The sequence below is a fragment of the Phyllobates terribilis genome, unplaced genomic scaffold, assembly GCF_046119375.1.
Source record: "Phyllobates terribilis strain yellow unplaced genomic scaffold, ASM4611937v1 Scaffold_7__3_contigs__length_470593459, whole genome shotgun sequence".
Taxonomy (NCBI): domain Eukaryota; kingdom Metazoa; phylum Chordata; class Amphibia; order Anura; family Dendrobatidae; genus Phyllobates; species Phyllobates terribilis.
The window spans coordinates 74314074-74458252 of record NW_027362767.1 but is presented as its reverse complement, the minus strand read 5'-3'; positions in this window follow the sequence as shown (position 1 = coordinate 74458252).

The window sequence follows — 144179 nt, the reverse complement described above, 5'->3', positions numbered from 1 at the left end:
GTCAAGCGCTTTCCAAGCAATTTTAGCATCACTTGGAAAGTGCTTGACAACTTGGTCACACTATATAAATCCATGCAACCAGTTAAAAAAAAGATAAAAATGGTAAAAAAAAAAAAAAACCCATTATACTCACCTTCCGATGGCCCCCAGTCTCCTTCTCCGATACGTCCGGTCTCCCCGGTGTCTCACGGTTGTGTAAAAGGACCTTCCATGACGTCATTTAGTCATGTGACAGGTCACGCGACCGCCGACGTCACATGACTAAATAACGTCATGGCAGGTCCTCTTAGACCATCGCGAGCTGCCGGAGAGCCAGGACACATCACTTAATATCCGCATGTGCACATGTAGTAGTGCGGATATTAAGTGATTCAATGCAAGTCAATGGCGGTGAAAGCGCTGCGATTATGCAAAATAATTGGATTTTTCCACAATGATAGTTCGCAGCAGAAATTTCAGCAGCATGTGCACAGCACATGCAAATTATCATTGGGGAACATTGCAAACCTTCTACTAAGCATTTTTTAAGCATTTTTGTGGCGGAATTGCCGCTGCGGAAACGCTTAAAAAATGCATAGTGGGCACACAGCCTTAGTTAGTCTTTCACAACAGCCACAGTGTGTGGTAGCAGGGGTTAGCAGGCTGGCTTGGTCATTAACTCTGGTCACTCTACCTAGGGCATCTCTGCTTGTACTTCGCAATGATACAAACTATTGGTTCATTGTGGTACACAAACACTTGGAATAACCAAACTTACTCTCTAACTGCAGTTTAATTACCTCTTTCTAGCAGGCTGCAGTCCAGTGTAGTGGTCTGTAACCACTCAGGTGGACCTCCGGGTCGCTGTTCCTCTCAGTAGACCAAACTCCAAAGATGGATCCCCCTCACTGCACTAACTCAGGACAGGCGAGCCTTAACCAGTTACACAGTCCAATACACTGACCGCCTCTCTACTGTTCCTCTGTGTCACAATTCTCTGCTGGATCTTCTTTGATCGCCGTTCAGCCTTCTGCCTGACCATTGCTTCTCAAAGGTTCTCGCATATTGTTGCATCCAGTTTTGCTCACATACTGTAAGAGTCTTGACTCAGCTAGTTTCCGACAGCGTGATTTGGGGCTGTAGACTTTACTCTTTCCCTACAGATCCAGGCTACACAGTATAGTCTGGACCTCAAAAAAGGGATGCATGATCCAAATGGGCACGTGGCCAAACTCTCCCTGGCACAAACACTCAATACATCTATATTTCCAGGTTGATCAACAGCAACACTCCAGCGTAGCGCAACACTCCAGCGTCTGCGCATATTACCTCTGACTTCGCCAAGCTTCATGCCTACCTCTATACAGTCTTAAATACCCAGTACATCTACAAATATCAGTAAATAACATAGAAGCCTAAATGAAACATAATAATCAATATTAGAGGGGTTGCCCCCTTTCAGAAAATTTTGGTCACCGGATACAGTTTGTTATAAAAAACAAACAAACTACGCTTTGGTACCAGCTCTAGGTCAAGAACTGAGTCTCTGACGGTGCTCCTGGTGTCTGGTATTGAGTTATTGTCTGCGGTGCTGACATCATGTCTACATGGTATCCATTCGGGACCCGGTCCTGCTCTGCCCTTATTCATATTGATGTCACTTTGACACATAGTAAGGTTTTAATACTAGAGGTTAGGACCATCCCTGTTGTGGTACACCTTGGCGCTGGTGGTCCTGCTGGTTTCTTAAATTGCCAGTATAGAATTTTACAAGAAAATGTAATTTTTGAGAAACATACAGTAGATACTGCTATTTTGGATTTCGTATCATCAAATATATTATCCTGATGTCCAGCAGTTTAATGAACTCATCCTTCAGTACGTTGAATTCTCAGAAGAATATAGAATAAATTCCAGAAACCAGCGCTACTATGTACTCTGTGCAGAATGAGCTTTATTTCATCCAAAAAGTTCAGACTTGGATAACGCATTTTGAGGATAAACCCCTTCTTCACATATGAAGTGCAAGAACTGGGAGTGGAGCTGTCGGGACAGGAGTTGATAGCCGAGGAGTGACGCACCTTTAGGAAATAAAAATAGATGCATATTTATTATTATTATTATTATTATTTATTTACAAAGTAACAATACAGAAAACACAATCGATGAACTGTTCTAACTCCTTCTTCACATATGCAGTGCAAGAACTGGGAGTGGAGCTGTCGGGACTGGAGTTGATAGCCGAGGAGTGACGCACCTTTAGGAAATAAAAATAGATGCATATTTATTATTATTATTATTATTATTTATTTACAAAGTAACAATACAGAAAACACAATCGATGAACTGTTCTAACTCCTTCTTCACATATGCAGTGCAAGAACTGGGAGTGGAGCTGTCGGGACTGGAGTTGATAGCCGATGAGTGACGCACCTTTAGGCAATAAAAGTTGATGCATATTTACTATTATTTATTCACAAAGTAACAATACAGAAAACACAATTGATGAACCATTCTAACACCTCCAGTTTATTATAGTTTGCTGCTTATCTTGCTTCCAAGATGGGAAAAAAAACCTCTACGGTTTCACAGGACAACTCCTCTAATGTTGGCCACATTGCAGTTTAACCCTCAAGGGTATTTGGAACCTGAGCTCCTATTCTCCCCCACTACTCCACATTAGCAAATAGGGAAGTGGAGTGTCGCCCTAAGGGTTATGCTTCCTAATGCAGGATGGAGACTTTGTATTTTAGAGAATCAGTTGGGAATATAAAGCTACAAGAATTTCTAATTTTAATTGAGGATTCAACAAGGAAGGGACATGTATTTTTTTCTATAAGGTCCCCTCTTGGATATATGGGAATGGTCCCTTCTAGTTCTTAGATAGGAATTAGAGGAGAACCCTCTTTATGGCATTCTTAGACCTAATAGAGCACGAGTGAGGGGTTGTCTATAATAAAATATGATCCAATCCAGGTTAATCACTTAAATAATAAAACCGGAAATAAAACGTTGAATTTATAACCTTGAATAAAAATAACACATAAAGACTTTTTTTTTTTAATTTGAGTTCTTTTCCAATACCACCACATTGTCCCAGTAAATTAATCTGTCTCTACAAAATAAAGTTTACGCTTATGCATGCTGGCATAGTGCATTTCATTACTGCTGATAGCTAAGTCATGCAAATGTCTGAACCTGCCCAAGCTTGTACAGTGATTGCACCCTTGCATAACACAGACATGTAAGCACCTAACTACTAAGCCGGCTTAGGACACAGAAAATATTTCCTTAGGTGTTGGATACAATATATTGTTCTTACCCCCTTAATTAATACATTTTAGAAGAATACATGCCTACCCTTTCATAATAGCTCAACGCTCAATTCGGATTTGTAATTTCATTGAAGTTTTAGTGAACCGAACATAAAGTACAATTGTACAATTGCTATTTCACCAGGTGGAAGACTTGGGTCACCCTTGTGCAAAACTAAAGGGCTACCTAGAGCCGGCCATACTCACTAGATGGCTATCTCAGCCACCTCTCCCATACACAATGGCGCTCTTTCGGCAGAGCGCCCCTATGTTTTTTATGAGAAAGCCGCCAGCTGACACCTCGTCCAGCGGCTTATCTCTGGAAAACCTTACACGATCGGCAGTCTGAAATTGGACATGCCCAAACGACATCTCCCCTGATGGTCAGTCGGACGTGCCACCATACACTAGTCAAACCGGTCGATATCGGCAGGCTCGGCAGACATTAGTTTGAGTTATAAGGGGGCCTTACGTTATTCAGTTGCTTTTTCTTTAGGATTTAGATATAACAAGAAGGGACAAACAATACATTTTTAAATGGGGGCTTCCAGGTTTGTTGGTGCCCATGACAGAAATTGCAGAATTCCTGTTTTTCTCCTTCAGCCCTGATTATACTAATTTTACCAAATTTTCGTTTCTACTAAGCAGTTATTGCCTAGAGTTCCTATTGGTTCTTGGGTAATGAACAGGTTAACATTAGTAACCCTATATATATAGGAGTCTGTTGAGTTTGGGTCAAGAAACCAGTGATTGATATAGATATCGTGGTCCTTAATGGGACCTTCAATGTCAGACATATGAAACCAGCTTGAAACTCCTGGTGGTCTAGGGTGATAGGGATTAGCTGCTTATTACTCAATATCAATAATTGTATAGTTTATTAATACATTTTTTATTTTTCTAAACATTTGCTTCTGAATGGCTTAGACAGGGGTTACCAGTTAATAGGACCCCTTCTATGTTTGCCCTTTAAATGCAACAATAAAATGCAAAATGAATTATGTAAAATATATTATTGTTAATACATAGATTATATCACTTTTTTAACCTATTTTGGGAATCGTACGATGAAATGTTTTTTTTAAAAAAGGTTTTACACAGTTAGACAAAATTGGGGTTCATTAGTTTTCCTGTTGCCAACAATGTAGGGCTCATCACATCTTGGAGAAGGATGGGGGAGGGGTGAGGGAGTCTTAGAGCAGACTTTTGGTCCCTCAAATGTTAACAGGTACGCGGATGCAACAGCCCAGAAAATGAGGAGACAGTGGTACTTAAACAACAACTGTTTATTCGATTGCCATAAACAAAGGGCGCCTTTGACACAATATCGAGTGATAGAGCAAAGAGTGAAAATTAAACAGGTTATGTTACAAGAAGAATACAGTAATTCAGATGAAAGGATATTGACACAATGCTTTTTACACGCTATCGTTCTACTATTACCATTAAACATCTGTTATGGCCAGTGATGTCTTAGTCCTAATACCCCAACCCACAGGGCGTCACTGTCACTACTGGGACCATCACCATCGTCACTCTCTAAGCAACACAAAATGTCACACAGGCCCTAACAGGGGTTGACGATACTAACCACTAGGCCGCAAGTCCCAGGTTGATGAGTTGCTCGGTCCACTCATCATACTGGCTGCCTTTGTTCCTTGAAGCATGACCCTGGTCCCCAATTTGTACCATAAGTCTACACTGGAAGTGACAGCTCACATGAACGTCCCATTGCAGCAGCCTAGTCGACTCTCTCTCAGCTCTGACTCTGCTCACTCAGACTCAGCTCTCCCGGGCGTGGTCTCTCACAGGTCTTCAGTCAGGTCTGGTCTATCTCGGGTCTTCACTCAAATCTGGTCTCGCGATTCCTTTACTTGGGTCTGGTCTCTCATAATGGCGGCTATAAGCCATTTCGTTGTACCACACGGCCGTCCTGCTACAGGTTTAGGCGTCAACTTCTAGCCCTCACTGCCCTCCTGGGCCTTTTATAATTTCTAACCGCGCCACAGCCATCACATGACCTGGTGCCTCCTCCAATCTCTTCCCTGAGGGAATATGCACTTCACCCTTGAGTTCCTGCTAATGCAATTTTTTCTGCTTTCACTTTTTCAAGTTTTTTCCAGCTCATCAATTTCCTAGGAAGTATTTATCCAGAAGTGCACGGATCCAGAAAGGACTTGTGTTGGTGCAAGGTGAACAAAGGCAAGAAATGAAGAACGATGTATCCAGCACTGGAAATCTGGTTTAAGATTAAGAACAATTTATGTTCAAAACGCGTCAGTGAGCATGACCCTGACCATACGCCTTTTTTTAACAATCATGTTTTTATAACCGTTTTTTTTCAATAAAATGTTGCTTTTTTAAATAGATATTTAACTTCTCCGGGTTTCCAGTGCTGGATGCATCGTTCTTCATTTTTTGCCTTTATCATCTTTGACCAGCAGATGGCGGTGTTCCTTTTCAGCCACTATGTTAGGCATTAACTGTGTGCGTCTTCTCACTTGTCTATCTCCTTACACAAGCACCAATTCTTGAATTCTAAAATTGATTGTTTACGCGACCAGTTTTTCTCCTTCAAGTTTTCCGTCTTGCTTGTGCCAACAGATGTGCAGTCCTGTTGATTCCTTGAGGAGAAGAGGAATTACAGTATGTTGGAATAGCTGCTTGTTGCAATTAGAAGTTTTGTGGGGTTGGTGGTACCAAACCATATTTTTATCCACTGCAGATTTCTTTTCTTGTTTTTTTTTAAAGGGAATCTGTCACCAGGTTTTTCCTTCCCCATCTGAGAGCAGCATAATGTAGAGTCAGAGACTCTGATTCCAGTGATGCGTCACTTACTGGGCTGCTTGCTGCGGTTTTGATAAAATCACTGTTTTCCCGGCTACAGGTCTACCAGTTCTCTGAATGCTGAGCTCTGTATAACCCAGCCCACACCACTGATTGGCGGCTTTCTGTGTACACTATGCAGTGCCAAAAAGCTGCCAATCAGTGGTGGTGGGGGCGGGGTTATACAGAACTCATGAATATGAAGAACTACATGGCAGCAGGTTTACTAGTCCTCTAGTGATAATCTCCTGTGGATAAAACTTTGATTTTATCAAAACTAGAGACAACAGCCAAGTAAGTGACACATCACGGAAATCAGGGTCTCCGGTCTTAATGTAGTGATTTTTAATAATATACCACTTTCATCACAGCGAGCAATGAACTCATATAGCCGTGTTCCTTCAAAACTGCCATGTTCATGAATTAATTGATTAATTTGCTATCTTCTAACATTAATATATGTTTAATATACCTTTGCTATTTATCACATTTAATTTGGACTTTTGTTTGAGCGACAATTCAATATAGAAACACATATTACTTATTTAAGGGATTACAGTGACAATTAAAGAGGGAGCCTTGGTGGAGATTTTGCCCTGTGACCCACAATCTTCAAGCTAAGACACTCGCGAGATGACAAAAGTATGTCGATGAAGCTGGCCATTCACTGTGGAATTATGCCAAGCAATACTTTAAGGAGAGAGCAAAAGTATCACGCAATAGTGCAATTTTTGGGTGTCATATTTTGGTTCAGAATTTATGGAGCCATATTATGAATTTAGTGTCTGAGTCTTTAGACATATTATAACTTGAATTTAAATGTTTTTCCCCAAATTATTTTTCAATTCAAATTACTTTCCAAAATAAAATATTTTTGCTTTGAAAAAAAAAAAACCCACTCAGCTCTGTTATTTCTATAATTTCTCTATAGAATATTTGGGGATAACATTTTTTTTCTTACTTATAACCAGGGATATCATTATAAACAAGACTTTGAATTTTCACTTTAAACTACATTGTCTTTAGATTCGGAAGTTGTCCCCATTCCTGGAGCCATTTTGTTGTAGTCATCTGATTCTATATATATATATATATATATATATATATATATATATATATATATATATATATATATATATGTATATATATATATTGGGTTTGAGCCATGGAAAAATGTCCGTGGCTTACTTTGTGAAGAACAGAACTAATCTTTGCCTGTGGCAGAGAAGGAAGAAGTACATACACATCGCGGGGGCAGGAGGGGGCTCTTATTACAGCCTGTGTGGTCTCAGCAGACTAGAACAAAACAAGAAGATCTACAGTATGGGTAATACAGACAGAAATGAGGGGAGGTCACCAGGAGAGAAGCAGGAAGATACATGCTCTAGGAATCTGGAAATACAATTTGTTTGCATGTTTTACAAATCTTGAACGGTACTGGTTTTCATTGAGGAGATCCAATGGATTGGCAATGCTCTATGGGAAGAAAATATGCAAATTGGCTCTCTTTAGATCTGAGATGTAACACCCTATGTTACATGAATCATAGCAGTAATTTAGGAAGTCTTGGACTCGGGAGCAAAGAGCCCAACAATAACATGGACTTTTCACAGTGCTTTGTCCTGATGAAGAAGTTTGAAACTTCGAAACGCGTTGACTAATAAACCACTTTGGATTTCTATCTCTTCATCATCCCTTTGATGGCAGGCAGTTTTAACCCTTTTGTTTTCAGCTCTCCATGTTTCCATCTCCGTGGGTTTGCAGTAGCCTGCTTTTTTTCAGTGGTTGTGAGCACACAGCCCGACCAGGTGAGCACGATTGTCCATTTTTTTTCCCTATCTTATATCCGGATAAGACCCTATTGGGCTTTTTTCCCTTACAATTTTTTTTTACTTTATAGTAGTAATTTAGACAGTGTCGGACTGGGAGAGCCATGAGCCCAACAATAATATGGACTCTTGGGCCCACTGTTCATCTACAAGCAAATATTACATTACCATTATTCACAAATCCATGTATGCTTCAATATATTAATAGACTGGGTCAATTGTAAACTGAATGATGCTGATGCTCTGTACATAGTAAATCAAATGTATTGTCACTGCCAACTACTGCTCATGTAGAGGGCTTACTCCTCCACAGGGGTCCACCGGGGGATTCTCCTGTTCTCCCATGGGCCAGTCCGAGCCTGAATGTAGAAACAATTAGGTAAAGACAAGAATAAACTATTTTAGGCCAGTACAATAAGAATGAAATATTATCTGTTTGTTTTTTTTTTCTGGATGGAAATTGGATGATTTTCTCTATGCTTATGTGAATTTAGCCTTACTGTAATAGGGGGCCGCTTCTTTTGGCTTCTATATACCTATGGTGAATTAGAATTTCCTTGTATTACTGAGTTCACATGTGTCTTTTAATTTCCATCACAGGAACAGAAAATCAAAAATGATGGAGTGGTATATTTGTCTCGAGATGGGACACCAATGGCATCCTATTGACTTATAATGGTGTCTATCGGAATCTACTAGGATTAGCAAAGTAAAATAAAAAAAGATTTAATGGGAATAGGCATGAAGGTTGACCCATATGTATACATAGTTATATATATATATATTTTTAAAAGGAAAACTTTGAGAAAAGTTAGATTCTTCCATTCTATTCCTACAAAGAGCTAGTGTTATCTCTACCTATAAAGAAGAAGATCTGGTGATACATAGTGATAAACACCCACTGTAATACACAAGATTACATGGCCAACTGACTTCCCAAGTAGGAAGACCATTAGAATAGACAAATGAGAACCTATAAGTCTTATCTCCGAAGAAAATCATTTTTAAGTAGAGATTTTGGATGTATCCTTGTGGAAATTAAGGGAGTAAAATAAAATAAATAAATAAAATAAATTAACCCATACAAACATAATCTTTCTCCAAATTCACAGACCAAAAATTGCATCTTTTGTAAATATGACACAACTAAAACATATCCCTGAGTCAATTTTGCTGGCTTCAGTAGGAAATGCTGGTCAACATTTTTGATTTCTTCAATTGTCCTATCTGAATATCTGAATCTTTTTCTTTTTTTTTATGTCTTTTGGGTTTGTATCCTTTGGAGGGGGGGTGTCACAGAAATGCACTTTTCTTGCTTTTTTAATGTAAAGTTGTCCTTGAGTACAAGAGAAAGTAATGCTTATTGAAGTCAAATTCTCTTGAAGGGAATCCGTCACCAGATTTTGCCACCTAATCTGAAATCAGCGTGATGTAGGGGCAGAGACCCTGATTCCAGTGATGTATCACCTACTAAGCTGCTTTCTGTAGTTTTATAGAATCCCTGTTTTATCTGCTGCAGATCTAGCAGTTCTCTGAATATAGAGCTCTTTATAACCCCGCCCACACCACTGATTGGCAGCTTCCTGTGTACACTGTGAATAGGCAGAAAGCTACCAATCAGTGGAGGGGGTAGAGATATACAGAACTCATGAATATGGAGGCAGCAGGTTTACTAGTCCTCTAGTGATAATCCCCTGCTGATAAAACTGTGATTTTATTAAAACTACAGCAAGCAGCCTAGTAAGTGACACATCACTGGAATAAGGGTCCCTGTCTAATTACATATCAATACTTCAAATATTGATAGTAAACATTTCCTTTTGGGTTTTCTCTGCTCAGTTTTCAGCTTCTGTCCTTGTGAAATTTTTCACATTATATTGTAGGTATTTGGCGGATATTAGTGCCGGATTAATTTCTCCATATTTATGGCATTTTATTATATTCACATGTCTCTAAAAAGGACCTTCTTATAGTTTTATAGTCAACCCAGCAGCTGCCGGTTGTCAAATAAGACCTTTAATATCCAAACCTCTACAAAAATTGGCCCATCTCCCATCATCTTTCTTTAAGCAATAGCTCCTCTGTGATAGTAGAGGATGGTACCAAAGCAGCGGGGGACCGGCGTTGAGCACCCAGCTCATAGATGTGAGCTCTGTAATTATTTCATTCTGTGGTTTATGTAAGAGTGGTAGAGGAAGAAGATGAAACAAGGGAATATTGCCATGCAGTGGGTGGCTAATTATAGTTATTAATCCCGTAGTTCATATAGAAGACATAAAGACTTGCTCTGATAAAAGCGAATGGATTATGAATTTTACTTTGTAAATTAGGCCAGCTACGTCTACGAATAAAGATTATATACATACACATATACATACAGTATTTACACCAGTAAATGATAATTCTATTAAAACAATCAAGGGACTTTAATAAATTAAGTAAGGACTACATAAATTATATTACTAAACATTTTGTATGGTGATCGTTTGGGATTGAAGATTGTTCTTATTTGTATTTATTCTGATATAGTTATCATAAGTAAATACAAGGCTGTTTTTTTTTTTTTTTTTTTTTTTTACATCACAATCTCTATTAAAAATATAAATGAGAAGTCATGTCATTTTAATAATAGCCCCTTGGGGTATTCTAGACTCTAACTTTCTGTTGTTTCAGGAAATCCACATGTGTAAGTAAAATAGACTGACTCAGACCTTAGCTTTTGTACTAAATCATCTACTGGGCATGTGCAAAGGTCATTGTGAAGGAAGGAGGAGCAAGGGAGCTGTGACATCACCTGTTGTGATTGGTGGATCCTGTGTTATCAGCTGAATGTAGACGTGTGATGCTTGTGATGATTAGGAAACTGCTATAAACTCTTCCTTAAAGGACATGAAGTAGGAGTCAAGTTCTAAGATTATTCATTCATTTAACTATTTTTGGACTTTAAACATCTGGCGGTTCTCACTTTCCTCTGCACTGACATTTTAAAATGTCAATGCAAAGTAAGCAGCTTTCAGGAAATTGTGCAGATGCAGTTTGGGAAGCCAGCTGTCAGATGCAGCCAGAAATCAGAGAAAGTTTATTACTCTTTTTGCCTTCTTGATCATTCTATACACAGCGCTGAGCCAGCACTTATGTATATAAATTAGTAATCACTTTCAGTGCTCCCTCCTCAGGACCCAGTGATCATGTGATTGCTGGGTGTAGGGAGGTAGTGTCCTCTGAGGCTCAGCCAGCAGGCAGAAGGCTGGATTTCCACTGTAACTGGGGCTAATATACCAGCCCCAGTTGCAGGGGAAATCAGCAATAAAAATAATGCATTCATATTTAAAATTACTTATCTGAGAACCACATTTTCCAGGAAAATCCAGTTGAACAGGCAAATTTGAATCTTGCCTGATATGCTCATCTCTAGTTATCCACCATTATTCTAATGCTTATGAATTCATTAATTTGAAAAGATTGTGATAGGAAAAAAAAAATTGCCAAATTTATATAAAATACATGTAACTGAAAATCCTGACATTTTTTGATGATAGAAAGTAAACATCCACCTTTAACACCATGTTACTTTCAGCTTCTAAAAGGGTGAAAGTCAGAGAAAAAATGGGTGCGAAATCCATAGCATACACTTTTAAATCAATCTCAGAACTATTTCAGATACATTTTTTTCAAAGATTACAGTTGATTACTGTTTGTTTTGTGTTTTACATAAATCCATTTTTTTTACTTCCTAAACTTATTTACAATTTTGACACAATCAACAATTTATGGAACTGTTCAACTCATCCAGCCTTAATCTAAAAGACATATTTGTCAATCAGTGTCAGTTAATGGCATGTTTAGACAGGCCAACTGCACTTTCCATACACACCGAACAATCAATAATAGAGCTTTCTGTGCCTATAGACTGTCATTGTTCTCGGCAGCACATTTCCTGTGTAAACATGTCCTGTGCTGCCGAGAACGATGATTTTAAAGCAATCTTATAAATCATTTCACCCAACAAATGAGGATTTTGGTTGTTTGTTGAGTGATTGGCAGCCTGTTTACAATGCACGATTATTAGGAATGCTTATTCATAATAATATTACAATATAATGATATATTTATTTTATAGCACCAACATATTCTGCAGCACTTTATAATTCATAATAATAGGCCAGTAAAAATGCACCTTTTCATTTATAAACTTGACAGGTCTAAGATTTGTTACAGAGAGGCTTCTAAAAATGGAAGATCTCTTGGGAAACATTGAAGTTTGTGTGTATATATATAAATATGTATATATATATATATATATATATATATATATATATATATATATATATATATATATGTATATACACACACACATATATTTTTTTAATTTTTTTTCTCAAATATATTTTTATCTTTTTATTTTGGATTTTTTATATTACTACAAATTTGTAATTGCCCTGTAATTTGTAAACATATGACTTTTTAAACTAGATCTTATTTCTTACAGATAAAGTTTTAAGAACCCCCGGACTCAGAGCAACATCCCTATGTGCGGGCTGGCTCCACAATGTCAGTTGTAGATAAACTGCTCTTCTATGACTGTTCTCAAACTTTAATCTCTAAAAGAAGAAAAGATAATTACATGTATATGACAACAGAGAAGTTTAAAGAAGTAATCGAGCAGATGAAAATTGCCAAACTCAAGAAGATAAAGTCATCGCTTTCTTACCTTGAAGTGTCTTCAGATTGGTCATGTTGGTGATATATATCCATTATCTGATGCTAGTGTGGCACCCCAGGGGTCTGGTTTCCACAGTAACAAGCAATGTTATGTCTGAGAGCAGGTGGGAGGTCTCTTGGCCAGGGATCCTGTGCATGCCACACCTCCTGCCCAGTCTTGGGAGGGGAAGACCTTCCCCTATATAAACCCGGGGCTGAAGCAGGGTTAGTCAGTCAAGGAGAGTAGAGACAAGAAACAGTCACAGGAAGAAACAGCAGAAGCTCAGTGGGAGCAATACTACTACAAGTCAGGGGCTGGCAGCTGCAGAGCTCGCCCTGACTGAGAAGCTTTCTTACCGGACCCGGCGTCCGAGGCTGTGGGGACTAATCCTTACCCAGCAGCAGAAACCGACCGGCAGGGGATTGCAGGTCCTCTGGCCCAGAAACCCGAAGGCACGGTCACACGCGTGGGACCAGCGCCGCCATCGTGGAGCGGAAGCCATTAGAAGGCCCCGAGTCACCGGCCATACGGGTGAGCACCACACGGTACACTCAGGGACGTGGGCTACTTATATCCGCTTCTAGCAAGGTAGCCAGAAGAGTACAGTCAGTTTGGGAGGCCTACAACTCCGCCTGGCCAGGGGAGATCCCATCTGCTCAAGGACTGACCAGGCCCCGTTCGCTAGCAAGTACTCCGGGAGGGTCTATCGTTGTTACCAGTAAAGACCCTGAATTACACCGCACCGTCTCTGAGTGGTTCCTGCTACCCTCATCTTCCACGTCGGCTGCCCTGAGGCCATACCCCTCCCGTTGGGGGTTATACTATCACGCTGCACAATTCTACACCGGCCTCAGCGGTCTGCCCTGCAGCGACAGCTCCATAGCTGCAAATCAACGGGTGGCGTAGTCGACACTCCAATAACATCTATCAAGACTGCCACACACTGAGTTGACTCCCTGGGCACGGACCGGGTCCCCGCCACTCGGAGACTACAACCCTCATCTGATCCGGTTCCGGGTAAGCCCCCGTGCGCGAGACGCTGCGCGACACAGCAGGCCCAGGGGCGCGTCACTAGTACTTATCATTCAGTATTACATAACCAACAAGGCTATGTACGATGTTGCATGAGCATAGGGGATGGAGAAATGCACAAGATGCTTGCATAATGAAAAAACAGCTAAAAAATGTCACTCAAAGTGTGTATTGCTTGGAAACCAGTCAAGTTCTGGGTTGGATAGTGAGTGTCTGGTGGTATCGATTGACAGAAAAGTCCCTGACTGATTGACCTTGGCATAGTTTATCAAAGCTATGTCATTAAATTAATTGCATTTATGTCACTAACATAAAAAAGCCAATGAGATGACTTTAAAGACTTTGTGGTCTAACATAAAGGTGGTCCGTGGGATGTCACCACTTGGCAAAAAAAATCGAGTCTTGAAACGGTCCATCTGGATATCCAGAACATGCTTCTGGCTTAGATGGGTATGGAAACAAAAACTTCAAATTGGATGGAAGGGCTATGATTTGTCCTAGTAACAAAGAATTCAGATTACCTTGAAAGTATATACCAGTCTCCATACTAAGCCATGTTTGGCCAGAGGCTCAAGATGGGATTGTCCGAAGCGCGGGACATAGCGAGGAAACTACAGGAGCAAATTCTACTGCAGCAGAAGATTAGCGAGAAAGAGAGAGAGATCCGCATAAAAAATATCTATGCCAATCGAATGCCAAAAAACATATGGAAATATGGCAGCCTGGGTGGTCAGGGAGGATTGACTTTCACTAGGAGCACGCAGACTGAGAGCGAGGCGTTTACACCAAAACAGCCGGATACCCACGAAAGTGACGAATACGCCGATCCCCAAGACAAAAGCTTTGAGTCAGAAAATGAGAGCGCTAGAGAGGAAGACAATAATTATCAGATGAGCGGTGAAGAGGCACGTGAAGTATTGCAGGATGAGAAAAGCAATGCCCTGGTGGACATAGATGGACACAAGTCCAAAGAGCAAGACTGAGAACACCCAACAGAGAGGCCAAACCAGATGTTAGTGGAGGAAGATTTGGGACTGGGGGACGCAAGACCTTATGAGAAGAACCATCCTGATAACTTGTGTAACAAAGATAAAATTGGCTCGGTGATAAGGATAAGCGTTGAGTCCAGCCATACGAGGTCTTTGCTCCCTAGGGTTAGTAGACACTACATATTCACTGCCGCCACAGAGAACCTCCACCAAGGCCTCCCGGCAATTGGACCAATCCTAAGCTTATATAAAGTCCAAAACTGCAAAAGTTTAAAGCTTCAGCGCGACTCTGCTCTTAGTCATATAGAAATTTCACTGCCAGGAATTGAGATCAGCAATGAGAACAAGAAGATTGCAAAACATCCAGAAGTTTCTTTGAGTCACAGAAAGAAAAACTTGGTGGAGGAACTTTTTGGACCTGGGTATGACATGCAGAATTGTTTTTCAAATGATTTAGTTAATTTTGAGAAAGAGTTCAGTTTATAGAGTTGGGAAAGTAACCAAAAAATTAGAGCAAGTCTAAACTGTTGAGAATCTGTCCTATATCGGCCTGTACTTATGTTTAATAAAATATTACCTTATTATGAAAAAAAAAAAGAAGAGGGGATTGTCCACTTTCTACTTACTGAAGCAGTAGATGAAACTGAAACAGAAAAAGAACTATAGATACTGCTGCACATCGTAAAGAGTATATGATTTGAAATTACAACCCCCCAAAACATTTAATTTGGTTATCTATATCTAAAATATTGAACTCTCATTTATAATATTTCCATCAAAGAAAACTGCTAGAAACCATCAGTGTAGACTTCCTAATTTAAAGGACAATGTAGACCATAATGTCACAGAAATAAGATTGCTTCAATTAAAAATAGTTATAAATGAAGACTGTAAGAATATATAGTAAAGTTTTAAAGGGTACCTGCCACCAGCCTATTATCCAGGGCATTGATAGAGTCAATCTTGTCAAGGGAAGAAGGAGATCTCCTGAACAATCAAGCTGACCATTCTCCCTTCAGGCTTGATTAATGTCCTACAGGGTGGGTTCATCAGAATAAGCCACCACATGCAGAGTAATGTGCGCTACATGGTATGTTTGAATAGGAAATTCTGTAGCGGTTCTGAGAAAAACATTTTAAAAGACGATGAGGACCGAGCCACACGGAAGACTAGTGTCACTCTCAGTGTAGGAAAGACAAAGTGCAACACGAAGAGATGAGGAGAAGGGAACCCAGACACTAAGGAAAGAGGGGATGGAGACCTCCTAGGCTAATCTGATATCACCTTGTCTTCCCTACCGTCCCTATATTGGTTTCTCACCAATCGCCGATCAGGAACCTAAAATCCTGTATCTCCCTAGATCTAGGCCCTGGCTAGGGAAGGGGGGATGAGTGCTAGTCAGTCCCCACTAACAACTAAAAACAGCAAGAGGAAACAAACATGGGGGAAGTAACTTAGCTTGAGGTAACTTCAGAGAGATAACACACACAGCCTCTTAGCACCAAAGAGGAAGTAAGCAGACTGCAACAGCTCCAAGCCTTCACAAGGGGTCATGTGAATATCACCGGCGATGTCCTATAACAGACTGAAAGTATTTAAATACCCAGGCCAGCGGGTTACTTAGAGCAGGAGGGAGGTAGCCACTGGGTCCTAGAATGTGACAGCTTCTGAGAAGGTGTCTGTAATGCCAAATGAAGAAAACTCCTGCAACCAACTGCAGGGTGACTGTCACTTCTGACACACCAGTGACAACTAGTTGGATAAGGGGTTCCCTGACAGCTGCTCCTTGCCAGCTGTCAATGACTAACAGGTCTCTCCGTAGACACGCACGCAGGGAGACATCTGTCACTCCAGGGTGGCAGGCGGGGAGAAGTCACTGGGGACCCGCCTATCCGACTAGTCTCCCATGGATTGGGCAACATGTATCGGCTTTGTAATTCTCTATTTATCCTGTGGTGGTGCGTAAATTTTACCTTTCCGAGCAATCTGGAGGTCCAACAGCAGGGGACCCTTTGCTTAGCATCTCATTGGAGATGCCCAAAGTGTACGATTGAGCTTCTTTAGTGTAGACTCTCATAGTTCTGTCCATTAAACACAGTATTACAGTAAACTATGCAATATTCACAAAACTACTTTGTTATGGATTCCTAAGAGATGCGTATACAGATTAATAAGATATTCTAGTTGTGCTTATGATTTCGTTATTTTTTTCCGTCTGAAATGTGTGAGTTTTCTGCAGAGTGTATAATGAAATGATTCTGCGGCATGAGACAAACAAAAGGCTCTCTCCTTTGATGTATGGACTCCTAACTGTGTGCCAGATGAAATGGCTGCTAAATGTTGGCAGATGCAACAGGGACACGTTTATCGCTGAGACTGTTACATAACGTACGTGTCTAACTGCCAAGTCCTACATAATGCGTGTGCCAATATTGTCTCAGAAAAAGAGTAAACACCTCATTGGACATTAAAGATCTCCATTCTCACTGTGAAATGGAGCTGGGAGAATGGATCGTTATGGACAATGTATGGTCGGACTATTACAATCTACTCTCATACCATTGCGGTTCTAACCACTATTTGCAACGTTCTCTATTATTTTCCTAAAGATGCAGAAAGGCTGCGAATATTCCACGAACTTCTCTGCAGTAACATAATTTCACACTCCAGCAAGTGAGATGGGTTATATCCTGCCAAAAATATATGGAGGAACCTCTTAAAGGGAACCTGACCCAATTTCCCCTTTTAAAGAGAACCTCTAACGAATTCATGGACAGCATGTATCAGACAGTGGCTGCACGATTCCAGACATATATGTTTAACTATGAAATGCTGCAGTGTTTTAGAGAAAAACGTAGTTTAAATAGCCGCTTGGTAAAGACCCGCGTTGAAGACTAGTCGGACAGGCGGAACCCTGGCGGTTTCTCCCTGCCCACTGTCCTGGAGAGACAGGTCTTTCCATGTGTGTTTGTATAGGGATGAATACAGATGAATCCATGAGAAAAAAAGCTGTCGGCCTCTGTAATTTTAAAGCATTTTAAAGGGAGTATGTCAGCATAAAATGACTGTTCAAACCAAGCACAGGCGCTTGGTGCACCATACCGCTCCGATGGTCTGCACCGGGATGTTAGCAGGTACGCGGATGCAACACCGCAGACAATGAGGAGACAGCGGTACTTAAACCAACAACTATTTATTCGATTAACACAATCAAAGGGGCGCCTTCGGCACAATATCAGGGGATGGGGCAAACAGTGAAAATGAAACAAGTTATGTTACAAAAAGATTACAGTAATTCAGATGAACAAGATATTGACAATGCTATTTACACACTATCGTTCTATTATTACCATTAAATAACTGTTATAGTCAGTGATGCCTTAGTCCTAATACCCTAATCTAAAGGGCATCACTACCGGGCCTGTCACCGTCACTACTATCTAGGCAACAAAAAATGTCACATAGGCCCTAATGTAGGTCGGCGATTTCAGCCCACTAGGCCCCAAATCCCAGATTGGTGAGTTACTTAGTACACTCGTCACACTGGCTGCCTTCGTTCCTCGCAACACGGCCTGGTCCCGACTTTGTACCGTACGTCAACACTGGAAGTAACGTAATGTATAGAAAAAGACACTACATAGCGACGAGCACACCTCCAATAGAGAAAATAGAACAACACATGATAGAATCATTTAAAAGAGGCCATGAAATGGCATGTACACTGTCCCCCGCATGACAGATGTCAAATAGCAAACAACAATTGTTGGCACCCCAAAATTTGTTCAAATATAATAATCAATTGAAGATGAGCCTCAAATAATGAGACAATGTATCATCTGAAAATCCCCAATTATGCACGTGGAGAATGGAATATATTAACAGGTGAGTAACTGTAAAATACAGCATGCACAAAGATAAGAGGCAACATCAATATGAGTGGACAAAGACATATATCCCAATAAATGCCGACCCCAAATCAAATAACCTTCATGATGAAAGGTAATATGAGACCATAAACCTGTTGTGGTCAAAAATGGAAAATAACCCAAACCAATAGATAATGCACAATGCCCAGTATTGGGTTGGAAGATCTGAGAATAATCTATCTCCCAAAGGGGTGTGTGCCGCAGGCGTCCTGACAGGACGATAGATCGTTACCTAAAACACCAGCTCGCATAAGAGGGGAGGGGGCCTGAATAGCGTTAGAGGAGGACGCAGGAAAGCCCCACGCGTATCGCTGTGACCCACACGGCTTCGTCAGGGGAATCATTTCTGTGAGTGTTTAGTCCATTATATATTCTTATAGTGAGTGGTAGCGCTTACCGGTGGCAGCGTGTCTCGGCCTGTCCGGCCTGGACCGGAAATGACGCGGCCGGAAATTACGCTGCAAGTAACGGCTCACATGAATGTCTCTCTGCTGTGGACTAGTCGTCCCTGCATTGGTTCTGCTTGCTCGGCTCTGGTCTCTCTCGCATCTTTACTCGGATCTGATTTCTCAGCTCCATTACTCGGATCTGGTCTCCCGGCTTTTTGACACAGATTTGATCTATCGACTCCTTTACTCAGATTTGGTGTCTCGGGTCTTTACTTGGATCTGGTCTCTCCAATCCTTTACTCGGATTTGGTCTCTCTCAATGGCGGCTACAAGCCAGCTTGCTGTAACCCACGTTCGTTCTGCTACAGGTTCAGCGCCAATTCCTTCCATTCACTGGCCTCCAGGGCTTTTTATAGTTACTAACTGCGCCACAGCTATCACCTGACCTGGTGTCTCCTTCAATCTCTTCACCGAAGGAACATGTACTTCACTCTTGAGTTCCTAGTAATGCAATTCTTTCTGCTTTCACTTTCTCTATCATCTTTAACCAGCAGATGGCGGTGTTCGCTTGCAACCACTCTGTTAGACATTAACTGTGTGTGTCTTCTCACTTGTCTCTCTCCTTACAGGAATGAGAAGCAATGAATTCCTGTTATTTGTTCACCTGACTAGTGAGGCCTATAATTGGCTGCAGGGTCAGGTAATGTCACCCAAGGCACAAAATTATACATCATCCAAAGCACATATTATGTTCTATTCCAGTCATTTGACCGCTGCAGACCATCACAGGTCAAAGCAGTTAGATGACCAAAGAATTGGATGTTGCTGCTTCCTCTACAGTTGGATCCATAGGGGTAAGAGCTGGTTTCTATGCCTTCCTTTATTCCTTTAATACTGTCCCTGCTGAGTAGAATTATTTCTAGAGTCAGTACAACACAAGTAATGCAATGTATCCAGGATCACATGCTCTATTCTATCCAAAATCTTCTCATCCATTTGTCTTTTGACAGCAACCAAGAGCGTTATTGTTTAAAATAAATTCTAGTTCCTTAATTGTGTCACAATGTGAGTCTTTTTCAGTATTTTCCACATTTCTTTAATAGTTTTCCTAATCTTCGAGACAAAAGACTGAGAAGAAATGGACCAAACGCAAAACATCTAAGTCTTTTTGTAGCCAATATCTCCGTCCAATTGTTTTGTTATATTTGTTGCTCCTTCTGGTTCGGGTTTGCAGTCATGAAAAAAAAATTGAAAGGAGACCAGCTGTACATATGTCAGACATCGGATGCCTGTGTTCAGCACAGCCATGCAAGGAACCTAGAGGCAACTACAAACGTCACCAGTACAACTGCTTGTTCAATTTGCCAAGTAGCCAGATGCTATTTTATGGGAAAAATTTCCCTTCCTCAGCTTGAAGTCTCAGTACTGTGATTTCTGGCCAAAGATGGGAAGATGTTCAGAAGATAGTAGAGCTGAGATCCACAACCAAAATCTTTTATTTCCCTTTTTTAGAAATAATACTTTGATTCTTCAGTCATAAAAAAGAAAGAGCCCTTCTTAAACATATACCTTATGTGTAGTGCAATAGGGACTTGATATAAATAAGTTATAAGTAATCATTTTTTATAGATTTATATTGTTTAGTTATTCTCCTTATTTTAAATGAAAAGATGGTTTAAAACAAATTGGAAAATTCAATATCTATGCCTAAAAGCATGAATTTTTTCAGATCAGTGTTTAAGATAAAGCATTCCAGTGTATAGGTGCAGCACAAGAGAAGCTGTCAAGGATACACAGTCGAGTGGTGGTGGTGGTGGGGGGGATCATGCAAATCCCACACATTGTTACCTTTTTTCAAGGGAACACAACTCTGCTGCCTCCAATCGTCAAGACAATACGCAATTGACCGATTGATGGTCGAAGCAACGGCTGCTTAAACTACTAGGTTTGTTATTGTGGAACTAACAGTGAGCGTATGGTATATACACCTCTGATGCCAGTACATGGAATATATGTATATACCCCCTGTACGGTCACAGCCAGCTCCACAGTAACAAAAATGAACAACTAGCTGCTGCCACCAATTATTTATACAGGATGATTGGACGCCCGTTACAGGTAGCGTATGGCTTCAGGGGTGCGGTTTACAGAGCAAGAGAAATAGAACTATATAATTTTATATTTAATCCAAGAAAGATAGGCAGTTTTTATAAAAGTATACAAAAGATTTTAAAAAGGGGACAAAACGCTGCAACATTTACAATTACATAACATAAAAAGGAATAACTAAAGAAAGTTACTAAACCTGGTCGCAGAAATGGCTTAGCTTTATGGAGGGAAGAATTCCAGTGAAAGCATGGATCAATCCTACACAGCAATGTATCTTCCTGTCATTGAGCAAGGTTCATAATTGGCAATGGCTTTTTATTAGTTACACCTACAAACCTCTCCTCTAGTGACTCATAACAGGGCTGGACTTCAGAGAATTATAGAATGTGTCTTAGTCTTAAAAAATGATGAGATTCTCCAACTTTTACGATATCTTCACCCCTGAAGGTCCCAGGCTGAAGATCATACAGTCATCTTTCCTATCATGATTTATCTGTTCATAGATAGGAGACATGGCATAGATATTGTCATCTATCTGACTAATATTCATTTGGCGGCTTGCCAGCCATTAACCAGCAACTCTAAATCATGCTTTGCGTTCACCTTTTTATCATGTTTCCAAAAATATGACTTTCCTATCTAGTATATTGTCGCAGTTCATAAAGCCTCACTTCAGAATTTGTATTAAAGTAGACAAAGGGATTTTATGTTTTCTGTTCACTGTTGTACTTATTTCTGCCAGTTGTAAATCCACCCTTCTCTGCATTCTTGTGTGCCCAGTTAAGACTGGCCTCCCTTTTGCTAGCCATTAGGATTTTCATTGATTACCTGTTTCCAAAGGAGGGGTTTAGCTGCTAAAAGGGGTCATGTGAAGGTAACTTGTTAGATTGCAAGCTCTTTCTCTCTTTTCTTGAGATGTCTGCATGGATTTTAATTTTTTTTCTCCATGAGAGAGGACCACAATAAGATCCCTGTAAAAGTTCTCATAAGAGATAAGTCTTAGTGATGAGAGAGCATGCTCGGATATTAAATTATCCAAGTGTGCTCGGATTCAGATAGAGTTGCCAGTGTGCTTGAGTCAAATGCTCGGGTACCGATATATGGGCATTCTCCGCATGTATAGCGGCATTGTACAATACAGTTACAATACATGTGGCGGCGGGCACCCGAGCATTTGACTCGAGCACACTGGCTCCTCTATCCGAACCCGAGCACACTCGGATAACTCGATATCCGAGCATGCTTGCTCATCACTATTACTTATCTCTTGTAAGAACTTTTACAGGGATCTTATTGTGGTCTTTTCTCATAGAGAAAAAACTTAAAATCCATGCAGACATTTCCAGAAAAGTGAGAAAGTGCTTGCAGTCTAACAAGTTACCTTCACATGACCCCTTTTATCAGCTGACCCCCTCCTTTGGAAACAGGTAATTAAGGAAAATCCTAATGGCTAGCATCACTATTCATGCAATGCTTTTATGATTTCAATTCACTAGATTTGCCAATATTCCCAGAAAATTTGATTTGCGGCGAATAGTACTTCAATGTCTCCAATTGCCCTGAAAAACCTGTATGATATTATTTTATTTTCTTCACATACTAATGTAATTCACTGCTGTGCTGTCACACTCTGTTTGTACAGTTTGTTCAGTGTTTTATGACTTTCTCTTCCTATCCTACCTCGATGACTAAGATGTGAGCTGTGACGTCCTATCACTATCCTGATTCACCATAAAATAGTTGCTGAATTCCCTGCCTCGGCTTTTATACAGTCTATGTTAGTCCTTCTTGATTGCCTGTTCTACACCATGTGATGTGATAGCTGCGGAAGCCCGTCTGAGGTCATGTGATCCTTCTCTGGTTGATACAATCTTTTATAATGCAATGTCATTTTTAGGCAATCTTCACCAATCGAATTGCAAATGTTTCAAATTTGTTGGGTTCAGTGAATTACTAAAAATTCAACAAGAATTTGTTTAGCATATAATCAATTTGCTCATCTCTAGTTCTCCCCTCTCAGCAAAATCAGAATGCAGCTAATCTAGGTTGGGTAACCTTTTTGTAGGGTCCCCATAGCAGTTGTAGAGGTTACCTTTATGATATGTACGTTGTTGGAGAAGACTGAAGAGCGTTGTTTATCAGGTAGGATAGCAAATGTAGACTAAAAGTGTTGAATAGCACATGGAAGCAAATAAGAAACCAGTTATTGGCTGTCAAAGACTAAAAGTATAATGGAACAACGGAATTTTTGGCTTTAATGTAACAGTTAAAATTAGAGATACACAAGAAATGTCAACTCTACTGATATAGAATTTCTAGTGTTTTGCTTTTACCATTTGTCCAAAATGTTTTTGTTCATTTTTCTTGGGGTAATCATATATAAATCTACATGTGATAATCACTTAAGTGCATTTCCAATCAACAGAAAGTGTAGCACATGACATATGTGACTACAAATGACTTTCTAAAAGGACACAGGTACTAGAGCTAATCATTAAAATGGATTTGTGGCATTTACACAAAGGATATTACCTCTCGGGAAATCAGGTGAATCACAAATGTGTTTATTGACCAGTCTGACACTCAACTAAATCCTGCGAAGGAAACAACAAACCTCAAAGGTAAGTAACTACAACTCCGGTAAACACTACATGAAATACTGTATAGCAGGTATATTGTGTAGCATGCAGCCATTGTACTCACTAATGCAGGATGATGCAGGCAGTTGTTAACCATCCAAATGTTACATCGGCCATTGCTTATAAAATAAATATTTTATTCTTTGTTTCTTAGTGCTACATATTCCAGAACTCTACAAAGATGGTCTGTGTTCACATTTATCCCGGTTCCCCGCTTCAAGACTTATTATGTCATGTAAACAATATAGGTAGATAGCCTATTAACCTGCTATATCTATTATTTATTTTTTTAGTTTGGGAGAACAGAGGAGTGCCCGTAGCAAACCAAGGAGGACGTTCTAAGTCCATATAGATGTTGCATTTGATTGGACTAGATACAAGGAGCTCAGGTGTGACGGGGATATCGCGACATAGAGGGGCCAGAAAATTGCGGCGTCTGATTACACAAACCCCTGCACGTATTAGATCTGCTTCACTTTCCTTTTAGCAGTGCAGGTCTTCCTTGCTCAGTTATTGAAAGGGTTAATCAGTTCTGTCTATCTCCTGGAGCTCTTCATCCTGAATTGTCTCAGCTGTTCTGTGTTGGCCACTCCTCTCAGGTATATATGCTCACCTCTTGCACTAGGGAATTACTGGTGATAGTAACAACTTCCTGGTTTGGTGGTGAAGGAGAGTTCTGAATTAGTAGCAGTCGGCTGGTGTAGTTTACAGGAGATATCTGCGTGGATTTGGTATTGTGTGTTTAGCCTAATCCTCTCCCATTTGGTTTGTCCCTCCGACTGTTCCCTTGGAGTTCCCTTTTGTGAGTGTATTTGTATAATTGTAGAATTCTTTTATTCCTGTCTGTTAGGTTTGTGTTATCCTATACACTTCTATACCTCCCTGGGCGGGGAAGGAAAAAGATCAGCTTGCATATAGGAACATAGCAAGGTACGGGAAGCCAGAATCTCCACCTTCAGGGACAATCTGGAGTACAGGGATAGCCTGGGGTCCTCCTAACTTGAGGAACAAGGAAGGAGCCTATTGCCCCGGGAAATCCTGCTATAGTAACGTGTCATCAGGGCTGCAAAGCTATAGTGTTAAAGGGAATCTTTCACCAGGTTTTTGCCACCTCATCTAACAGCAGCATAATGTAGAGTCATAGACACTGATTCCAAGGATGTGTAGCACCCTGAGGATTCGGCTGCTACAGGGGTATTACACCTCAAGCCAGAGGTGTGGTATTCCACTCCCGGGTAAGGATGGAGTGTGGAACTGAGCTCAGTAGGCTGCATGCACTACACACATCCCATTTCCGAGGAACAGACCGATGGTACTCCCACTAGAGAAATGTGCAGGTACGACAGTGTCTGTTCCTGGCTGGAGTGGGAGGGGGGTGGAACATCCCAGTAGTGTAGGGGCAGATAGGGGGAGCAGTCTGGGTAGTGCTAGGAGCTCATTGGGTGCTGGTCACCTGAGCTCACACATAGAGGGAGTATATAAGGTGGGCACCATCTTAGGACAGGGTCTTTTGCAGAGTGAGGTCAGTCTGTCAGAGTTGAGTCAGAGAAGCAGAGCAGAGGAGAAGAGCAGCTCCAAGGCCCAGAGAGAGAGAGGAGAAAGAAGGACCCAGAGGGGGAGAAAGAAGGAACTCCAAGAGCCCAAATTAGACCAGAGGGTGAAGAGTTGGCAACAGGGTACCGGATCCCAAGCTGGCAGAGGCTACAGCACACCTTAGCCAGGAACCGGAGGTCGTGGGCAGGACCGATCTGCCACGATCACCCACTAAATCCACCCGGAAGGCAGACCAGGAATAGGGTCAGGGAACCCAGAGATAAGGGTTTACCACCAAGAGGCCCGAGGGAGCCGGACATAGGTGGATCCCTGGTGGGGAAGGCCAGAGAAGAGGACAGGACAGAAAGGGAGCTCAGGACCACGCTCCAGAATCACCTGGGGGTTGATTGAGTCCAGGACCTGGTGGACGCAGCACGGCTCGGGTGGTCACTTAAGGCCGGAGTGACCAGAACAACTGCAGTAAGTAAACAAACCCTGAACTGCACAGCCCGACTCTGAGTCTCATTTCAATCCTCGCTGCACCATCACAACCCCCATCCTCTGCAACTGACCCCCTGAGGCTATACCCCTCCCGTTGGGGGTTATACTACCTAAGCTGCACTCACATCATCAGCCTCAGTGGACCCTGCTTCAGCGGCTGCCGTATTGACCGCAAATCAACGGGTGGCGTAGTCGACACAAAAGAACATCTAGTAACATCATAAGGACTGCCACATACTGAGCTTGACACCCTGGGCACGGACCGGGTCACAGCCACTCGGAGACTACAACCCCCATCTGATCCGGCTCCGGGTATCCCCAACAGCACTGGCCCAGGGGGCGCGTCAACTTTGGCGTAGTCGGCAGGATAACGTGCCCGCAACAACCGGGTACTGCGTGCCTGAAGAAAAGTTCACCGTTACCTCAAAAAGGAGTCTCCCGCCGGTTCCGGAGGGTCCCCGCCAACGGACCCCATCACAGGTCGTTTCCCGCCGGTTGTCCGCCATTTGCAGCTTTTTCCCGCCACTGGGAGACGATTCCCGCCATTTCCGAAGATTTCCCGCCTTGGGGGAGCGGACGCCATTATGGGCGTGCCAGAGGGTGGCAAAAGGCCACCTCCCATCGTGGGCCAGGTCGAAGAATGGCGCCAAAAGCGGAAACCGCGCCCACCAACAGAGACTGTGATGCTGGAAGTGTCCATCAGCGTAAGAGAACTGCCCCTGGAACTGACAATCACAAAGTTGCCCCGGGATCACCCTCAATGTGGGCGGAGACAGAAGAAGAGAACAAAGATGGGTGTCGCCTGGAGCAGTCTGGAGAGAGCGCACCCGGAGACAAGACGTCTGGAAGAGAGTCCAGAGAGAGCCTACCCGGAGATGGAGGGAGAGTCAGGCAGCACCGACCCAGTGGTCAGGAGCCTGTTGCAGGTCGCCACTCCAGAAGGCCTGCTGGAGATCCTAGCACAGCTCCCCCGAGACCGGGAGTGTGCACAGACCGCGCTGGAGGGCCTCGCACGGAGGATGGCCCGGGTGCAACGGGAGACGTTGGCGGAGTGGAGCCGAGAGATGGCCCAGCAGACCGAAACCCGTCAGCGGAGCACGCCACCCGAGACGAGGAGACAGACCGCCTCTGAGGATGGCGCAGGAGGAATGAAGGCAGGAGACGGCGCCGAGAAGGGAGCTGAACGGACGGAGGCAGGTAAAGGGGACGTCTCTACCCCGAGCCGGGAAACCGCGTGCCTGCCCCAGCTCCCCGTCGCAGAGCCCGAAATTCCCCCTGCCGTGCCCGTCGCTGCATCGTCACCGCCGCCGACTAGGCCTCAACCGGAAACCGCGGCCGCGACCCCTGTGACGTCACACGCCTCGACCTCGAGCGTGGCCAAGCAGGAAATACCACCGGCCTGGTCGCAAGGCCTAGTACACCCGGGCGTCGCAATTCCAACAGCGCCCCCTACCTCCGCGGAGCCACCGGCCTGGTCGCAGGGCCGAGTAACCCAGGGCGCCGCCGTTCTTACGGTGCCCTTTGCCTTTAAGGTGCCCCAAGCCTGGTCGCAAGGCCTGGTCAACCCAGGCGCAGCTACCATCAACGCGCCCTCAACCTCTAGAGTGCCGCACCTGGGTGAAAATCTATTTGCCCAGCATACGTGCCCGGATGGGCAGCCCTTCATATGGCCCCAGGAGTACATTCAGCTGGAACTCCAGAGAGCAAGGCCCATGTGCGAGCCCCTGATTCCGGCTCCGAAGCCCGTAAAGAGGACCTCGCCCCCGCTGGAGGAGGCACAGTTCGAGTGGGACCCCACCGGAGAAGACCTCATGGGGTTCACTCAGGAGACTCGGGCGGCCGCAGCAGAACGTGCAGAGTGCTGCCGGCAGCAGCTCGAGGTCTTCGAGAGGGAGCGGAGAGAGAGGCGGGTCCGGGAACAACAAGCGCAGATAAGGAGCGCGGAGCAAAAGAGCCGGACCAGGAGGAATCCCCGTGCAGCTCATGGTCCCCCTTCCACCGGGACTGTGATAAAATTCAACATGCAGCATGGGTGGGGCTTCATTAGAGACCATCATACCCCCGGCGACGTCTTTGTAACCCGCAGAGACGTAGAAAGCCATCTGCCGGAGGGACACAGAGGTCGTGACCTGTATGTAGAGGACGAGGTCACCTTCACCCGGCACAAGTGTGCCAAAGGACCCTACGCCCTCCATGTGCATCGCCTGACGGAAGAGGAGCTGCGGTGTGAGGAGGAGCAAGAGGACCCGGACGGGTCTGAAGAATCTAAAGAAGGAGCAGGAGGACGCCGTCGTTGAAGTACGGTAGAGAGAGACTGTACATAGTTACCCGTCAGGGTATAAGAACTGTTCTAGTTAAAATATAGTCCCCGTTGGGACCAGCCAAGAGTGAACTGTTAACCCCGTGTGTCCCTAGTTCCTAATACCTGGCCGAGGACTGAGAGCGGCCATATTCCCTTGCATATAGTTGCGCTTCCTAAGGCGCCCCCTACCGGTTTTATAGGAAACCGTGTTTCTTCAAGAGACTGTCGCACTTTACCCGGTCACAAGTTGCACCGTGGCCGGAGGAACAAGAGTGTTATTTATGATAAGTTTTATATGAAAAGTTTATGCTGATAATATATGATGTTTTATATGTTTATGTTTTGAAAAAAAAAAAAAAAGTATGTTTGTGGATGTTTATATCTTACAGCCCGAGGACGTGCTGTGATTTACCAGGGGGGAATGTAGCACCCTGAGGATTCGGCTGCTACAGGGGTATTACACCTCAAGCCAGAGGTGTGGTATTCCACTCCCGGGTAAGGATGGAGTGTGGAACTGAGCTCAGTAGGCTGCATGCACTACACACATCCCATTTCCGAGGAACAGACCGATGGTACTCCCACTAGAGAAATGTGCAGGTACGACAGTGTCTGTTCCTGGCTGGAGTGGGAGGGGGGTGGAACATCCCAGTAGTGTAGGGGCAGATAGGGGGAGCAGTCTGGGTAGTGCTAGGAGCTCATTGGGTGCTGGTCACCTGAGCTCACACATAGAGGGAGTATATAAGGTGGGCACCATCTTAGGACAGGGTCTTTTGCAGAGTGAGGTCAGTCTGTCAGAGTTGAGTCAGAGAAGCAGAGCAGAGGAGAAGAGCAGCTCCAAGGCCCAGAGAGAGAGAGGAGAAAGAAGGACCCAGAGGGGGAGAAAGAAGGAACTCCAAGAGCCCAAATTAGACCAGAGGGTGAAGAGTTGGCAACAGGGTACCGGATCCCAAGCTGGCAGAGGCTACAGCACACCTTAGCCAGGAACCGGAGGTCGTGGGCAGGACCGATCTGCCACGATCACCCACTAAATCCACCCGGAAGGCAGACCAGGAATAGGGTCAGGGAACCCAGAGATAAGGGTTTACCACCAAGAGGCCCGAGGGAGCCGGACATAGGTGGATCCCTGGTGGGGAAGGCCAGAGAAGAGGACAGGACAGAAAGGGAGCTCAGGACCACGCTCCAGAATCACCTGGGGGTTGATTGAGTCCAGGACCTGGTGGACGCAGCACGGCTCGGGTGGTCACTTAAGGCCGGAGTGACCAGAACAACTGCAGTAAGTAAACAAACCCTGAACTGCACAGCCCGACTCTGAGTCTCATTTCAATCCTCGCTGCACCATCACAACCCCCATCCTCTGCAACTGACCCCCTGAGGCTATACCCCTCCCGTTGGGGGTTATACTACCTAAGCTGCACTCACATCATCAGCCTCAGTGGACCCTGCTTCAGCGGCTGCCGTATTGACCGCAAATCAATGGGTGGCGTAGTCGACACAAAAGAACATCTAGTAACATCATAAGGACTGCCACATACTGAGCTTGACACCCTGGGCACGGACCGGGTCACAGCCACTCGGAGACTACAACCCCCATCTGATCCGGCTCCGGGTATCCCCAACAGCACTGGCCCAGGGGGCGCGTCAGATGCGTCACTTATTGGGCTGCTTTCTATAATTTTGATAAAATCACTGTTTATCAGCAGGAGACTAGTAAACCTGCTACCATGTAGTCCACCAAATTATTGAACTTTGTATAACCACGCCCCCACCGCTGATTGGCAACTTTCTGCCTATGCACAGTGTACACAAGAAGCTGCCAATCAGTGGTGTGGATGGGGTTATGAAAAGGAAGAAGTTGATCCAGCTCCCAGGATGGCAGGTTATATTAAATCAACTTCTTCCTCTTCAGCATTCATTTGAGCGCCTGCAGTAGCGCTGGTCATGGATTCTGGGTCTGATAGAAGCCGCAGGAGGGTGAGCTGGTAATTCCTTTCGTTTTTTTTGTATTATGTGGACGTGATTCTACAGAGTTCAACATTCAGAGAATTGGTAGATCTACAGCAGATAAAACTGTGATTTTATCAAAGCTGCAGCAAGCAGCCAAGTAAGTGATACATCACTGGAATCAGGGTCTCTGCCCCTACATCCTGCTGTTCCCAGATGGTTGGGGGAGCAAAAACCTGGTGACAGATTCCTTTTAACTTATAAGCCATCATGCAACGTTTACAATAGTTGATTTATGTTTTGCAACATATATATCCAGTTTTACGCCTCTTGCTAGAGCCATGTCTGCGAACCGCCATGGAGTCTTAATGACTCTGAACTACTCCATATAGTGCCTTCCAATCCCTCTCCAAGGCATAGCTATAAGTCCGCAATTTAGGATCTGTTTGAACATGGCATGATTTTTTATTGAATAGAGACAGAAATTCTTTGTAGGCTTCTGTGAGATTTTGGAGGATTATCGAGATAGAGTAAGGTCCTCTGGAAGTCTATAGTGACCTTATTATAGATTCCTATAACTCTGAGGATTCATGACTACATGCATAAGTCCATAAAGCTCCTACTCACATTACTTTTGGCCAAACCTAATGATCTCAGCCGAACTGGATGACCATCTAATGTGGTTAAGAAAGATTGGGGGGCAGAGGAGAAGGATAAGACATGTTTGAACACCCGATCATTTTGTTCCCTTGGGATATAAGCCAACACTGGAGGTGTTTGGTACCTTCTCCATGGAAAACATAGGTTTACATGGTCAAATCCATTGCATGCACGTCTATGAGAGCGGTGGAAGATACATCATCCGAGCTTCAATCATTGATAAGATCAAAAATCATATAACACTCTCTCTTGACCTGCCTTGATTTTTTCTTATATTCAGAAGGTTACACTTGAAACACAAGTTTGTGTGCCGTTTGACACTCGAACCGTATTGTATAAAGAAGGAGATGATTATCAAAGCTGCTTGCTCAGACCTCCCGCTCGCTCTCTTACACACCTACATGCTGCCATTTGAATTTTTAAAGAGTTTTCAATAATTCAGGGACCTCATAAGTAGACGAGGGTCCTACTGAGAAGTGTTAACTAGAGGTGACTACACTATGTCGTTAGCAAACACATTATTATTAACTCTGTCATCATTAGTCTTTGTTTTTTTCTTGGAAATTGTTCAATAGAAGAAATGAACCTTTTAAGATGTTGGCAGGTGAGTGATCTGGTATGCCGAGTACTGGCGATGTACTACATGGACTGGGCATAGGTTTCTTCCACATAGTATGGATCAAATTCATGTAAGTTTCTAATGTAATTTATTCATTTTACTAATTTTTACTTAACAACTGACAAAAACTTTTTGCTTTCAACTCCTCAACTTCTGTCAGCTATAACTTTTTTTTATAGCCCTGTAACTATTTCAGGCCATGTTTTTGTGGTACGAGTTATATATTTAAGTATTGTTTTGGGGTAAATATATAGTGATATTTAATGGTGCATTATTCTACATAATACAAGTCTGCCAATATTTTATTTTTTACAAAACATAAAAATTAACGTACAGAGTATAATATTAAACATATTTGACTTGTTTTTCACTTTGATTAAATAAAATTGATTTATTGAAAAAAAATGTATTCTTTTTTGTGCACTTTTTACTTGAACATCTTTTAACTAACTTAAAATATGTCCCCATTAGGGGACTCTTACTTTTATCTATTTTTTTTTATTAAACATAATATTTACATGACAGAACATTAAGCTTTGTCCATGTAGCAGGCATAGCCATCTCTTTGCATATAGCTAAGGTATAGCTTAACAAATGCTTTTAACAGGCATTCCTAAGGATCTTTTTTAAAGGGGTTGTCCGGGACTTTAACATTGATGGTCTCTCCTTAGTATAGATCATCAATGTCTGATTGGTGGGAATGCGCCATCCGGCATCTCCACTGATCAGCCGGAACTGCTTAATTACGAAGCTGCACAGCATAGCTCCATCAACTGTATAATGGCTACGGCCGGGTACTGCACATCCACCCTCTATTCAAATCAATTGGGGGAGGATGTGCAGTACCCGGCAGTGGCCACTATTCAGGCAACGGAGCTGTGCTGTGCAGCTCCATAATTAAGCAGTTCCGGCCGCTGCTGATACCGGGAACAGCTGATTGTCTGGGGTGCGGGGGGTTAGACATTGGTGACCTATCCTAAGGATAGGCCACTAATGTTAATGTCCCAGATAATTCTTTAAAGCCCAGGCCGATCACGATTTCACAGTCAACTATAGAAATTGCATTATTAAAGCTGTCATGGACAGGAGAAAGAAAGCCACCTTTCTTTGTTAGAACCACAAAAAACACTGATCATTGTGTTAAAGGGGTTCAAAGGCAGAGATCAGAATTTTCTCTGATTCCAGCTGTTAGTGCAGGAGTGTAAAGGTTCATTTACATGGACCGCCAATCGGTAAACTTTTAAGGGACTCTATTGGCACAGAATGACTGTTCAAACTAAGTACAGGAGCTCAGTGCTTCATGGTGGGGCCAATCATTTATATACACCTTCCCACCTGCTTAGATTCCATCTATCTCCACCTTTCTCTGACCCTATGAAGCCTGAGCTGTCAATCAAGGAAGAGGGGGTGGAGACTGAGGGAAAACAAGTAAGCTGGAAGGTGTATTTAAATGATTGGCCCCGTCGTGAAGCACCGAGCGCCTGTACTTGGTTTGAACAGTCATTCTGTGCTGACAGAGTCCCTTTAGCCTCGTGGTTGTCTGAATACCTGTTTATACAGGCAAACTAGAGCAAGTGATGCACACTGAGTGATTTATAGATTGCTCAGTGCACATAGGCTGCTATGGTTCTGGGTGGCTCAAGTCCTGTTTACACAGGACTTTGCACTGCTGATAATGTTGATCTCTTAGGTTGCACAAAAGATCATTTCACCTGATAAAGCATTTTGATCTTTCAATGGGTGATCGTCAGCCGGATCTGAGCTTCATAGGGGACTTTCCGTTTCACAATGCACTGCAATACTGTGGTATTGCAATGTATTGCACAAGCAATCAAGATATGCCTGATTGAAGTTCACTAAGAGAAGAATTTAAAAATGTAAACATTTTTAGCAAAATGTGAAGAAACAAAAATATAAACTTTAAATCACAAATCCTTCCTTTTCCTCAAATGTAAAAAATAGAAAAAAAAGAACATCTTTGGTATTGCTGCATGCATAACTGCCAGAGCTAATAACATATAAAAATATAAATCCCATATGATGAATGCCAAAGTAAAAAAAAATAAATCAAAACACCAGAAATGCAAATGAAACAAACAGTGATCAAAACGACCTATATGACTCAAAATGGTAATAATAAAAATGTTAGCTTGATACACATAAACAAGCACTCATACAGCTGCTTTAGTGGAAAATTAAAAAAGTTAAAAGGGTTGTCCAGGCTTGAGGTTTAAGCCAGCAGTCACTTTATGTCCGCACCCCATGCTGTGAGGATGTAACTGTGCTGGAAACAGGCTGTCACGTGACCGCACATATGTGATTGGCATACAAGCGGTCACATGCCCACTAGACATGCGTGGCCTTGCTCCATGCAAGTGAATTGAGTGAGGCTGCGCAAGTTTAGTTGGAATGTGACCGGAAGTATACAAATCACATTCTTGTGATCATGTGAACACCGACTCCCGGCACGCGAGCTATAAGGATTCAAAAGTCTGCAGTCTCATAGAGTAAGTGAAGACTTTAACCTCAAGCCTGGTCAACCCTTTTAAGGATCTCAGAAAATTGTGCCACAAACAATTTTTCTTTCTTTAAAGTTCTGAATTTTTTTAAGCCCTAAAATATAAAAAAAAATCTTAAAAGTTTGATATTGCTGTAATCACATTACCCTGGAGAATCGTAATGGCAAGTTATTTATACAACACATTGAACACTGAAAAAAGTAAAGTAAAAAGTAAAATAAAGACAAAGATCAATAAATAGAAAATTAAATAAAATAAAAGCTGGAACAAGTTCAGAGAAGAGCTACCAGGATGGTGAGCAGACTGCAAACTGTGTTCTATGAAGAACGGTTAAAGGATCTGGGAATGTTTAGCTTGCAATAAAGAAGGCTAAGAGGAGACTTAATAGCTGTCTACAAATATCTGAAGGGCTGTCACAGTGTAGAGGGATCATCCTTAGGGCTCTTTCACGCGTCAGTGTGTCCGTTACTTGTTGTGACAGACACTGACACACATAGACCCATTCAAATCTATGGGTCTGCGCATGTGTCTCCACACGTAGACATGTCTGTTTTTTACACACTGCATGGTCCGCAAAATGTCCCACACTGAACACACATGGATGACATCCGTGTGTCATCAGTGTGACACGTACTGGCGCGGGGAATCAGTGTACAGTTAGCGCCGTTCCCAAGTGCTGGGTGCTGAATGCTGCCTTCATCATTGTCCCTTGCTCGTGCTGTGATCAGCATGAACAAGCGACAATGTTGGGAGTAGTAGTAGTCTGCTCCCGCAGTGTCCATGTGTAAAAATAAGAATAAAATAATAAAATCCTTTTACTAACCTGTCCGGAGATGTCTCCCGCTGTAATCCTCTGACTGCTCACGCTAAGGAGCCAGGGAGAATGAGCCCCTCTAGCAAGCGGGCCCCTGCTTTGGGCTGAGATCAGGAGAGGTGTCCTGTCACTCACTGAGCTCAGCGCAGCTTCGGACAGGTGAGTATAAGGATTTTATTATTTTATTATTATTTTTACACATGGACACTGCGGGAGCAGACTACTACTACTCCTAACATTGTCCCTTGCTAATGATGATTACAGCACGAGCAAGGGACAATGATGAGGGGAGTGTTCAGCTTAGGAACAGCGATAACTGTACACTGATTCACAGGCGCTGGTACCTTTGCTCCTGATGCGGCACATGGTTGCCAAACATGTGCCACACACGGACACGGATATCTCCAGTACAGGTTTTTCCAGTACTGGAAAAATCAGGACATGTGAAACCAGCCTTATTCTCATTTGCACATGGAAGCATGAGAAGTAATGGAATGAAACTGAAAGGGAGAAGATACAGATTAGATATTAGAAACAACTTTTTGACAATGAGGGTGATCAATGAGTGGAACAGGCGGCCACGAGAGGTGGTGAGTTCTCCTTCAATGGAAGTCTCCAAACAGAGGCTGGACAGACATGATTTAGTGAATCCTGCATTGAGCAGGGGGTTGGACATGATGACCCTGGAGGTCCCTTCCAACTCTACCCTTCTATGATTCTATGAAAAATAGATTATGTTTTCGAACCATGAACAGCCACTTTAACATCTGCATTATGGCTAAACTCCCAGACTCCCCTAGATTTACAAAACCTCTGATATAAATCACTAGTGATCTTAAGAAATATTATAATACCTAGGTAACCTGGTGACCTGGGACTGGTCACAGAGGAGTGGCATCTGCCCACATATGGTCAGGAGGGCACGGATTTGCTGGCTCCTTCATCTGAGACTTCTCCAGATAAAATCGGGGGTAAACTACAGTATATGGGTCAATTGTTCCCAACGAGCAAACAAAACCAGTAGGGTGTCTGTTCATCACTGGAGAGTTTTCAGCTACAATAAACAAAACCTTAAAAACAACAAAAAAAGCAAAAACAAAAACGCCTTCAGCTGCTGCCAGAGAGGCTTAGGTTTAAGTTGGCGTCTTCTCAAGTAACAAAGAGTTAACCATTAAATACCCACAGCAGGGTAAATCATCTCCAAAGAGAGATATCAACAATCACTACTAACACATTGTAGCGTAGCGCGCGGCGTGTACATTTCTACAGTCGTCGTTGATCTGCTGCCTGAAAATCAACATTTCATAATGGGAACCTTTATAGCGAACAAAACACCAAAGCGATTCGAATAAACTGTAATTGTCTAAAAATGACAAATGACACGTGGGGGTTAATAAGTCCCTGCTGGAGTGTTAGGCTGCATTTTACAGTCATTTTTAAAGATAATATTAGGGAAATGCATAAATAGCAGTTCCATACACTTAGTAAGCATACTGTTTTTTTACAAAGATCCGCTCAAAAATTGATGTTTTCGGACAGGATTGGAACGTTCCTCGATGGTAGAGAGGGCCGGACTAAAGTGGTCCGAGACTATAGGATGATATTATTATAACACATCTATAAATGGCAGCTGATATCCTGCTTATGAATGTGGACGGTAGTAGTGGGGCCTTTGAAGCTCCCAAAACCAATGGGTACAAATATGGTGCTGGTTCAATATGGGCCCATACCAGGCTATGCGTGGTGCATAATAGATCGGTACAATATGGATCCATACAGGACTGTATCATTCATAAGGCTGACTAGGCTGAAGCCTAGGGGCCCTGCAGGTATTAGGCGCATGCTTTCTTTTTGTTGAGACACTTTCATCTGCACACTATGGCTCCAATGATTGATGGCACTTTGCACTCTGCACCATAGCAATACGCTATCAGCTGTAGTGGGATGAAAGGGTAAAGTGCTGGAGCGGCCTAGAGGCTTGGCCATGGATTGATCCGGCCTTAGAGCCTTAACATGGCTGTGTGCGTCAGGTCTAAGGCAACAACCAAAGGGTGACATTTTGTTAAAGAAGTTTTCCAGGCTCACCATACATTTTTGCAGTGACCCTATGCGACTGCGGATTGGTAAATCCTGACAGTGTGCAACATGCACAGTGTCAGGATTCCCATCTATTGACACCCTTGTGACCGCAAGTATGTGATTTTGCACATCTGCGGTCACGTGCCAACTATGTTCTCACCCGCTTCTCTCAATGATCTACGAGGTTGGAATAGAGGGGAATCCTGACAGTGCGCATGTTGCACTCTATCGAGATTCATCAATCTGGAGTGACTGCAGAAACTTGTGTTGAGCCTGCAAAACCCCTTTAACAAAATGCCACCCTGTCTCAAATCCGATGCACTCAGCCATATTATGGATACAGGGCCATATAAACCCTTGGACAGCCCTCTGGGCTATACTGAGCCTCTAAAACCTATTTAATGTTTCCATACTGGAAAAAAAAAATCCACGCCATTTTGTATTCTCTCAGGCTTATAATACACTATACGCTGTAGGTCCAAAAAAGAAAAGCTGTCTTTGTTGCCCATAGCAACCAATCACAGCTCAGCTTTCACTTTACCAGAGCAATGTAAGAAATGATAGCTGAGCTGTGATTGGTTGCTATGGACGACAAAGACAATTTTTATTTCTTTTAGGTAGCTTTGATAAATGAGGCCTAGTGTTTTTTGTCATTTTTAGGCATAAAAGTATCTACATAGATTTTTGTGGCTAACACGGTACCACAATATAATTTTTTGGGCCAAAAACACTTTGGCCAAATGTTATCTGGAAGTTGATAGGGGCATACTAACTACACTACAAACGGTATGTTAATGTGTGGCCTTTTTTTTTTAAACACATTTGGTGTTTTTTGGGGGCTTCTTGGTTTTTTTAGGGTATGTGCACACACAACTTTTTTAGACGCTTTTTGAAGCATGGCTACTAAAAAAAAAACACCTGAAAAATCGTCTCAAAAAAGCTTGTAAGACTCTTCTTATTCATTTCTACTGTAAAACCACTTTGCTGTTCATATGATCCTAAAAATCCAATAAGATTTTCCGGAGAAATCCACATGAGAAATCCATGAGGTTTTAAGACAAAGCTTTTAGTTTTTATGCAGGTTTATTTTAAAACATTTTTTTTTTGTTGTAGTTGCATCGTTTTTGGATCAAATAAGTAACATCCCACTTTTTTTTTAAGACAATTTTTAAAACCTATTTGGAAAAAAAAATCTGTATCTGTAAGGCCACATTCACACGTTCAGTATTTTAAATCCGTATTTGTAAGCCAAAACCAGGAGTTGGGTGATAAATACAGAAATGGTGACGTGTTTCTATTATACTTTTCCTCTGATTGTTCCACTCCTGGTTTTGGCTTATAAATACTGATGTAAAATACTGACCAAATACTGAATGTGTGAACGTGGCCTATGTGATTTTCCTTTTGAGTCAATAGAAGAATCTCCTCCAAAATCCATGTGAAAAAATTGTGTGGACATATCTTATAGGAAAAAAGACCATATAAAAATGTGCAAGTAGAAAAAAAATACAGATAAAACTTGCAAAGAAAAAGCATGAAAATCATGGCATTTTTTCACTCGAAAAAGCATTAAAGAACACTGCATCAAATCTGCACAAAAATGCATTAAAAAGCAGCAAAAACACAATAATAAAAACAGATTTCTATTGGGTATTTTGATGAGTGAGAAATATGCAGCGTTTCCTCACTCAGGAACATGATCTAACTGAACCAAAAGATGAGTCCTAGCTGAACAGGTGCAGACTGACACTAAAATCTCATTCAGACGTTCATAATTTTTCTGTAACCTAAAAACACGGACTTGTTCACCACTGTTTTAGATCAGAGTTTCATCAGTGTTTGGTCCATGTTTCATTTTTTACCATCACTTAGGGCCACTCACACGTCCTTATAAAACTGGTATCGGAAAAAACAGAACCGGTGTCATCAATGTGCCATCAGTTTGCCATCTGGGTGTCATCAATGTGCCATTAGAGTGTCATCAGTGTTTTTCCAGTATGGCAAAAGAAAAAGAAATTACAAAGCTTCTCTTATACTTTGCAATGTTAGGGCTCTTTCACACATCCTGATATTTCCGGTGTTGGAAAAAACAGTACCGAAGATATCAGTGTCCGTTTACACCTGTGTGACAACTGTGTGCCGCCCGTGTGCCGCATCAGGAGCACACATACCGGCACCTGGGAATCAGCATACAGTTTGTGCTATTCCCAAGCACCGGGTGCTGAACGCTGCCCTCATCATTGTCCCCTGCTTCCGCTGCGATCAGCATCAGCAGGGACAATGATGAGAGTAGTAGTGTCTGCTCCCATAGTGTCCAACTGTAAAAATAAGAATAAAATTAAAAAAACCTTATACTCACCTGTCCTAAGTGACCCCGCTGTAATCAACCTGACCACTCACGGCGAGCAACTCCGAGGCCTGCTCGCAGCAGGAGTCATTCTCCCCGGATCGATCTGTCTCATGGATTACAGCGGGGGACACTTAGGACAGGTGAGTATAAGTTTTTTTTAATTTTATTCTTATTTTTACAGTTTGACACTGCGGGAGCAGACTACTACTCTCATCATAATCCCTACTGGTGCTGATCGTCGCACAAGCAGGGGACAATGATGAGGGCAGCGTTCAGCATCAGGCGCTTGGGATCAGTGCAAACTGTACCACTGATTCCCAAGAGCCGGTACATGTTACACGGATATCCGTGTGTCATCAGTGTTGGACATTTTGCGGCCTTTGCAGCAGGTAAAAAAAACTGACAAGTCAGCGTGTTTCGCCCACGGACACACGGTCCGTGGAAATACACTGACATGTGCACAGACCCATTCATTCTATGTGTCAGTGTCTCCGGTACATGTGGAAACTGTCACCACTCGTACCGGAGATACTGACGTGTGAAAGAGCCCTTAAACACATATAGCTGTACATGTTTTACAAGGACCCATAGAGGTGTATGGGCCGTTGTCATCTGTGCTGCCGGTAAAAAATGGACATGTGCACAGCAGCATAGGTTATAATGGGTAGGTGGGGTAAAATGGACATATAGATGGCATACAGATGTAAAGGACTAACACCCAAATGGCATATGGATAACAATATGAATGAAAAATCGACAGCTTTTTCTGCATGAAAACATACAATTTGGCACATGCTCATGTGATCCTGGCCTAAGGCCTCATTCAGATGTCTGTGTTGCACGTACATGTTCTAGCCGTACTTTTCTCGGATAGAACGCGTACCTATTATAGTCTATGTGGCTGCTCACATGTCCGTTTTTTTTTTCCGGTAACACGGACGAAAAGAGCCAATACAAGCCTATGAGACCACGATGGCATCACTGTGCTCTCTGAATTTATCATGGCAAAGGATAGGAGAAATTTTAGAATTTATTTATTTATCCATAAGTGAAAAACACTGATTCAAAACACTGATGACAACGGTACCATTTTTTGTGTACATGAAAAACACAGAAGTCTGAATGAGGCCTAACAGATCCATCAGTATTTACAAAATGTATCAAAAAACTACTCTATTTACAAAATAAATTGCAACATTTACATTATCGTTCTGCTTTATTTTTAGTTTCCCGACCTTGTTGCAAATACGAGTATTTTATTAACATAACCAATGTACTGACAGTCAGTTTGTTGAGCTCTTGTGTGCATATGCCAAAAAAATCCCCAGCCACCCACTGTTTTTTATTCCGCCCATCAATCCTTCCCTTGCTCCTCCCCTGCAATTAAGAAAAGTCAACACAGCAATCAGTAAAATAGCCGGGAGCTACCTGCAGCAACAGTGCAGAATTACAGGCTTGATGAACATGCCCTGCTCATTCAATGCACCACTACCTCAATTAAGGGAGCAATTTAACGCAAATAATGGAGATGGGCTTGATAACTTGTACACATGCACCCAAAAAAAAACCCCTAAACAGCAGCCACATGCAGGAGTCAGGGCTGCTCACAATCACCAAGTAGTATTCAGTAACCATGTCTACTGCAAGCAATGTTGAAGAATGTGCTGGCTGCTGCACCGACTCAATGAAATAGATGAAGAGAATTTGCAGGGCACTAGTACTTTGGCAAAGGTTAGTGGGGAAACTAAAACACGGCACTGCTGACATTAGGAACCTCACGGTATTTCATTTACGCACATGCCAGTTTGTCACTGTACCAGACAGTGTGGAATTTGGAGATCTTGATAGCTGAAGGGAGGGGGGGAGAGTTTTGGGTTGTTACCTACTGATCAATATAAATGGCAAAATTACAAAATGACTAGTCACAAAAACTTTACCGTGAGTGATTTTTTTTGTTTTTAATTCATAATTTTTTTGTTTGTGCTTTAAAGTAAAATCTATTGCAAAATTAGCTAAAAAATACCTATGTTTGAAATCAAAGGTGCAAAATATTACCCAATGGTAAATGTTCTTGTTTGTCGTAGGCCTAATTCAGATGATTTTTCACGTGTGCAAAAAAAAATGTAAATTTTTGACACTATTTTTGACCCGAAGTTTCACCAGTGTTTGGGTAATGTGCACACAATGTCTTTTTCAAGTGGATTCCTCCTAAAAAAAACAAAACAACCCCCCCCCCTCAAAAGCTTTGAAATAACGGACAGAAATCAAACAAAAAAATAAAAAAAAACAAAGCTTTAAAAAAACTGCGGAAAACACAATGGTAAATTTTAATTTTTTGAATGTGGATAGATGTATCTTTGAAGTTTAGAATGAAATCTAAAATGTCTGACAAAGTGTTTTGGTTTTGCCATTTTTTTTAATGCTTTAATTGTCTGATTGGCTTTTCTATAGTCCTCAAAAATATTTGAAAGCATGCATGTACACAAAGTAACAAAATGCCACTAAAAATATTTGTTGAAATAAAGCATCCACACCATTTCCACAAAGAAATCTTCAGTGCTCTGAACCTACCGCTTGCACAGAGATTTGTAATGTAAATTTTTTTTTTTTACAGAAATTCTAGCCATGGAAATCTAAAGCATATTTTGGTGAATAATTTGATGCTGTTTTTATGCTGTGTATGGGGCATTTTACTACTTTTATTTATTCAGTCTGGGGTTTTTGTGGGGGTAGACCTGCATGAATTAACATGTTGGTTTTTTTCTCATGCTGATAAAGTGAGAAATAGCACTATAAGCGTGTTTTTTCTATTGAAATCAATTGGAAGCTAATTCTAAAGGTTTTTGAAGCGTATTAATGATGAAAATTTTGAAACAATCTGTCCAAAACCAGCCGATTCTCGCATGAGAAAATCTGTAAGTTACATCAGTTTTTTTTTTTTTTTTAATCAGTTTCATCAGTTTTTCTCAGATTAAAAAATATATAGAGATTTCTCAACAAACGGTCTGTGAAAAACAAATTAGCATCTCAGTGCTTTTTGATAATATTGTGGTATCCTACAAAGTGTCCATTTCCATGGGATCCCTGCTGTTTAGTGTGTTTCATGCAACTACTATGATTTCTGTGTAAACTGTATGTTGCAACATATTTAAGACTTGCTGACAGGCAGCTCTCAAAGGGTACTCTTCCCTCTCAGGGGCTTATTTACATGATTCAGTTCTACTTGTTATGCAGAGGTTTCTAGAAAGAGCTGGAACAAGCTTCCCTGGCAGTCAGCCAATGACTGCAGCTGGAGAGAGCAGTCCATAGAGGAAGGCAGACTGCAACAGGAGATGTTGAATGCTGGGACTGATGAAAAAAAGAGGGGAGTGGACAGCCTTCAGATTGGAAGAATTCTTATTGCACCTCCAGGAGGAAAGAACCACCTCAGGAGGAGAAGCACAGCTCAGCCCGAAGAATATAGAAGGAATATTGAGTGAGGATCACCAGACCGCCTGAGTGAATTGTATTGATAAGACAAGTATCCCACAGAGATCTGTATGTATAGCTTTACCTTCAACTGTGAGTGTGAATTTGACCAACAATTATCTACTATTTGTATATAATCATTTACCCCGTTATCATTAGTAAAGAGACCTGTTTTTTTTTTCCAAGTTGACACTGCTGCTTCATGATTGGGGATTAGCTGCACAAACAACCACCATCATCATACTCTACTTAAAGGAGCAGCTATTTTGCAAATCATCATTTGTCACATTGCTGGCGCTGATGTGAGCAGATTTGGGATTCGTTATCAGTCCATATCCGATTGTCCGATACGCACCTGGCGTCGTGACAAACTATTGCCATTATATAAAAGCATGTGCGGATTACATGCGTCTTTAGAGCGTTTCTGCTGCCTGTATGTTTTTTTTTTTTTGCCTACGGATTTTCTTCATCTCATTCGAGTGTATGGGGAATACTGACATGTTATGGATTTCAAGAATGCACCGCAGATCAGTTTACACAGCGTGTGTAAAAAAAAAAAAAAAAAAAAAACACAGTGGGCCTGAGATTTCTATAAATCCCATCCACTTTGCTGAAATCTTAAGGGCAGGTGTAGCTGTGAGTATTTTTGGTCCGAGTGCGATCCAACAAAACATAGGATCGGACTTGGACCAATGTTAGTGTATGGAGCCATACGCATGTATGATAGTCTCTGTCCACATAAAAAATCAGAGTAAAAAATCGCAGCATGCCTAGTTTGATCCAACATTTGGATCAGCCATGCAAGTCAGTGTATGCGTGGAAACCGTCAGATTGCACTCGGATTTCCACTGACTGAAAGAATGGAGAAGATGGAGAAATTTTTTTCCTCCCATCTTTCTTCTCATCTGAGAGAATTGGATCGCACTATACTCACACTGATCAAACTCTGATCAGAGTGTAATTCGCATAACTGACCCGATTCTCTTGGAAGAGAGACATTATGGCTGTCTGCCCCGGCCATAAGACAATTTTTTTTTTTTTGTGTCGAAGTCTAGTGTTGCACGAAGCAATAGCCATGGAAGTAGCACTTTTCTCCTTTTTAAAGCCTCGGCGTGCTACATGAAAGTGTGGGACCTGGCTGGGTGTGTAGACTTGTACTGTGAGGCAGTGACGTACCGCCAATGGCGGCAGGTCACGCGACTGCTATGGTGCCCGTGAGCCGGGGGGGCCCCATAGCAGTCACCTGCACAGTGTACCCCCGCATCGGGGCCCCTGCTGCCCCCGCATCAGGGCCCCCCTCCTGCTCTGCCGGTGCTGCAGCTTGATTGCCGGCACTTCAGACATGGCTGCCCACAGTGCGCTGTGCAGCTGTGTCTGGTAGTAATGATAATGACATGGCAGGGACGACACTACACCTTTAAATGTGCTTGTGTCGCCCCTGCCGTGTCATTACTAGCAGACACAGCCGCACAGCGTGCGGCCATGTCTGAAGTGCCGGCAATCAAGCTGCAGCGCCAGTGGAGCAGGAGGGGGGCCTTCATGAAGTGCCGGCAATCAAACACCACCGGAGGTCCTGAGGAGATGCTGGGGGAGCCGTCTGGGCCCTGACGGCAAGTGGACCCCTCTGATGGTCCAGGGCCATGTCTGTGATGGCCATCAGACAAGCCGGCAGCCCTGCACAGCTGAACCGGACACAGGCCAGGGGGCAGGTAAGTGAGGCTTGTCGCCAGGTTCCCCAATGCCCATATTAAATACAGTTATATTTTGGGATCCACTATTAATCTTGAGCTTAATGTTTTCTAAAAATTGGTGTTTTTGCAACAGCCATTTCAGTTTGATATATGTAATAACTGTTGGACAGAGTAATGTTTCTGCCTTGCAATGAGGTTTATTGTACTAACAGAAAATGTGCAATCTGCATTCAAACAAAATTTGACAGGTGCATAAGTATGGGCACCTCACCAGAAAAGTGACATTAATATTTAGTAGATCGTCCTTTTGCAAAAATAACAGCCTCTAGTCGCTTCCTGTAGCTTTTAATGATTTCCTGGATCCTGGATGAAGGTATTTTTGACCATTCCTCTTTACAAAACAATTCCAGTTCAGTTAAGTTTGATGGTCGCCGAGCATGGACAGCCCTCTTCAAATGATCCCACAGATGTTCAATGATATTCAGGTGTGGGGACTGGGATGGTCATTTCAGAACATTGTAATTGTTCCTCTGCATGAATGCCTGAGTAGATTTCGAGCGGTGTTTTGGATTGTCTTGCTGAAAGATCCATCCCCTGCGTAACTTCAACTTTATCACTGATTCTTGTACATTATTGTCAAGAATCTGCTGATACTGAGTGGAATCCATGCGTCCCTCAACTTTACCAAGATTCCCAGTGCCGGCATTGGCCACACAGCCCCAAAGCATGGTGGAACCTCCACCAAATTTTACTGTGGGTAGCAAGTGTTTTTCTTGGAATGCTGTGTTTTTTTGCCGCCATGCATAACGCCTTTTTGTATGACCAAACAACTCAATCTTGGTTTCATCAGTCCACAGGACCTTCTTCCAAAAAGAAATGGACTTCTCCAAATGTGCTTTTGCATACTTCAGCCGACTCGGTTTGTGGCTTGCTTGCAGAAACGGCTTCTTTCGCATCACTCTCCCATACAGCTTCTCCTTGTGCAAAGTGCGTTGTATAGTTAACCGATACACAGTGACACCATCTGCAGCAAGTTGATGCTGCAGCTCTCTGGAGGTGGTCTGAGGATTGTCCTTGACTGGTCTCACCATTCTTCTTCTCTGCCTTTCTGATGTTTTTCTTGGCATGCCACTTCTGGTCTTAACAAGAACTGTCCCTGTGTTCTTCCATTTCCTTACTATGTTCCTCACAGTGGAAACTGACAGGTTAAATCTCTGAGACAGCTTTTTGTATCCTTCCCCTGAACAACTATGTTGAATAATCTTTGTTTTCAGATCATTTGACAGTTGTTTTGAGGAGCCCATGATGCCACTCTTCAGAGGAGATTCAAACAGGAGAACAACTTGCAAGTGGCCACTTTAAGTAGCTTTTCTCATGATTGCATACACCTGGCTATGAAGTTCAAAGCTCAATGAGGTTACAAAACCAAAAAAAGTGCTTTAGTAAGTCAGTAAAAAGTAGGTAGGAGTATTTAAAACAAGAAAATGATAAGGGTGTCCATACTTATGCACCTGTCAAATTTTGTTTGAATGCAGATTGCACATTTTCTGTTAGTAAAATAAACCTCATTTCAAGGCAGAAACATTACTGTGTCCAACAGTTATTACATATATCAAACTGAAATAGCTGTTGCAAAAACACCAATTTTAAGAAAACATTAAACTTAAGATTAATAGGGGTGCCCAAACTTTTTCATATAACTGTATATTTATAATGTGTCTTGTGTGTATGACTCTGTATATATTTGTCTGTTTTATGTGTTTTTAAGAATGTGTTCAAATATGTCTGCTTAATGTATGTGTAGCATGTGTATGCGTGTGTGTGTGTTTGCATATGTGAAGGATGAGGGGACAGCCTGGGCCCTGTGTTGTATACCTATATTTCTCCACCGTATCTGTGCATCATGAATGGTGGTATGAATTAAAGGGGCCACTAAGACTATTTCGCCTGGAGCCGGCCCTGGTTGAAAGCAATGATGAAGGAGGGAGCGTCATGTGACACTCCCTTTCCCATCATTCCTCCTCTGCGTTTAATGCAGCGGCGTGATGACGCTCGACGCTGTTTTAGACAGTGGAGCTGGCAGCTGCAGAGACTGAAGCAGCGGGGAATGAGGAGCGGTAAGTGTGTATGTATTTTTAAATCAGGGAGTACTGATAATACTGGAGGACTGGGGGCTGCATTTTACCCTATGGGGGGCTGCATTATACTGCATGCAGGACCATGGGGGGCTGCATTATACTGCGTGAGGGACCATGGGGAGTGCATTATACGGTGTGAGGGACCATGGGGAGTGCATTATACTGTGTGGAGGACTATGAGGAGTGTCTTATACTGTGTGCAGGACCATGGCGAGTGCATTATACTGTGTGCAGGACCATGGTGAATGCGTTATACTCTGTGGAGTGTGGAGAGGAGTGGGGCCATGATACTGCATGTAGGCCCACTATACTGCATGGAGGGCTGTGTGGGGGTCACAGTTGGGGGATTATACTGTTGGGGTCATCATACTTTGCCTTGGGAGTTGAGGTGGGGTACAGTAGGGTCATTATACTGTGCATGTGGAGGAATTCACCATAGGGGTATCATACTGTGTGTGGGGGACACTTTTGTTGGTATCACACTTTATGGGGCAATCTAGGACTTCAGCAGGAGGAAAATCACTAGGTAAAGACTGGAGAGTTGTGAGATCTGCTCTTCTGTGACCCCGACAATTATTTGTATTTGTTTGGGTGGGGGGGCCCAATTAGAACTTCTGCTATGGGACCTCATGATTCCTATGTACGCTGCTGCTGTGAGGGCATCCCACCCATGCAAGCTGCATGTAGTCGGTGGTGTGGGTTGGCCAGGACCGTATGTTCCACAGTTTAATAGAGGAGACCGTCGTTCAAACATAGTCTTTACAGAACGATAACTTGGCAAAGCTCATATAAAAGGGATAGTGGGTACAAAGTCTTATTGTCGTTTCTTCTACACCATAAAGTATTTTCTCTCACACCATATCCTTCCTCTGTAGTTCTACTCCAGGGCTTTGCAGACACATTCGTCCTACGTCGCCACAACCCAGCCTGAATACCACAGTCCTGATCTCTTCTCGCTTAGCAGTTCAGCATCCTATTTTTTCCTCTTCTGGTGCCTTGGATATATCTCTCTGGCCCCCAACTAGTCACATGCACTCTGTCCTCTTTAGGCCCGTTACTTTTGACGTTGCAAGGTCGGGGGTTCATGGCTCTGCATCTGTGGCGCCCCTGAGGGTTCAGTCGCCACAGAGGTACTGCACCTCACCCAGAAGTGTGGTGTCTCCTTCTCTCAGGTAATGAGGGAGTGCTGCCCGGAACCCCAACACCCACATTCAACACTACACTGCTCCATGCCGGCTGGAAGGGCAAGATGCACTGTGTCTCCTGCTGAGCCCTGTCCCTGGATGGAGTGGGGGGAACCAAAGAGAGGGGGAACCAGTAGTGGGTGTGGGTGGAGGATGTAGAACAGGGGAGCACCATAATAGGAGGTATATAAAGGGAAGGCATCTTAGGGTGGCAGGCAAGACAGAGAAGTGAGTGAGCAGTAAGGAGGGGAGCAGAATCTCGTTAGGAGCTCTGCTCCACAAGTGGGGCCTAGTGATAGAGGCCCAGGAGGGGAGCAGAGGAGAAAGGCTCCGTTTTACAGAAGGGATCCCAGGGGGTACGGTGAGTGCAGGACGGCACCTGTACGCCCCAAATCTGCCAGGTGTCAGAGGGATCAGGCCGCAAGAAGGGGACCGGCCCCTGGACCAGCCGTGTTACTTCAGGTCTTGGCTGGAAAAACTGGAGGCTTCTGCACTTCCATGGTGCAGTTGCCACAGTCTCACCCTAGTCACCATGAAGGTCAAGTAGGTCCGGGAACTCCAGGTTGCCCAGAGGGACTTCAGAGCACCCGATCGGGACTGTGTGTGGGGAAGCGCAGGGCAGGAGGGAGAAGACCCAGCGTGAGAAGTCGGACTAGTAAGGAACATAAGAAAGGGGGTCCCGTTAAGTGCTTCTAGTCTACCTGAAGGAGTGCTGAACCCCTGTCTGGCGAACGCAGTGCGACGCGGGAGGCTGAGACCCGTACAGTGTACCTGAGAAACTTGTACAAGAACTGTGAGTAAAGACCCTGGGACTGCACTTCCTTGTTTCTGTGTTTCTTGCTGCGCCATCAATCCCTGCACTACAACGCCCAGCACAACCTGCAGCATCTACATTTCCCTGGAGCTAGCTCTTCCTGTGGAGAGCCACACCATCCCTGCTGCAGTAACATCAGCTTCAGAGGACTGCTCCGCTTCGGCGGCTCCTCTTAGCCGCATTCCACAGGTGGCGTCACAAACTCTATAAATAGATACCCCCCCCCCCCTTTTATTGACTTCCCTGGGTCACGGATCGGGTCACCGCCACTGTGACATTGTGGCGCCCCTGAGGGTTCGACCGCCACAGGGATGCTGCACTTCTTCAATGGAGTGTGGTGTTCCTCCTCTCAGGTAAGGCCAGTGTGATAGTCGTGACCCAACCTTTTACATCCAACACCACATTTCTCCACTAGAGGGGGCTAGTATGCACTAGGTGCTGCTCCACTGGTTACAGGGAGACTGGGGAACCAAGAGTGAGGGGAACCAGTTAGTGGGGGAGGGTGGAAGACTTACAAGTTAGTTACACTTTAGATTTCATATTTAATAGAAAGCCATCTTTGGTTTTGGTCTTTGACTGTTCTTAAGTCGTGATCTCCCACCCTGATAGTGGACCCTGTGTGGGCCTGCAGAGGTCGGAGACACAGCCCTCGTACCCCGGCCTTGGGACGAGAGGTAGGTTGCAGACAAGGAATGTCTCAACCCGGCCAAGGACCAGGATCAAGAAGGCCCGGAGCTTAAGAGTGTGACTCCATAGCAAATGGATCCCAGGCAGGATGCAGATGGAGCGGTGTACGCCACCTGTCCTCGCCGACCTGATATATTCAGTGGGACTCCGGCTGCAAGAGGGGTACCGGCCCCCGACACCCGACCTTGCTACTCTACGTCCTGGACGGGAAAGCCCGGTTAGGCCCAGAGGATCCCATCGGGTATCGGACGGAGCGGAGCTGCCACCCGTGCCCTTGTTCTGAGAGGAGTTCAGAGGGAGACCCGGCCTATTTGCACACACACGGACAGGAAAGGGATTCGGTCTGTAGTTCAGGAACACTCTGCTGTAGGGTCGCGACTGCATGCTGGACTTACTTGGAGGTTGTCGGACCCCCGTCCCTGGTGACCGCAGGACTCCGCGGGGAGCAGGGAGTCGCCTTCCTTTGCCATCTAAGTGAGTAAAGCCTTGGAAGTTCACCCCTATGGCCTCCGGACTGTTATTTCTGCGCCACACCGCGGGATCCCTTTTCCTTAACTACTACCCCCTCCATCCTGTCCCTCTGCCCTGAGGCCTTGCTCCGCCTGTGGGGAGTAGTAAGAACTTTGGCCGCAGTACCACCAGGCCTCAGCGAACTGCAGCGGCGCTGGTGACCCTTCACCAGGCACCACAGGTGGCGTAGTCGTTAATCAGCCACTCAACCCGGACAAGCCCATACCATCTCTTTCTAATGTGACGGCCCTGAGCACGGGTCGGGCCCGGACCACAGCTGCATCCCTCCTCTCCATCACAGGGCCCGACACTGAGTCCCCCAACACCCAGGGTAAAACACGGGCTTTATGAGTAGAGGCGTCACAACATCACCCCCAGCATCTACCGGCCCGGCACCGAGTACCCCACGGCCCAGGGGGCGCGTCACATCTACATGGACCCTTCTCCGGAAGGCCACTTTGACTAGCCAGTCACTTTTCCTCAGGTTCTCACTATCCCTGGCCTTAAATCTCCTCTTCTTATGAATCACCCCTTTGGCAGAACTACTTACTTAGCACTCCAAACTCTAACTCACTACCTAACAGGAACACAGTTACTTTACTTAACACTAACCCCCACCCCTGTGGGCTTGTCCCAACATTAACACTCTCTATGACCATGCAATCTGTTGCTGGGTAGATTTTTATCTTTCACACAGTGCTATGAAAACATATAACACTTATCTCTATCATGCATTACATCAGGGGTCTCAAACTCGGCTGGGTATAGGGGCCGCACATGGAAAAAATTTGAATTTGGGGGGCCGCATTCTTTGTTCAATGTGACATTTTTAGTGATACCATTTTTTTTGTATACACCTTTTGAACATTTTTGCCGTGTTTATTTTTTTATGGCTTGGGTCGTTATGGATGTGGCGATAATAAACGTGCACTTTTTTGTGTTTACTTTAGTTTACATATAAAACAGCATTTTTAGTGCCCAATATTTTTTCATGCTTTATTTTATTTTTTATTTTTTTTACAATTTTATTTCCCCCAATTGGCCACATACAGTAATATTGTCTTACAATTAGCATCATATAGTAATAATGGAAAACATCTTGTAGTAATGTTCCCCATCCAAGTCCCCATCTTGTACTAATGTGCCCCATCCAGGTCCCCATCCTGTGGCTATGTGCCCCATCCAGGTCCCCATCCTGTGGCAACGTTCCCCATCCAGGTCCCCATCCTGTGGCAATGTTCCCCATCCAGGTCCCCATCTTGTGGCTCTGGTCCCCATCTTGTGGCTCTGTGCCCCATCCAGGTCCCCATCTTGTGGCTCTGTGCCCCATCCAGGTCCCCATCTTGTGGCTATGTGCCCCATCCAGGTCCCCATCCTGTGGCAACGTTCCCCATCCTGGCGCCCATCTTGTACTAATGTGCCTCATCCAGGTCCCCATCTTGGGGCTATGTGCCCCATCCAGGTCCCCATCCTGTGGCAATGTTCCCCATCCAGGTCCCCATCTTGTGGCTCTGGTCCCCATCTTGTGGCTCTGTGCCCCATCCAGGTCCCCATCTTGTGGCTATGTGCCCCATCCAGGTCCCCATCCTGTGGCAACGTTCCCCATCCTGGCGCCCATCTTGTACTAATGTGCCTCATCCAGGTCCCCATCTTGGGGCTATGTGCCCCATCCAGGTCCCCATCCTGTGGCAATGTTCCCCATCCAGGTCCCCATCTTGTGGCTCTGGTCCCCATCTTGTGGCTCTGTGCCCCATCCAGGTCCCCATCTTGTGGCTCTGTGCCCCATCCAGGTCCCCATCTTGTGGCTATGTGCCCCATCCAGGTCCCCATCCTGTGGCAACGTTCCCCATCCTGGCGCCCATCTTGTACTAATGTGCCTCATCCAGGTCCCCATCTTGGGGCTATGTGCCCCATCCAGGTCCCCATCCTGTGGCAATGTTCCCCATCCAGGTCCCCATCTTGTGGCTATGTGCCCCATCCAGGTCCCCATCTTGTGGCTATGTGCCCCATCCAGGTCCCCATCTTGTGGCTATGTGCCCCATCCAGGTCCCCATCTTGTGGCTATGTGCCCCATCCAGGTCCCCATGTTGTGGCTCTGGTCCCCATCTTGTGGCTCTGTGCCCCATCCAGGTCCCCATCTTGTGGCTATGTGCCCCATCCAGGTCCACATCTTGAGGCTCTGTGCCACATCCAGGTCCCCATCCTGTGGCTATGTGCCCCATCCAGGTCCCCTCTTGTGGCTATGTGCCCCATCCAGGTCCCCTCTTGTGGCTATGTGCCCCATCCAGGTCCACATCTTGAGGCTATGTGCCCCATCCAGGTCCCCTCTTGTGGCTATGTGCCCCATCCAGGTCCCCTCTTGTGGCTATGTGCCCCATCCAGGTCCCCATGTTGTGGCTCTGGTCCCCATCTTGTGGCTCTGTGCCCCATCCAGGTCCCCATCTTGTGGCTATGTGCCCCATCCAGGTCCACATCTTGAGGCTCTGTGCCCCATCCAGGTCCCCATCCTGTGGCTATGTGCCCCATCCAGGTCCCCTCTTGTGGCTATGTGCCCCATCCAGGTCCCCTCTTGTGGCTATGTGCCCCATCCAGGTCCACATCTTGTGGCTATGTGCCCCATCCAGGTCCCCTCTTGTGGCTATGTGCCCCATCCAGGTCCCCTCTTGTGGCTATGTGCCCCATCCAGGTCCCCTCTTGTGGCTATGTGCCCCATCCAGGTCCCCTCTTGTGGCTATGTGCCCCATCCAGGTCCCCTCTTGTGGCTATGTGCCCCATCCAGGTCCCCTCTTGTGGCTATGTGCCCCATCCAGGTCCCCTCTTGTGGCTATGTGCCCCATCCAGGTCCCCTCTTGTGGCTATGTGCCCCATCCAGGTCCCCTCTTGTGGCTATGTGCCCCATCCAGGTCCCCTCTTGTGGCTCTGTGCCCCATCCCGGTCCCCATGTTGTGGCTCTGTGCCCCCTGTGCTGTTCTTCACACATATAAAATAGAAAAAAAAAAAGATGATTCTCACCTGTCCTCCGTTCCCTCGGCGGCCTTCCTGCAGATGTGGCCCGCAGGCACCACAGAGTCCGACCCCTTGACGATCCCGACCTGGTCCAGGAGGAGCCGCCGACAGCAGCGCTGCATTGCCGCACAGAGACCGTCTCCCAGCACAGCATTTTCAATGTCAGCCGCCGGCCAATCAGAGGCCAGCAGCTGACATCTGCATATGGCAATGACGTCATACTCGCTGCGCCGACACGCAGATATCAGCTGCTGGCCTCTGATTGGCCAGCGGCTGGCATTGGAAATGCAGTGCTGGGAAACAGTCTCTGTGTGGCAATTCAGCGCTGCTGTCGGCGGCTCCTCCTGGACCAGGTCGGGATCGTCAAGGGGTCTGTGCCTGCGGGCCGCATAAAGCAGCCTCAGGGGCCGCATGCGGCCCGCGGGCCGCGTGTTTGAGACCCCTGCATTACATAATCATATCCTACATTATATATTACCAACATTATCTACAGTATATTACTATACATTACGCAAGAGCATATTTAAATAATGAACTTGTCTATTCAAGGAGAAAACGTGGGAAGCATGTCCATATCCTTGCACAGCGTAAAAAAAAAAAAAAAAAAAAAATTGCACCTATACTCATTATGTGAACTTTGCCTAATCCTCATTTAAAAATCTTAAACAGAGGTGAGGTTCATATGTCACATGGATCAAGGTATTCCTCTAGTATATACCCCATATGGCAAAATCATGAAGCCATTCACTGTAAACTACATGCGGCACAATCAATAAGACAATTGCCATTTGGCATCGGGAACCATTCCTTAGCCATTAGGAATATGCTGCTGTTTCCAAAGACCACCAGCGTATGACATCTGTTTTAATATGTACATGTGTATCTAGTAGACCATATTCCAATATGTAAATTATGAGTCTCTATATAGTCGCTCTGTAGATATGACAAGAACGGTAATAAGTCTATAAGTCAGTATAGGTTAGATCGGCACGTGCACAGGGCTCAGGCTTGTCTTTCACCGCGGAGACATGATGGAGTATTAAAATCCAAATGCTTATGAATTGCTGACAAATCTTTGTAGGACAAATTCCCTGTTCACAAGTGGCAGTGTTGTATTGATTGCTTCTTTCAATGTGGTTCTTGAAAGAGCTTAGCATCTCTCAACAAGCATAATTCCAGCACACTGACAAATCTTTACAGACAAGCTTTGAAAATTCAGAGCGACTTCATAGGAGACGGTGCAGAACAGTCGTGCATTACTCTGCATTGTAATGGCTGCTGTATTTATATGACAAAATATGGAAATGATTGGTAGATGAAGAGAAACAAATTAACTATCTCGCTCTCAATCTCTCTAGATCTCATCTATCTCCATAGCCTAGTAGAACCAAAGATGGATCCTGGCTGAACAGATGTAGACTGACACTTAGGCTTCATTCAGACATCCGTTTTTTTTGCATATGAAAAAAATTGGATAATTTTTACCAGTGCTCCGAATCCTATTTTCATCTATTTTTGGTCCATGTTTTTTACCATCAATGTAGCATCCATTTTTCTTGTATGCAAAAAATAAATAGAAGATTCTTCTACAAGTAAATAAAAGGGCAACACATAGATGACACTCGAATGACATCAGCGTGGTAGCTACAGGTGCATCTCACTAAATTAGAATATCATCAAAGAGTTAATTTATTTCAGTTCTTCAATACAAAAAGTGAAACTCGAATATTATAGAGTCATTACAAACAGAATGATCTATTTCAAGTGTTTATTTCTGTTAATGTTGATGATTATGGCTTACAGCCAATGAAGACACAAAAGTCATTATCTCAGTAAATTAGAATACTTTATAACAACAGCTTGAAAAATGTTTTAAAATCTGAAATGTTGGCCTACTGAAATGTATGTTCAGTAAATGCCCTCAATACTTGGTCAGGGCTCCTTTTGCATCAATTACTGCATCAATGCGGCGTGGCACGGAGGCGATCAGCCTGTGGCACTGCTGAGGGGTTATGAAATTTTCATCTCCAAAAATCTTGTCGGGATAGGGAAGCATGAAGTGCTGTAAAATGTCCTGGTAGACGGCTGCGCTGACTTTGGTCTTGATAAAACACAGTGGACCTACACCAGCAGATGACATGGCTCCCCAAACCATCACTGATTGTGGAAACTTCACACTAGACCTCCAGCAGCTTGGATTGTGGCCTCTCTACTCTTCCCCCAGACTCTGGGACCTTGATTTCCAAATGAAATGCAAAATTGACTTTGCATTACCTTAGTGTCAATGACTGCCTTCTGGACATCTGTAAAGTCAGCAATCTTCCCCATGATTGTGGAGCCTACTGAAATAGACTAAGGGACCTTTTTAAATGCTTAGGAAGCCTTTGCAGGTGTGTTTTGTTAATTATTATAATTTACTGAGATGACTTTTGTGTTTTCATTGGCTGTAAGCCATATTCATCGACATTAACAGAAATACTTGAAATAGAGCACTCTGTTTGTAATGAATCTATATAATATGAGTTTCACTTTTTGTATTGAAGCACTAAAATAAATTAACTTTTTGCTGATATTCACCTGGATGCACCTGTATTTTTTTTTTTTTTTCACATTTAAATGGGCAAGTTTGATATGTGACTTGGATCAAAAACAGTCCGGGTCATTCTCATTTTGAGCTGAAATGAGTTTTTGGGGGCTTCCATAATTGCATGGATAATTGCTGCTTTTATCTATCGATCTATCTTGAGCAATTTAGGGATCTTTCTAATCTTGCTTTAATGAGTTGAACAAATATTCCAATTGTGTACACGAGGCCAAACTGTATCATTTTTATGTGCAAAATGTATTTCTATCGATAAATTTTTTCTTAAGATTTTGATACTGTGATTAAGGCCGATTTCACACATCCAACATAAACGTTTTGAGTACAGACCGTAATGTCCAGAATGGCCATGGGTCTTTTGACCCACACTCATCAGCATTAGAGCTCAACAGGAGGCTGTGGAGTTTGGACCAGGTGTCACAGATATATCAGGTTTGACAGACAGTCATTCTGGATCTGGCTGTAGGAGGTCCTTGCGCTTGGCTTTGCAGGTACCTTCTTGATCCTTTCATCTCTGTAGTGTAGTGGTATCCTTCTCTCACTAGGACCCATCAGTGATCTCCATCTTCTGCTGCTAATTGACTCGCCCTTGCTGGATATTTGAAAACCCTCAGTGTTTCCAGAGAGTCGCCGGTGCGAGAACTATTTTCCCCTGTTCAGGCATGGAGTACTAGCAGTCAGCTAGTGGCTTCTTGGAGATTCTTGGTGGATTATAGTTGTCTTCTCACTGGTGTCTTCTCAAGCTAAGTGTATCCCCTTGTCTGTTTTCCTTGTTAGTCCTTAGTTGCAGTGGGGGCTGACTAGTGCTCACCCCTTCCCCTCCCTATCTAAGACCTTTCTCTAGGGACAGTAAGGGATTGGGTATCCTGCTCGGCGATAGGTGCTGTAACATACCTGGCGGCGTCCTTGCATGGTGGTCCATCTCCCACTGTGCAAGAGGGCGCACTTGATCTCCTGTCCAGAATGTCTCTCTGGCTTCCCTCCATGCTGTCTGTTTGTGTCTGTTTCTGCTGCTTAAGGGCGGCGCCCGATCACTTCCTGCCTTTTGTACCTGCTGTGGGTCACACCCCTTGTGCGTCCTCAGCCTATTGCTGTCTGTCACTTGGTATATAGCTCGGCAGCTCCCTTCTATCCCTGCCTGAGCATAGTGTTTCCTTCAGTGTGTGCTTGCACTCTGAAGGTGCCAGGTCCCGTCTCTTGTCTCCTGCTTTTTGTATCAGTTCCCGTGTCTGAACTGAGTCCTGTATGTCTCCTGCTTTGCGGTATCAGCTCCCGTGTCTGAACTGAGTCCTGTATGTCTCCTGCTTTGCGGTATCAGCTCCCGTGTCTGAACTGAGTCCTGTATGTCTCCTGCTTTGCGGTTTCAGCTCCCGTGTCTGAACTGACTCCTTTCTGTGTTCTCTTGTCTGTCCTGTCTGAACACGCTCCTAGCCTGTTCCTCTCGCCTTCTAGTGGCCGATTTCCTAGACCCGCTCCTGTGTCTGGTCTGTCCTGTCTGAACACGCTCCTTGCCTGTTCGTTCCGCCTTCTAGTGGCCGATTTCCTAGACCCGCTCCTGCGTCTGGTCTGTCCTGTCTGAACACGCTCCTTGCCTGTTCGTTCCGCCTCTCTGGGGGCCGTATTCCCAGACCCGCTCCTGTATCCCTCTGCAGTGTCGGTCTCCTCCGTACACTCAGTTCCAGTCTGAACTCTCTCCTGTCCTTTACCTGTTTTGCCTCTATGTCCGTTCCCTTCCTTTTTCTGCAGAGTCTGAACTCGTACCTAACTCCTGCTTATTGTCTCTGCAAGTACTGTGTGAGTATCTGGCTCTGTCTTTCCCTTCCTGTCTGTTCCGTGTGAACAGAGCCCTGTCCTCCCTGCTCAGCCTTGTCGGCACTCTAGCTGTGCTTGCCTGTAACCCTCTGCCTGTATTGTTCCTGAGTCCCGGTGTGTACTGGGTCCTATCCCGCCTGTGTTCCTACCTGCTAGTGCCTCCCTGTCTGCACTCTAGCTGTGCTTGTCTTTACCCCCCTGCCTGCATACCCGCCTGCCTGCATACCAGTCTGTGTGCCAGCCTACCAGCCTGTTCCTGTATTCCCCTGTGTGGGTCAACAGCCGTGTCCGGGGTCTGTCCTGGAGTAGCACCTGGTCCCTCTGCTCGGTTCCTCCTTGGTGCACTGGCGTCGTATGCCGTCATGCGACCCTGGTCGGATCGGGTGAATACTTAGTCACGCCCCTCCAGGCATTCACTCTCCGGCACGGTCCAGTGGAATCACTACCAATCCCACGCACACGCCGCTTAGCCCGGGCGTGTGAATAACAGGTGCTTAACCTATTTAGGGATGGTATGGGAGTCAGGGTGTTGTAAGATCTCCCTAGGGGTCTCCACTCTCCCTTTCCCTAGTTGATGGGCTTCCTCTCCCCCTCTTTTCTCATGGTCGTACACTTGGTCCTCCCCTAGTGTAACTTCAGGAGACCTGAGGCTGTTCTGGACATCACGGTCCATACTTGCACTGTAAATGACTGATGTGTGACCCCGGCCAAAGGGAATAAAATAATTTTTAAAACAATGATGTATCAACTTCACTTGTTGACCTTATGTGTCCTTTCAGGCCAATGCATCAAATGCACCTGGAAATGTTAGCAATTTTGAAATATATTGATTTTCACTTGGAAGATCTAGTAGATATGGGCAGCACGGAGGCTCAGCTGTTGGCACCTTTGCTCTGCAACACTGGAGTCCACCAAGGACAACATCGGCAAGGAGTTTGTATGTTCTCCCGTGTTTGTGTGGGTTTCCTCCAGGTTCTCCGGTTTTCTTCCACACTCCAAAGACATACTGATAGGGAATGTAGATTGTGAGCCCCGATGGGGACAATGACAATGTCTGTAAAGCGCTGCGTAATATGATGGCACTATATAAGCAAGCAAATGAATTTGAACAATGATGGATAAAATTATCACTAATGCTAGGAACAGCTTTTAGAACTAAATTCCATCAAATGCATTAACTCCGTCCAAATTCTAAACAGTCCCTCAGATCAGTATATTTACACTAATTATTTGCTGGGGTTGGAAATAGTTTTCAATTTGCAAATCAGTTCTCTGTATTCTGCTATGAAAGAAAGATCATTGGCTCTGTGATCCGCACTCTTGGTCGAAGTCCAGACATTTGTGATTTCTGGTGGTCTTGTTCAGTCGATGCGAGCCTGCAGGAAATATCTGAAAGGCTCAATGGCAGTTGAACGCAAATTGGCAAGAGTCGGAGGGGACTGCGGATTTAACTAGTTCAGGGAAATGATCTCCACTCACACAGCTGCTCAGGCACAAGGTAGAAGTATCTGCCCAGATAACCGAGGGATCAGGCGCATATTCCCCCTGTTTAATCTCAGCCAATATAAACACTATGAATTATTCTGGCTGAATTAAACTTGTAATGTAAGAACTTCAGCTTCATCAGAAATAGATAATTGTAATGCAAGTAGCGACTGAACTTGGGGGTCACTTATGAATCCGTTTAATCCTGGAGGATTGTCACTTGTAATCCAGAGATTTAAATGAGGTTAAAAGCTTAGAAATTTTTCACATTTTACCTGCAACAAAATGAAGAACTTTCACTTTTACTCATGAATGAGCTGATCACAAAGAAATTGTATTTTTCCCAACATTTTTTTTAAGTGCTTACTATTGTTTTAGGGAATAACATTTGAATAGCATTTTTATTAGTGTTTTATAGCAGTATATAGATTTAGAATTTTTTTTAAATTAAGAGATAAATGTATTTCTTTTTTCACCATTAGGCTGTGCACCCACAATGCTTTTTTTGTGACATTTTGACCCTGTTTCTTTTCACTGCAGAAAAAACGCAGCATCTTACAGTTCCAGCAAAGTGGATGGGATTTAAAGAAATCTCATACCCACTGTGCTGTTTTTTCCTTATTAAACTCCTTGGCTGGTACTCGTGGAACATTAAAGAAATGCTAAACCTAGAAATGAATGATAGAAACAGTTTTCAGTCTGCAGTGCCCTGCAAGGCTCTTTCCATCAGTGCCATGGACTTTAAGTGGAGCAGCAGCGCACATGCTTGACCACCACTCCATTCAAGCTCTTAACTGTGGTCTTGCGCAACTGGGGTCCTCCATTTTGGGGATCGATCTAGCATTTTTCACCTATCCAATGATTCATGCTTCGGACTGCAGTATTCCTTTAGGGTTACTAAAGGATGTGTGGGTGATGACTTCACATACCTAAGAACTCTTCAACCAGCAATTATAAGGCCTCATGCTGATGACCGTATTATGGGTCCAAGTGCGATCCGACAAAACATCAGATTGCACTTGGACCAATGTTATTCTATAGGGCCATTCACATGTAGAATTTTTTTCCTCAGACAGACGGTTCAGGAAAAAAAAAACGCTGCATGCCCGAGTTTGATCCAATATTCAAATCTCTCTTTCTCTTTTTGTCACGGGTTTTCTGCGACAGACAGGAGCCAGAAGACCGCACCGCCTGAGTTCTCCAACTCCTGCACTTCACCTTCATATTAAATGGTGCCGGTTTCTTTTAGCAGTGCAGGGGTTAATCTGCTCAGTTGAGAGCTCCTGGAAACTTTCCTGAGTGATGCTCTCAGCTGTTCAGTTCAGCCCACTCCCCTCTCCTATGTATACTGGACTCTGGCAAGCAGGCATTGCCAGTAAGGTCATGCTGCATGATTCAGGAGTTGGTGGAGTTTTGTTGTTTGAGAAGGCGTTTGGTGGATTTATTTAAGACTTGTTGCTTGGTTTTGGTTGTGTGCAAATCCTCTCCTTCTCCAACTTTGGTTTTTCCCCTTCCTTCACTCCCCGATGTTTCCCTCTGTTGTTTGTCAGAGCATATTTGTATGATTGGTATTTTCCTTTATAACTGTATGTATTACCTTCTAAGTTTGATTAGTGTATTGCCATACACCACTATTCCCCTCTTCCTTAGGGTGGGGAGGAACAGTCTAAGGGCCTTTTAAAAGGTTGATGATATCAGATGAGTTGGACAGATTACCTTAAACAGCCGGTGTCATGGGTTTACCGCGACATAGAGAAGCCAGAAGACTGTGCTGTCTGATTTCTCCTACTCCTGCACTGATTAGAAGCACTTCACCTTCATATTAAACAGTGCAGGTTTCTTATAGCAGTGCAGGGGATAATCTGTTCAGTTGAAAGCTCCTGGAAGCTTTCCTGCCTTGATGCTCTCAGCTGTTCAGTGTTGGCCACTCCCCTCTTGTACATATACTGGCCTCTGGCAAGCAGGGATTGCCAGAGTTAACTTTATGCTGCATGGTTCTGGAGTTGGTGGAGTTTTGTTGTTTGAGCAGGTGTTTGGTGGATTTATCTAAAGATTGTTGCTTGGTTTTGGTTTTGTGCAAATCCTCTTCTTCTCCTACTTTGACTTTTCTCTTCCTTCACTCCCCGGTGTTCCCCTCTGTTCTTTATGAGAGCATATTTGTATGATTGATATTTTCCTTTATCCCTGTACGTATTACCTTGTTAGCCCGGTTGGTGTATTACCATACACTACTACTCCCCTCTTCCTTGGGTAGGAGGAGGGAACAGACTAAGGGCGAAATCAGGAGCTTCGCAAGGTACGTGGCCCTGTCATCTTCACCATTACAAGTATTCCGGGGACCAGGGATAGCTAGGGTGCTCCCTAGCATTAGGGACAGGGAAGGAGCCCTGGGATACCAGACCATAGAGTCATGACACTTTCTCTCACTCTCTCTCTCTTTGGAGTTCAGCGCCAGACACGAACCCCGAACTTTAGAGTTCGGGTTTGCTCATTTCTACTTATGAGATGTCAATTCTTTCCAGTTTAAATTACAAGATGATTCATGACAGCCATGTCTAAGGAATCCTGTCAAGAGAAGAACAAATACATTAGTTACATAATATTCATGAAATTATCGCTCTATATTGGTATAATAAACTCCCATTTTTAAGAGAACCTGTCAGTTGGCAATAATTTGTCATTGTTTTTTTCTGGTCTAAATGCTGCTGTTCTTCGGAATCTGACATTTATTTTTGATCCACATAACTCTTCTTTCCTGGATATGGCTCCCTCTTCCTTGGCTAAGAAAACTAGATTTGCATACACAGAGGGGGCCATATCACAGGAACGAAGAGGTACAGGAGAAAAAAAACAGTAACGCCATATTCAGGAGAACAGCGGCATTTACAGTAGGTAAAATGATGGCAAGTGACAGGTTCTCTTTAATGGTCAGTAATACTGATCTCATCTCAGGCAGACAACTATCCTTTAATGCTTATGGCCAGTTTAACAGGTTTACATGTACTTAAAAGAACCACCTCTCACTCGCATTCTGTCGGCACTTTAACGTCTATTACTTAACACTACACAAAGGGTATAATTTGTTTTCAGTTTCGATAATAGGGCATATAGTTGTATAGACTCGCCCTTGTCAAAAGAAGGGATTTAAGGACGGTTGGTACAATAATGAACATTTTTCCTAAGGCTACATTCACACATCCATTTCCATTTTTGTATCCAACAAAAACTTTTCATGTGTTATCCATTTTGCCTGTGCGTTGCATCTGTTTATTTTTTTTAAACTGAAGGAGGTAAAGTGTCTGAACCTTATTATTTTTTTTTAGTCCATTAACTCTTAGCAATGGATCAGTTAAAAGCAGATGAAACTCGGACGGAAAACTGTTTTCCATTTTTAATGGCTCATCATAAGACTTTAATGATCTGTAAAATGGATCAGAATAGGAAGTAATCTGAGTTTCATGGATTGGACACTAGGATCTTTTTTTTTTCTCACAGATTTGTGTATGGATCGATGATATTCTATGGGTCCATGTGCAGTCTGAGAAAAAAAACAGAACGCACACAGACGTGTACAATGGATGGGTGAAGTTAGCCTCAATGTTGAATTTGCCTTTTTTGTCTTGGCTTTTTTTTAATGTCTTTAGTGTGTGTTTTATATGTCTATATGGGACCACTAGGTCTTAAACTAAAACTAACATTTATGCCAATTAAGAGGGACATTCTAGTTGTAAATTTTTATCACCTAATAATAGGGGTCCACGGCTTGGGATACACATTGAGCAATTGAATGGGGGGGACCTCAGTCACTCTTTTTACTCCCCACCAACCTGCCTGTGATGAGGGGTATTTGTATAGAGTAGTGGCTGAGTATGTGCATGTTATATAAATCCAGGCTTTTTAAGGGTTCCCACACGAGCATTATATTGATCTAAATGAATTTACGTTATTGCATATGATCACACATGTATAATGCCACCGATACCATACCGAGTCCCCCCTCAACCCGTCATCGCATGTTCAATTGTATCGGCATCCTGGATGCTGATACAGTTGAAAGCAATGATGAGAGAGAGGGAGCATCAGCTGATGATCCCTCTCCCATCATTCTCAATGGGAGTCTGACATCTCAGCGAAGAGGCGCGATGACTTCACTACATGGCACCCGCTGCGCTGAGATGTGCGGTACTTCAGAATGCTTATGACGCGCCCCCTGGGCCTGTGTCGTGCGTGCACGTGTGTGCGGGGAATACCCGGAGCCGGATCGCTGGGGGTTGTAGTTTCCGTGGCGCTGACCCGGTCCGTGCCCAGGGTGGTCAATTCAGTGGCAGTCTTAGTATTATGATAATTGTCCGACTACGCCACCCGTGGATTGCGGTCAATGGGGACTGCCGCTGCAAGGCAGACCGCTGAGGCCGGTGTTATGTGTGCAGCTAAGAATGGGATGACTCCCCACGGGAGGAGTACAGCCTCAGTGTAGTTAGCGTGGATGATGGGAGTGATGGTGGAGATAGTCCCAATACCAATAGTGCCGGAGGAGCAAGAAGTCACAGACAACGTGTTGCAATCCAATGTCCTTTACTCACAGTTTGTATTCTCCAGGTCACTCTCGCGAAGCAGTGACCACCCAAGCCGTGCTGCGTCCACCAGGCAGGGGACTCGGTCAACTCCCAGGTCTTTCTGGAGTATGTCTCAAAGCTCCTTTCCGTCTTTTCTCTGGCTCGTGCCCCACCAGTGATCAAGCTTATGTCCAGCTCCCGCGGGCCTTCTCTTGGGAGGGCTACGTGCCCACGTCCCTGACCCTCTATGGTATGCCTTCCTAGCAAGGTGTAGCGAGGGGTCACACCAAGGGCTGGTCACGACCTCCAGTTCTTGGCTGAAGATGATTTGCTTCCACCAATTTGGGATCCGGTACCCTGTTCTGCCAACCCGTCACCCGCAATCTCCTGGGTCCTTAGGGTTCTCTCTTCCTTCTCGTTCCTGAGCCTTTCTGTTTCACTTGTTACTTCTGTTCTGGTCCTGTTCTCTTTTCTTTTCCACTGTTCCTTCTCCTCTATCTCTCTCTCTCTCTCTCTCTCTGGCCCCGGCCCCTGTGCTAGGCCTGCCCAGGGAGCAGAGCCCATGCAGCAGCCCTGCTCCCTGCCTTCTCCACTTCTCCTCACAGACTGAACTTCTTCTTCTTTCTCCCAGAGCTAAGATGGTGCCCACCTTTTATACCTCCCTCTGACCATGAGCCCAGGTGACTAGCAACCAATGGGCTCCTTCCTATGCTCAGGACCCAACCCCTATCTGCCCCTACAGCACTGGGTATTCCACCCCCCTCCCCACTCCAGCCAGGGACAGATGCTGTCGTGCCTGCACTTCTGTCTAGTGGGAGCACCGTTGAGCTATCCCTCGGAAATGGGGTGTGTGTGCTGTATGCAGCCTACTGAGCCCTGGTCCACACTCCATCCTTACCCGGGAGTGGGATATCACACCTCTGGATGAGGTGCAATACCTCTGTAGCGACCAAGTCCACGGGGGGCTACACTTACTGCGGAGAATAGAGGAGCAGGGGAATGGGGAGGAGAGGTGAGTATTGAGGACTGTGGGGAGGGCAGTATACTGTATGGGGAGCTCTGGGGAGTGCAGTATACTGTATGGAGCACTATGGGGAGGGCAGTATACTGTATGGAGCACTATGGGGAGTGCAGCATACTGTATGGAGGACTGTGGGGAGGGCTGTATACTGTATGGAGGACTGTGGGGAGGGCAGTATACTGTATGGGGAACTCTGGGGAGTGCAGTATACTGTATGGGGAACTCTGGGGAGTGCAGTATACTGTATGGAGGACTGTGGGGAGGGCAGTATACTATATGGAGCACTATGAGGAGTGCAGTATACTGTATGGAGCTCTGTGGGGAGTGCAGTATACTGTATGGAGCTCTGTGGGGAGTGCAGTATACTGTATGGAGCGCTGTGGGGAGGGCAGTATACTGTATGGAGCACTATGGGGAGTGCAGTATACTGCATGGAGGACTGTGGGGAGGGCAGTATACTGTATGGAGCTCTGTGGGGAGGACAGTATACTGTATGGAGGACTGTGGGGAGGGCAGTATACTGTATGGAAGGCTGTGGGGAGGGCAGTATACTGTATGGAAGGCTGTGGGGAGGGCAGTGTACTGTATGGAGGGCTGTGGGGAGGGCAGTATATTGTATGCAAGCAATTATACATTATAAAGGTTTGTGTGGGGTCCATCATACTGTGTGAAGGGTTACTGAGGGCCATTATACTGTTTAGAGGGCTAGTGGGGGCCATTACACTGTTTGGAGAGCTAGTGGAAGCCATAATACAGTGTGGTGAGGTGTGGGGCCATTATACTGCATGAAGGACATTGGGGTCACCATACTTTGCCGAGGGGAGTTGAGGTGGGGTACAGTAGGGTCATCATATTGTGCGTGTGGAAGGTATCATGGAGGAATTCACTGTGGGGATATTATACAGTGTTTGTGGGGTACTTTAGTTGACATATTTTATGGGTGCAATGAAAGGGAAATCTAGGGTTTCAGTAGGAGGAAATTTACTTTGTAAGGACTCCAAAGTTGTGAGATATGCTCCTCTGTGACTACCACCAAATATAATTTTTTTTGTTGTTGGGGGGCTGCCCAATTAGAACTTCTGATATGGGGCTACATGAATTCTATGTATGCTCCTGTACCGCATACTGGTATTTTCACTCCTTGAACAAAACACATGTATAGGAAGAAGTGGAAAAATAGCTGAGTAACCAGAGATGTGTGGGAACTACAGGACATTCCTTTATATTTGACTGCAATTTGAGCTAAAAGAGGCTTTAAATGCTCTGATATCGTCTCCTGAACCAACCTCCTTCCTCTTCTGGAAGAAGAAAAGTGATTGTTATAATCCCCTCAGCTCTTGCACAAACAGTCACCTGAAGGAGTCATGATATAGTGAGATGAACATGACAGATGCTTCTGTGTCCACAAAATATGGATCCTGCACAGTTCACAAAAAAAAAACAGGCGCAAAGAATCTTCATGATGATGGCGATTACAGGAAATGCTGCAAATTAGAAAATCGAAACAGAGATCTGAAATGTTATTTTGGGCATCACAACAATATTTACAAATGTGTAGTATGACATAAGAATAGCGCCATATTGGTAAGAAATTTTAATAGGTGGACAGTATTTAAAAAATTATCTTCATTTGAAAGGGAATTTAATAAATTGGAGTGAAATTGAATTGTACCAAAATTTGCATTCTCAAAAATGCAGATTTTGTAAAATGTTCCGTTTCCACATGGGCTCAGCAGGGCGACAGCCGATGAATGCCAATTTTCTAAATCCGTAGAAGGCTATCAAAATGTTACAATTAAAAAATAAACTTGTATTCCCCTGCCCAGTCCTTGTTGCATCTTCAGATTTCTCCGCTTGCGCTGAATTTTCCAGTTCCGCTCATGCATGAACAAGGTCATGGTGCAGTGATGTCATGATACCTTGCATGTACATGCGCAGAGTTGGGAATTTCAGTGTGAGCAGATATGAAGATTAGTGTTGAGCCACCCCCGTAGTGTTCGAGTTCGGTTCGGTTCGTCGAACACCCGTGTGTTCGCCGAACTGTTCGTCGAACTGTTCGTCGAACACCTTCGAACACCATTAAAACCAATGGCAGGCAAACAAAAACACATAGAAACACATAGAAAACACCTTCAAAGGTGTCCAAAAGCTGACAAACTGCTCAGAAGACATAACTAACACATGGAAAAGTGACAAGTACATACAGTCATGCGAAAATAAAAGAGGTGGAGGAGTAAAAGGAGGGGGAGACACAGATATAGGCATGTCATGCCCTTCTAAAATCCAAAAAGTGAGAAGCCGACACGGCCAGTCCGCTCCTGCCCGTGCCACCTCCGTGTCGCCGGGTTTGTGCCAGAGCCGCGGTGAACCCTGATGGCCAGCCCCCCTCTCCCAATACTGGTGCCTGTCCGCTGGTGGGTCGAGCGAGCCCCCCTGTGGTGGAGGCAGCTCTAAGCTTTTTAATTAAAATTGTCTCTCTAATTTGAATGAATACACTTTAAATCCATTTACAAGGATCTATTGGAGGGCAAGTCTCATGCCAGCAGCCGCGTAATTCCAGCTCCAGTAGCGTCCACTAAAGCTGCTGCAGTTAAAAAGCTTTTATAAGGATCGAGCTCGGCTGTCCACCGCAAGGCATCCTACTGCCAGTCCCAGCCCCTATGCCTTGGGGTGCCTCCTGATGCTCTTCACTAAGTATCCCATGGTCCCGAAGCATTTCCTTTGAAAAAATTAAGTGTCTAAACTACAGGTGGTGTAGCTTGCTTAACAGCCGGGATAATCCGCTGACTAGCAGACACTGCTACTAGGCACAAAGTATTTCCTGGGCTAGATGCAGTTAAAAATTTGTAATTAGATACTCTCGTTGGATGCTGAGAAAGCATTCCATAGAGTCTCCTGGCACGCCATATATGATTCTCTTAAAAAGCTTGGGGTAGGGGTCTAGGGGACCCTTTTATAGCCAAAATCACGGCCCTGTATCGCAATACGTCACCTAGGCTGAAGATAAATGGAACTGTAGCACCCTGAGGGCTCGGTTGCTACAGACGTATTGCACCTCACCCAGAGGTGTGATATCTCACTCTCAGGTAAGGATGGAGTGTGGATCAGGACCCGACACCTGCATGCATTACACCACATTGCCGTGGGGCAGGGCGACCAATATGCCCCTGAGATGGGCACGACAGTCCCTGTCCCTGGCTGGAGTGGGGGGAGGGAACACTGAGGAAGGGGAACCCGGTAGTGCAGGAGCAGGGAGGAAGCAGTTCCTGGGTGCATTGAGAAGGGAGTATAAAAGGTGGGCACCATCTTAGTTCAGTGCAGAGAAGTCTGAGCAGAAGTGGCAGGGAGCAGGGGCTCTGCATGAGCTCTGCTCCGGAGGCGGGCCTAGTAACAGAGGCCCAGGCCTGGAAGAGGGAGAAGGAAGGAAGAGGAGCGGAGAAGGCTCCAGGAACGAGGAATGAAGGGATCCCAGGGGTGCGGATGGGCGAGTCGCCACCGCACGCCCGAATCCACCTGCGTGGAGGGGTCAGGCCAAAGGGGGAGACCGGTCCCCGAACTAGTGGAGGCAGGAAACGACCCTCAGCTAGAAACCGGAGGCTCTGACATTTTATGTGGCGCAGCCCCTCGCTACACCCGCTAGGAAGGCACCACATAGGGTCAGGGAAACTGGCGCCAAGTTTACCAAGAGGAGGCCCGAGGCAGCCGGACAGAAGTGTTGGTAAGAAAGGCCAGACAAAGGACACACAAAGGGGGTCCTGTGAAGTGCTCCAAAGTTATCTGGGAGTTGTCTGAGCCCCTCACCTGGTGAGCACAGTACGACGTGGGCAGCCGTTACCTGCAGACGTGGTCTGGATAATAAGAACTGTGAGTAAAGGCCCTGAACTGCATCACTGACTCCGTGTCGTTACTGCTGCTGCCCTGCACCATCACCCCCATCCTCGGCATACACTGCCCTGAGGCTATACTCCTCCCGTGGGGAGTTATGCTACGCTCTGCGGCACCCACAACACCAGCCTCAGCGGTCTGCCCTGTAGCGGCGGTTCACTCTGACCGCAATCCACGGGTGGCGTAGTCGTACATTTAAACATCAAAACCACATAAATAGTTCCGCCACTGGTTTGACCGCCCTGAGCCACGGAACCGGGTCGCCGCCACGAAGACTACAACCACCAGCATCCACCAAAAAGGGTCCGGCTCCGGGTGTCCCAAGGCCCAGGGGGTGCGTCAGAACATTTTCATCACCTTTCACAATCACCAATGGGACAAGGCAGGGATGTCCTCTGTCCCCTCTCTTATACATCCTAGTGACGGAGCACCTGCTCTCATCAATTCGCCATAACCCCAATATTAGGTGGATTGAGGTGGGAGGCACAGAGTACAAGTGCTCTCTATTTGCTGATGATGTCCTAGTATATATCACTCAATCACATATATCCATCCATGCTGTTATGGCTGAAATAGATCACTTTGTTACATGGTCAAATTTTAAAATCAATGCAGCGAAGTCTGAGGCCCTCGATGTCTCCCTCCCCAAATCCATATAGGATTCCATCCAGTCCAACTTTCCCTTTACCTGTCCCTCACAGGGTATCAAATACTTGGAATTCCTATTCATAGAGACCTCTCCCATCTATGTTATCTTAATTTTGGGCCCTTTATTGAACAACTCCATACAGACCACGGTTGGCAAGTTAGAACTGTAAGATTCACTACGTGAACCGCTGGTGTTTTGTGGAAAAGCACATGTACACTGCGTTCCAAATTATTATGCAAAAAGTGTTTAGGAGTGATAAGGGAAGAATTTGTTTGTTTGTCAGTTAAACTCATTGATGGTGATGTGTGTCAGGGCTCTTTATATCACTGTAAGCAATTGCAGACACCTGTGCTAATTAGTTTGGCAGGTGTGTCCAATGAAAGGCAAGACTACTTAAGAAGGCTCTCTCACATTATTAAGCAGCCTACATTTTCTGCCAAAATGGGAAAGAAAAAGGATGTGTCGGCTGCTGAGAAGCAACAAATTGTGGAGTGTTTAGGTCAAGGCATGACTACAATCAACATTGTGCGATGATCAGGATGAAGTGTCTTGGCAATCAAGAAGTATGTAGCTGATTCACAGTACACACGTGTGCGTGCTGATAAGGGCAAATTGAGGACTCTTTCCTACAGGCAATTACGTCAGGTTGAAAGAGCAGCGGCAAAAAAGCCTTGTCATAGCAGCAGACAAGTTTTTGAAGCTGCTTGTGCCTCCAACGTCCCCCGAACAACAAGATGCAGGGTCCTTCAGAGGTTTGCAGCTGTGCATACGCCATCCTGTCGACCTCCTCTATCCACTTCACACAAGCAGAAACGGCTCCAGTGGGCCAAACATTACATGAAGACTGATTTCAAAACTGTTTTGTTCACGGATGAGTGCCGTGCAGCGCTCGATGGTCCAGATGGATGGAGTGGAGGATGGCTGGTTGATGGACACCCCACGCAAACACGGCTATAGCGCCAACAAGGAGGAGGTGGAGTAATGTTTTGGGCTGGAATCATGGGGAGAGAGATTGTCGGCCCCTTTAGGATCCCTGAAGGCGCTAAAGATGAACTCCATAATGTATGTGGATTTTCTCAAACAGCACTTCCTGCCATGGTTCAAGAAGAAGAACCGTGTATTTCACAGCAAGATCATTTTTCTGCATGATAATGCACCATCTCATGCTGCACATAAAACATCTGCATCTCTGGCTGATATGGGCATAAAAGGGGACAAACTTATGGTGTGACCCCCATGCTCCCCTGACCTCTACCCCATTCAGAACCTTTGGAGCATCATTAAAAGGAGTGTCTATGATGGCGGGAGGCAGTTCACATCTAAGCAACAGCTCTGGGAGGGTATTCTGTCCTCATGCAAAACAATTGAAGCAGAAACCATCCAAAACCTGACAAATTCAATGGACGAGAGAGTTCAGAAGCTCCTTTCGAACAAGGGGTCCTATGTGAAAATGTAACATCACCTAGAATAAAGTTTTGAGTTGAAAACTGTTTGATTTCAGTTTCTAACAACCTGCTAATGCTTATAATTTCAAAAATGACCATTTTTTTGGTCTTTATTAAAATGAAAAGGTTGATCGAAAAGTTTGGGGGATCTAAGAGTGTGGCAACCCAGTAGTCATGATTACTTCGAATTCTGACAATATGAGGGTCATGCTGCAGGTAGTGCAGCAAGAAGGCACTTATGTGTCTTGCGCATCTCGGAGCCCCAAAATTATTTTCCGGGCTAGATGCAGCTAAAAATTATTTTTAATTTTAAATCTGGTGGAGCTTATTATAGATGGCCTAATAGGATCAGTGCTGCACACTGCTACAAAGCCCAAATTATTTTCTAGTCAAGATACAGATAAACATGATTAGTAATTTGAAAGCTTAAAACGGTTGGTAGGGTGATTTTAACCAATCATCAAGCTTTTACTCTCCCCAGGATGACACAGGGGTAGAAAAGTCGTTTCGGATCCATGATTTGTTCATCTTTATGAACGTGAGTCTGTCTACATTATCAGTGGAGAGCCGCGTGCGCTTATCTGTCAGCACACCACCAGCAGCGCTGAACACACGTTCAGACAGAACGCTGGCTGCGGGGCATGACAAGATCTCCAAGGCGTAAGTGGCTAGCTCCGGCCATTTATCCAGATTGGAAGCCCAAAAAGAGCAAGGGTCCAGTGACACAGTCGTGGCTTCAATGTTTACTTGGAGATACTCCTGTACCATCGTCTCTAGGCGTTGACTATGTGTCAGACTTCTTGTCTCCTGTGGCCTTGCAAAGGATGGGCTAAAAAAGTGGTGAAATGATTCCGCAAAATTGATGTTACCAGCAGATACTGTGGTTCTGTTACGGTTTGAGTGCTGAACACTTGACGGTCCCACGGTTGGCAAGTTGGAACTGTGAGATTCACTACGTGCACCACTGGTGTTTTGTGGAAAAGCACATGTAAGATTCTGCAACAGTCTCTGCTGATACTCCTGCATGCGTGCATCCCTTTCTATGGCAGGAATAATTTCTGCAAATTTACTTTTGTACCGGGGATCTAACAGTGTGGCAACCCAGTAGTCAGGATTATTTCTAATTCTCACAATTCGAGGGTCATGTTGCAGGTAGTGCAGCAAGAAGGCACTCATGTGTGTTGCGCATCCAGGAGCACCAAGTCCCTGTTGTGTTGGTGGCGAGGTAACAATCATGCTTCCTTCCTCTGTCCTCTCCCCCCAACCTCGCACAACAGAAATGTGATCAAGGTCTCCCTCATCTGATGAGTCTTCCATCAGTTCGTCCTCCACTTCTTCCTGGGCTCCTGCACCTTCCTCACTAGTTTGGCTGCTACCATGCGCCCTGGTAAAACCATCTCCCCCACCCTCACATGCCTGCCGCCTTGGTGCTGCCGACCGTCTGGACCTTGCAGATGTTAGCCCTTCCGCATACAACTCCTCCTCCTCTACTTCCTCCACCTCCTCTTGTGCCACCACCTGACTCCGAATTCTGTTTAACATGTGCTCCAGCATGTAAATCACCGGAATAGTCATGCTGATAATGGCATCGTCAGCACTAAACATCTTCGTCGCCATTTCAAAACTGTGCAGAAGGGTGCATAGGTCCCTGATCTGAGACCACTCCTCCAGCGTGATTTGCCCCACCTCTGGATCTCGTTGGCCCAGGCTATACGTCAGAATGTATTGCACCAGGGCTTGTTGGTGCTGCCACAGTCGCTGCAACATGTGCAGAGTTGAATTCCACCGGGTAGGCACATCGCATTTTAGCCGGTGAAGTGGCAGGCCCAACGACTTCTGTAGAGATGTAAGTCGCTGAGCTGCGGGATGCGAACGGCGGAAGTGAGCACACAGCGACCGTGCCCTCTGCAGAAGGCCATCTAGTCTGGGATAGTGGGCTAAAAATTGCTGGACAACCAGGTTCAACACGTGAGCCATACAAGGCACGTGTGTGACATTGCCCCGGCGAAGGGCCGCACCCAGGTTTGCAGCATTGTCGCACACGGCCTTCCCTGGTTTCAGGTCCAGTGGAGACAGCCATTCATGAAATTGGTTCTCCAGAGCTGACCACAACTCCTCAGCTGTGTGACTCACATTTCCCAGACATTTCAAAGTAAAAACCGCTTGATGACGTTGAGCCCTACTGCCAGCATAGTAAGGAGGTGTGCAGGATCCCTTCTGCGCAGTTAGAAAGCTTGTGGCATGACCAGACAGGCTTTGGGTGCAGGTGGAAGACCGAGAGGAGGTTGAGGAGGCAGAAGCAGTGGAGGAACTTTGACTTAAAGAGGATTGACGCACAACTCGTGGGGACGGCAAGACTTGGACAGCAGCCCCTTGTCCTGCTGTCACCATAGTTACCCAGTGCCTAGTCAGCGACATGTAACGCCCCTGTCCATGCCTACTCGTCCAAGTGTCTGTGGTGAAATGCACCCTGTCACACACAGAGTTTCTCAAAGAAGCGGTGATGTTGTGTGCGACATGCTGGTGGAGCGCAGGCACACCTTTCTTTGAGAAGTAGTGCCGACTGGGCATCTGGTACTGGGGCACTGCGACGGACATAAGGTCTCGAAAATCCTCTGTGTCCACCAGGCGGAAAGGCAGCATTTCTGTAGCCAAGAGCTTGCAGATGGTGAAATTCAACCTCTTAGCTTTCTCATGGCTAGGAGGAAATGGTCTTTTACTTGTCCACATCTGAGGGACCGAGGGCTGGCTATTGTGCTTAGACGGGGTTGATAAGGGTGTCCCCGGCAAACTGCCGGTCTGTGAGGAAGATGCAGGCGGACATGTTAGGTTGCCTTGATCCAAAGGTGGTGCTATCGATGTCGGACAGCGCTCAACACCAGCTGGTGTTACCACCTCCAAAGAAAATGATGACCTGCCAATCACGCTGGCTGTTGCGGGTAAAGAGGTGGCAGGTCTGCGCCCCAAAACAGGTGTGACTGCTGTCCCCCCAGTCACAGAGGATGAAGAGGCCGCGGATGCACAAGATATGGCAGACGGTGATTGGCCCGGCCGGCTAGGCCGCATTGTAGCACACTGAGCTTCCCACTGCAACTTATGCTTCATGTCCATGTGCTGGTTCATGCATGAAGTACTCAAACTATGTATTTTTTGGCCTCTACTTAGCTTTTGCTGACAAATGTTACAGATAACACGAGTTGGGTCATCTGAAAAAATGCCCAGGCTATGCAAGGCTTAGCACCCATGCGACCTGAAGAGCCACCACGACTTGTGGTGAGAGGCAGAGTTGTGTTTGAGGATGCAGTTGTTGACGTGCTTCCAGTACTACGTCTCTGTCCAGGAAGGCGCAACCTGACCTCGTCGTCACTAGCATCTTCCTCCACCTCCTCTGCTGACCTCATCTCTTGGCTGACTGTGGGTTGACAGTAAGTGGGATCTCCAACCTCATCATCATCACCCTGTGTGTTATCACACCCATCGTCCTCAGAGCCAACCTGTTCCTGCCCTGACAAAAAACTAAAGTTGTCGCTCCAATCAGGTATTTGAGTCTCATCATCGTCTTCCTCATTGTCTCCACCAACAGGAGTTACAGTTTGGGAATGAGGGTCTACATTATGGTCAGAACCTTCTGCGTCTGGTCCTGGATCCGACTCATAAAGATTCTGGGCATCAGTGCAGATCATTTCCTCGTCTGGATTCACAGAAGCGCTGGAGTCGACCTCTGATTCCCAGGCTATAGTATGAGTAAACAGCTCTGCAGACTCAACCATCTGTTCTACCTCATACTCAGATGGGCAGCTGGAGATTTGGGAGCTGTGAGGAAGCAAGTGCGATTTGGGTGACACCTTTGAGGACTGGAGTATTTGTGATGTTGAAGTTGATGTGGAGGAGAGCCCACTTAAAGGAGCACTTGATATCCGTTGAAGCACCTGCTGTTTTTGTGCCTCATCTGGAATTTGTAGCGATTGGCGTGGCCGTAAGAAAGGGATCTTATCACATTGTCCGCTAAAAGAAGTAGACATTTTAGTTTGGCTGGAAGATGGTCTTTCTTCTGCACCTACCCCACGGACACAACCTTTTTTCCCCTTCCCAACACGCCTATTCCCCTTTCCACCAGCAGCAGGCCTTTTTCCACTCATTTTGGTGGTTAACTAATTCACAACTCTGGAGTTGTTTGCACAAAAAAACAATGGATGGTAACCGAGCAGAGCTGAGTGGCCAAACTGTGGTATTAGGCCAAAACTATTGGCTGGGTTAGATGCAGAAAAAAATTATATTCAATTTGCAACCTGATGGAGGTCAGTATAGATGGACTAATACAACAAGTCCCACACAGCTAGAAGCCCAATATTTTTTCAGAGGTAGATGCAGAAAAAAATATATTCAGTTTGCAACCTGATGGAGGTCAGTATAGATGGACTAATACAACAAGTCCCACACACAGCTAGAAGCCCAATATTTTTTCAGAGGTAGATGCAGAAAAAATTATATTCAGTTTGCAACCTGATGGAGGTCTGTATAGATGGATTAATAGAACAAGACCCACACACAGCTAGAAGCCCAATATTTTTTCAGAGGTAGATGCAGAAAAAAATATATTCAGTTTGCAACCTGATGGAGGTCAGTATAGATGGACTAATACAACAAGTCCCACACACAGCTAGAAGCCCAATATTTTTTCAGAGGTAGATGCAGAGAAAAATTATATTCAGTTTGCAACCTGATGGAGGTCTGTATAGATGGATTAATAGAACAAGACCCACACACAGCTAGAAGCCCAATATTTTTTCAGAGGTAGATGCAGAAAAAAATATATTCAGTTTGCAACCTGATGGAGGTCAGTATAGATGGACTAATAGAGAAAGTCCGACACACTGCTAGAAGGCCAAATATTTTTTCAGAGCTAGATGCAGAAAAAAATTAGATTCAGTTTGCAACCTGATGGAGGTCAGTATAGATGGACTAATAGAGAAAGTCCCACACACTGCTAGAAGGCCAAATATTTTTTCAGAGCTAGATGCATACAAAAAATTATTTTGAATTTGCAACCTGATGGAGGTCAGTATAGGTGGACTAATAGAACAAGTCCCACACACTGCTAGAAGGCCAAATATTTTTTCAGAGCTAGATGCAGAAAAAAATTATATTCAGTTTGCAACCTGATGGAGGTCAGTATAGATGGACTAATAGAATGATGCTATGCCCAAAAGATTTTACTTCACTAGGTGCAGTAAAAAAATTGGTATTCTATACACAGGTGGTATATCTTGCAACACAGATAGGCTACTCCACTGACTAACACACTCTGCAATAGGCCAAAAAGGATTAGCTTTGCTAGATTCAGCCAAATGCTGTGAAAAAAACTTGCACAGCACTGGCACAGACCTGCCTGGCAAAAACTGATAGGAACTGATGTAACCTAGTCCTGAAAAGGACTGCAATCACAACTATTCCCTACTCCCAAGCTATCTGTATATTTGTGCGAAAATTGGCTTGAAATTAACAAGGTATAGCGCACACAGCAACAGCGGTGCCGTCTAACACGCAGCTGCAGCAGTGAGAAAATGGTGGCGACGGGGAAAATGGCTTGGTCTTATAGGGCAAGGACATGTGACATACACTGCCAATGACACATGCCCCTGCTTGTGTGAAAAAAAGCACTTCGCTCCGTGTGTGCGCTGCTGATAGGCTGACAGATTGCACCTCCCCACTGTAAATGCGGGAAAGAGAAAAAAAAATGGAGATCTTCATTGTTCCTGCAGAGATCCATCCCCTGCCCCTCCCCCCACCCCGCTGTACACTCAAACTGCGTATTAACATTAATTTTCATCATTACTGAGAAAAAATCCAGTTATGATTTTGGTGCACGAACAGTTATCGAACATAACCTCGAACAGCCGAATTTTTCTCAAATTGTTCGTGTTCGCCGAACGGCTCGAACACCGCCCAAAACAGCTCGAATTTGAGATTGGCGAACAGTTCGAGTAGAACAACGCTCATCTCTAATGAAGATGTGACAAGGACTGGATGGATGACCTTGAGGAGTGGAGGGGCCAGTGAGGTGAGTGGTAAAGTGAGTTTAAGGATTTTTTTTTAGTTTTTAAAACTTATGTTTATTATACTCTGAGTTCCCGAAAGACCTCAGAGCATAATAACGGACCATAAATTTGCAGAAAATAACTTTTTGGTGAATCCAATTTCCTGAGAAAATCCACACGAAAAGGCAAATTAAAATTTTGCTTGTTCCGTTCATCATTAGTTGCATAGTTAATACGGCTTCAAAAAAGACAAATGTCCATTAAGTTCAACCGAGGGGTGGGAAAGTATAAAGGGAAGGGGCACATGCACAGTATAACCACAATTCGTGATCCAGTGCACCCCAAAAGAGCTGATCTTTCACTCTTGATCCCAATTGCCAATCCACTGGACCAAATATTCAGAAACTATACACATTTGCATAAGCATGGACCATTTTGGAAAAGCTCCATCACTTTTTTTTTTTAGGAGAAAATCTTTTGAAGTTGTACGTTTTTAGTAGTAGAAATTATGACATTAATGATGTAAAGGAGGAACTTGTATATGATGATTCCTACATGAGCTGAGATTTTTAATGTCTACTGTCATATACATTAATTGAGACAGGATAGGTTATAAATGATCAGTGGTGGTCTGACTGCTGGGACTCCCTTATACTGAGAAGGAGGGTCCTTTTATTCTCCATGTAAATAGAGAAATAGTCTGCTTACATGACTAATGCGCCATTTTTTCATTATTTTTTAGTTGATGGTAGTGGTACTGTGTTTTTTGTGACCACCGCTTCCATAGAAAGTGAATGGAATGGTGCTCATGCATATGCACTACCTCTCCATTCATCCAGAAGACACTAGACCCCCATTTTTGTGATTGATGAAGTTCTCCAAAGTTAGAAACCCTCCAATAATACAATTTTGGCCTATTCTGTGGTTATATGATAAATGTGGTTGGGATAAACCAACTAAAGGGTTTTTCCCACATTAAAATGTATCATTTGTCCAATGATTAAGTTATATACAGTACAGACCAAAAGTTTGGACACACCTTCTCATTTAAATATTTTTCTGTATTTTCATGACTGTGAAAATTGTACATTCACACTGAAGGCATCAAAACTATGAATTAACACGTGTGGAATTATATACTTAACAAAAAAGTGTGAAACAACTGAAAATAGGTCTTATATTCTAGGTTCTTCAAAGTAGCCACCTTTTGCTTTGATGACTGCTTTGCACACTCTTGGCATTCTCTTGATGAGCTTCAAGAGGTAGTCACCGGAAATGGTCTTCCAACAATCTTGAAGGAGTTCCCAGAGATGCTTAGCACTTGTTGGCCCTTTTGCCTTCACTCTGCGGTCCAGCTCACCCCAAACCATCTCGATTGGGTTCAGGTCTGGTGACTGTGGAGGCCAGGTCATCTGGTGTAGCACCCCATCACTCTCTTTCTTGGTCAAATAGCCCTTACACAGCTTGGAGGTGTGTTTGGGGTCATTGTCCTGTTGAAAAATAAATGATGGTCCAACTAAGCGCAAACCGGATGGAATAGCATGCCGCTGCAAGATGCTGTGGTAGCCATGCTGGGTCAGTATGCCTTCAATTTTGAATAAATCCCCAACAGTGTCACCAGCAAAGCACCCCCACACCATCACACCTCCTCCTCCATGCTTCACGGTGGGAACCAGGCATGTAGAGTCCATCCGTTCACCTTTCTGCGTCGCACAAAGACACCGTGGTTGAAACCAAAGATCTCAAATTTGGACTCATCAGACCAAAGCACAGATTTCCACTGGTCTAATGTCCATTCCTTGTGTTCTTTAGCCCAAACAAGTCTCTTCTGCTTGTTGCCTGTCCTTAGCAGTGGTTTCCTAGCAGCTATTTTACCATGAAGGCCTGCTGCACAAAGTCTCCTCTTAACAGTTGTTGTAGAGATGTGTCTGCTGCTAGAACTCTGTGTGCCATTGACTGGGTCTCTAATCTGAGCTGCTGTTAACCTGTGATTTCTGAGGCTGGTGACTCGGATAAACTTATCCTCAGAAGCAGAGGTGACTCTTGGTCTTCCTTTCCTGGGGCGGTCCTCATGTGAGCCAGTTTCTTTGTAGCGCTTGATGGTTTTTGCAACTGCACTTGGGGACACTTTCAAAGTTTGCCCAATTTTTCGGACTGACTGACCTTCATTTCTTAAAGTAATGATGGCCACTCGTTTTTCTTAACTTAGCTACTTTTTTCTTGCCATAATACAAATTCTAACAGTCTATTCAGTAGGACTATCAGCTGTGTATCCACCTGACTTCTGCACAACACAACTGATGGTCCCAACCCCATTTATAAGGCAAGAAATCCCACTTATTAAACCTGACAGGGCACACCTGTGAAGTGAAAACCATTTCCGGTGACTACCTCTTGAAGCTCATCAAGAGAATGCCAAGAGTGTGCAAAGCAGTCATCAAAGCAAAAGGTGGCTACTTTGAAGAACCTAGAATATAAGACATATTTTCAGTTGTTTCACACTTTTTTGTTAAGTATATAATTCCACATGTGTTAATTCATAGTTTTGATGCCTTCAATGTGAAGGTACAATTTTCATTGTCATGAAAATACAGAAAAATCTTTAAACGAGAAGGTGTATCCAAACTTTTGGTCTGTACTGTATGTCAGATAAGTGGGGGACTCACAAATGAAATGCACACTGATCTGCGAGTTGCACGTCCCCCTATTTCACCTACCAGGTATTATGTTGGTGAATAGGACTTTGAATATAGCAGTGATTAAGCATGCTTGCTGCCCCTCCATGGAATCCTAAAACTGTTTATACACTATAGATAGTTGTTGGTCAAAGTCTCGACTCCCCATAAATGGGAACACTAACTTGGCTTGTTCCTTTGTTCTCTGAGAAAACCAATACCAGTGGTTATCAAGGATAGACCTGTTGAATTCCTACCGCCACCACCCGATCCTTATGTCCCTCGACGTAATTTGGGGTCCTTCCAACTAGCCCTCAACAATCATGTTAGATGATCTACGGATCCTGCAAAAATCAGCATCCTTGGCCAACTTTTGTATATGAAGGCCTTCAATTGAGTGGATTTGTATGTAAAGGGGAAAGAAAAACTTGAGATCAGTGTGGGTCACAGTGATAAGCTCCCCAGAAATCTTTTACCAACTCTTCTTTTAGAAACAGAGCAAAAATGTCTCCTGCCTATGTACATTTCAAAAACATAGCAATAGCTTAATTGGCTTCCTATGAAATTCTCTCTAGTGTATGTACGTAAGCCTGAAATAGAAGGATTAGAACGTGAGCCCTATTGGGGCTGGAACTGATGTAAGTGATCATATTCTGTGTACAGCCCTGCAGAGTTTAGCCAGATGACTTTACATAAAAAAAAGAATAGGGATTAACATCATTGGGATCAAAAGTATGTTTAGGTATTATACTATGTTTACATAGTTTGACTGACTATACGTCGAATATCTTCATGGGGCCCCATATACCTGGTGTATACCAATTATTTGTGGGTTGGTGTCAACATGCGTCATTTTCAACTGCAATAGTAAATGTAGTTATAAGAGATTTTCTCTGGTATATGAGCTGAATGCAATGTGAACGCAGCCAATAATACAGGAATTAATGCCAGGACATGAAAGCACTGGATGCACTGATGTGTTAAATTATATGATCCCATAAATGGATTATGTGACCATATAATACATAGGGAAATGTTGCATGATGGATATTTATTATTATTATTTTGCTGCTGTCACAATTCTGTTGTCAGATTACCTGGAGTCAGGGGCTTCTTCCCTGTCCCTAACACTAGGGGTGTCCTAGCTATCACTGCTCTCGAGATTACTTCTGATTGGGAAGATGCCGGGGCCACGTACCTTGCTGAACTCCTGAATCAGCCCTATATCTGTCCCTCTTCCCCCACCCAGGGAAGTGGGGAGTAATAGTGTATGAATATACACAAACCAGACTAACAAGGAAGGACGTACAGGGATAAATGAAAAATATGAATCATACAAATATGCACTCACAGAAGGAAACACCGGGGAGAAAAGGAAGGAAAACCAAATAGGAGAGGATGAGGATTTGCACACAGCCGAAACTCCTAGCAACAATCACAGATCAACAGTCCAAACGCCTCTACCAACAACCGACTCCTCCACTCCACACCAGGCAGTATGAAACTAACATTGGCAACCCAAATTACCAGAGGTGAGACTATATAGGAGAGGGGAGTGGCCAATACTGAACAGCTGAGATCATCCAAGCTGGGAAGCTTCAGAAACTCCAAGCTGAACAGTTTAACCCCTGCACTGCTAACAGAAACTTGCACCGTTTAATATGAAGGAAAAGTACTTCTATTCAGTACAGGAATACGTGAAATCAAACACTGCGGTCTTCTTGCCCCTCTGTCACGGTAAACCCGTAACAGCTGCTTTTTAAATAAGCAAGATACTTTATTAAACTTAATTGCTTATGCAGAATTCTTGCAATAGACAGAAAATGCATGTTGGGCCATCAATATCTAATGCCAGATCATCTCTAGTGAGGGTGATCATTGCTTGTCAAATTACAAAGAGAAACTCTTTTACAGCGCTTCCCATTATAAAACACGACCTATTTTAGGTTTATGGACCCTTTGAATTACTTAAAGAATTGTGTGGTTAAAGCCTCATTCAGATGTCTGATTTTTTTTTTTTCATGTACGAGAAAATCGGACCAATGAGTTGTATCCAATTTTTCTCGAACATGAAGAAATGTAAAAGAAAAAATCTCCACCTTCTTCTTTCTGACAGTCCGCAAAAATCAGACTTCACTCAGATATCATTCGAGTACACTCCGATTATTTCATGGACCCATTGGCTTGCATTGCAGATTTTGATCCGATCCTTGGGTCAAAACTGAACATGTCTCCAATACTTTACACAAACCACTCGGTCTGAGAAAAAATTGGACATGTGAATGGCCCAATAGACTGTTACTAGTGATGAGCGAGCTACTGCTCGGTGCTCGCCTGAGCATCTCACTGCTCGAGATGCTCGGTGCTCGCCGAGTATTTCCAGGGTTGCTCGGCGGGAGCTCGGGTCACCTCCCTGCATGTTTGTCGCTCTTTACAGAGCCAATGAACATGCAGGGATTACCTTCCACTCACTGTAATGTTGCAGCCATGTTGGTTGTGGCATTACAGTGATTGGCTGGCCGCACAGCGTCATCAGGTCTATATCAGACCTGGCGCCGCCATGCTCGTCATAGTCACTCCGGAATCAGACAGTGTAGGGAGAGGTGCTGCTGCTGTGTTAGGGAGAGATTTGCTTGTTTATTAGGTAGTGTAGGTAGAACAGAAGTATATTACACAAATCCATCTCAACAAACAGACCTTCTGAGGACTAATCCATCTGCAGAGATATCAGGCAGGCAGTGTATATAGCAGACTGCAGTGCATATAGCACAAGAGGCTCCATTCCAGTTTTGTCTGCTGCTGCTGCTGTTAGATGTTTCTAGACATAGGCCCAGGTCTCAGGGGCCAGGAATAATTTTTTTGGGGATCTTAATTCTCATTATTTGCTTAAAAAGCAATCCAGAGAACACCGTTTTTCTGCGCCATTTGCTTGTTGGCACTGCAGAATACAGCGAGGTCCTTTTATATATTACTGCGCTAAAAATCCAGATATTTAAAACTGTGATTTGTCCGCCACACGGATCATATATTATTGCGCTGAAAATATTGCCATTTCTGGCCTCCATTGAAATTTTATTTCAGTGTGTTAGTGAAGCTATTGACATCAGTTTGCTGTTCAAAATAGTTACCTACAGGCCAGGTATTTAAAACTGTGGTTTGTCCATCACACGGATCACATATAAGTTCGCTCCAAATTCAGCCATTTGTAGTGAGCGTGGAAGATATTGTCCTCCATTTAAAATGGGCAAGGCACGTGGCAAGGGACGGGGAACTGGACGTGATGGTGATGGTGCATGTGACGCGCCCCCTGGGCCAGTGTTGTTTGGGGGATACCCGGAGCCGGATCAGATGGGGGTTGTAGTCTCCGAGTGGCGGTGACCCGGTCCGTGCCCAGGGTGTCAAGCTCAGTGTGTGGCAGTCCTACAGATGTTGCTGGATGTTCTTTAGTGTCGACTACGCCACCCGTTGATTTGCGGTCAATACGGCCGCCGCTGCAGCAGGGTCCGCTGAGGCTGGTGGTGTGTGTGCAGCTTCTGGTAGTATAACCCCCAACGGGAGGGGTATAGCCTCAGGGGGTCAGTTGTAGAGGATGGTGGTTGTGGTGGTGCAGTGAGGATGGTAATAAGACTCAGAGTCGGGCTGTGCAGTTCAGGGTTTTTACTTACTGCTGTTGTGCTGGTCACTCCGGCCTTGAGTGACCGCCCGAGCCGTGCTGCGTCCACCAGGTCCTGGACTCGGCCAACCCCCAGGTAATTCTGGAGCGTGATCCTGAGCTCCCTTTCTGACGTTCCTTTTCTCTGGCCTTCCCCACCAGGGATCCACTTATGTCCGGCTCCCTCGGGCCTCTTGTTGGTAAAACCCTTGTCTCTGGGTTCCCTGACCCTATACTCGGTATGCCTTCGCAGTGGATTTAGTGGGGGGTCGTGGCAGATCCTGCCCACAACCTCCGGTCTCTGGCTGAGGATTAGTGCCCTCCACCAGCTTGGGATCCGGTACCCTTGTGCCAACCCTTCACCCTTCTGGTTGTATTTGGGCTCTTGGGGTTCCCTCTTCTTCCCCTCTGGGTCCTTCTCTTCTCCTCTCTCTCTTCTTTCAGGACTGCTTGACCCTCTACAAAAGACTGACTGGTAACTGTCTGCCTGTCTGACCCTGATCTAAGATGGTTCCCACCTTATATACTCCCTCTATGTGTGAGCTCAGGTGACCAGCACCCAATGAGCTCCTAGCATTACCCAGACTGCTCCCCCTATCTGCCCCTACACTGCTGGGATGTTCCACCCCCCTCCCACTCCAGCCAGGGACAGACGCTGTCGTACCTGCACATAAACTGGTGGGAGTACCATTGATCTGTCCCCCGGAAATGGGATGTATGTAGTGCATGCAGCCTACTGAGCTCAGTTCCACACTCCATCCTTACCCGGGAGTGGAATACCACACCTCTGGCTTGAGGTGCAATACCCCTGTAGCAGCCGAATCCTCAGGGTGCTACACATGCAGAGGCCGAGGCCGTGGGCAAGCTGAAATTGTGCCACAACAAACACCCACATCTTCTCGCTCGACCTTCTTGTCCCAATTAATAGGGGACCACAGAACACCACTATTGAACACAGAGCAGTGTGAAAAGGTTATTGGTTGGATAGCAGATAATGCTTCCAGTCACTTAGCCACCACCACCACCCTGTCTTCCACACGGTCAAGTCTCAGTAGCCGTGAGTCTGGGCCGCATATTCCTCACCCTGAACCTCCTTCCTCCCACCATGCCGAGTGCCCAGAGACAACTGATCCCACACTTGGACACTCTGAAGAGCTGTTCACTTTTCCATTTATAGATTCGGGCCTCTCGCCCGGTCCACTTGAAGCGGGGCAAGAGGAGATCGCATGTAGCGATGCCCAAATACTTGAGCAGCCACGGTCACATGAAGGCGACTGTGGGAAAGTGTCTAAAGAGGTAGACAATGTGAGACACAATTGCCAGAAAGTCAGGAGGAGGACCAGGGTGCGGAAGTGGAAGACGAGGTGGTGGATGATATAGTAACTGACCCAACCTGGCAGGAGGACATGGAGAGTGAGGACAGCAGCACACTGGGGGAGGGAGGCAGAGCACTCCAACAGGCAGGAAGAAGCAGTGAGGTGGCCGCAGACACAAGGCAGGCAACCGTTCCCCCGTAACACCAACACAAAGGAAGCTGCCAGTACAACTGTTAGGTCTTCCCAAGTCTGGTTGTTTTTTAAAGACTCTGCCGATAACCCCAAAAAGGTAATTTTCACCACCTGCCGGGCCAGCATCAGCAGGGGTGGCAAAACTACCAGCCTGACCACCACCAGCATGATCAGGCACATGGCAGTAAAGCCCCCGACTTTGTGGGCCGAAGCCCAGGTTCCAAGAACAGTGTCTGCGGGTGGCTCCACTGCTTCTTCCGCTGTTGTGCATGCAAGCCAATCCCCTGTCCATGGTGCATGCAAAGATGCCTCCTGCCCTGCACCTGTCATTGCACACTCTCAACTATCATCATCAGGAAGCACGTCCTTGTCCCAGCGCAGCGTTCAGTTGTCCATACCCCAGTCCTTGGAACGCAAGCGTAAATACGCAGCCAATGCTCCACAGGCCACACTACTAAATTCCCACATTTCGCTACTGCTTGTGCTTGAAATGTTGCCTTTTAGGCTCGTGGAGACAGAAGCATTCCGCAACCTGATGGCGATGGCCGTCCCTCGGTACTTTGTCCCCATCAGCCACTATTTCTCTCAGTGTGCCGTCCCCACATTACACAAGCACGTGTCCCAAAACATTAGCTGTGCCCTCAACAACGCAGTTACAGGGAAAGTTCACCTAACCACGGACACGTGGACAAGTGCTTGTGGGCAGGGACGGTACATCTCGCTGACTGCACACTGGGTTAACATAGTGGAAGCAGGGACCCAGTCGAACCTTGGGATGGAACACGTCTTCCCGATGCCAAGGATTGCGGGCCCTAGGTCAATCAGGGTTGCCCCCACAGTCTACAGCTCCTGCACCTCATCCTCCTCAGCCTCCATCTCCGAAATGACCACATCAGTCACAAGCTGGAAGCACTGCAGTACTGCCTCGGCCAAGCGGCAACAGGCTGTGCTGAAGCTAATATGCTTAGGTGAAAAACCGCACAATGCTGAAAAGTTGTGGACAGCTCTGAAAGAGCAGGCAGATCTGTGGCTGACACCGCTGAACCTACAGCCAGGCATGGTCGTGTGTGACAATGGCCAGAACCTGGTGGCGGCTCTGAGGCGAGGTGAGCTCACACACATACCATGCCTGGCCCATGTGCTTAACCTCGTGGTTCAGCCGTTTCTCAAACCCTACCCGGAGCTGCCGGATCTGCTTGTTAAAGTATGACGCCTGTGTGCCCATTTTAGAAAGTCCCCTACAGCTTCCGCTGTCCTGGTCATGTTTCAGCAGCGTTTGCAGCTTCCAGCTCACAGACTGGTGTGTGATGTCCCCACGCATTGGAACTCTACACTGCAGATGTTGGGAAGGATTTGTGAGCAGAAGAGGGCAGTTGTTGAGTACTACCATCAACAAGGCCGTCGGTATTCAGTTCAGACTCCACACATAAGACCTCAAGAGTGGACATGGATGTCAGACATGTACCATCCTCCAAAACTTTGAGGATTCCACCAAGATGGTGAGCGGCGTTGACGCCATAATTAGTGTCACCATCCCGCTTCTCTGTCTTCTGAAACGCTCTCTGCTTACAATCAAAGAGGATGCATTGCAGGCAGAGCACGATGAGATGGAGCAAGGAACCATACAGAGTGATTACACGCAGCCCAGCCTCATCTCATCCTAACGTGGATTGGGTGACAATGAAGGAGAGAAGGAGGAAGAACAGGAGCTAGTTTCATGCACTATAGACGGTACTACCTGCACAGCTGTCATACCATCTGTTCAGCGTGGATGGCCAGAGGACAGAGAGGAGGAAGAGAGCATGGTCAGTCATCCTCTTGGTGAGGATACGGAAGTCTTGCCTGTTAGCAGTCTGGCACGCATGGCTGAGTTTGTTACGTTGCCTTTCCCATGACTCTCACGTTCTCAAAATTTTGGGTGACAGTCATTACTGGTTGGTGACTCTTCTAGACCCACGGTACAAGGAGAACTTTCTATCTCTTATTCCTGAGGTGGACAGGTCTACAAAAATGGGGCAGTACTAGAAGGCCCTTGTTGCGGAACTATTAAAAAAAATTCCCATCTGAAAACGCTGGCGGCAGAGGTCACAGTTCATTGGACAACCAAGGACTACAGGCGAGAGAGACACAACTCCAATCCAGCTGAGGCAGGGGAACACTGTCAAAGTTCTGGGAGAATTTTCTCAGCCCCTTCCATCGCACAGGCCATGAGGCGCGGTGTACTGTCACAAGGAGTGCAAAGTTTGGGAAGATGCTGAGGGAGTACCTTGCCGACCGTAGCAACGTCCTCCGTAATTCCTCTGTGCCTGATAAGTATTGGGTATAACTGATAAGCACATCCACCTGTCAACTGAAAATGCTGGCAGGCTAAACAAGGACTGGATTGGGCCAGACTTCTCAACACAACCGAATGATAGCAGGCCAACACTATGGGAGACCCACTTCCTAATAATGGGAACATTGTTTTCAAGAGGCCCTCCTTTAAGTCTCTTCAAAGGGGTATTGGGGTGCGTCCAAATTTTCAAAGGGGTATTGGGGTGCGTCAAAATTTTGGGCAGCCCTGCCACTCAATGCATACACAATAACAGTATAGGAGACCCACTCTTAAGTAATGGGAACAACAAAGCATAGCCGGTTGATGACTCTCTAAGAATAGGAAAGGCCGACTGATGGCCTTATAAAAATAGGCTTTGTGACTTTCAGAATCCCTCCTTCATAAATGAAACAGGATGTGTCTGATCATGTCTCACGCACCACATGGCCAAATAAGGTTGCAAAATGTTAAAATGACATTTCCCGGTGAATGCATGTGTCACGGTTGAAAGCAATGAAAAAGTGCAAAAACGCATCAAAAACACTACGTGTGAACATAGCCCAAGGTGTGGAGGAGTATTTTTGTTTTTGGTTGTTTATTTTGCCTTATATACAAGTCATTACCCTGGAAAGAATGTTCCTTAACATATTTCCTAGGAAAATCCATTTTCGTTTAGTTTTAGTATGTTTTTATTGTGAGTCCGTAAAAGTGGGGTAATACTCTGACAACGTTGTTGACAGCAGTGACCTGGAAGTCAGAAATGCTTCCAGGGGTCTTCCCCATGCTGTTCCCATGACATTTGAGCACTGTTCCCATCGATTTGGGCAATTTTGAGGCCCTCTGCAGACCGCCGGGGGGAGTCGCCTGAAAAATGCTCGAGTTTCCCATAGACTTACATTAAGCTCATTGCTCGGGTCAAGCACCAGAGTATTCCATTGTGCTCGACTCGAGCAACGAGCACCTGAGCATTTTAGTGCTTGGCCATCACTAACTATTACAGGTACAAGTGCTATCCGTGAAAACCAGAGATGGCACTAGTTTGTGAAAATCAGACATCTGAATGAGGCCTAAGGCTGGGGGGGCTTCATGGGGAATTTGGGCGCTACACAGGTTGCTTGACTAAAGTTCGCTCTATGCTGCTGCTACATCAGAGCACAATGCAGGTTAGTGGGGTAGCATTGCGACCCCCCCATATGTACCATGGCTAGCCAGTCAAAAAAAGTCAGAGCCAGATTTTTTTGCGACTTGTTTCTGCAGGTTTCAAAGTGACCTAATTCACTGGCCTAATGCTGCAATACATCAGCAGCACATAGGGTTCTTTGGCTGAGTGATCAAAGTTGCGGTCAATATCGCTGGATAGTCCTAGCCTAAACGGGTCTTCCAATTTTGTTCATTTCTGGCCTATCCACAGGAAAGGCCATCAATCTATAATACATTCAGGTCCCACTAATAACACTGGCAACTATCTAGGAAAAGTGGCCCCATTATGCACCACAGTCAGTGGCGTGGTGATCAGAATTCCCATACATGTCTATGGGTAATTGACCATCTCTCCTCTGACCGTGGCGCCCCATTCTTGACACATAAGGTCCCATTGATGGGATCGACATCTACATTACTATACATTTACAGCCTATCCTTGTGATATGCCATAAACGTATGTTATGGGACTACCCTTAACTATAAACTCGGAATACGATAAGCCAAAGGTTCTCTTCTAAAAATGGATTGTATAAGAAAATCTTTTTAGTGTTCATTGCTGCACATCTTTTCATTGCCCCATAAGTTAATTTTATTATATATTGACAAATGTTCCCTATCTTTTTTATTTTCCATTTATATTGTCTGGCTGATTCCATCTCCCTTCCCACTAAGAAGTATGTTTGCATATTTTTGTTCGTACTTAAGCATTTTTGGGTGGTTAGGGTAGGAAAACCTGAGCACTGAAAGCATCTGACATAACATCTTACGTTGTCTTGTGACTAAGTAGCAGCCTGTGAAGTGTCACTGCTACGTTTTAGCCTAATGCTACTTCTATCTTTTATCCTTTTTAATTAGAAGGCAAATTCTCAGACCGCCAGACCTAATCCTTACACAGTGGAACAAAGCTCCGCAAAGTCTTTGAACAGTGTTCAACCGGGCAGCACAAACCCTACTAACTGCTGGCAATGGTGGAGGCCGTATGAGCCTCATCTCTTAACTATTCTCTTGCAGCTCCTCCTGATGCTCCCTGCCTTCAGAACCCTATCTGTTGTTCTTCAGCTTAGAATAGGAAGACAAAAGATGGAACAATGTGGGAAACCTAGAGGATTGGTTAGGTGGGATGCGGGGAGCTACTGATGGATAGGAGAAAGTAAATGAAGTTTCACAGTAATGGACACAGTGGGGAGAATTGGATCACCAGATTATGTCTTTAAGTTCAAGAAATTTCTTTATCCCTCACTAAATCTTTTCATGGACAATACAACTTTTAGCCAATTGTTGCATTTCCAATTACTACGGCAATGTTCAAACGAATACCAAGAACCTTACATGTATCAAAAACACATCTTTTCGGTGGATACAATGGACACTTTTTTTGAAAATTTTTGTAAGCAATGTAATAAACAAAACATGAATCTCAAGGCTACCATGAAACATAATGGATAACTAAGAAAAATGAACCATGATGCAATCAAAAAGTTGAAACGGTCGATAAAAGGAAGGAAAAAGAAGGAAAATTCAGGCAAATAACTAGTGGAATGAAGAGTAAAAAAGGGGGCAAGGTAAGCAATACGACTTCAAGGGCTGTTGGATACTTCTGAGGTGGCTCAGCTTAAAGTGTAACTGTCATTTTAATTTTTACTTTAACAGTATACATGAAAATACTAAAATTTGTAATTTATCTTATCAGAAAAAATGGTTCCTTTCTCTGCCAAAATTGATCAGTACTTCTCAAAATTCTCAATCCTGGAGGTAAAATCTGGATTCAGTGAAGACAGACTTTCCTATTACTGAGATAGGAGATGGCAGTTCCTATGAATACAATTCTATGTAGGAGGGTGGAGCTAGAGGCAGAGCTCCTTCCCTTTTATCTAGATAGGACATGGGACTTGCTACTGAAAAGATTCTATCTACATAAAAGGAGGAGGAGCTCTGCATTTAGCTCCTCCCTCCTACATAAAATTGTATTCGTAAGGAACTGCCATTTCCTATCTCAGTAATGGGAAAGTCGGTCTTCACTGAATACAGATTTTATCTCCAAAATTGAGAATTTTGGTAGAGAAAGAAGCAGATTTCTCTGATAAGATGTATTACAAAATTGCTTATTTTCATGTGCACTATTGATTTATGAAATAAAAATGATGGTTACTCTTCAAGTTACCTGAGAAAAAGTCAAAGGACGCTTTTGGGGTTCAAAAATATTTTTTAATTTTTTTGTAAACAATATAAAAAATCACTGGATCCTGTGACACTCTGTATGTGTAAGTTCAAATTATGCGTAAACCAAGTAAAAAAAAAAGGAACGTTGACAAAAGCAAACAGTTGAGGAAGTCGAGAAAAATTGAGGGAAGGGCAGAAAATATCAAACAACTAATAACTAGAGAAATGATAAGCAAAGGGATGTAGGTTAAGAGAATTCGGGTGCGGTTGAATTCCTCCTAAAAGGCTTAGCCAAAGTGATTGGTAGCCCAAAAATATGCCCTCCATACAAGTTAATAGACACAAATTGAACATTTTTGTAAGCAATGAAAAATACAAAACTGGATCCCATGGCTACTATGTTGTTTAATAGATGCAGAAAACAAAATATTGTAATAAAATGTATTTTTTATTTATTGCATAAACCGAGCAAAAAAATGAAACCTGACAAAATCAAAAAGTTGAAGAGGTCGAGAAAAATGGAGAGGAGAAAAATTCTGATCAAGAACTAGAGTGATGAAGACAAACAAAGGTAATAGAGTTAGGGTTCGCTAACACGACCGTGTAAATCGGACGAGTGCAATCCGCTAATAAAAAGGGATTGCACTCGGACCAATGTTGTTCAATGAGGCAGTGCGGATCTGTGTATTTTTTTTTTCTCAGCTGTATTTGATGCGAGTAAAAAATCGCAGCATGATGCGATTTGACTTTGAAATCGGACAGTGCGAGAAAAAAATCGCATGCCATATGGACAATCAGTATGACATCCGATTTTTACGGATAAATTAAAATTCTTTTAGATGGAAAACTGTAGATGGTCCTGTAAAAGATTAATAGCTACCGAGTGAAAAAACGGATGACAAGTGAGAAAAAAATCGTTCCACCCCCCCTGTATGAGAATGAGACCAATTTTTTTTACATTTTTTTTTTATTTTTATTTTTTAACTCTCGTGTGACCTTAGCCTTGGGTACACTGAGTCTTTTTTGGTGAGTTTTAGGAGTGCAAACTTGGTGTAAAACTCTCCAAGTCCTCCTCAGAAACTCAAAACTCCTCAAAAACTTGTATATGCTCACTTTCTGCTAAAAATACTCAGCAAAAAGATTCCATGTGCACATATTCCTTGAGAAATAGACTTTGGTGACCGTTGGGTTTCTCTTTAGAAACTTTAGCTGTAGTGACCAGCAGTTCAAATATGGCCTTTGAGCATCAGTGATCAATGGGCCCCAGATTTTTTTTTTTTCCCCCTAGGCGCCCCAAAGTCTCTGGTTAATATTCCACTGGTAAAAAAATATATATTTTTGCTCTGAATAGTTTCTAGTGAATCAACAAGTTTTGCTGCAAAATTCCAAAGCTTGTGTCCATGACAACGTTCTAAAATCAATTATGGCAACTTAATATTGTAAGGTTGTTCCAAAAATATATGTACAATTAATAGAAACCATGTGAAAAATGTTATATACTGTGCTACACTATTAGTATGAAGTTGTAGGATTTATTTTAATCGCCCACAATTCATATCCAATATTGGGGCATTCTATTTTATAGATCCCTTTTTTTTTTTAGTTCAAAAGTGTCATGGAATGTGATAATATTCTGTATTAGAGGTGGGGGATATGTAGAGTATCTCTTATAGGGTCATTTACGTTACTATTTGTACACTATATTTCTGACAATAGAAATCAATGTTATTGTGTATATATGAAATCATTGTATGAGATAAGTAAATTTTTGAATGTTCTTTCTAGATTGTTCTTGTCCCTTGGGGTCTTACCGCTATCATAACAGAGACCAACTAATGCAAGTATATAAGATGTGTATTGTCCCATTTATGTGCTGTTATGTCATAATGCATAATCTCCCAGTATGGGATAATGGTGACCTACATGGTTTCTAATCAGAAATACGGCAGGTGTAAACCTATTTTTTTTTTTGGGGGGGGGGGTTGCAACTATTGTATTGCACACAGGCTCAATTATAATAATATAATACATTAGAAACCAGAGCACAATACCAATGACTGCTCTATACTGAGCCATGATATTTCATCTCCCTTCCCACAACTGCATATTTATATTAAGGATTATTTAATTTTTCTCTTTTTCATTGGTTTTGCTAAAAAAGTAGCAGAATCGGTAAATGAATATTTATACAATAATCATGTCCATCAGTATTTGCTAGAACAAAAATAACAATTGACCTATGGATATCAGCCTGAAAAAAATGCAATCAAAATTAATACAATGATTTATTTTTATTTATTTTTTGGGGGGATTGGGTTATATATAAAGAATGCTTTATAATAAATCTTTACATATGTGCATCTGGCAGTGTAGGTAATGGCTCCTTGTATATGACGTTTTGATTGCCTTTTTGGACGCTAGTGGAAATAAAAATGAAAAAAACCATAATCATTTAAAAAAAATAACTTAAATAACGTGATTATTATTATTATTATTATAAATTGCACTTGCTGTAGCATGTATGGAATTGCACACAGGCTCCATTTTAATATTATAATACATTAGAAACCAAAGGACAAGACCAATGACTGTTGTATACTGATGTAATTTCATCTCCTTTTCTATTATTTTTATTATTGATAATATTAGAGTGATTATTAATAATCACTCCAAATTAATAGAAATCCTGTGGGCCATTGTTTCTAATGAAATACATGACCAATGGGATTTCCATTTTTGATATGGCCATAGCTTGAATTATCAAGAAAATGTTGAGAAGAAGCAAAATAATGTGTTTAATACTTAAATGGAAAACTGGAAATAAATGACCAATGTAAAAATGGATTCCAGATGCCATCATGTCAATATTGGGGTACATGCACACGTTCAGTCTTTGCAGCAGAAATTTCTGGTCCAAATACTGTTGTATTGGCAGGAAAAACACAGCATAAAATACATTTGGTTTTGATGTGTTTTTACATGCGCTTTTAAGGTATTTTTCCCATTCATTAGTATGGGTGAAATCTGCAGCAAAAACGCTGAAAGAATCTGCTGCAAATCTGCAAGGAAAAAAATAAGCAATGTGTGCCTGAAACTTCAGGATTCCCATTCACTTTGCTGCTACTAGGAAATCTTTCAGGCTTTGTGACACATCTGCACAGAAAAAATGTAACAAAACCGCAAGTGTGCACTGACCCTTAGGCTCAGAGGACAATAATACGGACTTGAAAAGTAACCGCTGTTTTAATTTTTATTTCCTAAATCAATAGTATACATGAAAATAAGCAACTTTGTAATCTATCTTATCCGAGAAATCTGCTTCTTTCTCCTCCTGGACTGATCAATCATTTTCAAAATTCTCAATTGATGGGTAAAATCAGATTTCAGTGAAGACAGATTTTTACATGACTGAGATAGGAGATGACAGTTGTTGCCAATAAGACTCTATACCAGTAATGTACACATTTCAGATTTCACATGTGAATTGAGAACTTTGAACTGATCGATCAGACCTGTCCAAGAAGGCAACAGATCTTTCTGATAAGATATATTACAAAGTTGCTTATTTTCATGTGTCCTATTGATTTATCCTTTGCGTTATAAAATGCCAGTTGCTCGAAGTCAAGAGATAAAAAAATAAAAATCTCTATAAAATACACATGGCAGAATTTGTATTGGACTTATGATGATGATGATGATGTTCAGCCGGTACACAATCATACTAATTTCAATGACTACCCATTGCTGTATAACACGCTAACAATTTCTAGTCGGTGGAAGCAACCAAGGAATGAATAAAAAAAAAAATATATATATATATATTTATTTTAATATAACATTATTATTATTTTTTTTAGATTATTAAGGACTGGTGGCACTAGAGGCATAAAGCTGCCCACCTACCATTTAATTCCTAAAATTGCTGCCTCCTTATGTGGAAGACATTCCATTGGGCACCACATGTTTGCGTCTGGGATCTTAATATTTACACCCTACTGTGGGAACATATCCATCACTATGTCCGTAAAGATAATCCATATCCATTGATTCTGGATCATGGTGAACATGAACCATATATTATGATTTATTTTTGTTTTGTTGTTTTAATAATATTTTTTTTTATTTGCAAATTACAAGGACATTGAACTTTTTGTTTACCTCCTTTTTAAAGTTTCTTTTTCACTTTCATTTACAAAATAGAGCAAACTTGAAAACAGAAAAACACTTAAATTTCCCAAACATTTTATGAGAACAAAATGTAGCAATTTTTCAGAGACTACATTACCCTTTTAAACTCAAGTGTTTACGAAGCAGGATATGACCATAGAGGCGTTAGATAAGAGTATAATAGAGCGCAAATCGGTCACATGAGACATTTACAGGCTTTTTCTACCCAAACAACGAAGGAAATAGTTTTCATCAAATTCCTGTCATTTTGTGTGACTTAAAATTAAAAACTTTGGACAATGTGAGACAGACCACAGTGCAGGAAATCTTTCATCATTTAAGCCCTGGGGGCACAATTTAGTGAGGTTTTTTTTCCCTCTGGCTAACACAGTGCTCTGGGAGCAGCTCACACAATTTACAGTAGCTTGAAGGACAGTTTAATAAAATAAGGCATTAATACTTGTAAAAAAAGGGATGTTGTATTGTCATCTCTGCAGGTGCATGACGTGGAGCAATCTGGAGCCCACTTGGAGGTAGCTCGCTGAATGCATTATTTGTAGGAAGGATTATTCCATTTTCCTCTACGAATCAGTATCTAGTTTCTTTATTTACCCTGGCAATAAAGGTGCAGAGATTTCCGTTATGTACATGGGATGCTGTATGATATATGCTTGGGGTGAACTCAATTATGAAAATCGCCCACTTTCCAGATTGCAATGTTCTCGGCTCATGTTTGCTATAAATTTTCATTTATTACACATGTATGAAATTTAGCATGTAGTTATAGATTTACATATTTTGAAGTGTAAATCTGTCTGTCTGTTGATCTATCTATTGTTTTCTCCAGATGTGGGGAGATTATTGTATCAGTGCAGAAAAGTTGAGTTTGCAATTTAACCCAGTGATTATGATCGTCATATGTTTAATTCTGTCAACCAATATACTGTAGCGAAGTATGTCCGTTAACAGCCCATCCCAATATTATAGTAGGTTATTTAAAATATTGTAAAGTGTATGTCATCAAATTAACTGAGTTATTTTATGCAAATTCAACTCTGCTGCATTGGATCTATCTATCTATCTATCTATCTATCTATCTATCTATCTCTACAGTATGTACATAGACTAATAAAGTTGATTGTCACTTGGAGTTGCTTGGTGTGCTGCCTTTTAATTATTTCATGTATGGAGAATTTCTGGCTGGAATGGACCCTGAGTGCTGTGGTCTTTCTTTTCTTCCCTCCCTTCTTTTCTTCCCTCCCTTCTTTTCTTCCCTCCCTTCTTTTCTTCCCTCCCTTCTTTTCTTCCCTCCCTTCCTTCCAGTTCCTCCCTTCTTTCCTTTCCTCCCTTCTTTCCTTTCCTCCCTTCTTTCCTTCCTTCCCTTCTTTCCTTCCTTCCCTTCTTTCCTTCTCTCCCTTCTTTCCTTCTCTCCCTTCTTTCCAGTTCCTCCCTTCTTTCCTTTCCTCCCTTCTTTCCTTTCCTCCCTTCTTTCCTTTCCTCCCTTCTTTCCTTTCCTTTCCTCCCTTCTTTCCTTTCCTTCCTTCTCTCCCTTCTTTCCTTCCCTCCCTTCTTTCCTTCCCTCCCTTCTTTCCTTCCCTCCCTTCTTTCCTTCCCTCCCTTCTTTCCTTCCCTCCCTTCTTTCCTTCCCTCCCTTCTTTTCTTCCTCCCTTCTTTCCAGTTCCTCCCTTCTTTCCAGTTCCTCCCTTCTTTCCAGTTCCTCCCTTCTTTCCAGTTCCTCCCTTCTTTCCAGTTCCTCCCTTCTTTCCTTTCCTCCCTCCTTTCTTCCCTCCTTTCCTTTCCTCCCTCCTTTCCTTTCCTCCCTCCTTTCCTTTCCTCCCTCCTTTCCTTTCCTCCCTCCTTTCCTTTCCTCCCTTCCCTCCCTTCCCTCCCTTCCCTCCCTTCTCTCCCTTCTCTCCCTTCTCTCCCTTCTTTCCTTCTCTCCCTTCTTTCCTTCTCTCCCTTTCCTTTCAAAAATGGGGGCAGGATTCTGAAGGCAGATGATGGGGAAAAAAAACAAACAGATTAGCCAATGTGTCATTTCATCTCAAAATGGCAGAGCCTTTCTCATCTTTGGAGTTTTTATATGCAAGATGTCTTGGTGATAACCTTTGAGGCTTTGCATGAGAAAAGTACTACTTTTATTTTTATCAATCTAGGCACGTCTAACAAAAAACACATATTTATTTGTCTGTCGTTGCTCAATTTTTGGGTTATGTCTTCTGGATTACAAACCAGTATCCTGAGGCTTTCACCTACAAATTGTCACAATGCGGCTTTACTTTTCCACTTTACTTTGCTATTCGTCCATCCTTCCATCTCTCTATCTAATCATTGATACCCAAAAGTGAAAGAAGAAACCACAAGCTCCATACGTATGGGTGGCCTTTTACTCGATCTATCGATCCATTATCTATCTATACAGTTGAACCAGAAGTTTCCATACACTATATAAAAAGACACATATGCATGTTTTTCTCAATATCTGACATGAAATCAGAATAAACCTTTCCCGTTTTAGGACAATAAGGATTACTATAATGTTTAATATTTGCCAAATTCCAGAATAATGAGAGAGAGAGAACGTTTTAAAGCATTTTTATTACTTATTGCAAAGTCAAAAGTTTACATACATTTCTTTAGTATTTGGTACCATTGTCCTTAAACTGAATGACTTGGGTCAAACATTTGGGATATCCTTCCACAAGCTTCTCACAATAGTTGGTCAGAATTTGGACCCATTCCTCCTGACAAAACTGGTGTAACTGATCCAGGTTTGTAGGTCTCCTTGCTCGCAGCCTTTTCAGCTTTACCCATAAATTTTCAATATGATTGAGATCAGGGCTTTGTGATGGCCACTCCAAAACATTGACTTGTTATCCTTAAGCCACTTTGGCAGTATGCTTCCGGTCATTGTCCATTTGGAAGACCCATTTCCGCCCAAGCTTTAACTTCCTGGCTGATGTCTTGTGATGTTGCTTCAGTATTGCCCCATAATCTTCTTTTCTCATGATGCCATCTATTTTGTGAAGTGCACCCGTCCCTCCTGCAGCAAAACAACCCCACAAAATGATGCTGCCACCCCCGTGTTTCACAGTTGGGATCGTGTTCTTAGGCTTCCAAGCTTCTCCCTTTTTCCTCCAAACATAACTATGGTCATTATGCCCAAAAAGTTAAATTTTAGTTTCATTAGACTACAGGACATGTCTCCAAAAATTAAGGTCTTTGTTCCTGTGTGCATTTGCAAACATTAATCTGGCTTTTCTATGTTTCTTTTGGAGTAATAGCTTCTTCCTGGCAGAGTGGCCTTTCAGCCTATGTTGATACAGTACTCGTTTCATTGTGGATATTGACACAATCTTACCAGCTTCCGCCATCATCTTCACAAGGTCTTTTGCTTTTGTCCTTGGGTTGATATGCAACTGTCGGACCAAAGCACGTTAATCTCTGGGACACAGAACCCGTCTCCTTCCTGAGCAGTATGATGACTGAACATTCCCATCTTGTTTGTACTTGCGTATAATTGTTTGTACAGATGAACAAGGCACTTTCATGTATCTTGAAATTGTACCCAAGGATGAGCCAGACTTGTGCAAGTCCACAATACTCTTCCTGGTACCTTGGCTAACTTTCCTATGATGCTACACAAAGGAACAGTGTGTTTCAGGTGTGCATTAAATACATCCACAGGTGTGTTTCTTTAATTAACTCAGATGTTGCCAAAAAAACTATCAGAAGCTTCCAAACACATGACATCATCATATGGGCAGTCCAGAATTGTTTAAAGGCATAGTAATCTTAGTGTATGTAAACTTTTGACACCAGTTTTGTCTGGAGGAATGTGCCCAAATTCCAACCAACTATTGAGAGAAGCTTGTGGAAGGATATCCCAAACGTTTGACCCAAGTCATTCAGTTTATGGGCGATGGTACCAAATACTAATGAAATGTATGTAAACTTTTGAGTTTGCAGTAAGTAATAAAAATGCCTTAATACATTCTCTCTCTCTCATTATTCTGGTATTTGGCAAATATTTAAAATTGATGGTAAACCTAATTGACCTAAACCGGGAAAGGTTTATTCTGATTTCATGTCAGATATTGAGAAAAACATGGATATGTGTCTTTTTATGTAGTGTATATAAACTTCTGGTTTCAACTGTATATCTATCTATCTATCTATCTCATTTATATATTTATCACTGTCTCATCTGTTATTTGGTTATGTTTTAAAGATGTCGATCTATCTCCTATCTGTCAATCTATACATATTTTATTTATTAAGCTATGATTTACTAGATGGCATTCTATCCTCCTAATCATTACAGTTACATTACGACACTTATTCCAATAGATTAAAAAATTCACCGCCGTGAAAAATTCTCCAACTGAAGGGAATATCCTTTCGATAACACATTAATAAATCATTTCCCCCTTTACTTCTAGCCAAATTAAATAATTCTTCTCCATGTTGTAAAATACATAGTTCAATGTAATTTATAGTGACAGATGCATGTCTCGCTGGATCAGCGATAACACAATTTTTCTAGAGGTTTCTGCCTCCAATCCCCTTTTTTATTGTGTTTGCAGATTGGTAATATAAGTCTAAGCAGATCTCTCTCTTTCTCTCTCTTTCTTTCTCTATGTCTCTCTCTGTCTCTGTGTTTCTGCCTCTCTCTACCCTGGTGTGTAAAGGATCAAAGAAAACATTCCTTTCTGTCTTTTACACTTAGCGGACCTGCCTCCCAATAGGGGGATAAAAAGAACTCGCTAAACTGTTGCCATTTTGCAACATCTGCTGTAATTCCCTTAAATCCAGATTTGTCTGACACACAGAGGCTGCTCTTACATCACCGTCATGTGACAGAGTAACTCCGCTCGCCTCCAGCCCAAGGGTGGCAGCTCCAGGCAATGGACGCATGAAGAAGGGAGAGAAAAAAAAAAGCGTAGCCTACGGCAAAACACTTGTGGCGGACCATTATTATTCATCTGCCTAATTTAATTCTTCTTGTATAAAAGTACCCCAAAACATATGCATTATGTCTAGTAGAAAGCCTCAGAGTGCTCATAGGCAAATGACCTGAGCCCAGTGTACAAAACCCAACGTCCTGATTAATTACTGCTAAGCAGCTCTGATAGCAAGAAAGAATAAAAAATGCCGCCACTAATCCCTAACCCCATCCCACATTCTTAAAATAGCCAAAACACTGATGACAGGAGGGAAAACAGAAAGGCCAATGATATTAACTTTGTATTTTACGAGTGAAGCTTTAGTGCCTTGCATTGAGAAATAAATAAAATATATTAAAAAAAAAAGTGTCTAATTCAGGGATGAACGTGAGGTTTACGAGCTGAAAACTTCATTAATTGCGGATTAAGAAACCGAGAATGTAGGCTTCAAACCATAGAAGTGTCCTATTCAATGGATGGAGGGCACTGTAACCTATGGCAAGCAATAAGGGATTAACTGGGATCGGCCGAGTACACGCTATACTGGAAAATGTGAATGTCTGGTTGGTCTCTATTGGTGACGGCAGATGTTTAAAGAACAGCTAAATGCTTAAAACTTTCATGAACTTTTCAATGGGTAAACAAATAATGGTAAGGGTTAAATCAATTGGAGTTGCTAAATCTCCCCTCAACCACAAGATTAAATCATTTTATCCTTACCCTTAGACACTTCTAATATAGACCATGTTTTATTTACCACTTTATGTTGACCATCTCAAACAGATCTCCTCCATCTCCTCCATCTCCTCCATCTCCTCCATCTCCTCCATCTTCTCCATCTCCTCCATCTCCTCCATCTCCTCCATCTCCTCCATCTCCTCCATCTCCTCCATCTCCTCCATCTCCTCCATCTCCTCCATCTCCTCCATCTCCTCCATCCCCTCCATCCCCTCCATCTCCTCCACCCCCTCCATCCCCTCCATCCCATCCATCTATTCATCCAATCCATCCACCCATGCCCTCCATCTAATCATTGATACACAAAAGTAAAATTAGAAACAATCATCTCCATGGGTATGGATGGCAGACCTCCAAAGCAACTACCAAGCTTTCTTTACTTCATCCATCCATCCATCCATCAATCCGCTTTTGATTTTAATGGACATAAAAAACACCACTTTCAGAAGATCACCCCTGTTGTAGACTCCTGTTTTCTATCATATTAACTTCTTTTCTTTTATAACATATTTTGGTCCTCTTCATTTCAGCTACATCCTGAATTGAGCGGAGATGTGCATGCTCCTATTCTGCTCCACTCACTGTGTATGGGACCTACCGGCAATAGCCGAGCGCTTTGCCATAGACAATGAATGTAGTGGAGACCAAGTCTGTGTACCTCCATTACATTTAGGATGGGCCTTTCAGAGCTTCATTCAACGGGTTCCAGAGCCGCAGTCTCGAGATCATTGGGGGTCTCAGTGGTCAGACCCCTGGCAATCAATAAGTTATCCCCTATGCTGTGGATAGGGGATAACTTGATTTCTTTAAATGAAAAGAACAATTGAGATATTGCCCAGAACAACCTCCAATAAAATTGGCCTTGTTTAGATGTGTGAGAAAAGGAATTTAGATTGTATGGGTCCTTTTGTAGATGATACATTTGTAAAAACAAGTGGAGATCGAGGATGCATGCAGCAAAAAGAGGTATAAAATTTGGAGATCAGCTCATCATCACGCTGTCCAACTCCAAACATTTGTAGAGTAATTCAGGTGTGGTGCAGGGAAAGAAAGAACACTAAGCCAGGTTTCAGGTGATGGTCCAGTTGGATAGTCCAAGGATGATGATTAAAAATTAACCTTTAAGTCCAAAAATTAATGTGCATGTGTAAAAACTCCATGTAGACCAACCCATTTAGGATCAATTGCGGATAGTCCCTCAGAGCTCGTAGATTGACGATATAGCAATTTTAGCAAGAATGAAAGACAAAGAACACACACTTGTAAGCACATCAGAAAAATTGGTTACCTCATGACCAAGTATGAATTTACTGAGAATAATACATCTTTACAGTATACACATACAGTACAGACCAAAAGTTTGGACACACCTTCTCATTTAAAGATTTTTCTGTATTTTCATAACTATGAAAATTGTACATTCACACTGAAGGCATCAAAACTATGAATTAACACATGTGGAATTATATACTTGACAAAAAAGTGTGAAACAACTGAAAATATGTCTTATATTCTAGGTTATTCAAAGTAGCCACCTTTTGCTTTGATGACTGCTTTGCACACTCTTGGCATTCTCTTGATAAGCTTCATGAGGTAGTCACCGGAAATGGTTTTCACTTCACAGGTGTGCCCTGTCAGGTTTAATAAGTGGGATTTCTTGCCTTATAAATGGGGTTGGGACCATCAGTTGTGTTGTGCAGAAGTCAGGTGGATACACAGCTGATAGTCCTACTGAATAGACTGTTAGAATTTGTATTATAGCAAGAAAAAAGCAGCTAAGTAAAGAAAAACGAGTGGCCATCATTACTTTAAGAAATGAAGGTCAGTCAGTGTGAAAAATTGGGAAAACTTTGAAAGTGTCCCCAAGTGCAGTTGCAAAAACCATCAAGCGCTACAAAGAAACTGGCTCACATGAGGACCGCCCCAGGAAAGGAAGACCAAGAGTCACCTCTGCTTCTGAGGATAAGTTTATCCGAGTCACCAGCCTCAGAAATCGCAGGTTAACAGCAGCTCAGATTAGAGACCAGGTCAATGCCACACAGAGTTCTAGCAGCAGACACATCTCTACAACAACTGTTAAGAGGAGACTTTGTGCAACAGGCCTTCATGGTAAAATAGCTGCTAGGAAACCACTGCTAAGGACAGGCAACAAGCAGAAGAGACTTGTTTGGGCTAAAGAACACAAGGAATGGACATTAGACCAGTGGAAATCTGTACTTTGGTCTGATGAGTCCAAATTTGAGATCTTTGGTTCCAACCACCGTGTCTTTGTGCGACGCAGAAAGGTGAACGGATGGACTCTACATGCCTGGTTCCCACCGTGAAGCATGGAGGAGGAGGTGTGATGGTGTGGGGGTGCTTTTCTGGTGACACTGTTGGGAATTTATTCAAAATTGAAGGCATACTGATCCAGCATGGCTACCACAGCATCTTGCATCAGCATGCTATTCCATCCGGTTTGCGTTTAGTTGGACCATCATTTATTTTTCAACAGGACAATGACCCCAAACACACCTCCAGGCTGTGTAAGGGCTATTTGACCAAGAAGGTGATGGAGTGCTACACCAGATGACCTGGCCTCCACAGTCACCAGACCTGAACCCGAACGAGATGGTTTGGGGTGAGCTGGACCGCAGAGTGAAGGCAAAAGGGCCAACAAGTGCTAAGCATCTCTGGGAACTCCTTCAAGATTGTTGGAAGACCATTTCCGGTGACTACCTCTTGAAGCTCATCAAGAGAATGCCAAGAGTGTGCAAAGCAGTCATCAAAGCAAAAGGTGGCTACTTTGAAGAACATAGAATATAAGATATATTTTCAGTTGTTTCACACTTTTTTGTTAAGTATATAATTCCACACGTGTTAATTCATAGTTTTGATGCCTTCAGTGTGAATGTACAATTTTCATAGTCATGAAAATACAGAAAAATCTTTAAATGAGAAGGTGTGTCCAAACTTTTGGTCTGTACTGTACATCATTCAACATTGGAAGTGCTAGCCAAACAATCTGGGCATTCATGCTTCCCTTTACTTGAAGATTGGGTGCTCTAGCTATTCCAACATTGGACAGTTTAAAAGTAGTAGAACATTCCTTTGTCCATAGTAAATAAATTGGATCTGGGATTATTTTTGAGCTGGGGAAATTTGTGAGGATTATTGTAATCATAAATCTTTATACAGAGTGTGCAGTAAGTTACTCATAATTGTTACTGGGGTCTGTCAGTGGTCAACTGCAGCTTTATGGAAGGCTACCAAGAACAGGCTTTGTGCTGGCTACCCCGACTATCAGGTCCTAGGGTACCCTGGCCTTCACCCTTTCACCCCTGTACAGGGATGTGGACTTTAAATAATGGCCCTGGGATGAGTCCTCTGAGTAGTCGCTGACTGGTAGTGCAGGATGGCAGGAATGGACTGGTTGCTGGATCAGGACTATAAAGGGCATGCAAGGTACAAAATAGAAAGACAGAAGAATGGTCAGGAAATGAGCCAAGGTCAAAACAGGAATATTCCAGGCTGAACAAGGGCTAAAACTGCAGTTAACCAGATATAGTATTCATTATAGCTGGCACAGGCAATTGACTCTGAGGACTTTAAATAGAGAGTAACCCTGTAAAGCAATACTACCTAAGAATTAACCTCCAAGCTTCCGGGATGGGCAGAACCACAAGTTCCAGTAGTAAAGCAGGGCTACAATATAGTCCCCCTGTTTTGCCCGACGACTTTAGTGGACATAGAGGGGACAGGCATCGGCATGGATGTCACTATATGTAAGTTATCAGAAGTCAGTGGGGAATGTGTAAATGGGTCACCTTACTTGGATGGTGGTATAAAAGGGGCTATCCCACCACTAATATTTATCACTTATTCACTGTGTGAATCGATTGGTAGGGTGCACTCCGTTCACTTCTATAGGTCTGTGAGATTGGTTGTGTACATGTTTGACCTCTGCTCCCATAGATAGTGAATGGAGCATTGATCATGTATGATCATTCATTCATTGACTGGATAAAGTACTCCATTCTCTTGTTCCTCAGAGGTTGGACCCTACCGATTATACTATTATCTCCTTTCCTTTCTATAGAGGAGAAATGTAATTGGTGGGCTAATCTGTTCAATACCCAGGGCTTAGGAAGATGGATAAATCTTTTCTCCAGGTGAAGTAAAGCTTAGCAACAAATCTTGGCTGGAAAAGGGAAATTGTAATCTTGTACTCCCTTTGTTCGTCCCATTTCCAAGTCTACGGAAATGAGTAGTGTTGAAGACATACAGTAGGGCTTATAAAAAGTCCTTCTAAACATTTAATATAAATATTTTCCTAGTGTGAACATCTAGATATACAATGTAAGTGTATGGTATATGGCGGTCAAAAATATTAATCACGCCCTACATATGAGCCCAGATTTTTCTGCAAACGCCTCTTGTAGAGTAGAAAGTTCATTTTCCTGTGCAGTGATTTAATTCTGGTGAGGGCTCTTGAAGTATTTTTCACATTCCTCTTGATGTCTGGTTTGTAGATGGAAAAGGGAAGAAAGGCGTCTGTCAAATTGATTAAGTGAAAGCTCATTAGAGGACATAACACGAGCTAAAATCTGCATATTCATGTAGAAATAAAACTGATGTTGCCGAGTTCTGAATAGAAAAGAAATAACTGAGAGCTGGAACCTTGGGTTTGAAGTAGGTCTGTGGTGTAATGAATGGGCAAATTTCTGCATGATTGTGAAAGAGGCTGTAATTTCCGCTCTTTTTCTCTTTTATATTGTGGAAGCTTCCAGTGAATTAACAAATGTGTGAAATAATTGCCCTTCCACACAATTGCGCCCAAAAAATCTGTAAAAAAGAGCTCATGTTCGAAAGTACAAAACGTAAGATTTCTTCACAAACCATGTCCATTTTTGGATACGCCTTGTATCTATTTTCCAGGTATCCAAATATAGGAAAATGGGTTCATTAGGGCACTTCTACAACATTGAGCTCATGCATTGTTTTACCTTTTTTTTGTTCATTTTTGGGGTGGTTGTTTAAAATAACAGGATAGGTGGTAATTTCCTGATTGGTGGGTGTCTTGTTGCTAGGACTCACTACGATTGGCAAAATGGGCAACTTTTTGCCCCTGTTACAAGATTCGCCATAGGTAGCATGTCAACATCCACTCCATTCATTCCCTATGCCACCAGAACAAGCATTCGGCAGCCCTATAGGGTATGAATATAGTGCAGGTTGGACATGCGCTTTGTTGCTCCATTCGAACATGGATAAAAGTTCCCTGTTTTGGCGATCATTGCTACAACTGCACAGGGGCTCGAGAGGTAAAGGGGCCCATTTCCATCTTCAAAGCAGGTGGAATTGTGCATTATGATGAGCTATCAGACTGCAAAGGTTCCACATAATATTCTGGCACAAGTGCCCTCTTCTGTCTGTGTCCCACCCCTGCCCCCACCAATCAACAAGTGTGGATAGGTGTTAAAAAAGAAATAGTTAACTAGACAACCCCTTTAAGCTTTTCAGCCACCATTGACAGACACATGTATGCATCCAGCCAGAGAAAGGCCATCGAAGTTGCTTCCAGAACAGCAGACATAGCAGCTGCTCTGGGGTCCAGTAACTAATGGGTGTCATCTCCACTCAGAAAACCAGGGGAGGAGTCCTGAGGAGATAATTTGCATATTCCCACTGCATTTTGGGGTAAGTGAAGAGTCTCCGCGAGCTCAAAGAACACTGGATTTTGGCTGTTGGAGCTGAAAAGAGGACATCGGTAAACCGCGCGCCTTTCGGCGCGCGCATTTTGAAGCTTTTTTTTTAAGCTTTTTTCACTGTTTTCAGAACATTAACAATAAGAACATGGAAGAGTCCAGGAGCCATTTGGTGAGCTGCATATCCTGCTACATGTTCACAGACTTGCCAGTGGAAAAGCCAGACTTCACATGCCAGAAATGCAAGCTTGTGTCCCTGTTGGAGGAAAAGTTGCGAAATCTAGAAGAGAGGTTAACTACCTTGAAAATCATTAAGGAAGGTGAAGAGTTCTTAGACAGAGCAGAATTATCTCTTCATGATTCAGAAAGAGAAGAAATTCGAACTGCACCTGACGAAACAGAGGAATGGAAGCATGTGACCCACAGAAGCAGGAGGATCGAGAGGCAGTCAGCACCCATACTGCTCAGGAACCAGTACCAGGCTCTCACACAGGAGAACCATGAAGAAATACAGCAAGATAAGACTTTGCCAGCAATGAATAACCTTGTAAGCCCTCAGAATCCTCCTGGATGGAGAAAGAAGAATGTTGTGAAGAAAAAACGGAGAGTGGTGGTCATGGGGGATTCCCTGTTAAGAGGAACAGAGGCCGCTATCTGCAGACCAGACATAACCTCAAGAGAAATGTGCTGTCTTCCAGGAGCAAAAATTAAAGATGTGTCTGACAGGATATCAAGACTCTTCAGACCTACAGATCACTACCCATTCCTGCTAATACATGTGGGGACAAATGACACCGCAAGAAAGGACCTGGAAACCATCTGCAGTGACTTTGAAGACTTAGGCAAGAAAGTGAAAGAATTGGGAGCGCAGGTGGTCTTCTCATCCATCCTCCCAGTGGATGGCCATGGAACAATGAGGTGGAATAAGATTCTACAGGTGAACAACTGGCTACGTCGATGGTGCCGTCAACAAGGATTTGGATTTCTGGATCACGGAATGAATTACCTATACGATGGACTACTTGCTAGAGATGGGGTGCACCTTACGAAGACTGGAAAACATGTATTTGGAAGTCGCCTTGCTACACTCATCAGAAGAGCTTTAAACTAGAACAATGTGGGAAGGGAAGCAAAAGGCCAGAAAAAGCCATACAGCTGACAAATACTATTGAGATCTCTGCTACTGGAAGTGGAAAAGAAGAACAAAGACAAAAAAATCTAAATAATAAAAATATGGGAGGAAGAGAAACCAATCACAAACTAAAATGTTTTTATACAAATGCACAAAGCATGGGCAACAAACAAGGAGAATTGGAACTACTAATGCAGGAAAAGGAATATGATGTCATTGGAATCACTGAAACTTGGTGGGACGATACACATGATTGGAATAAAAGGCTAAAAGGATACAACTTATTTGCAAGAAACAGACTTGATAAACGAGGAGGAGGTGTTGCATTGTATGTTAGAAAAGCGTATATCTGCACAGAGATTGAAGCTTCAGAGACTGGGAGTTCTGTGGAAACTGTTTGGGTAAGAATACAAGGAGAGAACAACGGAAAGGACACCATTGTAGGCATTTACTACAGGCCACCTGGGCAAGCTGAAGATATGGATGAACTCTTTATGTATCAAATGACCAAATTCTCCAAAAAATATGACGTAGTGGTCATGGGAGATTTCAACTATCCAGACATTTGTTGGGAATCTCTCTCAAGTAAAACTAACAGGTCAAGCAAATTCTTATCCTCTCTTGCTGACAACTTTATCTTCCAAAAGGTAGGGGAGAAAACAAGGGGATCTGCTACTTTGGATCTAATTCTTATAAACAGGGAGGAAATGGTTGAGGAGGTAAAGGTGGCTGGGACCCTAGGAGGCAGCGATCATGCTATTATAGAATTTTGGATAACTAGAGGAGGAAGACATGTGAAGACTCAAACTTCAAGGTTAGATTTTAGAAAGGCAGATTTTAAGAGACTCAGAAAGAGAATAGGAGGGATCCAATGGCTGGATGTCCTTAAGGACAAAAATGTCCAGGAAGGATGGGAAATTTTTAAAAATGAGATTCTCAAAGCACAATCGTTAACAATCCCGAAAAGTAGGAAGAATGGGAAGCATTTAAGGAAACCAGGATGGATGAACACAGAACTTAAACACATGCTAAAAAGAAAGAAAGAAATGTTTATTAAATGGAAAGAGGGAGGCATATCTAAAGAAGATTATAATGCAGTCTGCAGATCCTGTAGGGCACGTATCAGGTTAGCTAAAGCTGACAATGAATTAAGGCTTGCAAGAGATGTCAAAAGCAATAAAAAAGGATTTTGGGGGTATGTCAAAAGTAAAAGAAAAGTCAAAGATGCTATAGGATTTTTACAGGATGAAAATGGAGAAATGGTAAGAGAGGATGTTGAGAAGGCCGAACTTTTTAATTCCTATTTTGCATCTGTTTTCTCTCAGAAAGAAAATGTAACATCAACTGATCTTCACTGTCCTTTTAAAGGAATAGAGGAATCCAAGTTATCAGTAAACAGAAAGATTGTGAGGGAATATTTAGCTAACATAAATGAGTTCAAGTCTCCAGGTCCAGATGAATTACACCCCAGAGTACTGAAGGAGATTGTAGAAGAAATTTTAGAACCACTCTCCATAATCTTTGAAAATTCTTGGAGAACAGGAGAAGTCCCAGAAGACTGGAGAAGAGCAAATGTTGTTCCTATCTTCAAAAAGGGGAAGAAGGTGGACCCAGGGAACTATAGGCCGGTGAGTCTGACTTCTATACCAGGAAAGATCTTTGAACAAATTATTAAACAACATGTATGTAAGTACATGGATAAGAATGAAGTGATTAACCAGAGTCAGCATGGGTTTGTAACTAACAAGTCATGTCAGACTAACTTAATTTCCTTCTATGACAGAATCACTGACTGGGTGGATCAGGAAAATGCTGTAGATATAGTATATCTTGACTTCAGCAAAGCATTTGACAAAGTATCTCACATCATCCTTATTGAAAAAATGACCAAGTATGCAATGGACCAGGCAACTGTTAGGTGGATTCATAACTGGCTTAGTGATCGGACTCAAAGGGTGGTTGTAAATGGCTTCACATCCAGCTGGATGAATGTCTCAAGTGGGGTACCACAGGGCTCCGTCCTGGGACCTGTATTGTTCAACATCTTTATCAATGATTTAGATGAAGGAATTGAGGGTAAACTGATTAAATTTGCTGATGACACAAAGCTAGGAGGGATAGCTAATACTAGAGAAGAGAGAGAGAGGATTCAAAAAGACCTAAATAAACTGGAGCAGTGGGCAGCAACCAACAGAATGGTTTTTAACAGGGAAAAATGCAAAGTACTACATCTGGGCAATAAAAATGAAAAAAGCATATACAGAATGGGAGGAATAGAGCTAAGCAACAGTACATGTGAAAAAGACTTAGGTATACTAATAGATCATAGACTGAACATGAGTCAACAGTGTGATGCAGCAGCAAAAAAGGCAAATACAATTCTGGGATGTATTAACAGAAGCATACAGTCTAGATCACGTGAAGTCATTATCGGTCTTTACTCCTCTTTGGTCAGACCTCATCTGGAATACTGTGTACAGTTTTGGGCACCACATTTTAAAAAAGACATAGACAAACTGGAGCAAGTTCAGAGAAGAGCGACCAGAATGGTGACTGGTCTGCAAACCATGTCCTATGAGGAACGGTTGCAGGATTTGGGAATGTTTAGCTTGCAAAAAAGAAGACTGAGAGGAGACTTAATAGCTGTCTACAAATATGTCAAGGGCTGTCACATTGTAGAAGGATCATCTTTATTCTCATTTGCACAAGGAAAGACTAGAAGCAATGGGATGAAACTAAATGGGAGGAGACACAGATTAGATATTAGAAAAAACTTTTTGACAGTTAGGGTGATTAATGAGTGGAACAGGCTGCCACGAGAGGTGGTGAGTTCCCCTTCAATGGACGTCTTCAAACAGAGGCTGGACAGACATCTGTCTGAGATGATCTAGTGAATCCTGCTTTGAGCAGGGGGTTGGACCAGATGACCCAGGAGGTCCCTTCCAACTCTACCATTCTATGATTCTATGATTCTATGATTCTATGATTTGTAGGAGCAATTAGTGACAACTGGCTGGAAAAAAAGTTAGATGACTGGGAGATGAAGGAACGGAGGAAATGACTATTGAGATACAGTGGAAATGAGAATAGTCATAAACCTTTTTCATGTCTTGATGGAGCAGGACTCTATTCTTGGTTTACTTAAAGGACTACATAGTTATTTCATTCGGGGAAAATGTTTCACACAGTCGTGTTTAGTGCACACTATAATTCACTGGTGTTTCCTATTTTCATGGAAAGCCAAAAACAAGCTACTAGCCTCTGTCCTCCCTCCAGTAGGGATCAAATGCATGCGACAGAAAAGTGAGTTTGTCATAGTTAGCAAGAGAGTAGGAGTGTGTAGCATTAGCCAAGTGATGTGACGCGCCCCCGGGGCCGTGGGGTACTCGGCAGCCGGGCCTCTGGATGCCGGTGGGGGATATCACAGTGGCTGGCCCGGTCCGTGGCCCAGGGAAGTCAATTAAAAGGGGAATTATTTATAGGGGATTTGTAAAGTGTTCATGATGCCACCTGTGGAATGCGGCTAAAGGGAGCCGCTGCTGCGGGGCAGTCCTCTGAGGCAGATGTTAGGGCAGCTTATGATGGAGCGGCTCCCCACAGGTGGAGCGGGCCTCAGGGCAGCGTGGAAATATAGATGGTGGTACGGGGGAGAGACAGCCAGGACGGTTCAGGGAGAAATGACAGACACTCACACGGGGGTTCGCTTCGGGACCTTTACTGGTGTTGATGCAGGTATGGTCCAGGGTACTCGGTACGCAGGGTGCACTTCTGGACTCTCCCCAGTGAGCGGGTATAGGGCCTCCTGATCCATTGCTTTCACTTGCTAAGCTTCTGACCTGCCTGGAGCTAGGCCTGGCTTTGTTACTGTCTCTCTCTCTTGCACCTGCTGACCTGGTGGTAGGACCTTCTCTTGGAGATCACTCTCCCTGGACACTGGGGCCTCCATGACTCCTAGCCCGGGTACAGTAGTCAGCGTTGGTTGACCTGGGACTTGTAGTCCTCCAGGTATCCGGTGGTCCCTACTGGGTATAAAGGGGCCCCGTAGGCGCGGAACCAGTGTCCGGTGTATATTTCGGGGTGAGCCTGGTACGCTCCTCTGCCCCCTCAACTCCTCTTTCCTTTCCTCCTTGCCATCGGCCACACTCAGGGCCCTCACTACGGCAGCAGCAGACGAGCTGCGTCTTCGCTGGTCTAAGTGCCAGCACACTCTCTCGCAACTAACTACTCACTTCTGACTTCTCACTGAACTGCCTGGCTCCACCCTCCCTATTTATATCCCTAACGGGCTCCCTCTGCTCGTCTGAGGTGGTAGGGTGGAGGTGTGTGAATGTAATGAGGGCCTCTTGTGGAGAAGTCCATTCATGCACCCTACTGGGTTCTGTGGCACCTGTGCGGAGCAGGGCGCCACAGATGCACCACACCAGGTGTAGATAAGGTCTCTAATGGGTAGAAAGAAACATGAAATTCTGAGGGAAACTCGTATGCTGTCCTGAGTGAAAGATCAGCCCAACTGCAAATCTGGCCAAACTCATGAGATACCTGATGGCCAAACCTTTGTTCAGCCAATAGCTATCTCCCCTAATTTAACTAAGAATTTATGTTGTTAATGGACAGACAGGAAAAAGACGCTGCTTGACTCCTCTGGCAGTGACTTATCTATAGAATATAAGAGGTTCTTGCCATCAAATTTCAACTGCTCGATCCATAATTTTTCCAACATCATCAGTCAGGGGAGAGTCAGAAGGCCTTAAAGGAAACCTGTCATGTCGGAAAATCTTTTTGATCTGGAGGTGAATAATTTTGCAATACAATGCTCGCTGGCCACCTTACTGAAAGTGTAGTTGCCGGCTTCAGTCATCATGGCATGAATGAAGCGTCTACAGTCACTGTTCACAACACCGCTCCCAATACTGTAAACAGGGCTGTATGTAAGTCCTACCATTTTAACTGATGGCTCGCCATGCTGTCTCCCTCAAACTTTGATTGACGAAAGAAAAGTGGAGAGTGGAGCACTGAAGATTCTGCCTGCATTGAAGATGACATCTGTTGACTACGCGAAATGTTGATGTTCGAGAGAGTACAAAATATTCCTTAAGGCGCATTCAGACGTCTGCACAAATCGGTCAGAGATAGGACCAAAATATATAAAGCTGTCACGCTCGGAGACCCATGACCAGTCTGTGCACTGCGCTCCGATCTCGGACCAATTTGTTTGTACGGACATCTGAATGCAGCTTTACTATAGGGGTGGAGTGCAAAGGCCTGAGAGTAAAGGAAAGTAGCACTCAGAGTTGGCCAAAAGTACAGTATTTGGAAATAAAGTGTGTGTGTGTGTGTGTGTGTGTGTGTGTGTGCAGCTGAGAGTTGGAGGCCATATGTGTAGGGTGCTAGGCTGACGTTGAGTGCTGTGTTGCGGAGAAAGAAACCACCACCAAAGTTGAGATCGGTGAGCAAGAGTGCGGTGTCGCAGTGGAGGGGCACTTTTATTCTACTCATAGTTACATGAGTTGAAAAAAAGACCTCGGTCCATCAAGTTCAACCTTTAAGTCCTTTTACAATCACCAGATTACCCCTTTAATGTGATCACATTTTAGTGTCTGTATTATGGCTGCAGTACAAAACCTGCCACAGTTTTAATGAAACATGAATCCTTAATTAATATTATAGTTTCCCGGCATTTACAATGGATGTGCACACAAAATGTGGCACAAAAATAGTATTACCACGATGCCTCTGTTCCATAAGTTATAAAATATATGACTCGGAGCACTTTTATGTACTTTTATAAAAAGAAATCTCATTCCTTATTTTCCTAAAAAAATAAAAGTTTAGGTAAAAAAAAAAAAAAAAATCCTATACAATCACAGTTTCCCAAAATATGTATACTTAGCCTAATAGTGCTGATATTAAATCGGAATAAACTAACAGGCGACAACTTTTGACAATAATTTGCTTTCATTGTAGCTTTTCGTTCCAGTTACTACACTGTATCATGGATCCCGCTGTTAAATTGTATCCATCGCCTATACCTGGTGACAGTAGCTATTTGTGGGCGCACCGTGCCCTTTGCCTGAGTAATATCAGCAGTTCCTAGTGAAATCATAGTCTGCAATCTCATGAATAATGGTTCAGGCCTCTAAATGGCTGTCTCCACTGCGTATAGGCAACGGGGATAATTTAATGTTACTAATGCATTTGGCCAGGGTTCGGGCTGCGGGAAAGCGCCTCCGTATGTATAGCAGTCTATGGCACTTAACAAGACATTAAAAACTCAGCTGCGGTTTGCCCTACAGCCTGACTTAAATAGCAGACACTAAGGTTAAACGTGTCCCTAATGAACTGATTCTTAACGCGGGACGTGGAGTCACAAGCACAAATCCATCTCATTATTATGCCACGATGGTCAAGTAAGAGATTAATGGCAATGTCACCTGCTGCAGCTACAAGAGACCTGTTCATTAACAACTAGCGCCAAAAGTGAGATACCAGACGGCAAATCCAAGTCCGAGGGCAACAAGTGCCTCTGTCATTCATTCCCTCTTTACACAAGGACATAGAGGTTCTTTTATAGACGTGTTTTCGAGGCCCCGCTGTGAGCTGTAGGTGTGAGAGCCGGGGTTGATTTTTTATTAATTATGGTTTCAATCAAAGTGTCACCTGCACACACACAACTGCTTGTCAGAATATTATAATATTATATCCATCCATATGGCCTGGCAGCTTTGGTATTAAGCATTATTGACTAATCGTGTTTTTTTTTTCATTTTTTTTTATAGTTTATTTCTTAAGCACTTTTAACAATATTTTTTTTTATTTGGGGGATTTGTTAACAATTTTTGTGGAGGGGATTCTAATTGTAGTCAATAAAGTGAGTGATAAAACATAACAGAGTAATCTAAAACTTGTTCAATTAAGCAAGTAAGTAAGAAGTTATATCCAAAGAAGAATTTCTTAAACTGCTGAATCGCCGAAATATATAAAAATGAAAAATTGTTGTCATACTTTCAAATGTCAGCCGCCTGCCAAAATAATCAGGACCTGTTGTCACAAAGGGCACATTCTCATCAATGAGTAAACTGAATGAAGCCAATGCAGAAAGTGTGCATTAAAAAAAAAAAATAAAAAAATCTCAATTAGTTGTCTTGATTTAGCAAACGCCATGGGGTCCTCCAAGCCCTACTATAGAATTTTTGCAGGAGAACTGGGGCCTCTTTACTGGCTCATTAGCATTTTCACAGGGCTGGTGTTCTGCTGTTGGAACCTATAACTGTTGGGAGGACCCCTTTTGTGCCTTTTGTCCTTAGAAATCAGCAGGAATTACCCCCCACGCTCCCACCTCCTTGTCTGATACATTCTGGGGCAACTCCATTTCGTCCTCATTTTTCCAGATTAAGACTTGTGCTACCGACAACAATGTTTAAAAAATATTTAAGCGGATTAGAAAAAAAAAAAATATTAAAAAAACAAAACAAAACATTTCTCTGAAAATAAGCAGTCTCTGTGTGCTCGCTGGCGTATCGATTCTGTTTGACCAAGCAATATGCAAACAGAATGTTTTAATGTAAGGACCCGCTATAATCTTGTTATAAATAAAACATAAAGATTTGCACGGAGGAGAATGACAAGTGTTGAAGATGCCTTTTCCAGCAAAGGAGGATATTTGATGCTTAAGGGAACGCACTATCACTTACTAAATTAACAAGTTGGCTTATCAACTGCCATAAGCATTGAAGTCTAATTAATTTTCTGCTGATCAATAGACTTGAATGAGACATTGATTTCTGCAGATTTTAAGGGTTGGGGTTAAATTACCTTCATACTTTGAACAAAAAAAAAAAAAACAAAACCCATCCATTGTGCATTTCACATAACCAGATATATTTAACTGCATTTAATGAATTTCTTTTGTGCCAGAATGATATTTTATGGATACAAGAGGTAGCAAGTGGGTGACCAAACGCATGAAATATATTCAGTATCTGTTGCCAGTTATAGCCATCCAACAAGTTCCACTTCAAGATTGATGAATTCAAGCACACAATTCTGAATACATAATGGCCTTGTTCCAATAACAATATGCTCTTATTTGCTCTTCATGGATAGATGAACTGTATCTTTTTGAAAAAAAAAAAAATCAAGAAAAAATAAAAAAATCTCAGTGTGAAAGCAGTTCTGGTACAAAAGGGACAACATTTTATTTATTTTTTATTTGATATTGTTTCCAAAATACTAATAAAAATAATAATTTCAAAACAACGCTACTGTTATTAGAATAAAACTGTTACGCACACGCCCGGGCAGACTAGCGTGAGCTTGATTAGTGATCCCACTGTACCATGAACCAAGGAATGCCTGGAGGGGCGTAACTAAGTATCAACCCGGTCCGACCAAGGTTGCACGGCGGCTCAGTCGACTCCGTGAACCAGGGAGGAACCGAGCAGAGGGACCAGGTGCTACTCCAGGTCAGACCCCGGTCACAGCTGTTGACCCACACCGGGGAATGCAGGAACAGGCAGGTTAGCTGGTATGCAGACAGGTGGGTACTGGCAGGCACGGCTGGTATGCAGACAGGTGGGTACTTAGCAGGCACGGCTGGTATGAAGGCAGGTGGGTACTGGCAGGCGTGGCTGGTATGCAGACAGGCGGGTGCTGACAGGCACGGCTGGAATGCAGACAGGCAGATACTGGCAGGTATGAACGCAGGCTGGATAGGGACCAGTACAGACTGGGATACAGAAACAGAGCCGCAGGTGCGGTGGACTAGCAGAGCAAAACCGCAGGAGTGGTGAACAAGCAGAGCGGAGCAAAACCGCAGGTGCGGTGAACAAGCAGAGCAGAGCAAAACCGCAAGAGCGGTGAACAAGCAGAGCGGAGCAAAACCGCAGGTGCGGTGAACAAGCAGAGCGGAGCAAAACCGCAGGTGCGGTGAACAAGCAGAGCGGAGCAAAACCGCAGGTGCGGTGAACAAGCAGAGCGGAGCAAAACCGCCGGAGCGGTGAACAAGCAGAGCGGAACAGAGCAGAAGGTGAAGGCAGACAGGACAGGGCTCTGTTCACATGGAACAGACTGGAAAATACAGGAAGATGGTTAGAACACAGGAGGTAGATACGGAGGCAGGGAAAGGGGACAAGCAGAACCAGATACACACAAGGTACTTACAATGAAGTAGTGAGTGGACACAAAACTCAAACAGAAGTACAGAGACAACGAGTTGGAGTTAGGTGCAGGTTCAGACACTGCAGGCAAAGGGAAGGTACGGACATAGAGAGAAACAAGTAACGGGCTAGGACACTGTTCGGACAGGAACTGAACTGGGAACAAGATACAGGAATGAGCCTGGGAACTCAGCCCCCAGGGTGGCGGAAACAGACCAGAAGTCAGAGATACAGGTAGTGGCCCTGGGTACTCAGCCCCCAGGTTGGCGGGAACAGACTAAAGATCAGAGGTACAGGTAGCAGCATTGGGTACTCAGCCCCCAGGGTGGCAGAACAGACTAGATACAGGACAGGACCTGGCAACTCAGTTCCAAAAGACAAACTGAGTGAAAGTGTTGCTCAGGCACCTCCTACTGGGTGGAGGGGGTTTAAGTATCCAGTGGCTCACAGCAATAGGCTGGGGACGCATTAGGACTGTGCACACAGTAGCTATAAGAAACCAGCAGAAAGCCACGCCGACGCCCTAAGCAATCAGACAAGAGACATGGACACAGCAGGTACTGGAGCAAAGAGTGCAGCATGGACTGACAGGTAAGATTGCGGTCTTGCATGGTGGGAGGTGGTGCACCATGCAAGCACGCCGCCAGGGATGTTACAAAAATAATACTGGAACATATAATAATTGTAAGGCAGCCTAATTGTGATCGTTGTACTAAAATAATAATTCTAAATTCATGAGCAACAATAAAAAATAATGGAAATTAGAAAGAAATAATCAATACTACTAAAGAATACAATTAATAATATGCCCCCAGAAGAAGCAGGGCGAAACACGCGTCAGGATGGAGGGACACTGTGCCTGATGTCAGTGCGGCTGCTGCAGTCTTTATTGCCAAGGTGGTAATTCTTATATATTTCTTTAGCTATAGTTGGCTGCAAGTCAATTGGATGAATAGTATCTACCATAGTTGCAAATATCGGTATAGGGTTATTACCCACTGTTTTGACCAATACCCTTCTGTTTATTCCGATTTTTAAACTCTTTAAATATCATAGTTGTTCTCATCCGGCTTTCTCCACGTCCCCTATTGGGAGGCTCCTTTCTGGCCTTCTTTTACTACGAATATTTAATAAAAATGTATTTAACTCTTAAATTTCTATGATCACTTCTTTTATTCTGAGAGTCACCATGTCTCGGGCAGTGTGTTTGTAATTAATAACAGTGCTAATATTGATAAAAAAAATGTATTTCTTGAAAAGAGACAAATGTTCATCAAGATAATCAAAGATGGAAAGACACACACCCATTAAAAATATCCATGAGGCTAAGTACACAATGCGTCTATGCCCACGGTAAGACCCATGCACTGAGGAGGTATGCACCAGACCGTGGACACAGGCAGGATGAGTGCCGATCTGTCCCCTATAGGAACCCATTGTTAAAAAAAAAAAAAAAGAAAGAAACCTAGTACATGGTATACTTTTCTTTGAAATGTCCTTCCTTATAGGAAAGTGAAGCATATAGTTACTGGTATGCAGATACATACCTGCCAGATGGAGGAGGAAAGATCACACTTTTGGCCTTCATCCGGGGGCCTATGGGAATGTTACAGTATATGTGAGGAAAACATTGGTTGATCCAGAGGAAGGTGATAGTTTTGTAAGACGGAGTCCACTTTCTCTAAAAAAAAAAAAAAAATTCTTCTTGATCTCATAGGTGGAATAATCAGTGATAAATTTAGGAAACCTTTCATACAATGTTTGTATTAGAATCTGAACCTTTAGTCAAAGGATCCATTAGATTTCCAGAACTGCTTTTATGGTAAAAAATAAAAAAACTTTTTCGTAAAGCTAAACTTTGTTCTTTTAGCTATGAAGGAAGCTCCATGTCTTGTAAGGTGACCACAAAGTGTTAATCTGCTTATGATCATCTGTGTTTTTTTTTTCTTTTGGAGATATTTATATATTCATAGAACATGGTCATGTTCCTCTATTATAGTCTACTACTACTAATAATGTTAAATAATATTAGTAGTGATATTGGAGTTGTTATAGCTGATGATCCTTGGTGCACAGATAGCGCTTTGGCTAGGACATTATTTCACCCTATGGACCATTTGGGTTCAACCAACATTAGATGATGATGTCTTGCACTCTTAGATATTGTTCCTCTACTTAGTGAGAAGGATGAGGATGGCAACATTTCTGTTCACACATATCTGACGGCTTCCAATATTAGTGGCGTTATGACTGATATATTGTGAAATAGAACTCAACATAGTTCCTAACGGGTCCCATTTGGAAATGATTGAATCTCCTGAAATTTGCTTAGGGGAGAGTTGTTAGATTCGGTCAACAGATTGGCTTTGGTCTGAATAAAGTTGGTCTGAATAAAAAATGACCCGACTGCAGTGAAAAGACTAAAAACAAAAAAAAACCCACGCTTTGTGATGATGCCATTTTTCATATTTAAAGGGGTTGTCCGGTCTAAAACCACAAGTCTGCAATCACTGCAGACTTGTGAATCCTCACATTGCGCACTGTGAGGATTCTCCAGTGCTGACGCTAGGAGGGGAGGAGGCGTGATTTGCATACATGTGGTCACATGCCAACTAGATGGGTGTATTAAGTGAGGCCGGACACAGTCTAGTCGGAATGTTCTCGGGAGTATGCAAATCACATACTTGTGGGCGCATGAGGGCCCTCTTCTGGCGTCGACACCGGGGAATCCTTACAGTGCGCAGTGCACGCAATCTGAGGATTCACAAGTCTATAGTCACACAGAGTCACATAGAGTGACTGCAGACTTGTAGCCTAAGGCCGGACAACCCCTTTTAAACATTATGCTCAGCAGCAAGAATCAGTGCATATGTCACTGCAAAAATTGTGCGTCTTTTTTCACTCCTGCAATTTGATTTCCATTTTTCTGTTGCGTTATAGAAACAGAAAAGCAAAACAGAACTCAAAAATGCAGGTGTGAACAGAGCCGTAACGGCACATCCAGTGAGGATTGATACATTTTTAGGACATAATACAATAAATGGCAACATGTTGACATTATTGCCTTTACTAGCAATGTAGTAGTAGAAGCAGTAATATGTTATATAGTATTCTGAAATACTGTACATATTATGGAAGGCAGAGAAAATGAGGCAAATACGACTTATTTGTCTTTTTGGCCTCAACTAATGTACACTGCTTCTACTTATATTTAGTTTGGTCTTATGGGAAATAAACTGAAATACTGGACTTTCTGTACAGCGAGGCCTTACTGATCAGCACAATTCTACTATCTACTAACATGCTGCACAAATCAGTGGGTCACGTCTGAAAATGTTACATTTTAAGGGTCTCAGGTTTATACATTTTATTTCAAACTCTGTTCAAGATCCCAATGTATTCACAAGAGTAGCTGCAAATCCCCTTTGATAAATCATGTGATAGGTCATGTGAGCAACACACGGGTGCTCTGGTGCAGATCTGTGGATGGAAAAAGACAGAGCTAGCGGCGCGCTACGCAAATGTTTCCCTTGTGTGCAGCGCTATACATAACATAGCGCTATACCAAATAGAGCAGGGGTGGGAGATACATTTTCCCAAGGGGCCACATGAGAGACCATGACTGTTGTGGAGGCCGAACCAATAGGCTGAATTTAATTCTGCACAATATTAATATTAACATATTAATTATAATTATTTGTTTACATTAATTGTATGACTTCATATTGAGCACAATCAGGGGCGTACATAGAAATCATGGGGCCCCACAGTTGAAGCTCTAATTGGGCCCCCCTTGCCCCCCTACATAAAAAATAAATATTTGTCTGTGTCACAGAAGAGCAGATCTCACAATTTTCCAACCTTTACTTAATAATTTTTCCTCCTGCTGAAGTCCTAGATTCCTCTTTCATTGCCCTCATACAGTATGATGCCAATAAAAGTGCCCCCCAAACACAGTATCATACCCCCATGGTGCATTTCTCCACATGCACAGTATAATGACCCTACTGTACCCCACCTCCACTCCCAAGGCAAAGTATGGTGACCCGAACACAGTATGATCCCCCAACTGTGACCCCCCAAACAGCCCTCCATACAGTAAAATGGCCCACACTAGCCCTCCAAACAGTATGATGGACACCACACAAACCTTCACACCGTATAGTTGCTTTCATACAGTATAATGGCCCCCCACATATCCCTCAAAATATTATAATGGCCCCACATAGCCTTCCATATAGTATAATATGCCACCCATAATCCTTCATATAGTATAATGCACCCCCCATAATTCTCCATATAGTATAATGCGCTCCCCATAATCCTCCATATAATATAATGAACTTCCCATGGTCCTCCATAGAATATAATGCACTCCCCATAGTCCTCCATACAGTATGCTACACACCCCATAGGGTAAAATGCAGCCCCTATATAGTATAATGCACCCCACAGTCCTGCAATTTTATGGGCACCACGTGCTCACTGATTTTAAAATGCCGTATATTTTAAATAAGCCGACCTGAGTATAAGCCAAGGCCCCTAATTTTAATACAAAAAAACGTATTGACTCGAGTATAAGCCTAGGGTGGGAAATGCAGCAGCTACTGGTAAATTTACCCATCTTGGTACGCATGGCTCCCTCATTACCAATCCTGGTATGTATGGCCCCCTCATCCCAATCCTGGTATGCATGGCCCCCTTACTGCCAATCCTGGTATGCATGAGCCCCTCAGCCCCAATCCTGGTAAGCATGGCACCCTCATCCCCAATCCTGGTATGCATGGCATCCCCAATCCTGGTATGCATGGCATCCCTCATCCCCCAATCCTGGCATGCTTGGCCTCCTCATCCCCCAATCCTGGTATGCTTGGTCTCCTCATCCCCCAATCCTGGTATGTGTGGCCATCTCATCCCCCAATTCTGGTATGCATGGCACCCCTCATCCCCCAATCCTGGTATGCATGGCACCCCTCATCCCCCAATCCTGGTATGTGTGGCCCCTTTATCCCCCAATCCTGGTATGTGTGGCCCCCTCATCCCCCAATCCTGGTATGCGTGGCCCAATCACTGCACACATAAAACAAATAAACACTTATACTCATCTTCCTTCCTCACCTCTGCTCCAGCGCTGTGTCCTGTCTGCCAGCAGCTCATGTAAGCATCTGAGCAGTGTGCGCTCTCAGACGCTGATGTGAGCTGCCGGCATATTCACTCCTCTCCACGCCGGGACTATGTGCGTGGAGAGGAGCGAATATACATTCTCTTTAGTTGCGGGCACTGTCAGCAGGAGCCGCGGCTCAGCGCTCCTCCATGCCCGCTACTAAAGAGAATGAATATTCATTCTTCTCCATGCCCATGGGAGTGGAGAAGAGGGAATATTCATTTCCCTTTAGCAGCGGGCACACGTGGCAGCTGCAGCAGCCGGCTACTGCGTGTGCCCGCTCCTCCGCCGCTGCAAACTCCCCTCCCCCCGTAAATACAATACTCACCTATCCTCATTCCCCCGCTGCTTCGGGGCCCCCCGGCTCACGGGCCCCATAGCAGTGGCGTGGCCTGCCGCCATTGACGGTACGCCACTGAGCACAATTAAGTATGCTGAGATCCTTCTATATACAGTATGAGCCCCCATATAGCCCCCTACATACAATGAGCTCCCACATAGCCCCCTACATACAGTATGAGCCCCACATGATATCCCTATATACAGTATGAGTCCACATATAGCTCCCTATATACAGAATAAGCCCCACATAGCTCCTTATATACAGTATGAGCCCCCATATACCTTTCTAGATACAGTATGAGCCCTCATAGATCCCTAGATATAATGTGAGGCTGCACATATATATCTATATATAGCACGGGGCCCGCGAGTAGCTCCTTGGGTACAGCACATGCATTCAGACACCAGCAGGCACGCACACACAAAATCATGCACATGCAGTCGCACACGTAGTCATGTATATACATGCAGACTTGCACATATATGGGTCGTAGAAATGTGCACACACACACAGACACATATACAGACACATATACTGACACATGCAGGCCTAAACATACTGACAAGCGGTGGATACTGTGTCAGCACGCCGCAGGGCTCGTGGTCTGCCACATACTACATGATTGACATCTCATTGATGGGACACCCATAGATCTCCATCTCTTTTACTATACAGCCTCCGAGAGTGTACTGATGAAGGTTTTTACCAAAACGTCTGCTGTATAACACTCTTTATCTACTGGCTTATTAAAAGTATTTTGAACTTTACTTTGAGTGCCGGGTTTTTGCAATATATGTCTATTGGCGTTGGACCCTGCCCGAGCACCACACATAGGCAAGTGCAGTGATTTACTATTAATTAAACATATTTGAAGACATGCAGAAAAATACATATAAACAGACATATCACACATACATGGATAAACAGAATCATACATGCACACAGACACACAGGGGGTACATTGGGAAGCAGTCACTCACCATCCCCCAGCTTGTCTCCAGTCCCCATCCCCCATCTTGTCTCCGATCCAGGTCCTCTCCGGTGGTAAGCACGCAGCAGTGCAGGCCGGGACAACACTGCGTGACGTCACTTCAGCAGCGCTCACAGGGCCATGTCTGTTATCTGTGCACAGCTGCTGGGAGAGCAGCCCGGGGATCCCCCGGCCCAGCCTGCTCCTGCTTGCCAGGATATGTGTGCCGCATCGTCAGCACGGCGCACAAAACATCATAATGAGGACAATCTGGCCATTGGCCCATCCCCGGACCCCGGGCGGTAGCCCAGATTGCCTTCATTATAATCCGCCTATGCTTCTAGGTCCCCGCACAGATTACAGTTGATGTTTGTGGGACCCAACAATGGGACATTCTACAATCACTCTTCTGTGATTAAATGTTTGGTTTGGCTAAACAAGATACAAAATCATTAAGCCATAAATACATTAAAAAAAGTCGTATACTGTATATAATGTAAAAAATTAGGGGTTGGAATCTCATATGCAGCATATTCTTTATTTTCATCTAGTCCTATATACATTTCCAACATTTTTGTGTCTCTACTTTTGAAAAATAAATAAATTGTATGGAAATTAGATGAACATGTTACCATTTCCCTTCTTATACATGACAGCCAGTGTCCGGAACAAGTTTATTAATAGGATTCTACGTTGAGTCAATTTCACCTCTGCAGATATTTGTGGTATCAATATTCTAGGGCAATGTTAAATGTTTGCGCAGTCAATGTAACCTTGAAGTGTCGAATACATGTTATCTTCTGTGCATGAGAAGTGTAGAAAGAACTATGGAAATAATGAAAAATATCTATTTCTCTATCCCTCTGTCTCTCTCTATTATCCATACATCTCCCTATCGCAAAATATGTTTTACCAGATCCTGTACTGTGTGCCAATAGTTTAACGGTTACATTCCTGGATTTGGGGTTAGACGAGCCCAACAGAAGACCACATAATCCATTGATTGACACCGTTTTATGAAACAATAATAGACCCTCATCTAGGTGCCATCAAAGCAGAGCACATCACTATTTGAAGTTGACTTGGAAACCAATCCCAGTCTCTAGGGTCCGTGTCTCATAGGCTGAACCACAAATAATCCCTTTGATGGTGTCCTCAGAAAAAGAGTCGAGCTCTCCTTCATAATATAGCCACTTGGTACTCTGAACAAGAAGACCACGGTGGCTCAGTGGTTAGCACAGTTACTTTGCAGCGCTGGGATCCTGGGTTCAATTCCCACCAAGGACAACATCTGCAAGGAGTCTGTATGTTCTCCTCATGTTTGCATGGGTTGTCCAGGCTTGTCCTATCTGTGAATGAAGCTTGTGAATAAGTCACAGCTCGCACAGTGCATACTGTCAGGATTTTCTGGCCTTTTTCCAGTCACATTCCAACTAGACTTATCAGGCCTTGGTCAGTTCTCTTGTATTGAGCGAGGCAGTGCACGTCTAGTCTGCATATGATGGCATGTATGCAAATCACATACTTTTAGTCGTGCTCCAGCTCTGGCACCAGAGAATCCTGACAGCGCACACAATACACGCTGTGAGGATTTACAAGTCTGTAGTGACATAGAGTGACCGCAGACTTGAACCGTAAGCCTGGACAACCCCTTTAGTAAAGGTATTTTTGCATGTGAAACAAAAAATTGTAGGTGCTTTGACCACTTGGAGATAATTTCAGGCAGCAGAGAAGATCTACAGGTATAAAAAAAAAGAAGAAAATGTGAATCCATCCATTCTACACACCTGTCTCTTGGCTTTTTTCTATGACCCCTTGGCTATGTATTATAATACATCTGCAGAAATGTCTTTTAATCGACTGGACAGACATTTCACTAATATATGTGTCCGTTCTATTAATGACCCTCCTCTTCTTTATGGAGGTCTGCTTCCAATGTAAATACACTTGCATGGTATTAGAGGCTTTTGTGTGCCCAGTGCCAGTCAGTCACCACCACTATAATAAGCTTTTTTTTTTTTCTTTAAAAAAAAAAAAACTAATTTCAATTCACTGTGCGGAGAGTGAATGGGCGTCTGGATTTAAGCTGTTTACCAACTCGGCCAAAGCAGCAGATTGGCAGTCACAAAAAAGGCAGCACACAACTGCTAAAACCTGGACTCACAATGCAGGACACCATTTTAAGAGTTATTAAAGTACACACAAACTCTTCCAAAGTATGCCTCCTTTTTACAGACCCAACGTGGCGATTTAGCCCTGAATAAGGAGAAACCTATTAGCAGTAAAATCCCTTAAGAGATTTTCCCAAGATCAGACTGGGCTGCAAACGACCATTTCTTTTTTTCTTTTGTTTCTTTTTGTTCTTCTTTTTTATTTATTTTTTTTCGCTACTTTTAGACTCGAGGCAAAGATTTGGATTCTGTTGGTGCTTGTCATGCAACGCCGGCCGATTTAACCAACATAGCTATTGGCGTATTCTATTACAGTATTCCTGTAGATTATATTTAAATGGCTGTTAAACCATAAGATAAGGCGAGTTGTATTAGTACAAATGATGAAAAAAATATTTTTTTTTCTCCCTAATTTGCTTCAGGCAACATCTTTATTAATGACTTTGATCTACATTGTATACTCCTGGCCTTAAGAAAGACCCTTTCGCATGTATATTAAGACCCAACGAGCACTTTATAAGTGCATATATATGACAGCGCAAACATTTGATTGAATAGTTAAGGCTACAAAAACAGCAAGTCTTGAGTTAATTACCATTTCAATGCAATCAAGTACAACAGTCCTTACTGTAAAATCCATTCTGAGCCTAGTCTCCGCAGGTCAGCCCCAGCACTGATAACCTTTGCAGCAAAGCGACAAATGCATCTACAATTGCTTTATCTAATTAAAAGCTCAGGGAGGGTGTAGAAAGAGAGGAAAAAAATACCAGCACATGCTGCCTGCCAAACGATTGCACCCCCTTCAGCCAATGGATCTACAATATGGTACTGCTGTTTGCACTGGAAGGAAACTGACTCACTTAACATTTCAATAGGTTAATCAATTGACAATTAAACAGAGAAATTGGTTAACTCAGGAAACAATTAACATGACACTCCATTAAATACACTTTCTAATTGCCACGGCTGTGAATGAAATTAAGAGGAAAAAAAGAAATCCGCTGCACAAAATCAGACTTTTAAAGGGTTTTGGTTGTGATGTAAAAATGTATAAACCTGGTAGGTGACCGAGCAAGCAGAATAATAATAATATATGCTATTACAGTAATGTTTGTTTTCTGAGCTATTTCTGTGTGTAGTTTTTTCATTCTTCCCATGTTGTAAAGGTTTTTTTCAATTCTTTTTCCACATTGCAAAAACATATTTAAAGAAGGTGTCATGGGGACCACAGTGCACCAAGTGAGCATCCTAGTCATTTTTTTTGTCACTCGGCATGCAGGGTGCAAAGTGGAAAGTGAAATGCTAGTTTGAGTGATGAGAAATCCTGTGTTGTTTTGCTGCTGCTGCACCATGTTCAGAAATAAAGAGCAAAATGCTTTTTGCAGTATTCCTTTTTAATATTGACTTCTTATTGATTTTTTGTGACCCAGCTTCCATTAAAAAATGGCTTGTGCTTCACCTTTCCTGTTGTCCTATCCTACCAAGCGACTCACTGTATCTGCTTTCCGTTTCCATTTCAACTGTTGCCTCACTGTCTCTGTGGTCCCCTTTCACCTGGCGGGAGCATCTGATGTCCCCTCCCATCTGGTGCCCTCCCACCAGGTGCCTCACTGTCTCTGCAGTCCCCTCTCACCAGGTGCCTCACTGTCTCTGCAGTCCCCTCCCACCAGGTGCCTCACTGTCTCTGCAGTCCCCTCCCACCAGGTGCCTCACTGTCTCTGCAGTCCCCTCCCACCTGGTTCCTCACTGTCTCTGCAGTCCCCTCCCACCAGGTGTATCACTGTCTCTGCAGTCCCCTCCCACCAGGTGCCTCACTGTCTCTGCAGTCCCCTCCCACCAGGTGCCTCACTGTCTCTGGAGTCCCGTCCCACCAGGTGCCTCACTGTCTCTGCAGTCCCCTCCCACCAGGTGCCACACTGTCTATGCAGTCCCCTCCCACCAGGTGCCACACTGTCTCTGCAGTCCCCTCCCACCAGGTGCCTCACTGTCTCTGCAGTCCCCTCTCACCAGGTGCCACATTGTCTCTGCAGTCCCCTCCCACCAGGTGCCTCACTGTCTCTGCAGTCCCCTCCCACCAGGTGTATCACTGTCTCTGCAGTCCCCTCCCACCAGGTGCCTCACTGTCTCTGCAGTCCCCTCCCACCAGGTGCCTCACTGTCTCTGGAGTCCCGTCCCACCAGGTGCCTCACTGTCTCTGCAGTCCCCTCCCACCAGGTGCCACACTGTCTATGCAGTCCCCTCCCACCAGGTGCCACACTGTCTCTGCAGTCCCCTCCCACCAGGTGCCTCACTGTCTCTGCAGTCCCCTCTCACCAGGTGCCACACTGTCTCTGCAGTCCCCTCCCACCAGGTGCCTCACTGTCTCTGCAGTCCCCTCCCACCAGGTGCCTCACTGTCTCTGCAGTCCCCTCTCACCAGGTGCCACACTGTCTCTGCAGTCCCCTCCCACCAGGTGCCTCACGGTCTCTGCAGTCCCCTCCCACCAGGTGCCTCACTGTCTCTGCAGTCCCCTCCCACCAGGTGCCACACTGTCTCTGCAGTCCTCTCTCACCAGGTGCCTCACTGTCTCTGCAGTCCTCTCTCACCAGGTGCCTCACTGTCTCTGCAGTCCCCTCCCACCAGGTGCCACACTGTCTCTGGTGCCCTCCCACCAGGTGCCTCACTGTCTCTGCAGTCCCCTCTCACCAGGTGCCTCACTGTCTCTGCAGTCCCCTCCCACCAGGTGCCTCACTGTCTCTGCAGTCCCCTCCCACCAGGTGCCTCACTGTCTCTGCAGTCCCCTCCCACCAGGTGAATCACTGTCTCTGCAGTCCCCTCCCACCAGGTGAATCACTGTCTCTGCAGTCCCCTCCCACCAGGTGCCTCACTGTCTCTGCAGTCCCGTCCCACCAGGTGCCTCACTGTCTCTGCAGTCCCCTCCCACCAGGTGCCACACTGTCTCTGCAGTCCCCTCCCACCAGGTGCCTCACTGTCTCTGCAGTCCCCTCCCACCAGGTGCCACACTGTCTCTGCAGTCCCCTCCCACCAGGTGCCTCACTGTCTCTGCAGTCCCCTCCCACCAGGTGCCTCACTGTCTCTGCAGTCCCCTCCCACCAGGTGCCTCACTGTCTCTGCAGTCCCCTCCCACCAGGTGCCTCACTGTCTCTGCAGTCCCCTCCCACCTGGTTCCTCACTGTCTCTGCAGTCCCCTCCCACCAGGTGTATCACTGTCTCTGCAGTCCCCTCCCACCAGGTGCCTCACTGTCTCTGCAGTCCCCTCCCACCAGGTGCCTCACTGTCTCTGGAGTCCCGTCCCACCAGGTGCCTCACTGTCTCTGCAGTCCCCTCCCACCAGGTGCCACACTGTCTATGCAGTCCCCTCCCACCAGGTGCCACACTGTCTCTGCAGTCCCCTCCCACCAGGTGCCTCACTGTCTCTGCAGTCCCCTCTCACCAGGTGCCACACTGTCTCTGCAGTCCCCTCCCACCAGGTGCCACACTGTCTCTGGTGCCCTCCCACCAGGTGCCTCACTGTCTCTGCAGTCCCCTCTCACCAGGTGCCTCACTGTCTCTGCAGTCCCCTCCCACCAGGTGCCTCACTGTCTCTGCAGTCCCCTCCCACCAGGTGCCTCACTGTCTCTGCAGTCCCCTCCCACCAGGTGCCTCACTGTCTCTGCAGTCCCCTCCCACCAGGTGCCTCACTGTCTCTGCAGTCCCCTCCCACCAGGTGAATCACTGTCTCTGCAGTCCCCTCCCACCAGGTGCCTCACTGTCTCTGCAGTCCCGTCCCACCAGGTGCCTCACTGTCTCTGCAGTCCCCTCCCACCAGGTGCCACACTGTCTCTGCAGTCCCCTCCCACCAGGTGCCTCACTGTCTCTGCAGTCCCCTCCCACCAGGTGCCACACTGTCTCTGCAGTCCCCTCCCACCAGGTGCCTCACTGTCTCTGCAGTCCCCTCCCACCAGGTGCCTCACTGTCTCTGCAGTCCCCTCTCACCAGGTGCCTCACTGTCTCTGCAGTCCCCTCCCACCAGGTGAATCACTGTCTCTGCAGTCCCCTCCCACCAGGTGCCTCACTGTCTCTGCAGTCCCCTCTCACCAGGTGCCACACTGTCTCTGCAGTCCCCTCCCACCAGGTGCCTCACTGTCTCTGCAGTCCCCTCCCACAAGGTGCCTCACTGTCTCTGCAGTCCCCTCCCACCAGGTGCCTCACTGTCTCTGCAGTCCCCTCTCACCAGGTGCCTCACTGTCTCTGCAGTCCCCTCCCACCAGGTGAATCACTGTCTCTGCAGTCCCCTCCCACCAGGTGCCTCACTGTCTCTGCAGTCCCCTCTCACCAGGTGCCACACTGTCTCTGCAGTCCCCTCCCACCAGGTGCCTCACTGTCTCTGCAGTCCCCTCTCACCAGGTGCCTCACTGTCTCTGCAGTCCCCTCCCACCAGGTGAATCACTGTCTCTGCAGTCCCCTCCCACCAGGTGCCTCACTGTCTCTGCAGTCCCCTCCCACCAGGTGCCTCACTGTCTCTGCAGTCCCCTCTCACCAGGTGCCTCACTGTCTCTGCAGTCCCCTCCCACCAGGTGAATCACTGTCTCTGCAGTCCCCTCCCACCTGGTGCCTCACAGTCTCTGCAGTCCCCTCCCACCAGGTGCCTCACTGTCTCTGCAGTCCCCTCCCACCAGGTGCCTCACTGTCTCTGCAGTCCCCTCCCACCAGGTGCCTCACTGTATCTGTATTTGCTTTCTCCTCCCACCGGATGCCTCACTATATTTGCTGTTCTCTCCCACCTGGTGCATCACTGTCTCTGCAGTCCCCTCACACCTGGTGCCTGTCTCTGCAGTCCCCTCCCACCAGGTGCATCACAGTCTCTTCAGTCCCCTCCCACCTGGTGCCTCACTGTCTCTTCAGTCCCCTCCCACCTGGTGCCTCACTGTCTCTGCAGTCCCCTCACACCTGGTGCCTCATTGTCTCTGCAGTCCCCTCACACCTGGTGCCTCATTATCTCTGCAGTCCCCTCCCACCAGGTGCCTCATTGTCTCTGCAGTCCCCTCCCACCAGGTGTCTCATTGTCTCTGCAGTCCCCTCCCACCAGGTGCCTCATTGTCTCTGCAGTCCCCTCACACCTGGTGCCTCATTGTCTCTGCAGTCCCCTCCCACCAGGTGCCTCATTGTCTCTGCAGTCCCCTCCCACCAGGTGCCTCATTGTCTCTGCAGTCCCCTCCCACCAGGTGCCTCATTGTCTCTGCAGTCCCCTCACACCTGGTGCCTCATTGTCTCTGCAGCCCTCCCCCCACCAGGTGCCTCATTGACTCTACAGTCCGCAGTCCCCCTCCCATCAGGTGCCTCACTGTATCTGTATCTGCTTTCTCCTCCCACCAGATGCCTCACTATATTTGCTGTTCTCTCCCACCTGGTGCATCACTGTCTCTGCGGTTCTCTCCCATCAGCTATATCACTGTATTTGCTGCCTATTAGTTGCCTCCCTATATCTGCACAGTTGTGGTTGTCACTCAGATTTTGCTGGTTCTTCTGATTCAGTTACTAAAATAACAAACATATCATAGAGCTAAAGGGAAGAAGAATCCACTTAGTATCCAGAAACTTTGGAGAAACACTGTAAAAAGTTTCAGAAACAATTGTGTGAACTAGAGCGTATAGTACATTATAGAACTACATTGGGACCTGTGTTTAAACAAAGGACACAAACATACAGTCTAATACATATACAGTACCACTAAAATTACTTATTCAGTTTTGATATGTAAACTTAATATATACTTATCTCGTAATGTCTTCACATCCTGTTCCGTCCAGATGTGTCTGGATCCCAGAATTCCAAGCGGCGGAAGTTCATCGACCGCCATATTGGGACATCCAAGTGATGGGTGTCTCAATATGGAAACCGCTGGTGGTACCAGCCTCTTGCACGGTACCACCAGTGGAACACCGTCGCGAACACACCATACACGCCACCGCCGGGATCAGCCGAATGATTCACTGACCGCCGTATCTAATGTCAGGGATTCCTCAGGCAGCATTGCAGCAGACAACCTTTGTACTATAAGATCTATGAGACAGTAGGATTCCCTGTAGTCTTATGCAGTGACGTCACAGAACCAAATGACAAACTTAGCTCTACATCTGTACAATTCAGAGCTTACTACCACACTAGATCCTGATTCAACATAGCCTCATTATACTGAATGATTGGTCTGAGAAGACGTGATAGAGGAACAGGGAAAAGGAGCAGGGCAGAGCGGTGTCAAGCGGCGTCAGCAGGCAGGGCAGCATGGCAAAGCGGTACGAGCAGGGAGAGCACAGCAGAGCGGCGTGAGCAGGCAGAGCACGGCGTGAGCAGGCAGAGCATGACATTACCGCCCTCCCAATGCGATAGCATAGGGCCTCCATCTAGTGTATACAACACTACATCGACGCTGCTACATAATTACTTTGCCACGCAGCAGTGACCTCACTAAATACTTTGAGATTTCTATAGCTATTTGGTCTAGGATCTGATATTAAAATAGTGTCTGAATAGGTTTAGCCGCGCCCTTTTATATAAGCTACATATTTCAGAAAGGCTAGAGTTGTCCGTTGATTATCACCCTGTGAAAGGCTTTATCAGGGTGACAGCTCTTTGCTTCACTGTCCCTGTTGCCCCCTTCTACCAGGTGCTCCACAATTTTTATTAATGCCTCACACTATGTGTGGGGGAAAAACAGACTATCAAAGTCATGGATGAGAGATGTATTAATAGAGGTCTGGGATGGATGGAGAAGGAAAAAGGGTAGAGGAACAACTCCAATCAGAGAAGACCTCACTTATGAGTGATCTGGATTTTGACATAGACTGGATTTATTTAGGGGTCTAGTTAGGGGTCCTATATATAATATCTATATATATAATCGTCTTATCCCGTCTGTCTGTCTGTCTGTCCAGGAAATCCCGCGACGCTCATTGGTCCGGCAGCGGCCAATCAGCGCCGCAGGATTTCTGAAAAAAGATGGCGGCCGTTAGCGGCTCATCTGCGGGACGGAGCTCATCGCGACCGCCGGCCGCAACCAATCAGCATTATTGGCACCAAATTTAAACACCGCTCTGCTGATTGCGCCCGGTCGGCCGCATACATATTCTAGAATACCCGATGCGTTAGAATCGGGCCGCCATCTAGTAATGATATATTTGTGTTGCTATTGAGAATGAGGATGGCTGCAGAAGCGAGAAGTCGGAGGTCTTCATAGCAAGCTCTACAATTGTCAGGAGATGTCGTCATAGCTATCTGGGTGGTTTAGCAAAGAAAAGGGCAAGGAATTGCTTACAATCAGAGAAGACATCATCTGTGAGTGATCTGGCATCTTGCATAGGGACTGGATTTATATAGGAGTCTAGTCAAGGGGCTTAAATTTATTTGTGTTGCAGTAGAGAATGAGGATGGCTGTAGAAGCGAAAAGCTAGATGTTTTGACAGTAAAATCTACCATTGTCAAGAGATGTAGTCACAGCGGTCCGGGTTGTATAGAGAAGAAAAGGGAAAGAAAAAGTCTTCCATCAGAGAAGACATCACCTGTGAGTTTGGATTAATCTGTACTGTATTCACTTTTATATGGTCTGCAGAGCGCCTGCATAGAACTTCTATCTGCCACTATATGGTTACATTATAGTGCTATCATGTAATATCTTACTACAGTCACTATTTGCATGACCATGCCTTTTATTTTCAAGAACAAGCCCCTAATTATTATATTAATTGGATTGATCAACTTTCAGCACTGGCTTTGCTTCTACTGCCATCTCCACCTGTGCAGTTACGTTCACCTGTGCAGATAGGTCCACTTTTGCAGTTAGGTCTACTTGTGCAGTTAGGTCTACTTGTGCAATTAGGTCCACTTGTGCAGTTAGGTCCACTTGTGCAGTTAGGTCCACCTGGGCAGTTAGGTCTACCTGGGCAGTTAGGTCCACTTGTGCAGTTAGGTCCGCTTGTGCAGTTAGGTCCGCTTGTGCAGTTAGGTCCGCTTGTGCAGTTAGGTCCACTTTTGCAGTTAGGTTCACCTGTGCAGTTAGGTCCACCTGGGCAGTTAGGTCCTCTTGTGCAGTTAGGTCCACCTGTGCAGTTAGGTTCACCTGTGCAGTTAGGTCCACTTGTGCAATTAGGTCCACTTGTGCAATTAGGTCCACCTGTGCAGTTAGGTTCACCTGTGCGGTTCGGTCCACTTGTGCGGTTAGGTCCACCTGTGCAGTTAGGTCCACTTGTGGAGTTAGGTCCACCTGTGCAGTTAGGTCCACCTGTGCAGTTAGGTCCACCTGTGCAGTTAGGTCCACTTGTGCAATTAGATCCACCTGTGCGGTTAGGTCCACCTGTGCGGTTAGGTCCACCTGTGCGGTTAGGTCCACCTGTGCGGTTAGGTCCACCTGTGCAATTAGATCCACCTGTGCGGTTAGGTTCACCTGTGCGGTTAGGTCCACCTGTGCAGTTAGGTCCACCTGTGCAGTTAGGTCCACCTGATATGTGGTACTACATTGAGATCTAATGCCTTCCCTCGCTCTCTTTCACTGAATGTAAAGTCTTTTGGTACACCACTGCTGTTTTTCTACACATGTCCCTTAAGCATTTATGTTCTATATCAATGGAAGTCGGAGTCTTGACCTGCATTTATTTCCTCGGCCACACATCTAAATCCACTGATGATTATGTCACATCTCAGCTGTGTTGGGCAATGTTTTAAGTATGTTGTTTGTCCGGCATAATCTCGATTTCCCAGGGAGCCAAAAGCATCAGGTTTACGTTTGACCTTGTAGAACCTGTGATGGTTGAATAAAAGCAAACAACGGCACCTGCTGCGATTTTATTCTTTTTTTTTTCTGCAGTGCTATCCAGAAACAAGAAAATTCTGTAAGACTAAGAATAAAATGATCACAAAATGGCTGAATTGTTGTTTGTTTTCTAGGAGGAAAATAAACCAGAATCATTTGAGTAAATATATTGTCACCTACAGCAAGACAATAGAGAAAAGTATTGAAAACAAATAATATCTATATTTTATAAAAATCGAAATGGACACTGGGAATCTTGGGGCATCTACAAGCTTGAAGGGCATGGGGATCTCTGCCAACCATGGCTATTTTTTTAGTTATTCAGCTGGCAGTCACTATATACAATATGTCATCTTTTTCTATAAAATGATAAATTCTATGTTGATTTTTTTCTATATTATTCTTTTCCAGGGGTCAAAGCTCTGTACTTTTTAATACGGATCTCCAAGGTGTAAGAAGCTTGTTGATGGTTATAGGAAGCAATTGATTCCAAAGGGTGTGCAACCAAATAATAAGTAGAGGGTGCCAATAATTTTGTCCGGCCCATTTTGGGGGTTTTGTGTGAAATTATGTCCAATTTGCCTTTTTTTTCTCTGTGTTTTTGAATGTTCCAATACACACAAAGGAAATAAACATGTGTATAATAAAACATGTGTAATTGCAATAATTTTCTGGGAGGAATGCTTCATTTACTGTAACAATTTCAAGAGTGCCAAGGGTGTTTTTTGTGGCGTTATTTTTGTTACTGCCATTTTCCGTTGTTTTTCTAACTCTATTCAACAATGAAGAACCGTTAGCATTTTCTCAAGCAAAAACACTGACAAAATGCTCAAAAGACACCCAAGCGTTTTCAGGTCATCTTTTGAGCCTTCCTATTAGCTTGCATAGCAAAGTATTGTGCTTGGAAAATGCCTGTAGAATGGTCAAGTCACTTCTTTTTACAGCTTGGCATCTTTCGAAACCTGAAGCTGTTAAAAGATACTCAAAAGTCTGAACATATGAACAACAAGTGGTTTTTACATAAAAATGCATATGTTCATTATTTTGAGCGCTTTCTGGGTGTTTTTTTAGGTGTGTACATATCCGAACTTGGGGAACCTATGTCGGACCAATTTTCCGCCCTCTTCCTGCCTTTTTTTCTTTGACTATGGATGGCTATTTTAGATGAAACTAAAGGAGGGCTATGTTGAGCCCATTATTCTGTATGGAGGACTATGTGGGGCCATTATTCTGTATGGAGGACTATGTGGGGCCCATTATACTGTACGGAGGACTATGTGGGGCCCATTATACTGTATGGAGGACTATGTGGGGCCCATTATTCTGTATGGAGGACTATGTGGGGCCCATTATTCTGTATGGAGGACTATGTGGGGCTCATTATTCTGTATGGAGGACTATGTGGGGCTCATTATTCTGTATGGAGGACTATGTGGGGCCCATTATTCTGTATGAAGGACTATGTGGGGCCCATTATTCTGTATGAAGGACTATGTGGGGCCCATTATTCTGTATGGAGGACTATGTGGGGCCCATTATTCTGTATGGAGGACTATGTGGGGCCCATTATTCTGTATGGAGGACTATGTGGGGCCCATTATTCTGTATGGAGGACTATGTGGGGCCCATTATACTGTATGGAGGACTATGTGGGGCCCATTATTCTGTATGAAGGACTATGTGGGGCCCATTATTCTGTATGAAGGACTATGTGGGGCCCATTATTCTGTATGGAGGACTATGTGGGGCCCATTATTCTGTATGGAGGACTATGTGGGGCCCATTATTCTGTATGGAGGACTATGTGGGGCCCATTATTCTGTATGGAGGACTATGTGGGGCCCATTATACTGTATGGAGGACTATGTGGGGCCCATTATACTGTATGGAGGACTATGTGGGGCCCATTATACTGTATGGAGGACTATGTGGGGCCCATTATTCTGTATGGAGGACTATGTGGGGCCCATTATTCTGTATGGAGGACTATGTGGGGCCCATTATACTGTATGGAGGACTATGTGGGGCCCATTATACTGTATGGAGGACTATGTGGGGCCCATTATACTGTATGGAGGACTATGTGGGGCCCATTATTCTGTATGAAGGACTATGTGGGACCCATTATTCAGTATGGAGGACTATGTGGGACCCATTATACTGTATGGAGGACTATGTGGGGCCCATTATACTGTATGGAGGACTATGTGGGGCCCATTATTCTGTATGGAGGACTATGTGGGGCCCATTATTCTGTATGGAGGACTATGTGGGGCCCATTATTCTGTATGGAGGACTATGTGGGGCCCATTATACTGTATGGAGGACTATGTGGGGCCCATTATTCTGTATGAAGGACTATGTGGGGCCCATTATTCTGTATGAAGGACTATGTGGGGCCCATTATTCTGTATGGAGGACTATGTGGGGCCCATTATTCTGTATGGAGGACTATGTGGGGCCCATTATTCTGTATGGAGGACTATGTGGGGCCCATTATTCTGTATGGAGGACTATGTGGGGCCCATTATACTGTATGGAGGACTATGTGGGGCCCATTATACTGTATGGAGGACTATGTGGGGCCCATTATACTGTATGGAGGACTATGTGGGGCCCATTATTCTGTATGGAGGACTATGTGGGGCCCATTATTCTGTATGGAGGACTATGTGGGGCCCATTATACTGTATGGAGGACTATGTGGGGCCCATTATACTGTATGGAGGACTATGTGGGGCCCATTATACTGTATGGAGGACTATGTGGGGCCCATTATTCTGTATGAAGGACTATGTGGGACCCATTATTCAGTATGGAGGACTATGTGGGACCCATTATACTGTATGGAGGACTATGTGGGGCCCATTATACTGTATGGAGGACTATGTGGGGCCCATTATTCTGTATGGAGGACTATGTGGGGCCCATTATTCTGTATGGAGGACTATGTGGGGCCCATTATTCTGTATGGAGGACTATGTGGGGCCCATTATTCTGTATGGAGGACTATGTGGGGCCCATTATTCTGTATGGAGGACTATGTGGGGCCCATTATACTGTATGGAGGACTATGTGGGGCCCATTATACTGTATGGAGGACTATGTGGGGCCCATTATACTGTATGGAGGACTATGTGGGGCCCATTATTCTGTATGGAGGACTATGTGGGGCCCATTATTCTGTATGGAGGACTATGTGGGGCCCATTATACTGTATGGAGGACTATGTGGGGCCCATTATACTGTATGGAGGACTATGTGGGGCCCATTATACTGTATGGAGGACTATGTGGGGCCCATTATTCTGTATGAAGGACTATGTGGGACCCATTATTCAGTATGGAGGACTATGTGGGACCCATTATACTGTATGGAGGACTATGTGGGGCCCATTATACTGTATGGAGGACTATGTGGGGCCCATTATACTGTATGGAGGACTATGTGGGGCCCATTATACTGTATGGAGGACTATGTGAGGCCTATTCTGTATGGAGGACTATGTGGGGCCCATTATTCTGCATGGAGGACTATGTTGGGCCCATTATACTGTATACTAGTTGGCCCGCGACTTTGTCCAAGTTTTTCATTTTGTCCCTCTGTGTGTTTAAGATTGACATCCCTGTCCTAGACCATGCCCCTAAATTGTATCCTCTGTCCAGACTTTTAAACCAAGTCATGTTTGAGAAAGGTAAATCTTTTGACCAGACACCTAAGTAAATTCTCACCGCAGATCAGACTTCTCAGGTAATTGCTGACCACAAACCAAACCCCTACATTCAGATCTCAGACCAGATACCTAAATAAATTAAAAACCCAGCCAGTCCTTAATTCAGAACCCACATCAGACCACTGAATAAATTACTGATCCACAGACTAAATCTTTCTATTCAGACCCTTAAATTAATAAAGACCTTAGACAAAACCCATAAATAAATTCAGACCCCATGTCGGGCTCCATAATTTAATGCAGGTTGAAGACAAGACTCATACATTTAGACTCCAGACCAGAGACCGTGTGCATTCTGACAATATGGAAAAACAAAAATATAAATAATTTTAAACAATAGCTCATTTTCTTATTTATTTTATGTAATTTAAGACTTCATGGCATTGAAATGAAAAATTAACAGTTTTGCTATTTCTGAATAATGGTTCTGCACATACTTTTAAATGTCTTCTCCAAGCGAGTCTGGTTTATACTGCCGGACTGTCTACAGACTTTCGCCCTCATTGTCATCGCTGATGGGAGCCATGTTAGTGTAATGCAGTCTTTTCACTGGATGCGAAGTTGCCTGCCAAAAGTCTTCTTAATTATAGTGCTGTGCATTTTGTTTATACTAATACAGGGATTAAGAAGTTATATTAATTCTGTTTGACATTAGTAGTGATAAATAACAGAAACATGTAATTTGCCTTTTCTTATGTGATTGATGGAAAAATGTTTGTAGCATTCTGGATGATTTGGAAGATTTGCCAGCAAATGGCTCATAGTTTTTTTTTTTTGTGCCAAGTATAATTATGTGCATTTTTATAAGTTGTAGAAAATTCCCTGGAGTTTAAAATTTGATAAGAAAACCTTTAAAATCGAGTAATGAAATAGAAGTCAACTTAGCATTATTGATGCCAAAGGCACTGCAGAGGATTATGGAATGAAAGGTTAAGGGCCAGTGATAACACAGGGCTATGTTTGGTCATGGAATATACCATCACTTGTATTGTGCTGGTTAAAGGTATCATGTCCTTTATCCTTGCTTTGTATTTATTTAGTTGCATAAATATTGATTCCTGTCCATATTGGTAGGTTGGAGCTATATTGTTAAATTCTCCAGGTGAGATGGATCCTCTAAGCCCCAGGTCTGGTTGGGCACACGGACCACGGGTGTTGATGTAGGAAGCTGGATGGCTTGTGGACTTGGCACACAGAGGATACTCAGGAGCAGCAGGACGGATGAAGTGGAATCTTTCAGGCATGGAAGCAAGTAAATCACATTATGAACACCAAACATAGAGGTCTAGACACAATCCCAAGACACAGGTGTGTGTCAATGGGCTTTAAAAAGGTCTAGGGAGATGATGTAAGTGATCCAGACCAAGCAACCTCCAAAACCCGACGTGGAGCACAACAGAGGGCAGCGGACCCAGGAGAAGGGAGTGAAGCCCGGGATACCCGGCACAGGTGTGTAACATCTACAAAGAGCAGAGGATGTGCTGTAGGAAAAATAGCATCTTATGGGTTTACTATTCTTGGATTTGGGGTTCTTATTCAAACTATAGCAAAATTAAAGTTTAATCCACTACATGGTAGGCTTCTCCTATGTTTGCTAACCTTCCATAGAGATGGAGACTTGTGAGATTTATATTGACCATAGGAAAGTGAAGTAAGACCTTTAATCTCAACAAGCCTCAAAGTAGTCACATGCAGTGCCGGACTGGAGTGCCAAAAGCGCACCAGTAACATTGACTCAAACTGTTCAGCTACATGCAAATGCATGGCAACATAGCCAACTGTTCAGCTACATGCAAATATTACATTACCCATATTCACAATATTACCTAGGATTGTATGTGATAATAAGCTGGGTAGTTTGTTAATTGAATGGTAAAATGCTGCCTTTTGGGACCCTCTCTTGCACAGGGGCCCACCGGGGGATTCTCCTGTTCTCTTGTGGGCCAGTCTGACTGGTTACATGTCTCTATTTTCTATTTTCTTGGAGGCCAACATTGGCCATCTGGGCACTGCTACACACAGGGTCATAATGTTAATAATGTTCACAGTGCACCCCACTGTGTATTGGTAGCACAGTATGGCAAAGCAACATTTTATCATGCTAGTAGAGAACTGCATAAAAGCGGAGTAAAACGGCAGGAGGTATCGGGATATTTTCTTCTTGGAAACTGAATCAGCACTTTTGTTTCAAGTAGAAATTGGACTAAGAATATGCATATATCATGGCTTGTTTTGGTCCCAGGAGAATGAGATAGATCCAAAGTCCATGGAGCTTGGCGAGCCACTTCAGTTAGTTATGAAGTATTCTGGTGGCTGAGGCTACAAGGAGCCAGGTTGTGAAAACTTGGCTTAATTCTGGATGTAAAAGTAGGATTAAAAGCATAAAAGCTTAGTCTGGTACAGAGCTGGAGTACATTTAATCACACATATTAATAATGTGCCACAATTTAGATAAAGGATATTGCTATGAATCTGATTGAATGGAGTGAGGTTGCATGGTGGCCCATAGTGGACCATTTTCCCATAAAATTTTTGACTTTACACTATTTAAGCTTCAATTCAGTCAAAATGTGATATCTTTCCCGGTGTCCTTCTCAGCCTACAAACCTGATTACATCAGCATGTGCTCCTGTTCATCAGCATTTATTTATCCATTGTCCTGTTTCTTCTGTTTCTTATTTGAGAACAACATGTACAAAAAGAGAAAAACAGAGCAGCATTGTGCAAAAATGGTAATTTGCTACCAAGCAGTGTCCAAAAAAAATGAAGTGCTGTGATGATGTCATTGAGGTGGAAGGTCCTGGTAGGGCACTACCAAGACATACCCTTTTATATTGACTACAAAACTCACAGTGAAACAAACAGAAAAAAAAAGTTTTATTAAACAAACATAAAAATTGTAATATAAATCTTGTAATACTATCGTAATGCTATTAGATGGTATGATTATATGTTACAAAGAATCTGAATCAGATATAAAATAAAGAAAAGGCATAATCACATTACACAGGACCGGGCACAATTAATGGATAGTTGTTTTTGTAGAATTACCAGAAACAGCCTAAGCTTTCCCCCTGTTCTAACATTGGGCTGTTGAAATCCTCAGCTGTGATAAATTAAGCTACTTATTAATCTAATTATTGTACATTCATCCAAGCAAACTTTCAACTTTCATGTGACTTGAAAAGACCATTCAACCTTATTCCTCTTTCTCTGTAGAGGGCTCAACCTTCCACCAATTAATATACTTCTAATGTGATACCAAGTGGAAAAAAACCCTTTTCTTTAATTACTCAATGGAACAATGGTGACACAGAGATCGCAAATACTTTAGGAGAGTTGCTTTGATAGACAGCTCAATAGTGTCCCAATGTTAGAGATGACTCAAAGAGAATGCACTTCTCATTATAATCATGGGGCTGGAAATTAGCTAATAAGAAGGTATGGAATGAAGAAAAAATTTCACTCATTTCAAGATTGGGTAAACTGGTGAATTGGAAAAAAAAAGAGCATTCTGTCTATAACCTTTTATGGGGGTTGACCAAACTTTCGGCTCAAGTCTGCAGTCATGCTATAAGACTGCAGACTTGTGAATCCTCACAGCATGCACTGTCAGGATTCTCCGGTAACGGAGACCATAAGTATGCGATCTACATACATGCGGTCATGTGCCAGCTAGACATGCATGGCCTCACTCAATAGACTTGCATTGAGGGAGGCCAGACATGTCTAGTTGGAATGTGGCTGAAAGTATGCAAATCGTATCCTTGTGATCATTTGACCGATCAGTGCCTGCACCAGAGAATCCTGACTGCGCACAGTGTGCTCGCTGTGAGGATTCACAAGTCTGCAGTAACATAAAGGAACTGCAGACTTGAGCCCCAAGCCTGGATAACCCCTTTAATTTTTTGTTATACTAGATGAAAGCAGTGTATAAATAAATTGCAATGGTTGTCATGTACTTTTTTACAGTTCATACGGCACATAGAGCTTCTCCATGCTCTTGACCTACAGTCACTCTGTGTGCCTCACATCCTCACACTCTCCAACATATGTTATGTGCTATAAATGTATATTATACACTGTGTTCCAAATTATTATGCAAATAATATTTTCTCAGATTTTCCCAAATTACCTATATGAATTGCAGTCATTGTAATTTTCCAGTCAAATAACTATTAGAGTACAATTGAAAGGTTTTTGTACAAACTGCCTATGATAACAGTATATTTTTAAAAAAATAAAAAACTCAAACTGCACTCAAAATACATGTTCCAAATTATTATGCACAGCAGAGTTTTCAACCTTTTCATTTTAATAAAGAACAAAAAAATGGTAATTTTTGAAATTATAAGCATTAGCAGGTTATTACAAACTGAAATCAAACCGTTTTCAACTCAAAACTTTATTCTAGGTGATGTTACATTTGCACATAGGACCCCTTGTTCGAAAGGAGCTTCTGAACTCTCTCGTCCATTGAATTTGTCAGGTTTTGGATGGTTTCTGCTTTAATTGTTATGCATGAGGACAGAATACCCTCCCAGAGCTGTGGCTTAGATGTGAACTGCCTCTGGCCATCATAGACACTACTTTTGATGATGCTCCAGAGGTTCTCAATGGGGTTGAAGTCAGGGGAGCATGAGGGCCACACCATAAGTTTGTCCCCTTTTATGCCCATAACAGCCAGAGATGCAGATGTGTTATGTGCAGCATGAGACGGTGCATTATCATGCATGAAAATGATCTTGCTGCGGAATGCACGGTTCTTCTTCTTGAACCATGGAAGGAAGTGCTGTTTGAGAAACTCAACATACATTATGGAGTTCATCTTTACCCCTTCAGGGATCCTAAAAGGGCCGACAATCTCTCTCCCCATGATTCCAGCCCAAAACATTACTCCACCTCCTCCTTGTTAGCGCCGTAGCCGTGTTTGCATGGGGTGTCCATCAACCAGCCATCCTCCACTCCATCCATCTGGACCATCGAGATCATTTCATGCATGATAATGCCCCATCTCATGCTGCACATAACACATCTGCATCTCTGGCTGCTATGGGCATAAAAGGGGACAAACTTATGGTGTGGCACCTATGCTCCCCTGACCTCAACCCCATTGAGAACCTCTGGAGCATCATCAAAAGGAGTGTCTATGATGGCGGGAGGCAGTTCACATCTAAGCAACAGCTCTGGGAGGGTATTCTATCCTCATGCAAAACAATTAAAGCAGAAACCATCCAAAACCTGACAAATTCAATGGACGAGAGAGTTCAGAAGCTCCTTTCGAACAAGCGGTCCTATGTGCAAATGTAACCACCTAGAATAAAGTTTTGAGTTGAAAACTGTTTGATTTCAGTTTGTAATAACCTGCTAATGCTTATAATTTCAAAAATGACCATTTTTTGTTCTTTATTAAAATGAAAAGGTTGAAAACTCTGCTGTGCATAATAATTTGGAACATGCATTTTGAGTGCAGTTTAAGTTTTTTATTTTTTTAAAAATATACTGTTATCATAGGCAGTTTGTACAAAAACCTATCAATTGTACTCTAATAGTTATTTGACTGGAAAACTACAATGACTGCAATTCATATAGGTAATTTGGGAAAATCTGAGAAAATATTATTTGCATAATAATTTGGAACACAATGTAGTATATAAATTGAAGCATGGAATAGTTTATTGTGACTGCACCTCAGTATGCTTTCATTCTTCTTCCAATTTTGCTGAAAACATATTTTATTTTTCTAAATCTTTCAAATATGTTATATAACATGTTTACTCAGCTGGAATCATCTCTTTAATCTCCTGTTTGCTTTTACAATCTGCATTTGCTTTCCACCTCAGATCTGCTGATTAACCCATCATCTGCTGATTAACCCATCATCTGCTGTAAGCATAACCAACTTCTGTCTAGAGCCTGTGCTCATTACTATGGCTACTGCAACAGATTGTTTCTTCTCCATAAACCAATTTGCCTCTTCATCTCTGCTGTCCGTGGCTATCAGATGTTTGCTTATTAACTCTTCGTCTGTTGACAGCATTACAAACTTACCTTTGGACTAGGACACATTACAAACTCTGCTACGATCTATATGACGTGCCCCCTGGGGCCATGGGGTACTCGGTAGCCAGGCCGGTCCTTTTCGGGGTAGTCACGGCGGCAGTGACCCGGTACGTGGCCCAGGGCGGTCAATCAGTGAAAAGTCAATTGGGGAAATAAAGTGTTTGGCGACAAAGGTCGTGACGCCACCCACTGCATATGGTTATATGTGGCCGCTGCTGCTATTCAAATCCACTGGGGCTGATGGTGACGCAGCAGAGATAGTGCAGCTCTCCACGGGCAGAGCTAAGCTCCAGGACAGTATATGGTGATTGATGAGGTAGATGTTGCTGGTGTAGTGCGAGGCAGGTGGCACAGCAATTAGTCAAGGACACAGCGGGGTGAAGCCTTCAAGTATTTACTCACAGTTGTCAAGATGCTCCGGGTTACAACCGTCGAATTATAACCGCCCACGTCGTCCTGTGTCCTCCGGGGAAGTGATCCAGCCAACTCTCAGGTAACTTGGGTGCACTTGAACGGGACCCCTTTCTGGGTACCTCTCCAGGACATCTCTCTCTCTCGTTCTCCTGTTTTGTGCCTCACACACAGTGTCCAGAGCCAGTGGCCGCGGGCCTTGCTGGGCGATGTCCGGTCTGTCCCCTTTGTCCTATAGGCCACCTTTTCAGCGATTGTGTATGGACTGTGGCTACGGCATATGAAGATACCGCAACCTCCGGTTTGCTAGCTGAGCCTTAAAGTACTCCACTAGTCTGGGGCCGGTCCCCTCCTGCGTCCTTGAACCCTCCACAGTCAGCGTGAACTCGGGCGCAAGGGTGGCATCCCGCACTCTCCGTGCCCCTAGGATCCCTTCTATCTCTGGAGCCCCTCGCAACTCCTTCTAGATGTTTCTAGCCTTCCTTTTATACTCCTCTTTCAGTGCTCCCCTAAACTACTTCCTCCACCCACCTCCTGTACTTAGTTCCACCTTCCTACCAGGGACCAGGCCTGTGCTCTCCCTTAGGAGCTATCTGGACCTTCCCTTATGAAGTGGTGTAGTGTTGGATGTGAGTGTTTGGGTCCCGGGTAGTGCTCCCACCTTACCTGTGAGTGGGGTACCACACCTCTGGCTGAGATGCAGTACCTCTGTGGCAACTGGACCCACAGGAGCGCCACATATACATCTTCAGTTCCTGTGCTTGTCTACTCCTCAGGCTCTGGGTCTTCTGTCTACCTTCTGTCCAGGTCTTCGCTGTTTAATGTACCCTCCGGCAAGTTCAGCCCACTGTACCCATTGCCCTAGGTCCGTATGTTCACCCTGACCAGCACTTAGTAAATTCACCTCACCAGGTGAGCCATAACAGCATTGTGGTAGCTAGGTTTTCCATCATTATACTTGCCAACTCTGCCGGAATGCCAGGGAGGCTGCCAGAAACATGGCAGGGACGAGTTGGCAGATTTCCCAGGTGCCGTAGAAGCTTCCCGGAACCTCCATGTTAGCATGGAGATGCATATTAATGGAAAGGAAATGGAGTGAGACCTGTAAAAGGGGGTATAGTTATTAGAAAAGAAAAAATGGCGGTGTGCTTCAAGCAA